The sequence below is a fragment of the Strix aluco genome, chromosome Z (genome assembly GCF_031877795.1).
Source record: "Strix aluco isolate bStrAlu1 chromosome Z, bStrAlu1.hap1, whole genome shotgun sequence".
Lineage (NCBI taxonomy): Eukaryota > Metazoa > Chordata > Aves > Strigiformes > Strigidae > Strix > Strix aluco.
This window is the reverse complement of record NC_133971.1, coordinates 44,996,259-45,140,092: the sequence shown is the minus strand read 5'-3', so window position 1 is coordinate 45,140,092 and position 143,834 is coordinate 44,996,259. Positions and strand designations below refer to the sequence as shown.

The 143,834-nt window shown below is 48.8% G+C and overlaps 1 long non-coding RNA gene across 1 annotated transcript; it reads right to left on the bottom strand.

The window, feature by feature from the left end:
• Window positions 1-26,664: 26,664 nt before the first annotated feature.
• On the bottom strand, window positions 26,665-136,401 carry LOC141917887 (uncharacterized). The gene is made up of 3 exons (XR_012621498.1): window positions 136,261-136,401; window positions 27,133-27,252; window positions 26,665-26,932 (listed from the first exon to the last, which is right to left on the bottom strand). It is a non-coding gene; the product is annotated as an uncharacterized LOC141917887 (long non-coding RNA).
• Window positions 136,402-143,834: the final 7,433 nt, after the last annotated feature.

Sequence of the window (143,834 nt, the reverse complement as noted above, 5' to 3'; positions counted from 1 at the left end):
AAAAAACTCAAGAAAATTGCTAGAAGTTCCATATTTTATTTACAAACCCCTTCATTTTCAAAACCCCCTTTCTTTTTAAGCCAGGGAAAGGAAGGGGTTTTTAAGTTGAAAAAGATTACTCTAAACTTAGAATTTCCGTTAAAAGGGAATTTAAAATTAATCATAGAGTTAAGACGTAAGTTCAACCACCTCAGGTGTACTTCAGCAAAGGAGAGAGCATTTTCTCTATGCAGTAAGCCCTTTTGATCCTGAAGCATCTGGTTCATAGCACAGTCTGAGGCAAGGAAGTTATTCTGTGAATGTCTGCACCAGACAAAGGCCACAAGAAGGTCACGGAACAAGTGACTTCATGGAGTGGTACCAAGCAGTGACTTGCTTAGGTACTACAGCACGCAGGTCTCCATTCACTGTACAAGAGGCAGTCAAGATACAGGGATTCCTGCAGCTGACAAACCCAGGCAGGAGTCACATGAGTACCTTCACTTGCCATTTTCCAGATTGTTTGTCTCATGACCACTTCAATTTTGTTTTGCAACAAAGCATTTAGTCTGCTGACATGTTTCACACAGTGAACTACCCCATACCCATCCCTCTGTAGAAAGCCAGCTGGTCAGAGCTGGGAGGAGTCAGCAAGGATCCTGCCTCTGCTACCACTCTGCACAGTCCCTGGGAGGTAAGTGCCATTCCAGCAGGCTCCCCCGCTCTAGGCACAGGGCAGAAATGAGTGTCCCTGATGTCCTCCTGCCTCTGGGGGTTTATTTTCCTATAAGCTCTGATTTTACTGCAGCGTCTTCTCCTGGGATCGGCTGTGGTCAGGCCATTTAATTACAGTTTCCTAAATACACTCTAAGGTACCAATAACCTTGTAAAACAGCATGGTCGCAGCTCCCTGGAGAAGTTCTCCTGTTCCAAAGGAAGAATAAAAGCAAAACGGTTACCTCAAAGCCATCAAACTCAAACTTGACAACTGGTACAGACACATCTTCAACTGCCTGTAAAGGAGTGGATGGCTGTGTAAGAAAATATTTTTTGCTACTTTCATGTTCTTCCTAAACTGTGATAAACTACAGAATTTACACTGCTAAACTACTTACTATAACGACCAAGTTGCTTCCAAACAAAAAAAGTTAGTAAGTTACAAGCAGTATGGCACTAATACGGTCTAATACTGGCTTTAAAAAGTTCCTTAGCCAGGAGATTCAGAGGCTGATCCTGTGTTGTAATGAACCGGCAGTGCACAACGAGCCGTCAGTGTCAGTGCTGGTAAGGCACTTACCCTGGCAGTGAGGAAGAAACGTAAGAGATTTCTGTTGCTGTCTTACTACTGGTTAACATCCAGAGAAATCTAAAAAGTTCTGTCCACATCTGACAGTGCGCACTAGCCTCCCTTATTTTGATTTTCTACCGTGCCTGAGGGGCTGTCAGATACCTTATGGGACAGTTTTCAGTGCTGCAGACCCCTTGTCAGAACTGTGCCACACCCCACTGAGAGTCTGTTCTCAGGGGACAGTCATCCCAGCAAAGGCTCATTCGCTGTGCACATGAAGTCTTTCCAAATGTCTGCACGAGGAAGACCAGGCTAAGAGGAACGCTTCTCAGGAGCTCAGTGTCACAGGCGAGGTGCACAATACATCACCTGGGGGTGATTTTACAAAGCAGTCTGCACGTTCACAGCGCAGCCCCTACTCACTTGATGTCAAGCTGACAGCGTGTGTCCCTTCTGCAACGTCTCGGGCTGAGTGGCCAGAGAGGAACAGGACCAGGGGAGAATGAACTAGAGGTTCTAAAGTGCATCCAGAGGGACACCACGGCAAAGGCGCTGACAGAAGCCTTTCCACATCACCTTCAACTGCCTTAGCTTTCAGGCTGCCCCTTCCTCTTGTGCCCCTTACTAGACCTAAGATTAAAGCAAGGCTCCTAGGGACAAACTTGCTTTCTGATACAGCTGACTCATTCTCAAACCACGGGCAGGGGAGAAGTGTACTGATACAAGGAAATGATCACCTGCTTTGCAACTTATTTACTTACAGCAACTTATAGCAACTTACAATGATTTCTGAATATTGCTCAGTAATCCTGCTTGCCCAGACTGTTCTGTGGAAACTTACCAAGAACTACAATGTTCAGCAAAAATAAGAAACATGTCCTTGGAACGCAGATGTGTTCTAGCAAGTTTAGTCTTTGTAATGGATAGATAGCCATATATGGGCGGTAGAAATTAATAGACTGGTGCTTTTAGATAAGATAGAGGTGGTAAACCAGTGGGAACCACTCTTGTTCAAGAAATTGGCTAAGAGAATCTGCACATGCTCCGAGGAAAAGTACAAGGTGAGGAGGACTGTGAGCCTTCCTCCAACAGACCCCCGGAGACGCCCACCAGGAGGCAATGAGCAGGTGCAAAGAGAACATAAACTGCTGACACCAGCCTCTAGAGCTAACGCAGCCTCACTTATGCATATGGATCTTTGTGTTATGTAATCCAATGAATATGTATATCCACACTCTAGAAGTTTGTGGTAAAATGTGCTGTTGGGGTGCAAACTTTGTGGAGAAATCCCCTTGCACCCCGGTGCCAGACTGGTGCTTTATAAATCTCTGCGAGTTGTAGAGTCTGTTTCCGTGAATCAGGTCAAACAGAAATTCTGGGGTAAAACTGGAGGATTTGGTGGTCAAACATCGATCTGGAGACCAAGGGCCATTTTGGGGTGAAAAGAGGGGGTTTGGGATCGGGGGAACTCATCCCGCAGCACCCAGGTGAGGGTGGCCCCAGAGATGGTGGAGGCGCCGTCCCCCACCCCCACAGCATCCCAGCACTGGTACTGGAGGTAGTCAGGGCTGACGCTCTCAGGGTACCCCTGGAGCAGCCGCACCTGCTGGGGTGGGACAGGTACCCCTGGGACATCCAGGAATCCCAAATCCCCCCTGCAACCCACCCAAACTGCATTTGCCACCCCCAGGTCCTTCCAAAACACCCTCAGCCCCCCCAAAATCCCCAACCTCATTAGGGCCCCGCCCCGATCCTATTGGCCCCCCAGTTCTCCCCAAGACCCCAAATATCTCACCGGGACCCTACCAGCCCACCGCCAAGACTCCCCTAAGACCCATTAGCCCCCCCATGAGACTCCCAGGACCCCAATATCCCCCACAAGATTCCCCCCAAGAATCCCAGTAACCCCTGTCCAGATCCTTCTTGCACCCCATTACTGTCCCCCAGGACCCCAATATCTCCCCCAGAAACCACCCCCAGGAGACCATTAGACACCCTCCCTCCCAGACACTAATAACCCCCTCAACTCCCCCATGACCCCAATAACACCCCCCAAGCACCAAGACCCTCCCCCAGACCCCAATACCTCCCTCAAGACACCCCCAGGACCCCAATACCTCCCCCAGAACCCCATCCAGGATGTTCCCAATCCCCCCACCTCGACACCAATATCTCCCTCAAGACCCCCCCCGAGGACCCCAATAACCCTCCCAAACCCCTCCAGGACACCCCCCACCCCCCGACTCCATTACACTCCCTCTAGGACCCAAATAACCCCCTCAGGACACCAATAACTCCCACAACTCCCACAGAACCCCAATAACACCCCCCCAAGAATCCCCCCAGCTCCCAAATCCCCCACTCACGGCACAGGCAGGGGTGTGGGCAGGTGCTGGGGGGGGACAACGTGCTGGAGCCCCCCCGGGGGTCCCCTGGCCCCCACAGGGCCTACTTCCTGCTGACAGTCTGCGAGGGCCTATGGTCTGCAGTGAGGCGGCCTAGGCAGGAGGTCCTCCAGCTCTCTGTGGTCTGCACTGAGGGATGTTCCAGGAAGAGAGTTTGGTTCACCCAGCAAGTGGGAATTCCTCCTTTTAAAACACTCGCTTTGTTCTGGACGGCTGAATGAATAGTCTTCCTGCAAAGGTGGCACCAGCACCAGCAGCACCAGCACCAGCACCAGCACCAGCACCAGCACCAGTGGTGGTGGCTCCGGCCTAGCAGTGGGTGAGTGCAGGGGCTGGGGCCGATTTCCCTGGAGGGGGTGGTGGGATCCCCGGGGAAGGGGAAGCTTTGGTCTAAAACCCAAAACTTTTTCATGGTTCTGATTTTTTTTAAAAAAAGTTTTGTTGTCACAGTTCGGGCTGTTCAGACGTTCTGATGTGTGTCTGTGCTTGTCCTTTTACCTTGAACTTGGTGGGTCTTTGCTGTCTGTAAGGGTCTGTTGTGTCTGCGGGGTTTATCTGTCAGGTTACCCCAGGGAAAGTGAATTTTAGCTCTTTATTTTTACTTCAAGTGTGAAGGAGGTGACGCATTTAATATTTTCTGCTCTCTGTGGTGATTTGGGTTGTGTGGGTTCAATCTGATGAAACACCTCAGAGTGGTGCTTCAGAGGGTGCCAGTCACCAGAGCCAAGAGGTGCTGATCAGAAACCGGCATTAAGCCTGAGGGCGAGAGCTGGCCCAGGCGGGCTCTTGCCTTCTGGCTGTGGGACAGTTTTTCCCAGCTCGGGGGTGCTGGGAGCGATGTGGGGGGGTGAGCATGGGGGTGTGCTGGAGCCCAGCCCCTTTGCAGAGCCCTGCTGCTCCTCTGGCTTTCTGGACAAAGTTCAGTTTCTGTGCTGAGCTTCTAATTTGCACCTTTCCCAAAAGACAAATCCTGTTTGTTTCAAGTTGGAACAACCCTGCTCTGCTTTCAGAAAAGAATCTCTTGACATCTGCAGGCAGAGCAGAAGTCTCACACAATGAAGGTACAAGAAGTAATTGAAAAGTAATTAAAGGACAAGTTTCTGTGTGCTGGGATCCTGGGAGTGCTTCTGCTTGTGAAATCCGGCAGCAACACTTGCTCTGAGACTGCAAACAGCCGGCAGAGCTCCTGCCGTGGGTGGCACTGCTTCAGCCTCCCCCGTCAGTCGCTCCTTCATCTCCACCTCTCTGCTTTGCACCAGCTCTGCATAAAATAGTCGCTTTTCACTGCATGTAGCTGTGGATTGCTGTAAACGTGATGTAACTGGTTGCCATCGTTCTTCTTTGCAAGCTTGTCCCGCCTGATGTGCTGTCGGTCTGCAGATCGTCACCTCGTTCCTAGGTGAGTGTTGGGGCTCCTCCTGGGGTCTCCTGTGCATCTTCTTAAATGTTGACAAAATGCCCATGTGAAAATAGAATTAATCATCAGAATAACTGATAAGGAAGAACTAATCAGGATTTAAACAAAACCAAGCTCCTGTCCAGAACACCTGTATAGTTCATCTTGCCTGTTTTTTCTTCCCGTCGCTTTCAAGCTCCTGTTCAGTTCTGCTCTGCCCTGCATCTCTGCTTGTTCTCACCCCGATTTCATGTAGCCAGGCAGACCGACTTCCTCCTCCTCCTTTTCCCTGGTTTTCTCCCTGTGAAATCTGTTTTCTGTAATTGCCTGGTCTTCGTGGAAACACATTTAAAAACTGCTCTCGCAGGTTCCCCCCTTTCAGGAGGTGCCTGTGGCTGCAGGGATGCCGTGCGAAGCAGGTGGGACAGGGCTGGTGTCTGCTCCGGGTCGGGGTTTGCACCCCTCGGGTGCTGCGGAGAGGCAGGGTGCTGTGGGCTCGCGGCGGTAGCTCGGGCTCGGAGCAGAACCTGGTCTTTGGGGAAAACGTGAGTTTTCCTGGAGTGACTCCCTGTCCCTAAGGCTGGCTGGCAGCCTGCAGCCGGCGTGTGCCCTGTGCCGGGGAGCTGGCCGGGGGGCTGTCAGGGGAGCGGAGAGGTCTGACAGCACCTTTCTGGGGCGCTGGCTGGGACAGGCTGGGGAGGTCTTGAGCTTTGTGTGTGGTGGTCAGGGGAGGCCATGCAGCAGATGGAGCCGGCTCGTCTCTGATCGACCTTTTGAGGCAATTCCTGTTGGGGATTTAGGTTTTAGGACAGTTAACTGAAATCTTGCTTTCTAAGTTCTTGCTGATCGATATGAAAAATGCAACACCTCAGAATGGCAGTAGTCAGAGGTGGGCTGCATCTGGATCCAGGTGATGCTCCTCTGTCCTTAGAACTTAAGGAAGGAAGCTTGCAGGTGTCAGTAGTGCTGCTGCTGAGGGGATTGGGTTTTCCAGAGCTGGGGAGCAGATTCTTACCCTGTCTATACTGCGTCTGCACTGTGAAAGCTTGTGCACAGTAATGCCTTGCTGTCTGACCCTTCTGTTTCAGAGCTCTGCTGTCAGTTATTTAATACCCTGCTCTGGTTACTGTTGTCATGGTCCTGTTTTCCTTCATCCTTCACTGACCATGGTGAGCAGCAGGCATCTGAAGGTGGTGATGAAAATGTGATGGAGCAGGAGAGGCAGCAGGACCACTGGCAGTGAAAGAGTTGTCAGGTGTTCAATGTCACAGGAGAAGCAGCTGAGAGGTTTCAGAATGGTGATTTGTTTGAAGATGGGTCACATGGGGTCACCAGGACATCATGAAGTTTAATTTTGTGTTATAAAGGGATTTTCCACTCTAAAGCTCAGGCAAGTAGCAGTTATTTCTTGGTATATTAAAAGCAGTTAGAATTTCCTCTACTACTTCTGTCATTACCAGGTGTTGAACTGGCAGCTGACAACCCCAGAGGTCTCGCTTCTGTCTCACCATCTTCCACATCACACCAGCTGTTCCTGTGTGGTTCAGCTGTGTGCATTGCTGAGGCGCCTGCACACATTCCTCTCTATCCCATTGTTTCCTACGGGAAAAATGGAATTGGGAACAGTCGCACTCTGGGGATTCCATCCTGGGCAGGCAATGGGATGTGCCTGAAACTGTAGTTTGACTGTGTGGGGAATTATTGCAGAACCAGAGTGTAGGGTTGGAGAGTCAAAACGTTTCAGCAGCAATGAAGAGAGAAGTATGGGAAGGTTTCAGCTGCCAGCCTGCACACACTGGGTGTGCATGTACTCGAATGCACGGCTGCATTGCCCCAGGCTGCAGAGGTTATTGTGTAGAAAAGCCCTTGGTTAGGGGAATAATTGTCTGTTGTTGAGGATTTCTGGAAAGTAAATGGCAGATGCATTATGCTTCTGACTTGTTTATTCCATCACTACAGCCAGGATCTATCTGACTGTGTTTAAGTGTGTCCCTTTCTAGCCTTGGCCTGTTGTCTGAAGTTGGTCTGCTCAATTTTTGTGATCCTTAAGGATAAAGTAGTTCATGGCGAAAACTGAGTGTTTATCTGAGTTCATGCTGATAACACAGTTCATGATTATTCTGCGTCAGGGATTGTCTCTTTTATGCTACTACGGTGCTTGTGGCTGAGTCTGATACTTGTTCAGGGCAACCACAGCTCTGGAAATTGGTGACACCCTCTGCTGCTGACCCATCCGTGAGCCCCAGTGGGACATCCCGTACCAGAAACCTGACACCAGGTGTGTGTCTCCCCCCGCCCCCCCGCCTTGTTTCTGTGTTTTTTACCAGTGTCTGTGGCAATTACTGCTCTGCCATCGCAGCGTTCGGGCTTTCGTTTGGGAAAATGTGCATTCTGTAAAAGAGTCTCTTGTACCTTCGGTTTATTTACAGAACTCGTGGGGAAATGCACAGGTTCACGCATTCCTATTGTGATGAAGAGGGATAAATTGTTGGAATGCTTCTAGGATTTGATGGCTTTGTCAGTCTCCTTTGATGGGAATGTTTAAGGCTGTCGGCTTTATGCTTTGGCTTAATTCCCGCATTGCTTTTGAGAGGTTTGAGTGCACTGACTAGAACCTTTTTGTAGGGATCAGTTGTATTATTCTGATATTTTGATTTTACAGATAAAGTTACTGTCCAGTATGAGATGAAAACAAACATTTTGCCTTTAAAACTCTGGGCCTTATTTTCCTTGAAACTGGATTTTCAGATGTGGTGTTAGAAGGCATTGCAGAATTCTAATTGTTATTTCTGCATCTTGTTGCTGTTTAATGTTTGGTGGCCTGAAGAACAGTACTGTGTAAGATCTATAAGCAAAGTGGTTTTGTATTTTAGGAATACCTGCCAGCTGAATAGTTTATACCTTGGACTTAAACTCTAGAGGGTGATCTATGCAGAACAGCCATGTCATAGAGTAGCTGGTGCATGATTTCTACTTGTAGTCAGCTTCCTAATTTGTAGGCTTAATTTTGCACGGGTTGTGTGTTGAACTTTGCAGGAGTTTGTTTCTGTTACCATTTGCTTGAGGCCTGGGCAAAGATTTAAAGAGTTTGCAGACTTAAGGATAAGTATTTATTACTTTGTCATGCTGTGTTATTATTTGAAACCTCTTTTGAGTATTGGTGGTATTCAAGAAATTGCCAAGATTTAGAGGGTGACTCTATACCTTTATGTACTGAGCAGAAAAGTACAATGGATCTTTCTAGTTGCCGGGCAGCTTTCTTTGCTTTCTTTGGTCAATCTATCAAGATTATGCTGCAGTGTGGCTAATTTAGTTGGTAGTTGCAACAACTGTTGTCTTAATGGAGAGACTTAGGTCAGTTCTGTAATCAAAACTGGGCTCACTGTCCCTGCTTCTGTGTTCGTACTCACTTTCTCTAACGCTGCCTCAGTGAGATTCCACTTGAGGGCCGAAGAATCACAAAGCTGGACCAGATTTTGCTAAATGGAAATAACGTAGCAGTGGTAAGTCATTGTTGTTAAAAGGCTGCAGGCATATATTTTCTGTACCTGTAAGCTGATCAGTAACTGAGTTCAGCTAGTTCAAGCTGCGCTTTCCAGACACTTCCATTACATGAGGTACTTTCAAGTAGCTTCCAGGGCATATGTGTGTATGAATGATACTGGAAGAGTGATGTGGCTGCCTTACTTGGTACGTGTTACAGTTTAAAGAAAAATAAAATGAGAAGTGCGTGGCCTTAATTTTATTTTGGTGAGTGTTTTTCTGGTTTTCAGGTGTGCAAGGGAATCACTGCCTTTGTTACCCACTGTGTAGGCCAGCTCATACAGTGGCTTTTAACTCGTGAGTGCTTGCGTGCATAAGTATAGAGGTGGAATGCATCTACATTTCATCCATTACTGTACATATAAATGTGTTTGCAGCAGTTTGGATGCTTAGAAGCTCGTCGAGTCATTTGGCGGTTGTGGTACCGAGCAATGCCCGGAGAGCTGTACCTTTACATGCTCAGGAGAGAAATCTGGAGGTCTGTTGGATTATACCAAATCAGAAGCACCGTGACTTTTAGTATATTGTGTGCTGATGTCTGTAGATCAGTACTGAAACAGTCATGAAACACTGTGATTAAGCATCCCTAAGCTGCCTTCTGCAACTTCCTGAATACCACAAAAGCAGACCCACGGTAGTTCTTTGCTTGTCTGCATGGATGGCTGCAAAGTCTGGCCTTCCTGCAGAAGGGTATTCCTAATTTTGTGGGAAGAGAAGAGGAGGACTGACTTGAGTCAAAGTTGGCTCTGTGTGAATGGGGAGTAATTTCCATTTTGCTGTCTTAGCTACCTTGCACCTCCTCGCTGTGTGTCTGAGCACGTGCCATCTTGACTTAACCAAAGCAGAAAAAGGGCTTAGAAATGACTGTGCTGCATCCTGAAAGGATAGTGCATGTTCTGACTTCTTGTATGGGGTGAAATTGCTACCGTCCAGTGAAGCTGATGGTGTGTTCTCTTGAAGCAGGAGCTGGTGATTCTTAGCGTGCAAATTTCCAGCAAGACGTAGAGATGTTTCTGTATTCGAACTTGTGTCTCTTTTGGGGACACATCTTCCCACATCAGGAGGACTGTGCTTTAGACTTTTCCTCACTTTGGTGCCAAAAGCAGCAAAGCTCTTTGTCTTTAGAAGTGCTCAGCTAATTATTAAGAATATATCAGTAAAAGGAATGGTTATTCTCTTTTCCCTTATTGATGTTTTTCCTTTTGCATTCCCTTTTCTGTTGTTCAGTTCTTTACTTTCTTCACAGGAAAATGCTATGCTGACTTATTCCCTGCTGCCTGTAGAAGGGCTCAGGCTCGCTCGTAGTTTTTGGGCTCTGCTTAGCAATAGAAGTTGGAAAGAGGAGACCAACTTCCCAGTGTAGCGACAGTCTGGGGAAGAATTGGCAATTGGAGAAATTCTTCATGGAAGGGAGCATGTTCTTTGTCTTTCTAAAAACGAGCTGTAGTGTTTCTAGACAGACTCATCTCCTTGAAGTGAATAACAAAGACAAAAACCAGGATGTGTGTTATCTAGGCACCCCTTCATGTTTTGTTAAACATTCTTTGCGTTTTGGAGATTTTGGCTTTGGCCTGCACTTCTCTGGCGGTAACTGACTTCCTCTGTTGGGAGAGGAAGTTACTACTGAATCTAAAAATCACTTTTGTGACCTACCACAAAGTCTCCATCTGCTAAAAACTGTTGTAAAGCAAGACCTGTCAGGTGTGGGTTTGTGAGACTCAAATCTATGGCACTAACACCAGCTGGTTCCTGGAGGAGAGGGACCTGAAGTATAAATTGATGCAGCTGTCATCTATGAAGACATGTTGTATCTATATATCTATAACCTAAAGAGAGCTCTTGGGGTGTGGGTTGTTTGTTTATTTGTTTTGTTGACACACTCTTGCAGTTGGCAGTTGAAAAAGACAAGGATTTCCTCTTCAGGAAAGGTGCATTGCTAATGATAACGCTGACTTTGTTAAGTTGAAGTCGTTGAAATCACTTTCTTGTGAAGACACACTGACCTGTTCTGAACAGAAGGCCTTCTTTTTGTTAGTTCCTGTGTTCCGTTATGTCAGTGCACAAGCTAGATTTCTAACTGGTTGATGGGAAAGTAATAGTTCTGTTTCAGTTGCTGTCAGTCTTCAGTTTTTCTCCATCTGTTGCATTTGTTTATGGCCCAAGTCTATGTAAAATACAGGTCGTGAGGCAAGAGATTGCTGTTCTTCAGAGCAGGGGCAGGTGCTAAGCTGGATCATTTGTTTAAACACTGCTTCAGGCTGTGTCACCAGAAACCAGGGGGTAGAGTGCTGGAGAATTCGTAAAGCTCTTCAAAGTGGATGCAGCTGTTGGATGCTCGGCAGCCTTTGGTTCAGCTCCCTTTTGCTTGGTAGATAGACTTTCCTAGTTCATGTTCAAGGGATAAAACCAAAGCAAAGCAAAGCAAACCCTAAAGAAAGGCTGGTGTTAAAACTTCTCATTGGTGTCCGCGGTGACTCTGCTTTCACCACCAAGTGCTGCTGTGTACACTCAATGAAACTGGGAGCTGCCCGTGCCTGCTTGCGTAGATCTGAGTCCTCGTTTTAGGGTCAATGTTCTTTTGACTGCATCTGTTCTCGCGTGATATAAAAACGTGACAGATATTGGGAGCGACTCTTTAGGAGAATTACTATAAAGGAAGGAATTGCTGGTTTTATTTTGTCATGATGGACAAAAAAATAACTGATTCTAAGTCATGTCCGCTGCAGCTTATGCTTCCACAATACACTGCTCAGCTGATTTCTGTGTGTAAATGGCTTTGGAGGGGAATCCCAAAGGAGGTGCCTGCTGTTGCTCTAGGGAGAAGCAGGCTGCAGCATGGGCTCAGAGGGCCAGGACGTGCTTTGCCTTCATGTCACCAGAAGAAGAACGAGGAGTTGAAGAAGGGGGCTCGGGAGCAAGAAACTGCAAGGAAGTTGCTGTACGAGATCCTTTTGCCTTGCTCTGTCTGACAGAAAAGCTGCCTTCTGCTCGCTGGGCCTTAGCCCGAAACACTGTGAGCACTCCTTGCTCGAGCAAGTGAGAGGGGAGAGGGTCCTTCCTCTGCCAGGGAGTGTGCTACTGTGGGCTGGCTTGTTCTGAATAGATGATCGGCAGTTGTCGTGTTGAGATTGCATGGTGACAATCTGTACTGTTGACCCCCTGAATGGTTTTTCATTTCTGTCCCCGTTTCCTTCTCCAGCTCTTTTTAATACATCGTTTAAAACAAAAAAGTTTTAAACCTACATTTGACTGGAACATCATCTGTCGGTTTTGGCTGCAAACATTTTATTTCCTAAAAATAAGTCGCCTTTTCATCAGAACACTTAAAAGATTTCTGGACAGTGTAGTACTACTGTATTGGGGTTTTTTGAATAAGTTTCTCTCCATGTTTCGGTGTGTGCACTTAATTTCTACTTCACTTAGTATTTTGAAAACAGTCTTAATCTGAACAGGGGTTTCATGCTTGGGAGAGAAGAAGAGCAGATCTTGACTCAAGAGCAGCTTTTCAAAGGGAAAGGTGAACTATTTTGTTTCATTTTGGATTTTTATTCTGATGGCACAAACATCTTGTTTTCTCAGGATTTTGTTACCTCGGGAAAAGAACTTGGTATTGCTTCGCTTCCTCCTTCTCTGGTTGGCTTGTTTGTTGTTGGTTTGTTGTTTGTGGGGTTTTTTTTCCCCATTCCCTCCAGAGGAAGTGCTCAGACTGTTACCTTTTAGGAAGACGTTTTAATTCGTGGCTCAGAGGTCTGCAGACGTCACTCTAAAAGCAGTTTCTGTGCATAATAGGAAAGGAAAGATTTTTAACCTTCAGCAGAGAATACAAAGTATTCCAGACGGGTCTGGTTTGCTTTGCCTTCGGTATTCCTGTCGCCTGTTGCTTTGGAAGTGCAGGTAATAAGCTTTTCAGTTGAGTAAACGAGTGCTGGTGTTTTTTTGTTTTTCTTCCCCTAGAAATCTAGTGCTTAATCATGCTGCGCTGTGCTGTTAGAAGTTGTGGACGCTGTGCTGTTCTCCAGAATGCCCCTTAGGCTGCCACTACAAGTAGGTCATTGAGAATAATTACCTTAGGCTTTAAAAATATGGAAAAGTTAACGCTGCATAAAGTTTAGAGCAGGGTAGCCGTCAGGTTAAAATCATGTCATGCTTATGACATGCACAGTGATGGTTCCCTTCAGGTTTTTGGGTTGGTTTGGGTTTTTTTTCCTTCTTTAAGATGGCACTGGTTGCAGAGATCTTAGTTTACTACGTGCCTAACTGTCTTAGTGTGGACGTGGATCCTTCCTGCCTGCTATTTCAGTTTACTGGCAGACATAGTTAAGAGAGCTGTTTGGCGTTGTGGAGTGTATGTATGTATGTGTATAACGATGTATGTAAATGTGTATGAAAATAAAAAGACCTACAGTGCCCTCCCCACATCCTTAGTTTTTCCTGACCTGTACTTCAGCGTTAGCAAGATTTTAAACTGACCCAAGTGTTGCTATTGCAAATGTTTCCATGTTTGTCTAACTATTTTGAAGAAATAAATTTAAAAAGTAATCAAAGCATTAAAGGTTTTGTGGCTTGCCCTAGAATTATAGAGGCTTTCCCTGTCTACTATCTATTCCTTTTTCCAGGATTCACTGTATTTTTTTACCATATGAAATAGAAAGAGATTTCTGTCTTACTGTTGGCTTTTGATAGGTATTTTTTCCTTGGGGAATTGCCCAGCAATGAAGCCCCAGGCTTTGGAATTCAGTTGATGGACAGTTTGCACGTCTGTGTCCAAATATAGATGCTAACAAGCCATCATATAGTTCATGTTCATAACTTTATGAAAAGCCTCCCTTTTTACCCGAGGAGCTGTCCTCTTCCTCCTCCTCCTCCTCAGATGATCCTATTCCAGAGGAGCTCTTATGTTTCATTTGCAAAGAAATCATGACCAGCGCAGTTGTTACTCCCTGCTGTGGAAACAGTTATTGTGACGAATGCAAGTGTTACTCCCGTGTTTGTTAATTCCAAACATCACACCTGATCTTCTGACAGCAGAAAGATCATAACATTCCTTTGTTACCAGCTCTGTTTAATACTTCAGTATACCCCGAATAGGAAAGGACTCTTCTTGTAGAAAGGAAAAAACAGAGGCAGAAGGCTTTTTTCCCTTTTTATGCATCTAGTTAAATCCTCTTTCCATGCGGAAGGATGAGTACGAGAAGAGTGCGTAATGCTGCAGCTGATTACAGTATTAGTTATCAAATGCATTGAGCTTGTGCACAGTCCTTTCTCTCATACAAAACTATAGAGCCAACACTGGTGACTTACTGTGGTCTGCAGCAAATGGCTCGTTAGGCATTTAATCCACATTCTTCTCCACGGGAGAGTTGGTTAAAACCGTCAGAACTTGAACCTGCTAATGGTTTCTGGAGATGTGTCTTATTCATGAACCTTGAGGTTGGGGACTTCTCACTGTGCTAGACAGTGGAGAACTGACTAGTCAAAACATCAGGACACGGCCTACTCTGCATCTTCAAATGTTACAATAGTGAAATAACAAAACTGGGCAGCTCTTTCCTGCATACTAGAAATTTTTTGCACTGCTGAACATTTATAGCTTCATGCTCTCAGTTCAGGACCATATTCACCCATTAACCATCTACAGGATTTTATAACTGATTAGAACCCCACCAATGTCCTTAGTTTAGCTAAAACCTGTTTCGATGATTCTGATTATACCCAGGTATTAGAACAGTATTACTGGAATGTGAGGAACATACATGCCCAGCGTGTCATCGGGCAGGTGTTTCTCCTGATACTTTAGTTGCCAACAAGTGCCTACGCCAGGTAATGCAGTGACTTTTAGATAAACTGTTTGTAAGAAAAGTCTAGTCAGTCAATTAGCTGAAAGGGAAGAAAATATTAATTTACACCTCCTTAAACGAGGCTAAATGGAATAAGGCTAAATTTACTTTGCAAATACATTCCCTGTTGTTACAGAAGCTGACAACTCTTGAGAGACAATCTGGCAAATTCAGGTCACACTTGTGTTTAACAGGATTGCCTCAGTTTCAAATTCAGTATTAACACTGGAGTGCTTTACATACAGATAGTCTGAGTTACCAGTCATTAACACCAGTGTTTAATGGGATGCGTTCATGTATCACAGAAGGGTTTGGCTTGGAAGGGAACGTAAAGCCCATCCAGTCCCACCCCCCTGCCCCAGGCAGGGACACCTTCCACTAGCCCAGGTTGCCCAAAGGCCCATCCAACCTGGCCTTGAACCCTTGCAGGGAGGGGGCAGCCACAGCTTCTCTGGGCAACCTGTGCCAGGGCCTCACCACCCTCACAGGGAAGAATTTCTTCCTTACATCTAATCTGAATATATCCGTATGTTGGTTTATTTTAGGATGGATAGTATATACGGGAATACACAAGTAATTTTAGTCTGTGGAGGCTTTTGTTCCTAGAGCTACTGAAGGTTCATGTTACCTCTTTGTAAATGTTTTTCTGCCTCTAGGCTGTGAACAACTTCAAAAATGGAACTGGTTATGCACAGAGGATCCATATGCACAGGCAGCAGCAGCAGCAGCAGCAGCCACCAGCACCTCCACCAACACTCGTGGCTCTGAACCCTCCTGCTGCGCTGGTGGCTGCCACAGGACGTCCCCAATCTTCCCCCCTGTCAATCCGCAGTTTGTGGGAAGAGAAGGTAGGTTTTCTTCCACCATATGCAGTGATTCTCATATTTTAGTAGAGCTTATTTTCCAACTGTTTGCACTGGTTCACAAGGGCTATCAGGTTCCTGCATTGAGACGGCCAGCATTGCCGAGTCTTCTGGGCTACCAAGGACGATCCATACCCACAACGGGTAAGTAACCGTAACTTACAAATTTCTCTTAAAAAATTCTCTTCAGGTAAACTGAAAGGGATTTTTTTTCTCTCCCCATGCCAAAAGGTCATCCAATGAGAGCTGGCAAAATTCGCTCGGCGAGTGGCAGACCAGACTGGGAAGTGTAAGTATGCTACAGAAATTCAATATATTGCTGCTTGTAACCTTGTTAACCATGTTAAACACATAACGGACACAACAGCTGATTTATAAGGGAATAAGTATGCACAGATCGTTGTGGAGAATACATGTGGTAATTAGTTATTAAATGGCTTAATTTGGATTGGCCTTCACAAAGGGGATCTGTGCTCTCAGGAAGATTATTTAAAATAAAACTCCAGTACATGATTGAAAAGAGGACTCTGAAGAATGAAGTCTTTGTGAGGAAATCATAATTACGTGTAAAAATGAAACATAATTAAAGGATCAGATGGAAAGGCACCCTCTTGGTTACTGGCTGAATAGGGCTGAAGAAATTGATTTCCCAATAGAAATCAGCCTCCAATATTCTTTTTTTAACAACTTAACTAATACTGATTGAGCAAACTACTGGAAAAGGCAACGCTGTTATTTTACTACTTAGTCATCTCAAATAGCCAAGCTGCTTTCTCTCGGTTGGAGAGAGAGGAGTCTCTTTTGGTTTATTGCAGCGTCAGGTTAGTCCTTCCTTCTGGTATCTGTGTGTTGTAGAGAGATTGTAAGGGTGCACTGTGTGTATAAAATCTTAAAAATAAGTCAGAACAAAAACCAGGATCCATCCCACAGATTGTCTAAAACCTCAAGTTCAGTAAGCAAAAAATAAAAATTCAGGGCCAAGAACAGGCCAAAGATGTCACCATGAGGCAACAACCTAGGAAGCGTGTGCGGAAAATGTTAAAAGAAGTTTGAGAGAAGATGAGTTAATGTCTGTGCAGTACTTTGAAGATCAGAACTGTGAAGTATTAAGGGTGTCAAGGTGTGTCAGAGGAGCGCTTGGCACGTGTCTCTTTTAGCACGGGCAGCCTCCAGCCACAGTTGCCAAACTGACTATAAGAAGGGGAGACTGAGGGATTTGCTGGGAGTGACGATGTGGAAGGCAAGTCTGAGGACCAAGAAATGAGCGTAGTCTCAAATGAACAAAAAGCGGGGAGAAAAATGCTTCAGTTGAGAACAAGAAGTGCTCGCCACCACGCTCCTCCTCCATTCACTTTCCACTTTAAAATCAGGGCAGAGTGTAACAAACAGTGACTCGTGTTTTGGGGTTTCTTTAGAAGCTCAAATCGAGGACATCCGCACAGTGAACATACCCAGAGGACTCAGGCCCCAACACTACCAGCATCAACACCGCTCTCTGTGCCTGTGCCTCCACCTCCCTTGTATCCTCCACCACCCCGCGCATGTCCTCTTCCCCCGGGGGTACCACCACAACCGTTTCCTCCTCAGTTTCCACCTGGGCAGCCTCCGTCTGCTGGGTGCACTCTCCCTTCTCCAGGATATGCCCCAGCTCCTGCAGACACGTCACCAGCTTGAGGATCAGCAGCAGTTCCAATGGCTTATTCACATGCCATCCCAATGACACAATCACCTCCCTTAGAGAGTCATAGAATCACTGAGGTTGGAAAAAACCTCTAAGATCATCGAGTCCAACCGTTAACCCAACACTGCCAAGTCCACCACTAAACCATGTCCCTAAGTGCCACATCTACCCGCGGATGGTGACTCAACCACCTCCTTGGGCAGCCTGTTTCAAAGCTGACAACCCTTTCAGTGGAGAGATGTTCCCCAATAGCTGATCTAAACCTCCCCTGGTGCAACTTGAGGCCGTTGCTTCTCCTCCTATCGCTTGTTACTTGGGAAAAGAGACCAACACCCGCCTTGCTACAACGTCCTTTCGGGTAGTTGTAGAGAGTGATGAGGTCTCCCCGCAGCCTCCTTCTCTCCAGGCTAAACACCCCCAGTTCCCTCAGCCGCTCCTCACAGGACTTGTTCTCTAGACCCTTCACCACCTTCGTTGCTTTTCTCTGGACGCGCTCCAGCCCCTCAGTGTCTGTCTTGTAGTGAGGGGCCCAAAACTGGACACGGTATTCGAGGAGCGGCCTCACCAGAGCCGAAGACAGGGGGACCGTCGCTCCCCTGGTCCTGCTGCGATTTCTGACACAAGCAGGATGCCTTTGGCGTCCCTTGTCTAGGGAGGAGTTTGACAGAGAACAACGAGACTTAAAGAAGAGTGGGGGCTTGACTCAATGAAGTTGGGCTGTTTTTCATGTTTGTGTTTCGATGGCCTGTCGGACGGCAGTTACACTCGAGTGCATCTGACATCAGCAAAAATGACAGAGTGTTTTCTCCAATAGACTTTCTGGGTGCAGATGGTAATCATGCAAAACTAAAACAAGACGAATGTCATCCTAAAACTGTCTCTAAGAAAGTTTTTGCTTAAATAGCATGTCCACCTTTGCATCTGCAAGCAGTACATTTTCTCATACTGGCCATGTTTTGTTTCTTGGTGTCTTTTTGTGATAAAGGTCAAGCTGTAATTGTAATAAAGGTCAAACTTCTTTTAACAGGGAGAAGAAGAAGTCCAGACTTGATGAGTTACAGATGGTTCAGGAACGGATGGAATCTAAAAAGACTCCAAAGGAGCGCAGGCGTTCGTTTTCCAGGTAACTGCTTTACGTGTCTGTAACGGAGAAGAAGGCTGTCTAGAGTGAAGGGAAGTTGCTACAAGTATACTTGAAATTGCTGATGTACATGGACCTGTAAAGTAGAACATTTAGCTTTAACGTTAAGCATCACTTGTGTTTTACTAGCTTTTATTTTTCCCATATTTTACTGCAATGTATATAATTTCATTTATACTGTTTTCCTAACTACCCTCGTTACCCACTTGTAAGATGTTTTGAAACCTTTAACTCCTTGCCTAGTGGAGATAAGACAGACCTTGGACAGTCTGAAAAACTCCCTGGGTACATCCCTGATAACAGGAACCTAAAAACAAGTGTCTAAGAAGACACCAGTGTTAAGTGACTGGAAGCTGATCTAAACTAACCTCCTTGGAACAAACAGGAGCCGAAGGACAGATGAGGTCACTCTGTGACGATGTATGGACACGGGAAACCTGAAGCTCAACTAGTGGACAGTGTGAGGAAGACGATGTGGACCACTAAGGGGGGGAGAAGACCCTCACTCTATTTTTACTACACACGCTCAGACTATGCAGCTCATCCTGAGTACCATCACACAACACATGCGGGACAACCAGATGATCAGGCCCAGTCAGCATGGGTTTATGAAAGGCAGGTCCTGCTTGACAAACCCGATCTCCTTCTACGACAGGGCAACCTGCTTATTGGATGAGGGAAAGGCTGTGGGTGCTGTTTACCTTGACCTCAGAAAGGCCTTTGACACCGTTTCCCACAGCATTCTCCTGGCAAAACTGGCTGCTCGCGGCTTGGATGGGCACACGCTTTGCTGGGTAAAAAACTGGCTGGATGGCCGGGCCCAAAGAGTTGTGGTGAATGGAGTTAATTGGCAGCCGATCACAAGTGGTGTCCCCCAGGGATTGGTTTTGGGGCCACTCCTGTTTAACATCTTTATTGATGATCTAGACGAGGGGATCGAGTGCACCCTCAGTAAGTTTGCAGATGACACCAAGTTGGGTGGGAGTGTTGATCTGCTCGAGGGTAGGGAGGCTCTGCAGAGAGACCTGGACAGGCTGGAGCGATGGGCTGAGGCCAACTGTAGGAGTTTCAATAAGGCCAAATGCCAGGTGCTGCACTTGGGCCACAACAACCCCCAGCAGCGCTACAGGCTTGGGGAGGAGTGGCTGGAGAGCTGCCAGTCAGAGAGGGACCTGGGGGTGTTGATTGACAGCCGGCTGAACAGGAGCCAGCAGTGTGCCCAGGTGGCCAAGAAGGCCAATGGCATCCTGGCTTGTATCAGCAATAGCATGGCCAGCAGGGACAGGGAAGTGATCTTGCCCCTGTACTTGGCACTGGTGAGGCCGCACCTCGATGTCTGTGTTCAGTTTTGGGCCCCTCACTACAAAAAGGACATTGAATGACTCGAGCGCGTCCAGAGAAGGGCAACGAAGCTGGTGAAGGGTCTGGAGCACAGGTCGTACGAGGAGCGGCTGAGGGAACTGGGGTTGTTTAGTCTGGAGAAGAGGAGGCTGAGGGGAGACCTCATCGCCCTCTACAGCTACCTGAAAGGAGGTTGCAGAGAGCTGGGGATGAGTCTCTTTAACCAAGTAACAAGCAATAGAACAAGAGGGAATGGCCTCAAGCTGCGCCAGGGAAGGTTTAGACTGGATATCAGGAAGCATTTCTTTACAGAACGGGTTGTTAGGCGTTGGAATGGGCTGCCCAGGGAGGTGGTGGCGTCCCCATCCCTGGAGGTGTTCAAGAGGCGGGTTGACATAGCGCTGAGGGATATGGTGTAGTTGGGATCTGTCAGTGCTAGGTTATCGGTTGGACTGGATGATCTTCAAGGTCCTTTCCAACCTAGATGATTCTGTGATTCTGTGATTCTATGTAAATGGATTCTGAGAACCCATTAGCATAAGACTGCCTTTTCTAAGAAATCTGATGCATATGTATGTTTTGGTGTATGTTAGTCAAGAATTTTGTTAGTAAGTGCGGCACTTGTGGTGGAGCGATCCCCAGTGCTGCCCAGCGCTGCGAATAAAGAATCCCTGCTGAACAGTTATACTGACTGTGGAGTGAAGCTCTTTGTTTCAAGAGGAATCAGGAGGATCTGCACTGCCCCTCTCCGGATGGATGGGGTGATTCTGGGGGTTAGCAGGGAGAGGAGTTCCGTATGTAGGTTACTAGCTCAGCTACGGCAGAGATTACAGTTGGCTGAGAGTTACAATTTGGCAGCAGTTGCTGAGGAGCAGGTGTCTCTTTCACTAAGGCTTCTCTGCAGTGACACCCTTCACCTCGGGATGCAGCGAGTAGATTCTCTCTCCATGTTTTAAGGTTTCTCAGTCCTTGAAATGTGACCTGAGAGGCCTCTGTGGGTTTTCTCCTCCTCCAGCTCCAAAGTGAGCTCTTTATCACTTTATCATACTGTCGCTGCCACACAGCTTTGAACAATGAAGGATTAGGGGGAAACAGTGAATGAGGGTGCTTTTTTTTTTGGGTGGGGGGGTGGGGGGTAGAGGGTTGGTGCTGAAGAGGAGAGCTTCTTTTTTCTTCTCTAGCAGTCTTGCCCCCTTGGAACCACCAACACACACCCCCCCCCGAGCCCCCCAAAATTGCTGAGGACCCCCAGAAACCCCTTGAGGCCCCCAAAATAGTGGGGATGCCCTCAAGCTCCCCCTAGGACCCCCAAAACCCCCTGAGGTGCCCCAAAATCAGGGGGTCCCCCCAACCTGGGACCCCTAAGCCCCTGTGGGACCACCAAAACCTCCCCAGGACCCCCCAAAATTGGGAGGACCCCCCTTAACTCTCCCGAGACCCTCAGTTTCCCATTTGGAACCAATCCCCCATTCCTACTGTCTCCTGCAGGGGTCTGGGGGAGGTCCCAGGGATGTCAACCCCCTTGTGCATCCCCAGTTACCCCATTGGGACCCCCAAACCCCTCCTCCACATCCCTACTGTCCCCTGCAGGAGCTCTGGGGGGTCCCAGCACTGTCACCCCCCCACACCCCCCAGTTACCCCACACACTGTGTCCTGCTGTCCCCACCACCCCCTGCAGGATTTTTGGGGGGGTCCCACCGATGCCACACCCCTATCCCTGCACCCCCAAACTCTCAAGGACACCCGGGAAGGGGGGGCTTCCCAATGCCCCCCACAACCAATTCCCTCAGATTGGGGAGCCTGTTGTCACCCGTGTGTCCCCCCCACCCCCCAGGAAGGGGACCACACCAGGTTGACGAGGAAAGTCACCAACAGCCTCCACTTGTACATCCATGGCATCGACCAGGATGGGGGACACAGGGGCACGCCGGAGGGGCCATGGGGACACCCCACACACACCACTCAGGGTCTCCTGGAGGTCCCCAAATTGTCACCCTGGGCATGGGAGGGGACATGGGGACACCAAGGGGGCTGTTGGGGACATTCCCATCCATGAGGTGTCCCCCACATTGATGCCCCATGACCTTGAGGGACCCCAAGGTGGCTCTTAGTGATGCTCCCATCCTCAGGGTGACCCATGTTGACACCCCATGACTTTGAGGGGACACAGGAGACCCCAAGCTGGCTCTTGGGGACATCCCCATCCCTGGGGTGCACCCCACTTTGATGGCCCACAACTGGGAGGGGACCAGGATGTCCCCAGGGTGTCTGTGGTGACGTCTCCATGCCTGGAGTGTCCCCAACATTGACAGCTGTCACATTAAAGGGTAATTTGGCAGAAAATAAACCCCCTTGTGTCCCAGTTCATCCTCAGGTGTCAGGGGGGCTGGGGGCAGCTACGTTTAGATTCTGAGTGATACCAACTTGTCACTGTTCTTGTCACTTGCTCCGTCCAACCTCCACCCTCCCGCGTGACTCTGGGCTTGGGTTTCCCTCCTACAGCACCTCGACTCAGCCCTGACGCCCACTGGGAAGGGTGCTGGGACAAGGGACCAGCCCAAACTCCTCCCCCAGGATCCATCACAGAACAACAGCCCCCACTCCAGAATGTCTTGTGGCAGACTCGGTCACAAGAGAGAAAACAACTTTTTATTGCAAACAGCAACGCTGGGGGCCCCAAAGTCAGCGGATCAGGCGGTGACAATGAATCGGCACCTGCAAGGAGAGAGTCAGAAAGCTCTGGTGAGTCCCTGGCGGCAGGAAGAGGCAGGGTTGTGCTGCCCTCTCTGGGGAACACCGTGTGTGAGGAATTGCTGACGGCCCAGAGCAGAGAGCTGTTGCTGGCGCTGGCTACGGGGTGGCTCTGGTGCCTCGTCCCCCGGGCAATGCCCTTCGAGCCCCGAGCGCGCGCAGAGACGCGCAGTGCCCCTGTGCCACGCCGCAGGGCTCGGCCGGGAGCCCCTGGGCCCTGCCAGGGAGTTATTTCCAGACCCCGCGCAGCACCGTCCCTCGCTGTCCCTCGCCAGCGCGTTGGGCTGACGCAGAGGAGTGTGGAGAGGTGTGAAAGTTGGGCAGAGAGCCCGGCACGCACCTGGGCTGCCCGACCTGCTGCGCCTTCCTGCGTCTTTTCGCTGGTCCGTCGCCAGAAGCACCTTCTCTCTTCCTCCTCTTCTTTTCCACGCAGCTTTCGCTCTCTTCTCCCCAGGCTTCTCTTCTCTTCCGGCTCCTCTTCTTCTCCTCGTCGTGGGCAGAGCCTGCAAATCTTTCCATCCCACAGCGGGATTAGATAGGGAAAGCCACGACCCACTGGAGTCAGTTCTGATTTTAACCAAAGCGAGCTCATTTTACCTTCTTTCCTCTGGAAACCTGGCCAGTTGTTCTGGGCGCCCCAGGGAGTCTGCCATGCTCTCGGGGGTGGCTAGAGGCAAAGCTGGCGGTGCCTAAACCAGAAATGTCACGGTTGGCATGTGGCAAGGGGTGACCTGGAGTGGTAAGCGACTCTTTGCTAAATTGGTACCTGAGATCTCCAGAGGAGATGCCTTGGGCTGGTTTGCATCAGCCACAGTTCACACAGTCCCCCTGCTGACCCCCAAATAGACCTGAGGAAGCTCTGATGAAGTAGGGCCTGAGCAAAACCCCCCTGAAGTTGACAGCTGCTCCCCTCTGCCTCTTTGTAGGCATTTTGTGGGCCTTTGGTTTGATTAAGCACCTGCCGAGTGCATTTGAGACACAACCTTGCCAATTTCCCTTGCTATGTATCATCCCAAGGGGTGGAGGAATAACCCAAACCCACACCAGCTCTACTGCCAGGCAGAGGCACAGCAGCGACTCCCCTCCTACCCCAGACACGCTGTCACCGTGTTTGGGGAGCTGACGTACCTCTCCCACTTCAGACTCCACCGCCGTATCTCCCCCATCTTCCGTGAGGACACCGAGCAGAGAGGGGGGTGCATGCGGCAAAGCTTCTGCTCGGTGCTCGGTGTCCACTTTGCCTGCAGGGACACTTTTCTCTTCCAAACTCAGGTCTAGAAAGCAAAAGCATGTGCAACATGGTGACTTCTTGGAAGCAAACAGAGCTAAAGCAACCCCCACCCGAAGCCCTACACTTCTGTGGTCAGCCCTCCGATGCCCTGTCTGCATGCTTCAGCTCATCCTGCAGAGGAAGACGTTCATGTTTGGAGAGCAGTGGCAAGAGAGGCCCCAGGACAAGCGGGGCTGAGAGGACAACACTCGATGCCCAGCCCTGTCAGAAGCAACACGGAGGTTTCTGGTGTCCCAAGGCCCAGCCGGTGCCAACCCTCAGTCCCCCCTCTCACCTCTGAAGCTCTCCAGGGGGACTGGCAGCTCCTTGTCTGCTGGGCTGGAAAGGCTGCCCGCTTCCTCCTCAAAGAGATCCCTGCAGTTCTCCACCAGAAACTCCACCAGCACGTTCACCTGCACACATCAAACCGTGGGTCTCAATCCCCCTGCCTGACAAGGGACCAAGCAGCCTTTCCCACCCCTGCCCCCTGCTCCTGCCCAGAGGCTGTGGCTGTGGGGCTGCTCCTCCAGGCAGCCACCCCGACAGCATTTGCTGGTGGGAGGAGGCCTGCAGAGCCCTCTGCGCAGCCAAGCGCTGGTGGGCCGGGAAGGCTGCCCCGGCGGGTGGGGATGTGTACCTTGTGGGTCACCTCCAGCATGGCCTCCAGTGGGAGCAGGTCTGCGTGGGCTGGGCTCAGCAGGTTTGGCCCAACGCAGACAGCCAGGTTGCTGCAGCCCATCCTGCTGGTGGCTGTGTGGTGGCCGATGTGCTGGAGGAGGGACAGCAGCCGCTTCAGGAGGAGGAGGTTGGCTGCAGGCAACTTCTCGGCCACCCTGGGGGAACAGGAACACGGCGCTAATAAAGCAGATGTTGCCCACAGCGTTCCCCAGACTCGCCCGAGGCTGGTGGGAGCCAGCGCAGCTTTCCAGGTGCTCTGGGCCAGCGGTCAGGGCTCCTGCTCAACAGGCAGGCTGCTGCCCACACTTACGCTCTCAGCTCCCTGATCTTCTCCTCCCTGCTGGCCTTCTGCATCGCCGCCATCCAGTCCTCATAGAGGTCAGTCACAAGGAGCTTGCAGGGGATGCTCCGGAGGAAGTCCTGCAAGGCCCAGGGCTCCAAGTGAGCATTTGAACGCTCAGGGCCAGCCAGGAGCTCCTCCAGCCACAGGGCAGAAGCACTCACCTTCAGGATGGCGGCCAGCAGCAGCGCGGGCTGGCTTCCCAGGTCGACGTCTGCGCCGCAGTCCAAGGCCTCCCGCAGCTCCCGAAGCTCTGTCCCACCGGCGGCTCTCCGGAATATCCCCTCCGTCGACGGTCCTTCCTGCTTCAGCACAGCCAGCAGCTCCTGCAGGAGAGGCAGGAGGACAGTTGCGTCGCTGAGGAGCCACCTTCCAGCGGCGGTGGCCAGAGCACTGCCCCAGAGCTGGCTCCGTGCTGGGGGTGAAGAGCCCAGTGCCCCATCCCCGGAGCTCCTGGGGACACCTGCTGCCCCTCCGGAGCCTGCGGAGGGAGCGCTGGGGACCCCCTGGACAGGCTGGCTGACCTGGATGGGCCGGGGCAGTGTGCCATCCTCGCAGAGGGCTGCCAGGGGCTGCCCAAAGAGCGCCCTGCTGCAGCCAGAGCCCGCCTGCCCTGGTGCCAGGACAGAGGCCGGGCTCCGCCGCAGAGCGAAGGGCCAGGGCAGACCCCTCCACCTCCTGCTGCTGCTGCTGCTGCTGCTTCTGTTGCTGATCCCTCCTGCTGCAAAGGAAAAGAGAGCAAGAGCCGATCAGTGGATGCCGCCAGGCCAGCGCTCCCGGAGCCTGCCCTGCCCTGCCTGCAGCATGGTGCTGAGCAGTGAGGCAGGACAGGCAGGGAGCCGGCAGCTGGAACCACGGCTCCAGCTCAACAGCTCCGGCTCGGGGGTTCCTGAGAGCCTGGGACAGCCTGGCCCAGTCCTGGCCCTGTCCTCCTCCAGGCTGTGGGCAGCACCAGAGGCTGCGTGTCCCTGCAGAGCCACGTCCATCGGCCGCTGCCCAGCGCTGTCCTTCCTTCTCTGGCTGACGTCCTCCCTTGGGCTGCCCAACCTGTATGGGGACACTCAAGGGACAAGTGAGCACAGCCCAGCCGCTTGCAGGAGGGGCCTTTCTTTCCCAAACTCACCTGGTGAGCGGCAAAGTCCCCCTTCACTGCTCGACGGGACCGTTGAAGGCCCTTGCTTGAGATCAGCCTGCAAGAACCCGGCACCAGCAGCCTGAGCACCGCGGAGTGGGGACCCTCTGCCCTCCTGGGCTCTCTGACCCGTGTGGCAGGTTTTCTCCCAGTGCCACCAGCAAGGATATGCCAGCATTCCTGGTGGCTCCTCAACCCTCCCCACTCCCTGAATTGCACCAGGAGACCCTCCCTCCCTCCCTCCCTCCCTCGCAAGCTCACCGCACTGCACGCCCATCCCTGCACCCCAGCACAGCCAGAGGGGGAAGGCAGCCGTTCTCACCTCTGACTGGTGCTCCACCAGCCTCTCCAGGCTCCTGGTGCTGAACGGCCTCCACTGGCAAGAGAGAAGCAGCGGCAGAAGGTGAGCAGTGATGCCTGTGCTGCTCGGCTGGAGGAGCAGTGCTGGGGACAGCGCCCAGGCCAGACAGACACTCACGGCATGGCGGCGGCTCAGCTTCTCCAGGAGCTTGAGTGACGGGACAAGGGTCACTCGGGGCTTCTTGGCTGCGTCAGGTATCCTGTGCACCGGGAAGGGACAGAGCTGGGTGAGCCCCAAGCCGCCTCTTCTCTCTCATCAGGCAGCTCTCCCCGAGAGCTGCCCACACCGCGGGGGCACCTCTCCCCAGCTGGGGAGCTGTGTTCCCCCATCTGGCTGTGGCTGCAGCACCCCCCAGCTTACCCCAGCAATGTCTGCACCCACAGCTCCTTCAGCGCCTGGGAGCTGCAGCAAGAGGAGAAACAGCGTCAGGCCCCGCTGCCCCCCAGCCCGTGGGCAGAGGCGGATGCCTGCACAGCCCTGCCCCCTGGGGAAGGACACAGGGGCAGGACGAAGCGCCATGGGGCGGGACAGAGCTGCTGCCCAAGCCCTGGCTCCCTCTGTCCTGCCACAGCACCTGCTTTGGCCCTTCCCTTCTGGGGATCAAAAGGTGACCAGGGGATGCAGGACGCAGAAATGCCCCCCATCCCTCCCTGCCGGCGTGCTGCCCGCTCCCTGCCCAGGCTCTGCACGGAGGGCAGAGGCCCTTCACAGGAACCTCTCCTGCCCGGCCGTGGGACGTGGCACCACGACTCACCCGAAAGTGGCAGTGCAGGAGCCCCTGGGCCAGAGGAAGATGAGGGAGCTCCTCTCCTCGCGGCTGCCGACACCCTCCACCTCTTCCTCCCACGCCGCCTCCTTCCCGTCACTCAGCACCCACAGCTGGTCCAGGGCCAGGCGGAGCTGTGGGCGCAGGGTGGTGCCACCTCTGCAGAGAGCAGAGGCAGGCAGTGAGCTGGAGGTGGCCTCCTTGGGGTGCCCCCCCGGGCAGAGCCCTGCTCCCCTCCTGCCCTTGGGATGGGCATTGGTGCATCCAGCACACAGGTCCTGGGGCCGGGGGCCAGGGTGTCCCAGCCCTTGAGCCGGGGCCAGGGATGGGGCAAGGGCAGCTCGGTCGGAGGGTCTTACCGCAGCTTGGTGACCACCAGTTCCTCCTGGAGGAGGAGAAGGCGCCTCTCGCTCCTCTTGCAGCCCCGGGTCAGCTGCACGTCTGCGCTCAGCACCGGCTCTGCATCGGCGAGAGCGTCCCTGTGGAGCAGAGCACGGCAGGCATCAGAAAGGCCGCTGCTGCGGGGCCTGGCCGTGCCCCCCTGTCCCCAAGCCACGGGGGGAGCCCACCTGGAGCCACAGCAGCCGTTGGCCTGGCCCATCCTGCCCGGGACAGGAGGACCCTCGCTGTGCACCAAGGATGCAGCCCAGCCGGTGACAGCGAGGATGGGAAGCGGGTTGCCGGAGCCTGGTCAGCGCTGCTCGGCCAGACCCTGCCTCCTCCCAGTGCCGCTCTGTGCCAGCACAGCTCCGTGCTGCCGGCGCTGGGGGCTGTTGGCTCCAACTGATTGACAGCCCGATCCCAACGGACAGTGGGCGGGGCCACAGGCTGGGCGTTCTCTCCAGCATGGCCCCGCCTCTCTAGCATGGCCCCGCCTCTCTTGCCCTGGGGAGCCCAGCGCAGGACGGAGCAGAGGGAAGGACCCCTCCTCCCTCCACCTGCTGGCAATGCCTCTTGCCTTGGGCTTCCCCGCTGGCTCCCGGGCTCCAGCTGCACTTGGTGCCGCTGCTCACCACCCTCTGGCCTTGGCTGGTCAGCCACTTTCTACCCACCTCCCCCTCTCCTCAGCCAGCCCACGCTGCTTCAGCGTCTCCACGGGGCTATTCTGGCAGACGCTGCGGAAAGCCTTCCTCACGTCTGGGTGGACAGTGGCCACCGCACTCCTCTCGTCTCCCCAGCCAGTCATTTCACCACAGAAGGTTATTAGGTGGGGCCAGCAGGGTTTCTCCTGCTGACTCCATGCTGACGCCTAGTTCCAATGACCTTCGTTCCTTCATGTTTCCAGGACGTGCTGCGGCATTCCCAGCACCTCCATGAACACAGAAGCCCCTTTTCTCATCCAATATAATAATACAATAATATTATAATAATTATAATAATAATATAATGGTGCCTGGGACACACACACACACACACAAACACACACAGAGTGACAGAGAGGGGTGTCTTGGGAGGAACCAGGCACCTGGGGAGTCCCCAGCCCCACTCTGAGGGAACCCAGGTGTCCGGGGGGTACCCTGGTGTGTGTGGGGGTCACTGGAGTGGAGGTTGGCCACGGGGGTGTTTGGGGAAGTTTTGGGGTGATTTGGGGTACATGGGCTGATTTGGGATGATATGGGGGGCTTGGGGGCATATGGGGAGGTTTTGGGGGTGATTTAGGGTATATGGGGGGTTTTGGGGTGGTTTGGGGGGATATGGTGTTTTGAGGGGATATGAGGGTTTGGGGAGTGATTTGGGGGGTATGGTGGTTTGAGGGGATGGGGGGGTGATTTGGGGTATATATGGGGGTTTGGGGGGATATGGGCAGGTTTTGAGGTGATTTATGGGGATATGGGGGATTTAGGAGGGATTTGGGGGGGTTGGGGGATATGGGGAGGTTTTGGGGGTGCTTTGTTGGGATATGGGGAATTTTGGGGTGATTTGTTGAGATACGGGTGGTTTTGGGGTCATATGGGGGATATGGGGGAATATGGGGGTGTTTTAGGTTTATTTGGGGAGTTATGGGGGGTTTGGGGGATGTGGGGGTGGTTTGGGGGTATATGGGGTTTTTTGGGGGTGATTTGCTGGGATATTTGGGGGTTTGGGGGGATATGGGGGATATAAGGGGGACTTTAGAAGGATATGGGGGTTTTGGGGTGTAATGGCAGGTTTTGAGATGATTTGTGGGGATATAGGGGAGATATGGGGGGTTTTGGGGGGGTTGGGTGGATGTGGGGGGTTTGGGGGCTTATGGGGAGGTTTTGGTGATTTAGGGGATGTGGGGAGGTATTGGCGTGATCTGGGGATATACAGGATGTTTGGGGGTAAAATGGGGGATATGGGGAAGTTTTGGGGGGTTTGGGGGGATATGGGGGGTTTTGGGGTGATTTGGGGGGATATGGGATGTTGGGGGGATATTGTGGTGTGATTTGGGGAGATATGGGTAGTTTTTGGGGTGATTTGGGGGATATGGGTGGGTTTGGGGTCATATGGGGAGGTTTTGGGGTTGATTTAGGGTATATAAGGGTTTTTTGGGGTGAGTTGGAGGGATATGGGTGGGTTTGGGGCCATATGGGGAGATTTTGGGGTTGATTTGGGATATATGAGGAGTTTGGGGGGATATGGGGGATATGGGAGGGGGTGGCGGGATATGGCGGGTGATTTGGGGGGATATGGGTGGTTTTGGAGGGGATTTGGTGGCATATGGGGAGGTTTGGGGGGATATTGGGTGGTGATTTGGGGGTGATATGGGGGTGTTTGGGGGTATATGGGGGATAGAAGTGGTATTTTGGAAGGATATGGGACGGTTTGGGGTGATATGGGAAGGTTTTGAGGTGATTTGGGTGTATTTGGGGAGATATGGGGCATTTAGGGGGGATTTGGTGAGATATGGGGGGGTTTGGGGGCATATGGGTAGGTTTGGGGGGTGATTTAGGGGATATGGGTGGGTTGTGGGTTGATTTGGGGATATAGAGGAGGTTTAGCGGGTATAGTAAGTTTGGGGGTGTTATGGGGGTGGTTGAGGGGATATGGGGGTGATTTGAGGTTTATGGGGGTTTGGGTGGATATGGGGGATATGGGGGTGTATGGGGAATTTTAGGGGTGATTTGGGGATATATGGAGGGGTTGTGGTGATATGGGGGTATATGGTGGGGTTGGGGGTATATGGGGGTGATTTGGGGGCATATGGGGGGTTTTGGGGGTGATTTGGTTGTATATGGGGGGTTTGGATGGGATATGTGGGGGAGACCTGGGGGATATGGGGGTGTTTGGGGGATATAAGGGTTATTTTGGAAGGATATGTGGGGTTTTGGGGTGCTATGGGAAACTTTTGAGGTGATCTGGGTGGATTTGGTGAGATATGGGGGTTTGGGGGGTTATGGGGAGGTTTTGGGGTTGATTTAGGGGATATGGGATGTTTTGGGGTGATTTGGGGAGATATGGGGGGTTTGGGGGTGATTTGGTGGGATATGGGGTGGTTTGGGGGGATATGGGGGATATAAGAGGTGTTTTGAAATGTTATGGGGGTGTTTATCCCCCACAAGATCCCTCCCAGTACCCCAGCAGCCCCCACTGGACCCTTCTTGCACCCCATTACTGTCCCCCAGGACCCCAATATCTCCCCCAGAAACCACCCCCAGGAGACGATCATTAGACACTCCCCCCCCTTCCCACCCCCAGACACTAATAAGCCCCTGAACTCCCCCATGACCCCAATAACACCCCCCAAGCACCAAGACCCTCCACCAATACCTCCCTCAAAACACCCCCAGGACCCCAGTACCTTCCCCAGAACCCCCTCCAGGATGTCCCCAATCCCCCCACCTCAGACACCAATATCTCCCTCAAGACCCCCCCCGAGGACCCCAATAACCCTCCCAAACCCTTCCAGGACACCCCCCACCCCCCGACTCCATTACACTCCCTCTAGGACCCAAATAACCCCCTCAGGACACCAATAACTCCCACAACTCCCACAGAACCCCAATAACACCCCCCCAAGAATCCCCCCAGCTCCCAAATCCCCCACTCACGGCACAGGCAGGAATGTGGGCCGGTGCTGGGGGGGGACAACGTGCTGGAGCCCCCCCAGGGGTCCCCTGGCCCCCACAGGGCCTACTTCCTGCTGACAGTCTGCGAGGGCCTATGGTCTGCAGTGAGGCGGCCTAGGCAGGAGGTCCTCCAGCTCTCTGTGGTCTGCACTGAGGGATGTTCCAGGAAGAGAGTTTGGTTCACCCAGCAAGTGGGAATTCCTCCTTTTAAAACACTCGCTTTGTTCTGGATGGCTGAATGAATTTTTCTCCTGCAAAGGTGGCACCAGCACCAGCACCAGCACCAGCAGCACCAGCACCAGCACCAGTGGTGGTGGCTCCGGCCTAGCAGTGGGTGAGTGCAGGGGCTGGGGCCGATTTCCCTGGAGGGGGTGGTGGGATCCCCGGGGAGGGTGAAGCTTTGGTCTAAAAACCCAAACTTTTTCATGGTTCTGATTTTTTTTAAATAAAGCTTTGTTGTCACAGTTTGGGCTGTTCAGACTTCTGTCAGTACCAGGTGTTGAACTGGCAGCTGACAACCCCAGAGGTCTCACTTCTGTCTCACCATCTTCCACATCACACCAGCTGTTCCTGTGTGGTTCAGCTGTGTGCATTGCTGAGGCGCCTGCACACATTCCTCTCTATCCCATTGTTTCCTACGGGAAAAATGGAATTGGGAACAGTCGCACTTTGGGGATTCCATCCTGGGCAGGCAATGGGATGTGCCTGAAACTGTAGTTTGACTGTATGGGGGATTATTGCAGAACCAGAGTGTAGGGTTGGGGAGTCAAAACGTTTCAGCAGCAATGAAGAGAGAAGTATGGGAAGGTTTCAGCTGCAAGCCTGCACACACTGGGTGTGCATGTACTCGAATGCACGGCTGCATTGCCACACGCTGCAGAGGTTATTGTGTAGAAAAGCCCTTGGTTAGTGGAATAATTCTCTGTTGGAATAAATTGCATCTGGGCAGCGGAATGTGATATTTACCTTGTGACACAGAGGTACCTCTCGGGCAAAGCAAAATACTAAGAGATTTTTTTAATGAATGTTCATTTTCTTTCTGATTTCATGCTGTCTGAACTGTTTTGTCGAATCCTGACTGTTCTCCCCAGCTGTCTATCACCCACTCTCATGATTTGATGGCTCGTGTCACAGACAGCCTGGTGAAAAGATCTTGGTTATTTTCTCTTTCCTTTTTTTCCCCTTTGAGGCCACTGTCCTGACTCTGCTCCCCTGTCCTCACTGAGCACAGTGTGGCAGTTAGAGCTGGCCACCCCTGGGAGGAGGTGTGCTCTGCTGGCTGTTAAAGAGTTGGCAGCGCTGTGCTCTGTGCTCATCTCCAAAGCTTCTCTGTTCTCCCTGGGCAATGGATTTTAGTGTTCTGCCATTCCTAGTACAGTAACATCTGTACAGATACAAAACCTCTAGTTCATGGATTGGGTTCATGAAGCCCTGATTCTTGTAATCTCCTTTAGGAGCTCTATTGCCCCACATATTTTCTCTCCTCTCTTCTCTGTCAAACTGTTTCACAGCTGGCCTTCTTCCCCAGGCTTTGCCTCGTCCCCTGGTCAGACTCGAGCTGTTCAGTTCCTGCAGGCCCAGCGGCTGTAGGGGGATCTGAGCTGCTCAGAGACAGCAGGGCCTGATCTCTAAAGGAAGCAGATTTTGTGGTCTGACTCTGATCTTGCTGAAGCTGCTTTTGCCACCCTTTCAGAAAACCAACCGAGGGCTGAATCAGAGCTGGTGGTTTGCTGAAGGTACCAAAGAATGGGGGGTTTAGAAGCCAGTGCCTAATCCCGTGGACAACCTTAATGCTGTTGCTTTGACAACCTGTAGGAGGTATTTTATTGTGGGTTTTGTGTAAGGTGCTATAAAGCAATCCCATGCAGCTGGAAGCCAGAGGCAAGACTATTTATTTCAGAGCTTTGAAGATCTGTACTCCTGTGACAGCTGTCTCGCTGCTGCAGTGGTTGGGTTTTATTTTGCTTTGGAAAAACTGAACAAAAATTTTCATTCCATTTCCTTTTCCCTGAGGTGGGAGAATTCGTGGAAGTCTCCAAATAGAGTTAAGGGGTGTCTTCATCTTTTTTCCCTGGACTGGGCTGAGTGCAGCTCCCAGAAGGGCGGGGTTTGGAAGGCTGGGAGCGCTGACCCGACCAGTCCGAGAGGACTCCTGACAGCAGGGCTGGGCTGCAGCTGTGGCTGCAGGTACTGCGGGGAGATGCTGGGTGTCTGGGTGGGCTGACCTGGCTGGTTTGGTTGTTTTGAGGGCGCTGTACTCTCTGCACCAGCTGCTAATAAGGTGTTTTCTGTCGGCAGGTCTGGTGGCCCATCAGTCTGTGTTCTCAGAGATGAGCCCACAGGAGTCCCTCGCTGGGTCTTGGCTGCAGAGAGCTTTGTGGTATCTTGACAGTGTTTGATATTTCCCAGACAATGCTTAAACCTGCCAGTTGACGCTATTTAACACTCTCCTCTGTAAGAGCCTTCCAGCGGTGATGCCTATCAACTCTGGCTTTCCCTTCAAAGAATTGTTACCAAAAGCTGCTGTATCTTTGTCGCTTGCCAGATGCCACCTTGTTGCTTTGGGCTTTTATGTGTTGCCTTTAATTAGGATGTGTGCTCTTCTGTCCAGGGGCTGGTGGGCAGCTCTCTGGTGACCAAATCCAGGAGAAAACAAGAGGGTTTACTGTATTACCTCTTGTACTTGAAGGAAGAATCCTTTAGCCCAGGTGTCTTTGGACGTGTCTTTTGGGAGGGGGCTACCAGGCCTCCAAATCCAGCAGTTTGTCAGTTTATTCTTTGTCCTGTTTGTGTTTTGCTTCTGGCCCTTAATCTGCAGCAGCAGATTGGGGCTGCGTGATGCACAGAGGTTCAGGGCAGGGTTACCTGTTCCTCCAGGACAGGATCTGCTGATTCAGCTCAGTATTTTAAGCAAGATGGAGCCGAATGAATCCTCCTTGTAGCAAGAGCTGGTAGCCAGGATGGATGAGCAGTTCATTCACAGTTACTGAAACACTGAAGGAAATTCGATTTGTGTGTTTAAAATTGCTTTCTTAACCAATGTTTAGCATCTTGGGGTCTCAAGGGTTAAAATACCTCTGGCAACTTGGATCAGTGTATGGGGATTTAAAAGTGCTCTGGATTAAGCAGGCAACTGAGTTAAACTGCATTTAGCTGATTCCCTGGCTGTGAATAATCCAGCCAACCCTGTGCTGAAGACATCTGGGGCTCGTCTGCTGTTCGCAGTGGAGGTTTCGGAGCCTTTCTCAAAGATGTCACCGCTCTGTAAGTTATGGCTGTACTGACCAGAAGTTAGGAGTCACTTTGGGAGTGGCCCCTTGTGATGGAGACTGGAGACCTCTGCTCCTCTGTCCTGGACGTCAGGCAGTGGCTTTCGCAGTGGTCCCATCTCTCAGCTCAGCTCTGCTTTCCGTCATTAGGATACAGCTTTGATTTGCCAGGGGTGAGTGAATTGGGACATCCCCTACTGCAGATCTGCACGAGACATACCCCTCTAGCAAGGTACAGGACACCCTTACAAACACAGAAAGCTGAACCTCCCACTAATTACTCAATGGGAATGCAGCAGGCAGAGCTTTTGGTCTAGATTGCATCCATGCTGCTGTTAGCTTCAGGAAGCCAGTGCTTCCAGCACTGCATCTTCCTCCGCGTTCTCCCCCATGCCCTGGGCAGATCTCTGTTTCAGGGTTGGCCCTGCTGTTCCATGAGCTGTGCCCTCTAGGTGTGGTTATCAAGTGTTAGCACAGACTTTGGATTTTGCACTGTGTTATTGCAGTGGTTGTGTCAGTCAGATGTGGACAAGTTCTGAGTGCAGGTGTGTGGTGACTAGTCCCCGTTATTTGGCCTTGACTGCAGGAAGAACTGAACCCCTTCAGCCTTCTCAGTCTGGGTGGAGATGAGTGATGGAAAACAGTTGCATACTTTCAAGGGATCAGTGAAAGGAGGATCCTTTGCTCTGCTCCCTCAACTAAAATGCTCTGCTGGCAAGCAGCAGCTCTGGGTTTGCCTTGATCATTGCAGTGACTGCTTGTTGTGTTTAGTCTGCTGCGCTGTTATAAGCAGTCTCTCTGCGAGCAAGAAACTTGTGAGTGGCTGAGCTGAGATTTCCAGGTTCCTGATGAGAGGAAAGGCTGTCCCAGCCAAACTGGAGTTGGGTTCCTGATTGCACCCAGATAGAAAAGATTATTCATACAGTGGAAAAAAAAAAAACCCAATCCAGAACTGCTGTTTTATTGAGTGTTTGGCATAGCTTAGCTGAGCAGATCTTGGCGCTCAGTACGAGTTACAGCTCTGCTTCTCTGAGCCCGTGAGCTGGGCTCACTTACAGCTGGCCTGACTCTCAGGAATGCTACCTGCTTTCTGACTTTTCCTGCCTCGTGGGCCTTGGGGGCTTGAGGAACCCTCTTCCTCCTTTCCCTTCCATCAGCCCATTTACCACATGCTCTACTATCAGGTTTTTTTGGGACTCTGGCCTCTCCTCAGTATTTTCTGGCTGAAAGAGTTTGGTTTGTACAAGCAACTGTCTGTCTGGATGTCCATCTCTGACTTGCTCTGTCTGTACTCAGCTGACAGACCAGGAAGTGGAACGGGCATTGCTGCTTCCCAGTTAACCCCCTCCTACCACTGCAGGGAGCTCCGGGTGCCTTTGGGAGAGCAGACCTTACCATTCCTATAACGTAGGTGACCCTGACTGAGACTTGCCCTTTCTGTGTTACTGCTCCAACCATCACCTTTAGTTTTTCCAGGAAAGAGAAACACAAAGAGATGTAGCCCAACATACCAAAAAGTCAAATTCTTCCTCCCGTCTTTGTGGCGAGAGCCAGTTCAGCCAGAATCACTGACATGCTGCCCTCTTCTCTTCTGGCTGGCACAAGTCTGGCAGCCTGTGTCTCCAAGGGCTTCTTACTGAAAAGGCCCCAGGGCAGACGTTAGGACTTTAAAGTACTTGGAGCAGACACAAGTCTGCACCAATTTGTTGCAATCACCCATATTTAAAGGCAAGTGGTACCTTTTATTTCCATGGGATTATTGGTCCATGGCACATCTGGCACTCCGGTGCACAAGGTCGATGACCTCCCTGCCTTTCTGCTGTACGCTGGGTTTGGCTTTTATCTTTGGTAGGAAGCATCTGGCATTTTGGTCTCAGCAGATGGCTGCTTAAAAATAAAAAAACACCCAAACTAGGAGACTTTCTCTTCTTTTCCAGGAGCCAAGGACTTTGAAGGCACGTGCTGAGGTTCACTTCCAGAACAAGGGTCACAACACACAGTATCTCTTGGAGCCTGTGCTGTAGCCGAGGACAAACGTCTGGTAACTTTAAAGGCAGGTAAATGTTTATTGTGATCCAGAGAGGTGGGGAATCTCCATCCTGGGGGACATTTAACGCTGCTGGACGCATGCTGCACAATCTGTTTTAACTTTGAAATTGTCCGTTTTGTGCAGAGGGGTTGGACCAGAGACATCCAAAGTCTCTTCCTCCTAAATTTTTCCGTGTTTCTCTACCTGATCGTGCTGATGACCCATGCAGTCTGCTTTATGAGTGAAAGGAAGAGAAAAATCATTGTTAAACATGGAGAATTGTATCAATATTGCTGTCTGCTGCAAGCTCTGCCAGGGAGCAGATGCTAGCTGCCTTTTCTCTTCTAGATGAATTTATTTGACTGGAAAGGCAGCTGCTGTTATTGTGAAGTGTCCGGATGAACCTGTACATAGACCTGGGGCAAGTGGGAATGACAAGGGGGGAATTTGGGAAGGCAGGGAGCCCATGCTGGCAGCAGCCCCTGCCCTGCTCGGGGACCAAGCAGGACTCTGGGAGCGATGTGCTGGGGAGGAGCTCCTTGTACTGCTTCTTTCCTCAAGAGCAGCTGTTTCAGGCTTACCTGGATTATGACCATAATGAGAGAGGGTTTCTTGCTGGGCGTACATCCCCAGGAGGGATTGCACTTGGTGTCTGACCTTTGTTTTCATTTCATACCAGGTGTTTCTAGGCCTTGAAATTTTTCTGTGGGCTCAAGGGGACAGTTAAGTCAAGGAGGACAAGAGTAGGGAGACAGGATGTGTGCAAGGGTTGTGCTTTTGTGTTGTAGCTTTTGTGGGAGACAGACAAGCTTTGTGGGCCAAGAACAGCAGGACTAATGATGGGCATTTCTGGAGGGTTGTGTGCCTTCAGAGCTCTCGGCAAATGTCAGCCAGTTTGTCTGCTGCCCTGCAAATGCTGCTTGCTTGGAAGGAGAAATCCGACTGTCCCAAGTGAATCCTTCTCCTCAGCTGCTTTTCAGCTCACTTTGCCAGAGAGACTGAAAAAAGGGCTTCCCTTATGTGCAGGGACTGTGGATTGCACAGAGATACAGCCCAGCAAGCTTGAAAGCATGGAGGGGCCAGTCCAACCTCCCCAGGGCCCTCTCCCAAGTTCAGGGCAGGGAGGGACCAGTGTGTCCAACGAGACAGAAAAGCTCTCTGAGCTGTGGAGAGGAAGGAAGCTAAGCCCAGGGATCGAAGCTGCCATTATAGACTCAGATGTCCTGTCTGAAGGGAGGTTGGCTACCTCATCTGCTGCCTCTGCCTGGGGAGGGAGGGCTTGCAAAGTGGTGGAGGAGGGAGCTGTGTTCTGCCAGCAGCTGGAGCCTCCCAGAGTCAGCCTGCAAAGCTGTCACTGCTCTTGCTCGTGGAGAAGAAGTGTTACTGACAAGCTGGCTTCCTGACCAGTCTCCTTGCTGGGCTGGTTACCCAGATCTGCTCCATAAGGAGGTTCATCAGTTCCCCTGCAGCCCAGCTATTCCTTGGGACGGTTTGATGTAGCTGGCTTGGTTAATACCAGATGTATTTTTAATGAGATATCATTTGTAAAAGGAGTTCCCAGTGCTGGTGAGACCAGACAGGGAAAAACAAAGTTTCCAAACAGGTTTGGAAACCTCTGTCTTCTAGTCATAGGAAAATTAAACAGAAGCCATCTTTCTGCGTTCAGCCCAGCGACGTACTGTGAACCTGTCTGGGAGAAATCAGCATCCAGTTCCTGATTAAAAAGGTGGGAGCAACAGCCAGGGAGGGTTAAAAGAAGGTATGTGCCTTGAGGCTGTGCTAAAGGGAAACCCTAGATATTTGTTTCTCAGTCAGAAGTTCAGCTGATGGATGCCTCTAGAAGGTCCTGGTGCCTGGGCATAATTTTACTTGCCCTGCTCTGTTTTTCTTTAGAGATGGAGGATGCTGAAGGCTGAAGGCATCAGCTGGGTGCTTGGTGCCCTTCCATTTCCCTCTTCAAGGGTTTTAGGTGGGTGGCCAAGGCCGGAGGCAGGCAGCTGTAACCTGGCTGCAGATGTGCCGGGCATCGAAGCCCACAGCAAATGGGGAGTGTGACACCTCGTGTCTTCTGTGGGACAGGACCCTGCTTGTAGGCAGTTACTGGAGAAAATCTGATGCATAATAGACTTACACCTTAATTCTGCTGTGCAATATCATCTGCATCACAGTTCTATCCACCAAGCTGAGATGCTTTTTTCTCTGCCTTTCAGGACTGCTGTAGGCACATACTTTAAGGAATGCTGATCTAGCCAACATGCTGTAAGGATATGGAGAAGGTAAAGTTTGTCAGTAAAACTTTTTGTTCCCATTGAGTTAGTCTGGTAAAAGATACCATTTTCTACTAAGAAAGTTTATTCTGTATGTTGTGAAAAACACTAAGCTGCTCAGAGAGGCTGATGACAGAGAGGATAGCTAAGCCTCTCTGCAGCATTCCCAGCACCGTGTTGAATGCGAGCTGTTTGCTTGTCCTTGTGACTTTGCCTTTTCCCAAATCTGTATTGCTGGACTGGCCTGGCAGGTAGGAAAGTTGAGTCCCTGTGAGATCAAACACCTTGCCTGGTCCCTGGCAGAGCTGTGATGAGATGAGTGCAAATTTGTGACCTTCAGTGTCACCCTTGGTCCATCTTAGGTGCTGCCTCTGTCGTGGGGGGGATTTTTTTTCTATCTATAGGAAAGAGGAAAAAGTTTTGGGTTGGTTCACGAAATGGGGAAGGTTTCTTCTCTGGCCTAGTTGCCCTGGAAGTTCCCGTGCGGTTTTGTAAGGGAAAGTGTCAGGGCTGTGTCTGTGGTGGAGCTCACGGGGGATGCTCTGGGCATAGCAATGAAGCAAACACCTTGGAGGGAAGGGTGGTGGATATATGTACCTTCTCTTATGCTCTTGCTTACAGGACATCACCTGGGTCTGCTGAGGCTTCCTGGAGTGCTTGAATACTTGAACTAGAGGCTGTGGGATAGGAGTGTGATTCCCGCAGGCCCTGCCGGGGATCCCAGCTCAGGTACCGGGACTTTGCTGCTGGGTTTGCTGGTGCCTGGAGGCAGAGATGTGCTGGAGAGGCTTGAGACATGGTGGCTGTTCCAGCCAGCACCCCGCTCCTCACTGTTTGCAGGGACAGGATGGTCCCGGACGTGGCACAGTCCTCACATATTGTCTTTCCTGATTGCAGATGAATTTCTTCCTGACAAAGGATCTCTTATTTACCAAGATTTCATCTGCTCCTGCTGTTTATTGCCCACCTGAAATCCTCCTTGTCTCCTGCTGGCCTTGTTGTTGTCCTTCCATGATCAGCCAGTTGTGCCTCTGCCGCAGTGGGGCGAGGGATGGAGTCGGATGGGGTCAGTGGTTGGCAGCTGACAGCTGCTTTTGGTTTCCATCTGTTCCCCTCTTCCTTTTTAATGAGATCGGGTGCCAGGGTGCACTAGGAAGACTTTTCAATGTGAGAGGAAGTCACAAGTGGGGTACTCAGATCCCTGTTTTCATCCTTGGCAGAGAGAGGCTGCTCAAACCAAACCTGCACCCTCTTGAGCTGCTCCTATAACAGACCTGGTAATGGGAAACAAAAGCTCTGCCGTGAGGCTGACAGCTCCGGGTTGGGTGGGTCTGTCCTGCAACGCTGAGCCTTGAAGCTCAGAGATGCTTATGCTAGTGGTCACTGAGATGCAAACATGGCTGATTCTGGACCCACTGGGGTGCCTATCTTTTAATTTTTTATCCTCCTTTTTTTTTTTTTTTTTTTTTTTTAATGTGGCTACTCTCTTGTCTTCTAAAATCCCAGCTGTTTTCAATGATATCAGTGGCTTGGCAGATTCATTCTTTCAGGCCTTTGGTGCTCCCTGCACAGACCGATCAGCATTTCTGATGAACCAGTCTGATTTCACGAGTGGCTCCACTCCTGCTTTGTGTTTTGAAGGGTTTTCCCCTCTGCTTTTGAGGCCGTGTGCTTATTACAGAGCTGTTTTTTCACGAGTGGGAAGGTTTCTCTCAAGGAGAATCTGCAGATGTTTGGGGCTGGTTTTGTTGCTGGCTCTTTGATTCATGGTAGTTCTTGGGATGTGTGAAGGGTGGGAAGAGGTTCAAAGGGAGAACCCGAGGAGCTCGTTTAACAGTTCAGCTTGGACGATCTCTATGTGGAAAATGAAAACTTGCCCTTCTGCTCCCACTGCCAGGATGTGATGTGCTGGGAGTCAGCATGGAGACCTCGATCACGTCAAAGCTGTGGAGTCTGACAGTACTTCCACGGCAGAGAGCAGAGGCTCTTTTGTGGGGTGCACTAAGTGCCCTGTTTAAAAATCGTAAAGCCCTGGCTCAGGTTCCAGCCCAGGACTGCCTCTGTGTGGCTGTTCTTTAACAAAACGCCCATTTTTTTTTTGGCAAAAGACTTTTGGATACAAATGCAGTCAAATATTTGACAAATCCAGCAATTGCTTTGGGATTTTGCTTGAGTTCAAACTCAGCAATTGTGGCTGTTGTGTGGTTGTATTAAGCCTATGAAGGCAACTGCCCAGAGCAGGTAAAACCACATTCCACTTTGCCTTTTTTCTTGATGCCTGCTCACATTGTAACTTCCTCGCCCAGCAGAGCTGGTGCCTTCAGGCTGCCCCAGCACCTCTTGGCACAGCCCGTGTGCTGCAGGGAGCTGCACCCGCTGGCCTGGCAGTGGCAAGGAGACCAGTTTGTCCCTTCAGTGCTTCACAAGGCATAAAGAAAGCAAGTTGCTCCTTTCCCAGCACTGCTTCTGAACACACTGTGGTGCTTTGTAGCTGCCGTGACTGTGCCTGGGGCTCCTGTGGGCTGAGGCTGAAATGCATGTCACGGGCTGGGTTTGTCCCTTCCAGTGTCCCACTTACAGCTCTTGTTTTTTCTAATCTTCCTCTCCTTTGCTTCCAATCACAGAACCAGATGTTGGTGTTTGAAAGCGCCCTGCAGGAGAGGTACTGGACCTGCTGGGGCTTTGGATGACCGATTTGCTGTGAAACCAGGAGCCGAGGAGACCCGTCCCACTGCAAATGGAGCTGCCAAGTGATGCCAGAAGCTGCAAATGCCAACCAAGCTGTGGTGGACCAGGTAAAGCACATTGGTTTTTTTTCTTGTCCTGGAGAAGTTGGAGGGAAGGACCACTTGTGGTATTTAGCGTGGTCCTTGGAGCTGACCATGGAATGATCTTGCTCGGCTGTGGGTGCTCAGGTATTGCCATGGTTTTAAATGCATGAGATGCCCAGTAGTAGAGAGCTGCCATGTACTTGGGCTCTGAAGGAGGCTCTGTGCCCTCCTTGGGTGGAGGAGAGGAGGGCCTGGTGCTCCCCAGCCTGTGGTGCCCCATGGCACAGGGTGGGATGCAGAATGCCCTGGCAGGACCCTGCCAGCTGAGGAGAAGAGCTGGGTGTGGAGGAAGAGAGACTGACCCCTGCTCTGCCTCTGTGACTGTGAAAGGCCACTAAGCCCTGCTCCTACAGTGCACTGGTACTGCAGTGTGTTTCTGCCCTCAATATGGTGGGGACTTAGGTGTCTTTTAGCTGCCAGAGGGAACACAAGGCCAGGAGAGTTGGGATTAAGGTAGAGTGAGCCCCAGAACAACTATCGAAGCATCCTGTAACTGTGTAGGTGATCAGTGCCCTTGACAACTGTCCACTTTCTTGTTTAGGCTGAGATGCCTAAGGGCAGTACCCTGCTGAGTCAGGCCTGAACCTCCATCCAGAATCGACCCATCTTCCTGTGGCGTTGTCTCCTGGCAGTCACAGCCTCACAGTTACTGCCTTGCTGACCTCCATGTCAGAGATTCCCCTTGAGCTGTGATTAACTTGTTGAGGCTTGTAAATTTTCTTCTGCATTTACACAAAGACAGCTGGGTGGATTAAACGGTTTCGTAGTATTACAGAAAAGGAAAACCTAGGAGGCATTACATTTGTTGGGGCCAAGGACTTTGATTTGTTTCAAAAAGTAGTGGGGAAAAATGAGTTTACTCTTTTTGGATTTCGTGGTTGCACCGCTAATGTCAGGGTGTGCAAAATGTAGACATTTGAGATATTGTCTTCATTTAGAAAAGGAGTAGAGAACCAGCTCAGGGTTTGGAAGTGAGATGTAAAATAAACAGAAAGTGAGGAAAAAAATTGATTCCAAACATGGGAATAGAAAGGGAGAAAGCAAACCCAGGGCTGTGTGTTGAGGTGTGTGCTACCAAAAAAATCAATGTTCTCCCCTGCAATGTGGGATTGCATTGCTCAGGGGAACGCAGGAGAAACATGTCTGAAAGGAGCCAACTTTATTTCCCTTCTTTCTCAGAAGAAAACAAGTACAAACCCTGCTTGGATTAGAGAGGATTATGGGCTGCCCATTTGGGAATTCATGTTTGGGACTTCGTGACGATGCAGCTGGGTAAGTGATCTCACTGCAGTTATTTGGTAGGAAACCTTTTGATAGCATCTAAAACGGTTTGAGTGTTGCAGTCAGTCCCTTCGTTGAGCGCTGGAGTTCTTCCTTCATGGGTTAAAACGGGGGAAGGGAATGCTCCCATGGATGGTGTAAGCTGTCTGTGCCAGCACTGCCCTCCTCTCCCTTGGTCCTCACTGCAGCCCTTGTCTTTGGCTTTGCTGCAGCTCCATGTCCTCTGCAAGACACCAGCTGTGCCCAGTTACTCTGTGGGTTCGATCTGGTGAGTGCAGCACTGATGCCAGGAAAGACGTTTCTGATGTGCCTGTGTCACCCCCCAGGGGCTCTGGTCCTGGTGTCCAGAAGCTGGGCAGTGCCTGTGCTGGGGCTTTGTCTCGGAGTCTGCAGCAGGGCTGTGGGGGGACGCAGGCTGATGGTGCCCTGTGTCCTTCTGGCACTGCAGCAAGAGAGAGGTTAGTAATGCCACACGCCTGCTGCTGGCCTTGGCTGTACGCTCATGTGTTTCTGCAGGAGGATGAGAGCTGTCAGTAGCATTTCCCAGGGGATGGGGGAAGGATTTTCAGCCCTGTAGAGTGGCTCCCTGCATGAACCAACAGTTCCCTGTGCCTCTGAAGAGAGCAGGGCCAGCAGCCTGCTTTGGTCAGACCCTGCTAGGATGGAGGAGGGTGGCTTGTCTGAAGTGCTGAGGGGGCTGGCTTGCTTCTGTGCTGGGCTGTGTGCCAGCGTGATCCCCGCTCCATGCCCTGGGTTGCTCCACATGTGTCCTCTTGGAGTCAGAAACGCAGGCAGCCAGCTGAGAGCCAAGTGTGAGCTGGGAATGATGGCTCCAAGCTGAGCTTACTGGTAACAGTTGGATATTGTGCAGGAAAGCAGAGGGGAGCTCATGGGGCAGAGGGAGTGTTGGCAAGGGAAGAGGGGCTTGTTGGTCCCTGAGGGAGCAGAGGTGGGTATGTCCAACCCCAGGAATGGAGAGGGGGCAGTGATATAAACCCCGTACCTCCTCTGACTCCATGGTCCTGAGCATCCACGGTGGTGAAATTTCAGCTTCTGGGCTCTCTTTTTGAAAGCAGGGGTCTCCCCTGGGGCGATGGCTGATGCTTCCTTTTGTGTCTGACTTGCAAGCCTTGTTGGAAGCGATAAGCCCGGGCATTCGGAAGAAGCCCGCAAGAGACTTGGTCCTCCCTCAACTTCCCTGTCTCAGCTGCACCCGTGTACCTGGGCAGGGAGCTCTGTAAGAGGGGGGCGTCGTCTGAGGAGTTTTCCATCTCCAGGCATGGTGAGGCCCAGGACTGGGTCAGAGAGCGGAGCAGGGTCAGCAAGGGACTGTCCGTAGCCACTGCCCCGTGCCGGGGTAACACACCTGGGGCTGCGGCTGTGCTGGAGCCGGGCGGGTGTGCTGGAGGCGGTTTCAGGACCTGCTTGCTGTGCTCACTGGGTGCTTTGGGCACTGAGCATCCCTGTCCCCTCTGTCCCCATGTCCCAGAGCTGCCCCCCCCCCCCCCCCCACCCCCCGCCACATCACCGCTGTTCCCATGGCAGTGTTGGGGCCAGCCAGGATGCCCAGTTGCCCTGGCAATGGGGGCAACAGCCTGTCTGGCACTGGGGATCCTCCTGTGAGTGTGTCCCCATGGCCCTCACGGAGTGAGAGAGGTGAGGGATGCTGAGGGGGTGGTGGCTGCGTCCCCTCCCCGACCGAAAGCCGAAGGGCGCCTCTGGGTGCCGGTGCTGCCGGGAGGCTCACCCACGGGCAGGGGGGTCTTGGCAGCGAGGCTGAGCAGGGACCGGGGCTGCGGGGGAGCTCGGGGGGTGGTGGTGACACCCCCTGCCCCATGCCGCAGGGCTGGGGGCATCCCTTGTGTGAGAGGGGGGTGCCTAGGGCAGGGTGGTGCCCGGGGCAGGGGGCCCTCGGTCCTGAATTTGAAATCCATAGGGATTTTCTGAGCAGCAGTTCTTGCGTACATCCAGGGAAAGGAGTGATGGGCTTGGCAGTGCTAGGTGTACAGCTGCACTCAATGATCTGAAAGGTCTTTTCCAGCCTAAACGATTCTATGAAATGTGGTCCAGATGCCAGAAAAAGACTAAATAAAAAAGGAGATGCAAAGTTGCCAAGCCAGGATAGCAGAGATCGGATGCTGGGAAGGGGAAAATGGTACTGTAAAGACTTAAGGCAGGAGCTGCCGCAGTAAATGATAGTATGTGGAGCTGGGGACTCTCCAGCAGACCCTTGGAAGGGACCCTTGGTGCATCTCACTGTTCAGCTGACAGATAAAGTTCATGAAAAGATATAATTGTGGCTCGTGGGACTGCACCCACAACAAAAGGCTTTTTTGTCTCAGGGAATATTTTTATGGAGTTTTACTTCTGTGAATCTTAACTCTGCCACTTAAATATGGTCTAATCACGAAACAGTGTGGGACGGCCTTATGTTCTCCACGTAGGAAGGATTCCACAGCCTGGAGACACAGGTGTATCCTTTGGGTCTGCTGTGAATGGGATTCTGGATTTTCAAAGTCTCATTTTTACTCCTTCCAGGTTTGCCTAGTCATGGCCACTGGCAAGATTCATCGGTCCATGGGATCCTCCAAAACGGCTGATGGACTCCAGAGTAAGGTGGCAGTACGTTGTTATCCGAAGCTGGTCAGAGAGGCAGAGCAGCGTGTGACTGTAAGTACCTGCTGGGGGCCGGGTAGGAGCTGGGTTAAGGCTGAAAGCTGCCCCTGTCCCTCCTCTGCCTTCCCCTCCGGTTGTCAGGGTGCTGTGGAGCCAGGCACCACCTCCCCACCTGTTTGCTGCCATGCTTCTGTTGGAGGGGGCTGTCATGGTGCAGTGGGGGGTGGACTGTGTTGCTTCAGGATAAAGTCCAGGGTCTTGCCTGAACATGCCGGTGAAGCCAAGATAAAGGAATGTACTGGGCATTGCACGGGAACAGCTGAAGCACAAACATCTGCTTCCTTCCGTCCTCTTTGTTGTGTGGGCAGTAACATCTTCTGTCACGTGGGCATACCTGCCAGTGCTGCCCTGGCCACACCGCTGGGCAGCTGGGCATGTGGTAGGCTGCTCAAACCGCCTGGAGTCTTGACAGGACACGGCTGGTTCCAGATAGAATAGCTTCCAAAAGAGTTGTTTCATGGTATCTCGTGTCCTGTGTGGAGCACAGATGCAGCCCTCCAAACAGCAGTGGATCCAGGGCGATTCCTTCTTCCCATCCACAACTGTCCCCTTTGCTGGCTGGAGCTCCCTTCACTGGAGGTGACCCAGTGCTGAGGCTCTGTCAAGGAGATATCTCTGTATCCTTCTGTGGAGGGGTCTGTGAGGCCAGAACAGAGAGAAAACAAGTGCTAATGAAAAAGAAATAATGAAAACTTGGACCCATTCCTCTCCACCTCAGTCTTGGCACAACGCTGCTTTTCTGCTTTCCTCTGACTCATCCAGCAGTGCCATCTCCACCTGTGTGTTGGTTGTGAGCACTGTGCAAGGGTGAAGTTAGGGGATGTCTGATAACTCCTCCCCGCTCTCTCCAGAGGTCTCTGGCTCAATCCAGCAAAACTCAAGAGAGTACAAATACCCGAAGAGCAGAAATCCCCAAACATGTCACATCATCTCATGAAGGAGAAGCTAATGGGACAGAGCCACTTGCTTAGAGCGTGTGTATTCCGCTCTATATCATTAATTTACTGATGTTAAATATTTCAGCAGGTAATTTACGGGACTTCCAGGACTATCCTAGTGGCTGTGATCACAAATTACTCATCAGTGGCACTTGAACGAGAAAAGTCTTTCTGCAGAAAGGCATTTCTGTAGCTCTTGCTGGTGTTTTGCATTTCAGCTGACTCCCTCTGCCTTCCTGAAGGAGATGTCTCTTACCACCAAGCAGAGGCTGGCCAGCACCTGGGAGATGAGGCAGCCCCGGATTGCCCAGCTTCTAGACATGGGTGAAACTTCCCATCACAAGGTAGCATTTTCCTGTCCTTTTCCTTGCTGTTTGATGTGACATTTGAAGAGGGTGTGTGTTTGTGACAGGAGTGCCTCCGGCTCATCTGAATACCTCAGTGACTAGGGCCTGTTGTCTTTTCAAACTGCTGGTGGTGGTGGAGTTCCTTCTGCTGGGGAAAGGTAGAACGTTTTTCCCTGGTGAGAGGTTGGAAGTCCTGATCTGCGCTAAGTCAATATAAATAACCTCTGCTGAAGTTGGTGGGTTTTGCTGGAGTTTAGCTGATACTGGGGAAAGGCTGGGGCAGGCCACAAGGGCCCGAGCTTGCCATTTTCCATCCTCCTGGTGAAATAGCCACCTCGTGCTTTGGTGTAGTCACTGTCAAATGCTTGGGGTCATGGGACTCCCTCAACAGTGGCAGCATTGGCCTTTGAAGGCTGAGGGCCTATAGTAATTACTTAAGATTTAACAAAACCAAGTGCATTAATGTTTTGGGTTGGAACAATGTGTGGGACCTTTACAGGGTGTTAGATTTTGCAGGCTGCCAGATATACAGGGGAATCGCCCTGGGCAGAGGGGAGTGGAAGTGCGTTCTCTGGATCACTTAGATGTATGTTTAAGCTGCTTTTCTCACAGGACTGCTCACTGTAGCACACAGTCCAAACGGGTGGATCGCTGAGGTAGGCTGTTGAGTGGAAAATTGCCAGCAAGAGACCTGTGACCAATTGGTTAAGGATTGTCCTAGGCAGCACAGGAGCTTGGGAACGCATCAGATGAGCGCACACATAACTGGCAGCGTGCTGCAGGCACGAGCTGCCGTGTGAGCGTGGCTCCTGTGGAGCAGCAGGAGGCCTGTCTGGGTCTTTTGAGTGGGAACAGTGCAGCTGGGAGAGGGGAGACAAAGCAGGGAGGAATTTTCTCAAGTATTGCCTCTGCTCTGTGAACATTTGCGGTTTGTGTATATTTTCAGACGTGCTTCTGTGGTGGTATTAAATGAAATGGCAATAATGGAATACAATAAAGCATCTATTTAAAGCCTGTGGAAAAAGGAGATACCAAGTCCAGTCTTACTCAAGTTGCCCAGTAATGCTGAGAAAAGAGCTAAACCTTACCACTATCCAGCATTCACCTCCTTTGTCTTTTTCCCAACTACTGTGTTACTTTCTTTTTAGCCTTACCTCCTCTGGTAGTGTGGTCTTCTAAGTGATTTCTAGGCTCTCTATCAAAAAGGTATTTAGGGATGTGTGGGACTCGGTCTCTCTGTCTCAGAGCAAAGATCATCCCAAAATTGTTTCCCATGGAGTCTCGTGTAAATTCTTGGGTTTCGCTTGCTCCGTGAGTGCTCGTGGCTCTTCCAGGAAGTGCTCTGGAGCTGTGTGACCACGTTAGCACAGGGCTCTGCTGGCAGTAAGCGCTGCCTTGCATTCTGGAGAAGGAAACCTGGAGGAACACCCACCAAAAGAGCTTCTTAGCTTGAGCCTGCTCAGTGTGGTCCAGAAACTTTTGATCAGCTCAGAACACAGGTGGGGGGCTGTTTCCCTAGCGTGAGCCACGTGGACGTACTCACCAAGAGACTGTACTCCACTGGAGATCGGTAGGATTCTTTCATGAATCTTTCTCCCAGCAGCTGACCCTCCTCTCACCGCTCTGTCTTGCCTCTCCAGTTCTCAGCAGTTGACCTGGAGCAGAGCTTGTTTCAGCCTTTTCCTTCAGAGGTGGTATTTCAGAACTACGTCCCCGTCGAGGTCTACGAAGTGCCACTGATTCTGAGGAACACTGACAAGGTAAGTGCTGGGATGCAGAGCTTTAACACTGTGCTGGAAGAGGAGAGCAGTGTAATTCCTGTGGTTTAGAGCATAACAAGTTACCTGCTGCAGCACAGCACATCCAGAATAAAATGTCTCACCACCTTTATTTTGCAAGACGGTGGAAATCTTCCCATGCTGGGAATCCTCCCCCTGATTTTGGCCATGCATTGGTGGTATCTAACTCAAAGGAGCTTTTCTAGTCAGCATCCTTCCCCTTGAAAGCCCTGGATTGATGGGAATGCTGAGGGTTGTACAGTTCTTTCTGCTCTCCTGCTTTACCTCGAGTGTGCACCATGTGCTGGTGGCTCCCTGGTTAATCTCCGTTTCTGGCAGGACACCTCTGCCTCTCACAGCCTGTTTAGCTGCCTCTGTGCAGCTCACTGTCAAAGCCCAGGGCTTGAGCCTTCTCCATGCTGGAGGAAGTTATGGTTAGTGGCATTAGCACTCCAGGAAGGGTGTTTTGAAGCAGCAGGGGAAACGGACTGATTTAGCAGAAGCAGTGGGAGGCCTTTAGGTGCCACTTTAGGCTCCTGCTAAGCTTAATGCAGTTCTGCTCAGGTTTTTCTAAGCAACGTGGCTCTCTGCTTTCCCTTTGGAGAACCACAGCACATCCAGAGTAATGTTCTCTTGAAGGTCTCCACCTCTACTTGAAAAAATTGTGATCGTTTTGAGATTTCCCAGGAAAGTTGAGAAGGGAGAAGTTGAAAAATGCCAGCAATGTTGTTGCACTGTAAGGAGAAAAATTGAGACCTTTTGAATTTCGGCAGGGGAAACGTTTGCTTGAATGAGGCATGTGCCAAGAGCAGCTGGTGGGAAAAGACAGGAGGGAGGAAAGGAGCTGAGTGGGAAGGTGCTCTGGGAGAGAACATTGTACATGCAAGGGTTTCTCTTGACACGTAAGAGTAAGTGTGCTGGAAGCAGAGAATGTTCAGAAAAAGAAAGGTGTAATTAAAGATACTGTTCTGTAATAAAGAGTAAGATGTGTACGTGAGAGGAGGGCAGGATGGGCAGATGGAAGTGTACGTGAGAGCACGTGAATTAACCCCCCCTCCAAATCTACCAGTCTTGTTGGAAAACAAACAAGTGGACAAAAAAAGCTGTCAGGGCATGTGGCAGGTGGGGGAACAGCAAGAGAAGTCAAAATGTATTCTGAGATAACAGGTTTTGACAGGGACATGGTTGGAAATGGAAGACCCTTTGGCAAAGACAGTTGCAGGGTGGTCCCTCAGTTGTTCCTGGAGAGTCCTGCGCCATTCCTGGCCTGGCGTTTAGCTTGGGAATACTGGAAAGAGCAGCGTGGGTGCCCCTGTCCAAGGGATACCATTCATGGGGTCCACGCTGATTCTGGGCACTCTTTGCTGTGGTATCCTCTGTCCTGATTAAAATGTGCCTCAGCTTCTCTTTTTTCCTATAGCTCTGCTTTGTTCCCATTAAGGCTTTTGGCTTCAGCTGCTCTGTTATCCAGACAGCACTTCAAAGTATTTGACGTTGCCAAGTACCAGCCAACAGGCAAACAGTCAATTTGCTCTATTCATGCTTCCTCCAGTGGAAAAGAACATCTGCATCAACATGTCTGCTATTCCCAGTAAAAAATAATAAACTTGTACAGCTGCACCTTGTGATTTTTATGCCCTGTAAAGGGGAGGCAATGTGTGAGCTGTTGATTTTTTCCAAAAGGAGTTAGTTTTGAAGCTAGTAAGACCTCAGCCATTGGACAGCTCTGGTGTAAAAGTAAGATCAGCTTTAAGGAAAATCCTTGGCATATTTAAGTATACAAACATAGAGATGATAATCCCAAGAGAGGTGGTTATATTCTAAATTTGTTGGCTTTTGGTGATGTCCAGCAACATTGTACTCTGTCTCAAAGTTTTCTCACCAGTTTCACAGATTCCTCCAAATCACACTGACCTATACTGCATGGTAGCCTGAGGTTGTCTGATCCATAAAAATCCAGCTGACAGCAAAGTATATATTCCAGATAGAGGCTCTGTAATCATTCAAATACAGAAGTGCTTTGCTGTATAGTTACTGCTCTTCCCTGTGTGTTGTAAAATTGCTTTTCTGCCTTCAGGCTGCTCCTCACCACCCTCAGCGATGTTCTGGGTGGCTTTTGCTGAAGGTCTTAGCTCATCTCCCAAGGGACTTGGTGACCAAAATGTTTGTCTGCAGTGTGAAATTGGCTCCTGGAACTCGCTGTCCCAGGGCACTGCTGGGAGCAAAGGGCGTTTGGAGACTTCAGGACTGCCTTGGCCATGGGTTATCAGGCTCGAGCGGGTGGTGAAGAATGAACCTCCATTTTTCCCAAGCCTCACGTGCGTTTGTTGTTTGTCAGCGAAGCTGCCTGTCAGTCAAAATTGCCTGTTTTAGACTTTCTGAGATGAGATTTGATGCTCAGGGGTTGATATCAGTGTGCTAGAAAACACCTATTTTCTGTGTCTGTGCTTGTGGTATCCCAGAGGGCAGAAACTTGCAGCAAGGTGCCTGCCTGGACTCCTGGGTGTGGGGAGGAATGCCCAGAAATCTGCCTTGCCTGCACTGGCAGCTGCCTGGCTACAGGCACCAGGCAGCAAGAGCCTCCAGAGAGCCGAGAGTGGCTTTTAATAATGAAACCACACTGTGAGTCAGTGCTGGTCATGTATCTCAAGGCAGAAAATGCCTCTGAAGCCCATAATTGATAGGCCCAGCCTGGGGGGTTGTCTGGCTTTCCATCATTTTGGCAAGTTGACCGCTCTCATCTTCTGCATCAGCCTTTCCTTGTAGTGTATTGATCTTCTCCCTTGCTTCTTTACAGCCCCCTTTAAATTCCCTTAGCCATCTCCTTGTTTCTTGTCTCCTTGTCTTTCTATGTTCCTCCTTTTGCTCTTCAGGTTTCCTTTTATTCCCAGTAAGGCCACAGTGTCTGTGGTCTCCTCCTCTTGCTGGTCTGCCTGTATGACTGTAGCACTGCAGCTTGACTGCCCCACTCAAACCCAGTATGTCAGTAGTGAATTTCTTCCTCCCCCCAGCATAACAGCTACTGTTTTGCCTTCAGGTCTTTCATCCCCCTCCAGAGGCATGACTGCTTGGGTGTGTGCAGGCAGAAGCCCACAGGTTCTTTGGGCTGGTTGATATGTGGACTTGATTCAGGTATTATCGCTCGGTGCTGCTGGTGTCTCACCCGCTCGGTGATTCCTTCACAGCAGGGCATTGCCCTACTGCCTCTGGCCTAGAGCTGTTTTGCCCTGGCAGGATGGATTCCATCCTGGTGTATTAGGTGCATGTACCTCTGTAAGGAACTGAAGGAATTGATGCCTCAAACATTCATCGACACAGAAAACCTCCAGGACAAGCTGTGGCCTTTGTGATTAGTCTAAGGAATGTCACCCGAGGGAGCGGGAGTGTATGGAAGGCCACACCCCCCACTCCCTCGCAGTTGTATTGACAAACTACTTATGTGGGCCTCAGAGTGGGGAAACTGAGTGAAACCAAAAGTTTCCCCTCAAGCACAAAGACCGCTAATCACTGTCTGCACTGTGTAAGCCCAGTACTGTGTGGCTCTATTGTGTAAGCCAGACACCATGCTTGCCTTGCTAACGACTTCGTGCCTTCACCATTGAAGAAGCGACAAGGCCTGACGAAAGGTCAGCATTTCTGCCCCAGAAGCAGAAGTATGTTAATCAGCTGATAAGATGAAACTGAAACTTTGCTGTGTGTGCACCCACCACCCAAGATGGTCGGACCTGAGACAACTCTGGATCCAGGGGTGCTGATCCAGATTTCTTTGACTCTCTTTCTCACCTTTCTATTTCTTTCCTTTCTTTTATTTCTTATAGATTTATAAGAGATCATATTGCGTATTATCCTTTTCCAAATTTAAATTGATTTCTACTGCAAGTAAAACATTTTATCTCTGGCTAGCAGGACAGCAAGGTGGGCTCTTTATCCCTGGCTACCATCCCAGCAAGTTGGGCTACTTTGCTAACAGACTAGCAAGGTGAGCTCTTTATCCCTTGCTGCCAGCGCAGGAAGATGGACTCTTTATCCTTGGCTAACAGCGCAGGAAGATGGGCTCCTTATCGTTGGCTACCAGCGCAGGAAGGTGGGCTCTTTATCCCTTGCTACCAGCGCAGGAAGGTGGGCTTTTTATCCCTGGAAAGCAGCGTAGCAAGATGCACTCATATCCCTGGCGAATAGTGCGGGAAGGTGGGCTATTTATCCATTGCTAACAGTGCAGAAACATGGGCTCTTTATCCCTGGCTACCAGCTGAGCAAGTTCGGCTCTTAATCCCTGGCTACCAGCCCAGCAAGTTGGGCTACTTTGCTAACAGCGTAGCAAGGTGAGCTCTTTATCCCTTGCTGCCAACACAGGAAGGTGGGCTCTGTATCCCTGTCTACCAGCGCAGGAATGTGGGCAATTTATCCGTGGCTAACAGCGCAGGAATGTGGGCACTTCATCCCTGGCTACCAGCGCACGAATGTGGGCACCATATCCCTGGTTACCAGCGCAGGAAGGTGGGCAGTTTATCCCTGGCTACCAGCGCAGGAACGTGGGCTCTTTATCCCTGGCTAACAGCGCAGGAAGGTGGGCACTTTATCGTTGGCTACCAGCGCAGGAAGTTGGGCTCTTAATCTCTTGCTACCAGCACAGGAATGTGGGCACTTTATTCCTGGCTACCAGTGCAGGAAGGTGGGCTCTTTATCCCTTGCTACCAGTGCAGGAAGGTGGGCTCTTTATACTTGGCACCAGTGCAGGAAGCTGGGCTATTTATCCCTGGCTACCAGCGCAGGAAGGTGGGCTCTTTATCCCTGGCTAACAGCACGGGATGGTGGGCTCCTTATGCCTGACTAACATCGCAGGAAGGTGGGCTCTTAATCTCTTGCTACCAGCGCAGGAATGTGGGCTCTTTATCCCTGCCTACCAGCTGAGCAAGTTCGGCTCTTAATCCCTGGCTACCATCCCAGCAAGTTGGGCTACTTTGCTAACAGCGTAGCAGGGTGAGCTGTTTATCCCTTGCTGCCAGCGCAGGAAGGTGGGCTCTTTATCCCTGGCTAACAGCGCAGGAATGTGGGCTCTCTATCGTTGGCTACCAGCGCAGGAAGGTGGGCTCTTTATCCCTGGCTAAGAGTGTAGCAAGGTGGACTCATATCCCTGGCGAATAGTGCGGATAGGTGGGCTCTTTATCCGTTGCTAACAGCGCAGAAACGTGGGCTCTTTATCCCTTGCTACCAACTCAGGAATCTGGGCTCTTTATCGCTGACTACCAGTATGGGAAGGTGGGCTCTTTATCCCTGGCTACCAGCGCAGGAAGGTGGGCTCTTTATCCCAGTTTACCAGCGCAGGAAGGTGGGCTCTTAATCTCTTGCTGCCAGTGCAGGAAGTTGGGCTCTTTATCCCTACCTACCAGCTGAGCAAGTTCGGCTCTTTATCCCTGGCTACCAGCGCAGGAAGGTGGGCTCTTCATCCCTGGCTGACAGTGCAGGAAGGTGGGCTGTTTATCCCAGCTTACCAGAGCAGGAAGGTGGGCTCTTTATCCCTAGCTAACAGCACAGGATGGTGGGCTCCTTTTCCCTGGCTAACATCACAGGAATGTGGGCTCTTTATCCCCGGGTACCAGTGCAGGAGAGTGGGCTCTTAATCCCTGGCTACCAGAGCAGGAAAATGGGCTCTTAATCCCTGGCTAAGAGTGCAGGAAGGTGGACTCTGTATTCCTGGCCACCAGCACAGGTAGGTGGGCTCTTTATCCCTGGCTAACAATGCAGGAAGTTGGGCTCTTTATCTCTGGCTACCAGTGCAGGAAGGTGGGCTCTTTATCCCTGGCTAAGAGCGTAGGAAGATGGACTCTTTGTCCCTGGCAAACAGCGCAGGAAATTGGGCTCTTTATCCCTGGCTAACAGCACTGGATGGTGGGCACTTTATCCCTGGCTACCACCACAGGATGGTGGGCTCCTTATCCCTTGCTAACATCGTAGGAAGATGGGCTCTTTATCCCTGGCTACCAGCGCAGGAAGTTGGGCTTGTTATCCCTGGCTAACAGCACAGGATGGTGGGCTTTTTATCCCTTGCTGCCAGCGCAGGAATGTGGGCTCTTTATCCCTGGCTACCAGTGCAGGAAGGTGGGCTCTTTATCCTTGTCTACCAGCGCAGGAAGGTGGGCACTTTCTCCCTGACTACCAGCGCAGGAATATGGGCTCTATATCCCCACCTACCAGCTGAGCAAATTCGGCTCTTAATCCCTGGATACCCTCCCAGCAAGTTGGGCTACTTTGGTAAGAGCGTAGCAAGGTGAGCACTTTATCGCTTGCTGCCAGCGCAGGAAGGTGGGCTCTTTATCCCTGGCTAACAGCACGGGATAGTGGGCTCCTTATGCCTGACTAACATCGCAGGAAGGTGGGCTCTGTATCCCTGGCTACCATCCCAGCAAGTTGGGCTACTTTGCTAACAGACTAGCAAGGTGAGCTCTTTATCCCTTGCTGACAGCGCAGGAAGACGGACTCTTTGTCCTTGGCTACCAGCGCAGGAAGGTGGGCTCTTTATCCCTGGCTAGCAGCGTAGCAAGGTGGACTCATATCCCTGGCGAATAGTGCGGGAAGGTGGGCTATTTATCCATTGCTAACAGTGCAGAAACGTGGGCTCTTTATCCCTGGCTAACAACTCAGGAATCTGGGCTCTGTATCCATGGCTACCAGCGCAGGAAGGTGGGCTCTTAATCTCTTGCTACCAGCGCAGGAAGGTGGGCTCTTTATCCTTGGCTAACAGCGCAGGAATGTGGGCTCTCTATCATTGGCTGCCAGCGCAGGAAGGTGGGCTCTTTATCCCTGGCTAAGAGCGTAGCAAGGTGGACTCATATCCCTGGCGAATAGTGCGGATAGGTGGGCTCTTTATCCGTTGCTAACAGCGCAGAAACGTGGGCTCTTTATCCCTTGTACCAGCTCAGGAATCTGGGCTCTTTATCGCTGACTACCAGTGCGGGAAGGTGGGCTCTTTGTCCCTGGCTACCAGCGCAGGAAGGTGGGCTCTTTATCGTTGGCTACCAGCTCAGTAAGTTCGGCTCTTTATCCCTGGTTACCATCCCAGCAATTTGGTCTACTTTTCTAACAGCGTAGCAAGCTGAACTGTTTATCCCTTGCTGTCAGCGCACGAAGGTGAGCACTTTATCCCTGGCTACCAGTGCAGGCAGGTGGGCTCTTTATCCCTGGCTACCAACGCAGGAAGTTGGGCTCTTTATCCCTGGCTACCAGCTGAGCAAGTACGGCTCTTAATCCCTGGCTACCATCCCAGCAATTTGGGCTACATTGCTAACAGCGTAGCAACGTGAGCTGTTTATCCCTTGCTGCCAGCGCAGGAATGTGCGCTCTTTATCCCTGGCTACCAGCGCAGCAAGGTGGGCTCTTTGTCGCCTGCTACCAGTGCAGGAAGGTGGGCTCCTTATCGTTGGCTACCAGCGCAGGAATGTGGGCTCTTTATCCTTGGCTACCAGCGCAGGAAGGTGGGCTCCTTATCCCTGGCTACCAGTGCAGGAATGTGAGCTCTTTATCCCTGGCTACCAGCGCAGGAAGGTGGATTCTTTCTCCCTGGCTACCAGCGCAGGAACGTGGGCTCTTTATCTCTGGCTACCAGCGCAGGAATGTGGGCACTTTATCTCTGGCTACCAGCGCAGGAATGTGGGCTCTTTGTCGCTGGCTAACAGTGCAGGAATGTGGACTCTTTATCGTTGGCTACCAGCGCAGGAAGGTGGGCTCTTTATCCCTGGCTACCAGCGCAGGAAGGTGGGCTCTTTATCCCTGGCTACCATCCCAGCAATTTGGGCTACTTTGCTAACAACGTAGCAAGGTGGACTCTTTACCCCTTGCTGCCAGCGCAGGAATGTGGGCTCTTTATCGTTGGCTACCAGCGCAGGTATGTGGGCTCTTTATCCTTGGCTAACAGCGCAGGAAGGTGGACTCTTTATCCCTGGCTACCAGCGCAGGAAGGTGGGCTCTTTATCCCTGGCTACCAGTGCAGGAAGGTGGGCTGTTTATCCCAGCTTACCAGCGCAGGAAGGTGGGCTCTTTATCCCTAGCTAACAGCACAGGATGGTGGGCTCCTTTTTCCCTGGCTAACATCACAGGAATGTGGGCTCTTTATCCCTGGCTACCAGCTGAGCAAGTTCGGCTCTTAATCCCTGGCTACCAGCCCAGCAAGTTGGGCTACTTTGCTAACAGCGTAGCAAGGTGAGCTTTTTATCCCTTGCTGCCAGAGCAGGAATGTGGGCTCTTTATCCCTGGCTACCAGCGCAGGAAGGTGGGCTCTTTCTCCCTGGCTACCAGTGCAGGAAGGTGGGCTCTTTATCCCTGCCTACCAGCTGACCAAGTTCGGCTCTTCATCCCTGGCTACCATCCCAGCAAGTTTGGCTACTTTGCTAACAGCGTAGCAAGGTGAGCTCTTTATCCCTTGCTGCCAGCACAGGAAGGTGGGCTCTGTATCCCTGTCTACCAGCGCAGGAATGTGGGCAATTTATCCGTGGCTAACAGCGCAGGAATGTGGGCACTTCATCCCTGGCTACCAGCGCACGAATGTGGGCACCATATCCCTGGTTACCAGCGCAGGAAGGTGGGCAGTTTATCCCTGGCTACCAGCGCAGGAACGTGGGCTCTTTATCCCTGGCTAACAGCGCAGGAAGGTGGGCACTTTATCGTTGGCTACCAGCGCAGGAAGTTGGGCTCTTAATCTCTTGCTACCAGCACAGGAATGTGGGCACTTTATTCCTGGCTACCAGTGCAGGAAGGTGGGCTCTTTATCCCTTGCTACCAGTGCAGGAAGGTGGGCTCTTTATACTTGGCACCAGTGCAGGAAGCTGGGCTATTTATCCCTGGCTACCAGCGCAGGAAGGTGGGCTCTTTATCCCTGGCTAACAGCACGGGATGGTGGGCTCCTTATGCCTGACTAACATCGCAGGAAGGTGGGCTCTTAATCTCTTGCTACCAGCGCAGGAATGTGGGCTCTTTATCCCTGCCTACCAGCTGAGCAAGTTCGGCTCTTAATCCCTGGCTACCATCCCAGCAAGTTGGGCTACTTTGCTAACAGCGTAGCAGGGTGAGCTGTTTATCCCTTGCTGCCAGCGCAGGAAGGTGGGCTCTTTATCCCTGGCTAACAGCGCAGGAATGTGGGCTCTCTATCGTTGGCTACCAGCGCAGGAAGGTGGGCTCTTTATCCCTGGCTAAGAGCGTAGCAAGGTGGACTCATATCCCTGGCGAATAGTGCGGACAGGTGGGCTCTTTATCCGTTGCTAACAGCGCAGAAACGTGGGCTCTTTATCCCTTGCTACCAACTCAGGAATCTGGGCTCTTTATCGCTGACTACCAGTATGGGAAGGTGGGCTCTTTATCCCTGGCTACCAGCGCAGGAAGGTGGGCTCTTTATCCCAGTTTACCAGCGCAGGAAGGTGGGCTCTTAATCTCTTGCTGCCAGTGCAGGAAGTTGGGCTCTTTATCCCTACCTACCAGCTGAGCAAGTTCGGCTCTTTATCCCTGGCTACCAGCGCAGGAAGGTGGGCTCTTCATCCCTGGCTGACAGTGCAGGAAGGTGGGCTGTTTATCCCAGCTTACCAGAGCAGGAAGGTGGGCTCTTTATCCCTAGCTAACAGCACAGGATGGTGGGCTCCTTTTCCCTGGCTAACATCACAGGAATGTGGGCTCTTTATCCCTGGCTACCAGTGCAGGAGAGTGGGCTCTTAATCCCTGGCTACCAGAGCAGGAAAATGGGCTCTTAATCCCTGGCTAAGAGCGCAGGAAGGTGGGCTCTGTATCCCTGGCTACCAGCACAGGTAGGTGGGCTCTTTATCCCTGGCTAAGAGCGTAGGAAGATGGACTCTTTGTCCCTGGCAAACAGCGCAGGAAATCGGGCTTGTTATCCCTGGCTAACAGCACAGGATGGTGGGCTTTTTATCCCTTGCTGCCAGCGCAGGAATGTGGGCTCTTTATCCCTGGCTACCAGTGCAGGAAGGTGGGCTCTTTATCCTTGTCTACCAGCGCAAGAATGTGGGCTCTTTATCCCTGGCTAGCAGCGCAGGAACGTGGGCACTTTATCCCTGGCTACCAGCGCAGGAAGGTGGGCTCTTTATCCCTGTCTCCAGCTCAGCAAGTTCGGCTCTTTATCCCTGGCTACCATCCCAGCAATTTGGGCTACCTTTCTAACAGCGTAGCAAGCTGAGCTGTTTATCCCTTGCTGCCAGCGCAGGTATGTGGGCACTTTATCCCTGGCTACCAGCGCAGGAAGTTGGGCTCTTTATCCCTGGCTAACAGCACAGGAAGGTGGGCTCTTTATCCCTGGCTACCAGCGCAGGAAGGTGGGTTCTTTCTCTCTGGATACCAGCGCAGGAAGGTGGGCTCTTAATCTCTTACTACCAGCACAGGAAGATGGGCTCTTAATCCCTGCCTACCAGCTGAGCAAGTTGGGCTCTTTATCCCTGGCTACCATCCCAGCAAGTTGGGCTACTTTACTAACAGCGTAGCAAGGTGAGCTCTTTATCCCTTGCTACCAGCGCAGGAAGGTGGGCTCTTTATCTCTGGGTACCAGCGCAGGAAGGTGGACTCTCTATCCTTAGCTAACAGCGCAGGAAGGTGGGCTCTGTATCCCTTGCTGCCAGAGCAGGAAAGTGGGCTCTTTATCCCTGGCTACCAGTGCAGGAAGGTGGGCTACTTTGCTAACAGCGTAGCAAGGTGAGCTGTTTATCCCTTGCTGCCAGTGCAGGAATGTGGGCTCTTTATCCCTGCCTACCAGCTGAGCAAGTTCGGCTCTTAATCCCTGGCTACTATCCCAGCAAGTTGGGCTACTTTGCTAACAGCTTAGCAAGGTGAGCTCTTTTTGCCTTGCTGCCAGCGCAGGAAGGTGGGCTCTTTATCCCTGGCTAACAGCGCAGGAAGGTGGGCTCTTTATCCTTGGCTAACAGCGCAGGAAGGTGGGTTCTTTCTCCCTCGCTACCAGCGCAGGAATGTGGGCTCTTTATTCCTGTCTACCAGCGCAGGAATGTGGACTCTTTATCCCTGGCTACCAGCTCAGGAAGGTGGGCTCTTTATCCCTGGCTACCAGTGCAGGAAGGTGGGCTCTTAATAGTAATAGTAATAGTAATAGTTCTGTTTCAGTTGCTGTCAGTCTTCAGTTTTTCTCCATCTGTTGCATTTGTTTATGGCCCAAGTCTATGTAAAATACAGGTCGTGAGGCAAGAGATTGCTGTTCTTCAGAACAGGGGCAGGTGCTAAGCTGGATCATTTTTTTAAACACTGCTTCAGGCTGTGTCACCAGAAACCAGGGGTAGAGTGCTGGAGAATTCTGAAAGCTTCTGTTTGGTACTCAGCAGCCTTTGGTTCTGCTGGCCTCGAGGTTCAGCTCCCTTGGACTTCTTTTGCCTGGTCGATACAGTTTCTCACAGTAAAGGCACCATAATGGTATTTGGCAAACGAGGACAGGCAGACCAGACCTCATGTCCAGGGGGTAAAATGCCAAAAACCCAAACTAAAGAAAAGGCTGGTGTTAAACAACTTCTTGGTGTCAGCAGTGACTCCGCTCGCTTTCACCACCAAGTGGTGCTGCGGGCACTGACATCATGCACTGCCCGTGCCTGCCTGCGGAGTGCAGCATTGTCCTTTTAGAGTCGACGCTCTTTTGGCTGCATCAGTTCTCTGTGATATAAAAACTTGAGAGATATTGGGAGAGACTGTTTGGGACAACTTCTGTAAAGGAAGGAATTGCTGGTTTTATTTTGTCATGATGGACAAAAAAATAACTGATTCTAAGTCACGTCCGCTGCAGCTTATGCTTCACAATACACCGCTCAGCTGATTTCTGTGTGTAAATGGCTTTGAAGAGGAATCCCAGGTGCCTGCTGTTCCCACAGGGACAGGCAGGGGACAGCACAGCTTCACAGGGACAGGACACACTTTGCCTTCCCGTCACCAGAAGAAGAAAGAAGAGTTGAAGAAGGGGGGTCAGGATTCACAAGGAGGTTGCTGTACTAGATGCTTTTTTTGCCTTGCTTTGTCTGACAGAAAAGCTGCCTTCTGCTAGCTGGGTCTTAGCTCAATACACTGTGAGGGCTTCTTGCTGTGACAGGGGAGAGGGACGCCCTCCCCTCTGTCAGGGAGTGTGTGACTTTTGACTCGCTTGTTCTGAATATATGATCTGCAGTTGTCATGTTTAGATTGTGTGGTGACAGTCTATCCATTGACTCCCGGAATGGGTTTCCATTTCTGTCCCTGTTTCCTTCTCCAGCTTTTTTTAATACATCAATTTAAAAAAAAAAAAAATTTTTTTAAACTTACATTTGATTAGAACATCATTTATTGGTTTTGGCCACAAACACTTAATTGCTAGAAATAAGTCCCCTTTTCATCAGAACACTTAAAGGATTTCTAGCCAGTGTGGTATGATTGTGTTGGGGTTTTTTTTGAATAAGATTCTGTACATGTTCCAGTGCGTGCACTTAATTTCTACTTCACTCAGTATTTTGAAAACAGTCTTAAATGGAAGAGACGTTTCACGCTTGGGAGAGAAAATGAGCAGATCTTGACTCCAAAGCAACTTCTCAAAGGGAAAGGTAAACTATTTTGTTTCCTTTTGGATTTTTATTCTGATAGCACAAACATCTTGTTCTCTCAGGATTGTGTTCTCTCCGGGAAAAAACCCTTGGTATTGTCTGACTTCCTCCTTCTCTGGTTGGCTTGTTTGTTGGTTTTGATTTTTTTTTTTTTTTTTTTCCCCACTCCCTCCGGAGGAAGAGCTAAGACTTATCTTTTAGGAATCTAATTTTTATCTTTTAATTCATGACTCGGAGCTCTGCAGTCATCACTCTAAAAACAGTTTCTCTGCATCCAAACACTGCTAATCCTTTATAATATGAAAGGAAAAATTTTTAACTTTCAGCTGTGGGCCAGGGCAGGCATCAATCCCCAAGGGTTTGGCAGAGCAGCAAACCCTCCTTCAAACCAGGTTTTGACAGGCACAGCCTCTCCTTCTTCATACTGAGTCTAAAATAATGAAGTACACTATGACTGGTTCAGTATGTCACGAGAGAATTATACTTACTGAATCATTTTACTGAAAAATGAAATGCATTTTTAAAGTATCTAGTAGTGCTTTGCATCTTCTCTGCTTTTCTGGACTTCTGAAGAAAAGAAGAAGCATTTTCAATAAAGTGTTGTTTCTTTGCACTGAGGCCAGTGTGTTTGGCTTGCACTCAATGTAGATTGCAGCTAAGTTTCAATTACTGGCGTTATAAATAAGAGAAAGCATCACACATAAAGGCTTATAGAAACATCACTCTTAATAAAAGCACCTAAAGTGATATAGCTGCTTAAATAAATGTTATAATGTGTGTGTAACATCATATGTAACAAATAAGTGTGCCTGGGTAGGCACAGGGGCTACCAGAGGTGTTGCAGGAGCTGAGCTGTTGCTCCTGGGAGCAGGGCAGAGCAAAGCCCCACGACAGCGGGACGGGGAAAGGTGCAGGGTTGATCTACTCCTTGCTGTGCTGTGCTGAGCATGTGATGGCTCGGGATAATCTACGTAAAGTTGTAGGGAAAAGACACATTTCTCTGAACGTTCTCAAATATGTATGGTGCACTTGAGCTCGTAAATTCATTTCAGCAAGGCCCTTGTTCTTGCCAGTGACATGGAAAATGAAGCCTTGAGTCCTAGAGCCTCAGCATGTGTGCTGCCTCCTCATGCAAAATTTAGCACAGGCTTTGTTTGAAAGTAATCCTCTGAACATAACTTGAACATGCTTATTTTTTTGGTTGGGATCCTAACCATCTGCAACCATCTGCTAGCAGGTGTTTCATTTTGTAATGGATTTTGTTTTATTACCTTTATCATCTTATCTTTGCTCTCTTTCTGTGCAATGTTGTACGGATCCTCACATCCCATCTGGTTTATGCAGTGGATGGAAAAATCTGCTGATCAGGACTGTTTCACATGGTCTAGTATTTTTATTTTTAATTACTTCGCCCTGACATCGTATCTGCCATTACACAGATAGGGCAGTCGTCATTTTCCGACCATGCCCACTTGCTGAGCCTTTTTCTTCCTAGAGAAGATTAAAAAGAGTGTGTGATCAGTTGCTTTCACTATAATCCAAATTCTTTTATTAGAGGTTGATTTTTAGTGCTCTTTATGTTGAAAAATGAAATTTCTGAACCAGAAATTCTGGTCTTACAGCACAAAATCGGTTATTGTTGCAAGAGTATTTTTCAGAGAATAGAATGTGCGTGTCTGATGTAAAATTAGGTAGTAGTAAAATGTGACATCATAGCCTCTGGCAAACTGTCTTTGAAAAATGTGAACTGCTATCCCGTTGTGATACACCAGGATGGGGCAATCTGAAGGTCTGCTAAACTGTAAAATGAAATTAAACAGTGACTTACTGTGGTGACACAATCTCTGTTCCAGTGGTGACCTGCAGTTAAAAGATACAGGTTTGAGTTAGCAACAAGCAACTCTTCAAAAGTGTAAGCAGCGGATTGTCAGTCTTCAGCTAAATGAATGGTAGGCATGGGGTGGTGATTTTTTAACGGGGTAATGTGATCTCTACTCAGGGGCTATTTTCTCTGAATGGGTCAGAAACACACAAACCAGAGGGGTCTGGCTTTGTCCTGCCCTTCCCTGCAAGAGTGGGAAAGCAGCTACTGGAAAACAAGTAGCTGTTACACTTGTGTGTTGGATCACTTGAGGGAGTTTAATGATATATGAGCTCACCAAAAGACAAATTGTGCCATCCTGGTTTATTATTAGAGTACCTCAGCAGAGTACAGATGTACAGCTGTAATCAAAATACAAGAGATGCTGAAGAAGGCAGAAGAGTACAGGAAAAAGTGATCAATATAAGCCCAACAGAGGCAGTGCCGGTGGTGGTAGTAATACCAACCCTTTGTGTGGATTTGTTACAAATCTTGCAAGCGCTTCTGTCCGTGGTGTGGCCATGGTCTAGTTGTGGCTTACTGGCAGCTGGGTAGGCGGTGAGGGAGTGGAGGTAAGGCACTAGTAAGGACAACAGATCAGCACTGGGCCAGGGAGGCTTTTAAGGCCGTGCTGCTACCTGTGGAAATGCTCATACAACTTAAGTCTCGTAGGCACAGTGTTGAGGACAGCCCAGTGCGGTGGAAGTTGGTATGTTGATGTGTTAGAAGAAAAAATAATACTGGAGTTGAACTATGTGTTGCAATCCCAGCACCTGACAGTGGAAATAACCAGTGCTGGGCCAGGATGCTCCATCAGTCAAAAAAATGTTCTGATATGCAGTTACGTCAGTCATGGCTTGTACTGGCAAAGAGAAGAACTGTTACAATTTTTCCTTATTTTCAGAGCCATGCACGTCGGCTCCCTCTTTTTGGAGGCACAGGATTGCTCTCCCTTCACACGTGCTTGTTTCCCCTGTGTAGTCTGTGGGTTACTTGTTCAAAAAAACAAAGAATCCTCAAAGTTTTATGATTCAGAAGCATTCAAAGTTAAACATGTACTGGAGTGATACAAGTAGAAGCTTGTCTGCAAATCAAAGTGTTTGAAGTGCTTCTTTCTGATGGATTTGCGTTTCTGTTAGACTAGCCCAGGCAAAATAAACATTGTGGTTGTCAAGTGAATTCAATTTAGTTCATCAAACTGCCACTTGAACATTAATTTTTAAGATAACAAAAATAGAACAAAAGCTTTGCATTTAAAATTCAGTCATAATTATAATGAAATTAATGAAAAAAGTTTCCAGGGCATGAGCTCTGTGTATGTGTGAATAATGGGCAGAATTAAATTTTATTTGTAATAAAAAACTGAATTGAAGGCAATAGAAATCACATGCAAAGTTGCAAGTGATTGCTATTGCCCAGGTTTTCACAACCCTAAATAATTTATTATAATTCTATGTACTGGGGTGTTACATTAAACAACCACCCTTCTTTCCAGCTCCTTCTTTCCTTCTGAAAACTAGAGGGGAGCTTGTTCCAGTGGATTGTTTGCTTCTGTAAAATTCAGCAACTGGTTGCAAAATGGAGCCTCATTTGAAAGGAGAATTTGTGTTACTGTGAGGATGCTGTTACCTTATTTTCAAGAAATCTGAATTTATAAAGCAGATGCACATTTTGTGTCCGAAAGTCAAATCTAATATCATACTTTCAATTGTATCCAAATGTCTAGTATTTCTTTAGTGTCTTGATATGAGTTGGTTGATATAATCAGACACTCAGAAATCTAATTTTTTTAAAATTAATTACATATACATACTGTTAATGACACTGCAGCCCAGGCTGCATTGCCCAGAAGTTTGGACATACAGCTTTCCATGGGTGTAACTCTGGTACATCCATACTTGTTACTTTTTGCTAGAATGATGTAGGCTTATTTTCTTCAGCAATGAGATATACCATTAATTACCCTCTAACTTTACAGACACGATATTCTGACAATATTACAGGGTGTTAAGGTAAATGGAATAGCTTCATGCAGAGATTATCAGGTGTGTTTGTATTTGGACTCCTGTGCATATGGAAGTTAGATGACACAAGCTTGCTCACATCGTTGTGTGCATAACTTCCGAAATCAGATCTAGTTTGCCAGAGTAATACACACTCCAGGATTTTTTTTTTTTTGTTTTGTTTCATAGAAATGTTTGCCATAAAATCTGCTCTGAATGTTTTGCATGCTTGAACAGCCAGAAAAGTGTAACTGCAGTTCTGTATGAAGTCATATGTCTCAGAAGAGCAAAGTCAACATAGTCTGTGAGTCTTAAGCAAAACACCCATGTATTTGCTTAGTGCTCATGTACTTGACTAAACTGAAGCATTAGCAGTTACCAATTACTTATGTACTGAGTGACTTAGGGTATGTGGCAGGATGGTCCCCTACAAAGACAAGTACAGCTAAAAACAAGGTGCAAATTTATTCAAATCTCAATGAAAGATTTGGGTGTGATACCACTGGGATCAGAGACTTTGCTAACAGAAGCTGTAGGGTTTGTATTTTAGGTTACCAGAAAGTGTTTTAACTCATTACTTCTGCAAGTTCATTTTGGACACCTCTACAAGGCATTTCTGTTAAAAATTTGCAGGCATTAGAGTATGTCATTGAAGGATAAAGATAACAAAATCCTTTTTTTCCTAGTAAACTGACTGGCTTTTAAAGGCTTCAGATCAAAAGCACTGAAATACAGGAGGGAATTTTATGTGAAATACACATCTTGGTGATTAGCAACAGCATATACATCTATTTGCTGAACTCTGCTTTCTCCCAATGCATTGGGTGTTGATTATTTTTAAAACTGACTTTTTAATTGTAAGCCTCAAGGGCCACTTCATCAGCTCCCTGAGATGACCCTCTACTGAACAGTGAACTCAGTGATCTCATTTTGATTAATTAACCTGTTATTACATCCATGCACACAGCCACTGGGCCACCTTGGTTCATTCATTTAACACGCACAGGCTGTAGTTTTTTGGAGGTTACAGACAGTGCTTCAGGGAGCTGATAATTTATGCCAGCTGAGTCATGTGTGTTCACAATCCAGTGTCTGTTCAGTATATCAACTTCTCGAAAGTACGTTAAAAAAAAAATCTTTGACGTGTTTGGGGTTATTTAACTGCAATGCCAGAATTGTACAGAATTACAGTGATTTTAGTCTAATAAATTATGTTATTTATCAGTGGAGTTTCTTCTTATTCATCAGTACTGAAGCTGTGAGCATTGTTTAATTCATTAGCGTGTAAATTTTTGTTTTGCTGCTGAAGACAGCACAATCTCTTTGGTCAGTTACATCCTTGGTAAAGAGCCTTTTTTCCCTACTTCAATCTGACCGGATACTCAGGTGATCCATGAATGATCTTGTTCCCTGGCTGATGAGCTCCACTTGCTCATCAACCTTCTGAACTAACCTGAATTTGTCTGGCTGATGAAACGAGGTTGCAATAAAGAGGCTGCATCAACAAAAATAACTAAGTGGATTGTGTTTCTGTTAGTGCTGTAATTCAGCAGAAACACTTCTGAGTTGTTTGAAACAATGTGTCAGATTTGATTGGTGTGGAAAAAATGAGTATTTCAAAACACTTCTAACCCTCTCCCAACTGCTGCTCAGATGCAAAATATAGTTGTCCCTCTCTGTCTCTGTACTCCCCTTACAGGAGCTGCATCCAGTAACTTCTGACTTGATGTTGCACCACACACATCTTCAGTGGGTCCTGGAAGTTACACACTGGGTATATGGAAGTTAGCATATTATCCTCAAGTTTTCATAATCCAATACATCTCTGAGATCAAAGACACGAGCTACTTTCAAATGGAAAGTTAGAAGAAGGTGATAATGGAAGCACCATTTAGAAACTGTTCCATTCTCTGCAAACAGACCCTGCCACTCATTTGTGAAAGCTGACCTATGACTAGCTAAAGGTTTAACAGGATGAGGTACTGGAAGCAAAATGAACTACTTTTTTTTTTTTTTTTTTTTTTCCCCTCTTCATTTTGTTTTCTCCTTTCAGTGGGCGAGTTTGTGAGTGATGCCCTTCTGGTACCAGACAAGTGCAAGTTCCTTCACCAGGAAAGGATGGATGTGTGTGAAACTCACCTGCACTGGCATACTGTTGCTAAAGAGGTATATTCATCTGTCTTAAAATTTCCTGCCTCCCTTCTGTAGAGCTGTATCACTCTTCTGAGGATGAGTTTAAATATAACAGTGACATGGAAAACAAAAAGCAGTAGTTATGAATATTTGAGTGAATGGCTTTTTGTTCTGTTTTGTAAGGTAGGAAATAGGAGTCACTCTGTTGAGCACAATCAGAGTCCACCTTAGAACATTGACCCTGTTTCATAGCACTTTGGTTTTTTTCTTCGCATTCACTTACACACCCACCATGTTTTCTGCCTCTTCCAGCTTCCTGTGTTAGTGCTGCTCCGGAACTAAAGACTGATCACTAATGCCTAGGCTTTTCTTTTATCATCATCCTCAATATGGATATTGGTATGCCAGGTGCTTCGCAACAATCAAACAGACCTCAAAGAATGCAGTATATGAAGTTTGGCATAAAAGGGTAGGAGAGCTGATAGGACACAGGACTAGCCAAAGACATTTTGCAGTCAAGCACAGAGTTTTAATAATTTACCAGTGCTTTACTGAAAACAGAAATAAACCTAATATTATAATTGCTAATGCGTTTTGGACATTTTTGTCCTTATGTAGAGAGGTTCTAGGAATAAAAACCGAGATGAGCTTCAAGAAGCTTTCTGGCTGCTATTTGTTTTGGAAGCTCTTAGCTTGTATGTTATCCCACCTTCTGGAGATCAAAATTGAAATGTGCTCAGCAGCTTTTCAAATTTTCAGTTCTTGCTTGAATCATACTGTTGCCCCTCAAATGAAGGCAGCAACCTTCATGCAGGCAAATTTTAGTCTATTTTAGTACTTGCAAGCTTGGAACGGCATAACCGAGAACAACATCGTCGCTGTGCACCAATGAACTATTTTCCTTTTTTCATCTGCCTACATCACTATATTTTTCTGTCCTACATCACTATATCTTCAAGGTATAATTATGCACAACTGACTGTTTTCTCAACAAGGCTAGAAGGTGCTGTACTGGCAGAGGTGTCAGACCAGATATAGTGTGTTTCCAGTATAACAGGTATTTTAAATGTTAATCTATCTTGCAATGAACTTTTCAATAGCATTAGTACATCAGGATCAGGATTAATGCATCACATTACTGTTCTGTCTTAAGGTTTTCTGCTTATGAGGCAGAGCCTGTGAGGATCTTAGACAAGAGGATATGGAGTTGTCACATATATGGGAGAGAGAAGTGTTTGTATGCTGGGAGAGATCAAGGGCAGGGGAAGGGAGAGCTTGCCACTTACAATGGTCATGCAGACACAGATAGGGAGCTGCCTACAATGCAAATACTGAATGCACACTTGACCACTCTAAATCATGTTTCAAAATTCAGAGATCATGCAGTTCACCAGCTTCAACCTCCTAAGGCAGTATGCAGCCCATTATGTTTTTTCAAGGTCTGTGATTTTTTTTTGTTTGTTTGTTTCCTCCATGGCAATATTGTTACTGCTTTCTTTCTATTTTCTGTAGTCCTGTAGTGAGAAGAGTATGAATTTGCATGACTACGGCATGCTGCTGCCCTGTGGAATCGACGAATTTCGTGGTGTGGAGTTTGTTTGCTGCCCGTTAGTGGAGGAAAATGACAATCTCGACTCAGCTGATGCCGAAGATGATGATTCAGATGTCTGGTGGGGAGTTGCAGATGCAGACTATGCAGATGGAAGTTAAGAGTGACTTTTTACCCTTCAACTTGTTATTATCATTTTAAAGATGCCAGAAATCTATCTAAAAGACGTCAGTGTGGAAGTCACTGCTCCTTATAAGTGAACTTGCACATACAGTGGTTGAAAACATGTTCTACTCATTTATTTTTAACTTTCAATAGAAAAGCTTATTGTTAGGACAGTTATTTTGCTTTTGATGCCTTCATCTTTTCTTCAATGAGGAGTATTGCCATATTTATTACAAAAATGCTTAAATACATACTTTTTGACAACTAAATTATAAATACTGTACTCTAAGATGCTTAATGTTCAGTTTGGGGTACTGCAGCAGATACTCAGCCGACATAACCATTGGAGGTTTTGAAATGTCTTCATTCATAATAGGCATTAGCTGTATGCCATTATTACTGGAAGAATATTTTTCTGCTGACAATTACTTTCTAAATGTGATCTAAAAGAAAATCTGTTTTAATATCTAGCCTTTGACAGATTTGTTAATATGCTGCTGCTAAGATGGAGTACTGAGGTTTCATCTGCAAGACAGCAGTGGATGGGAAAATACCATGCTTGTCTTTACCCTTTAACATCCCCTGTGCATGTAGGCTAATTCTGAGCCAAATATGGGTTATGACTGTTGCAACTGAGAGGTCTGATGCAGTCAAAGCCCTTTCATATCTCTCTCTTGAGCCTGCTAGCAGCCCTGAGAAGAGAGTACAATGTTGCATCCTTGCAACTGCATTGAAACAACCCCCTAAGATGGCTTTCTGCATAAAACACTAAGATCTGTGTTCGAATTCTGTTTGTGCTCCCTAGACTTCCATCACTTCATACTGTGCTAATGCAGTCTTTCTACTTCTTAGGTGATGATACGGCACTTTTTACAAATACTATACAAAATCCAATTGGGGCAGATTACAAGTGGTTTCAAGGAGAACCCTGAAAATAAATGGGGACCGAACAAAGTGAATAATGCTGGAAGTTAATAGTTCTGAATTGCGTTATGTCTGGGCTTTTTAATAATCCAAATGGAAACAAGTTCAGGAACAGTTCCGAGATGAAGGACAGAGATTGAATTGCTGTAATGTGGTGCAAAGAGATGCATTAAGACAATGGAAAATTAGAAATCATGGTGGGCATCTAAATCTTTCCCAATAAAGCATCAGTAAGTGTTGAAGGGAGGAGTTATTTTGTGAATAATGGAATAAACTTAATTAAAATAAACACTTTCCCATTGTGGTTTCCAGTTTTCTCTCATAAATGGGAATGAATGGTCACGACTGTTTGATGCAGGAAACCTGCATCAAGCAACATTGCATCTTCCACCTTGATACCTTCAGGCTTTTATCTGACTTGTACTCCCAACAGCTGTCGAAGTGTCACAACTTATAACCCTTTCAGTGGGATTTGTAAACCAGTCTTTGGACTGTTGCTGTGTTCACTTCTGTATATTTCTTTTAGGTTTGATTGGAATATGTTCTCTTAGAATAAGAAATTAGTGTACACCTTGTTCCAATTGAGACAAATTTGCTTTTTTTCATCATATATATACATACACTCACAAGATATACATAGATCTATCTTTCATACCTATTACCTGTCTTATCTATATATCTTACATTTATTATATATATGAAATACATAGATATAAAACTTCTCTTTCATATATCTGATCAGAGATTCCTAAAATATTTTAAATAAAAGAGTTCACAGGGGTGTACACAGTTCTGTTTGTAAATCAGATATCCCATTTATTTCTGTCTTTTTCATGTTTGTCACTGAACATTTAATTTTCTAGTCTGTTTTGTTCCTCATAAAGCAGTTTACTATCTGAAGAGATGAGTTCAAGAATAACTTCATAAATTTTGTATCCTCTAGGAATAGGAGCTGTAACTGCATTTGGATCCATTTCTGAAGTTCCAAGCAAGTACTGATAGGTTTTTTCCTCCCCTCGCATAGAAGTGCATAGAAAAGGACAATGAAAGGATCCTTTTATGGGGCACTTGCACTTCAGCTGCAGATGAAGAGACAAGCAATTTGTTGTTCTTTTACACTGACTCACTCATTTCTTGCTGCTTCTTCATCTTCCCGAGTGCGTTTAAACCATGTGTACTGGAGCCAGAAATACTCTTGAAATTTAGTCATATTAAAAAAAAAAAAAACCATTACTTGGTTCATATACAGCAGTAGGTGGTAGTTCAAATTTTGTGTGTGTGTATTCATACATAAATCAACATATGTTTGTATGTATATAAATATATATATCTTAGTCCTAAGCTGATTGTGAGGGAGGAAGGAGGAGAAGGGAAGTGAAATATAGGGGGACACTTTTCTAATGCTAAATTCCCAATATTCTCTGCTGTTAAAGCATCTCTGAAGTGCTTACTAAAGTCTATGTTTTTCACCTTACATGAGTGATCTCACACTGGCAATGTTTGCTTAATCTTGAAGCCTTCCAAAGAGTTTAACATCCCCCTGTGTGTAAGTCCATCTTCGGTGTGACACTGTGTGAAAGGAACAGAAGGTGCTGGTAGCTTGTGCGACAGCTACCACCAACCCTACTGCTCAGCAGCGCTGAAGCAAAGCCCTGTGTCAGAGGAGTTTTAGGTTCATGGAGCCCCTCTCTGGGCAGGGAGGGAGTATGGTGTTGGGAAAAGTGTCCATCAAAGTATTTTGATCTGGAATCATGATAGCTTTTACTTGGGTCAGGTCAACTGAGTGCAAGTTGTTGGTGTCTTCCAGTTGATGGCTTTTAATGCACACAGGGTGCACTCCAGATCATGAGACACATGCTGTTCTTTTCAAGGGGGGGCACTTGCTCGTTCTGGAGAATTCCTGTGTTTGGTTTGCCAGTTGTTTTTGAGCCCACTGCAGCTTGGGCTGCGGTGCTGTCACAGATGGACGTTCTTCCTACCCAGCATCTGACCACCACCTGGGTCTGGGCATAAAAGGATGTGGCTTGCCTCGTGCTGTGGCTTGTTGGCTGTACTTGGGAAAAGGAGGAAGGCTGTATTTTGGTGACGGGTGTGATATACCCTCTTTTGTTCATGAGGTCAAGAGGCAGGATCCGCCTATGCTTTTGAAAGTGCGTCATGTCATGCTCGTCTTGAAATAGCATATAACTCTTATTAAGAGTTCACAAGCATTTTTTCAGCAGTGGCGCTCCTTGCTGTTATCCACATCTTTAATTAAAGTTTACCTTGAAGACTGCCTGAGGGACAGCCAGATGCAGGTGCTGGCTTTCAGTATAGCTGCAGAGCTCTCCCTGCATAGCTAGAACTCAGCCAAGTGACCTGCAGGCTCTGGCTGCCCTTGAGACTTGGCACAGCCTTGTGGCCTTCCTGCCTGTACCTGGGCTTTTGCTCGAAGCTTTGCTGTCCTTGATGTCCAACGTTAAACATCTTTAGGAGTGATGGCCCAGATGGAAACTTCCAGGTTTTCTCTGTCTACATCTATCTCAAATGTGCCTCTCCTCATCTTCCTGTCACTGTGTGTGAGACTTCCCAGGCTCTACTTCCCACCAGGGAAACTGGCTCCTGTCATTTTCCTTCTTTTGCAGTAGGGAAACTGAGGCACAATAAGTCTCACTGTTGAGGGTTATACAGAAAGCTTTTGTTTAAGTCATCCTGTGGCTCAGGAGCTGAAGACGGTGCCTTAACTTTAGCCAGGTCTCATTTTTCTAGACAATCTGAATATAATTTCAAGGTGCAAAATAGGAGACTTAATTTCTCACTGTTTTTCCCTCAGCAGGTTAGGGCAAATTAATTTTGTTCATTGGGTTTATAAAACATATGTTCAGGCTGATGTAATGATTAGGCAGTGTTGTAAATGTCACATTGGAGGGAGTAGTGTATTTTATAAGGATTTGGTTTACAGTTTCTCATAAAATTCTGCCAAGCGAAGTTTTATGGTTTGTTTTTACTTGCCATTAGGATAGTTAATACGGTAGGGTTTTTTACTACAATAAATAATCCAAAAGGGTGCAGTCCACTTTGTGCTGATAATTAGGCATCTGTGAAACTAAAATAAATGTGCTATATAGCATGGTAATCAAGTTGTTCTCTGGTTTTGCAACCCTGTACCAGACTGAGCTTAGGGATGAGGGCTCATCTCCCAGATGCTGAAAAAAAAAAAAAAAAAAAGTGCTGTATCCTTTTGGACTCCAGAAAGAGCTTTTTTCGTCAATGGTATTTGGAAAACTGACTTTTTTCTTAATTGCCTCCTCCAAGTCTAATCCAAGAAATCCTGAAAGGCTTTTAAAACTTGTCAATTTTTTCTAATGGTGAAAGCGGCATTGTATATGTGCCTGTTATGCTGAATTGTTGCTGGGTGAGACCTTATGCTTTTAATTATCAGTCTTGGTCAAGCATTTGGGGAAGAGGAGTCACAGGGGCCTGACAGAATTGTTCTGAGTAATTTGTTAGAGATCCTCACTTGACATGGAGGAAGCATACATTTAATTTCTTTAGCTTCCTACCTCTTCTTATGTCTTTATGACTTAAGTGGTACAAAGATGTCGACACACAATTTACTTAGTGTCTTCCCTTCAGAAATGTCTGCGAGTTAACCTCAACATCAAATTAGTTACAATCAAAATTCCCCAGAGTGCTGTCATTAAATCAGGCTGTCACAAGGTGTGTTTAAATTGGCCGCGGTCATATAATGCCCTGACCCGATGTAACAACTCACTGAGTTCTTGTGGTATGTTGCACTGCTGCCTTGGCACAAAGTAGGCAGACAGGCAATTGAGATGTCTGCCTGTGGCACATGTTTATGAAGAATGCCTAAGTAAGTCAAATTTAATGGGGTTTAGTAATTTCTGTACTTAGGAAATTCTCTTTCCTTTTGCAAGTGTAGCTTTGATTAGCTACTGTATAATTCCCTTTGTCTGGGTCTCTGCCAGAGCAGTGGGAGAGTTAATGCAGGCAAGAGTTGGGAAGCTGTTGATGTTTAATTGTGAATGCAGGTGAAAGCAGGGAAATGCTACAAACAGTGTGACAGTTTTTTAGTGTTCTCTATGCTCACAGTGTCTTGTCCACAAGGACATTCCAAAACATGAAATCCTCTTGCCCCATTTCTCCCCATTACATCTCCCTGTGTTCCTCTCACCCTTGTTTTTCTCCTGCTCATCTCTTCAGAGGTATTTGGAAAGATAGCATTGAAAGAAGAGCCTTTAGGGGACTGTTTGACCCGGGCATATATCTGGCCATTGCATATTAATTGACCAGGGAGATTAAGAAAAAGTAACCAAAATGCTCTAATCTTCCTTATCTGTTACTCTGATGGGTACTTTAGGCTCTTTGGCATTCGAATTACATTCAACATGGAGGAAAAAATTGGCAAAACTAGGAGGATTAAGGTGGTGATGTTGAATGCATTGCCTTCTCCCATTTCAAAGAGAGGTTTCTGTGTTGCATCCCCAGAGAGCCTTAATGGGACAGGCTTTCAACCCTATGTCGTCAGCAGCTGGCTGTCCTTGTTTTAAGTACACTGCAGGGAGGGTGGCTTCTGACACCTGGAGTAAACCCCTGTTGCAGCCACATGGGCCCTGGGGTGTCAGGCCCCATGCAGTGGGGAAGTGCTGCATGTCTGAGGAAGAGTCAGGGCCTGAGCAGTGTCTGGATATAGAGCATTCTTGATGCAGAAATCGGGGGGAGGGGTGCAGATCTTTCCGAGATTCTTGCTGCTACTTAAATCCTTCAATTTCTTCATACTTGTGTCTAGTATGTAGAGACATTTTGTTTCTTGACCATTCTTCCCTCCTCCTTCTCTCCCATTGTTCTTGCTGTTAATGTCTTCTTGCAGCATTGAGGCAAAAATCTGAGGTTTAATTGGAAGTCCAGCTCTGACCCCAAAAGATTTGTCTGAAGGATGTAGAAATGGGATATCTAGAGTCCTTTTGAAGTTTTCGCTATTCTAAAGCTAAAAAAGTGTTATTGCTCAAGAAAAGGGAGAGTGCTCGGGCTAAATTCTTCATTGGAAACATGCTCACTGGAGGAAAAAAAAATTAATTTTGTCTCATGAGTATTCAACTGTTTTCAAGCCATCTTGTCATTCATGTTAAAAGAAACAACAAGTTCTCATTGATGTAAGCTTTTTTTCATTAAAGCGGAAAGTCAGTTTCTAAAATTTCAGTGAGGAATGCTCCAGTGGAAATCTCCTAAATGATTCTTTAAAAAAGCAAAACATTAAAAACAAAAATCCACCCCCTACTCCCCAAGCACTTGAGCCAGTACAGCTGAACCAGGCATGAAGCTGGACCAAGGGTCTGCACTGCAGGCTCTGACGTAGAAACAAGAAGTGACTTGCATTTGGATGGATAACAAGATTTCCCTTTTTCTGTACTGTGCAGACTGAGCTGTAGGCTGTTCATACCCCTGAAAATTTAAGGAAATTTAAGGAAAACTGAACTTTGTGCCAGCAATGGTATGCCTACTGCTGTGGTTCAGGGTCTGCTTGGTGGGGAGCTCAGTCATCTGTGACACAGGAGCAGGGAGGGGTGTGGCGAGAGGTGGTGTTCTTATCAGCTGTCCTAATACAAATTGTTCCTAACTGGGAGTCAGTGCCCTGAAATAAACAACAGGAATTACAAACTTGCTTAGCTTTTCTTGCTTTTTTTTCTCCCTCTTCTGAAGTTTGTCATCAGTGTAGGTTAACACCAATTATTGAAATAGGTAAAGTTTGCACTATGTGAATTGTCCAACTCTAAATTCATATTTTAGAGAAACTGAATTCATTTGGGGAGACAGTGTGGAAGGTGTTCTGATTTTCACAATATAATATTTCAGCTAATTGGTCAGAAGCTCCTATCTTGTTGATTTTTGTAGTAGAACTGTTAGAAACTGAAAAAGTGCTTCATACCTGTTCTAAAACATTATTAATAGTACAGTTTCTCCTAAGAACTTCTGTGTTTTTGTAAGTATTTTAATGATAAAACCTAATTGCTTTTCTTTATAAATTTAGCTAAGGCATCACGAAATTGTAGGCATAATGTTACTGCTTATGTTGGATAATTCCTGAAGTGTTTTGTCCTATTCACATATTTTATATGCTATTAGCATATTGTGTCTCACATTGTTACATTAATTGGGATTGTTTCTCATGTTGGCTGTTAGTCAATATTTGGGTAGTTCATGATATATTTTTAATAACTTTTTTCCTTTTTAACATGGAGGTTGTTAAAATTCAGAAAGCGTAGAAACACCAGAGCATTCATGACTAGAAAGACTGGTAAGTGTTGGATTTCTTCTTAGGACAAGTAAAGTTAGCATGGAACTGATGAAACAGCGCATTGCTTTGAGAGGTAATTACAGTGATGCTGAGCTGGCAAATCCAATCACCATTTAAGTATAAAGCATTAACTGAAGTGATGGATGAGGCTATGGGTGGAGAGAATTAATCTAATTGAGGAAGTGATAAGTAGAAGATAGCCAGGTTTTCATTTGGTAGAAGGTTGACTTGCAGAGAAGGGTTACATTTCTTTGACCTCACGAAACAGAGCCATTGGCTGCCCTGTTTACCTTAATAGGCAAAAATTATATGAGCAAAAATTTTAAGTTGTCACTTGTAATGACTTGTAATGACTGAAATGTGGGGGAGGGAGAAAGCTTCCCTATGTGTGTTCATGTAGTAATCAACTCAAGAAACCCTTCTGATATGTCTGCAACATGTTCTGAGAAGTTCTTGTGACATCGGGATATATACCACCCCATTTCAAGTGCTGTACTATTTATAATGCATGTAAAAATGGAAAGTGAGAAATTTACCGCTGGGTTTTTCAACATGTTGCACCAGCACGACTGCGTGCCGGTGGATGTGTAGCTGGATATCCCTCTATAAGTTACCCAGCAGTTCCTGCTCTATTTTACCTTTCAGTGAACCTGTAACAGTTTTTGTGGTCTGTACTAGAAATAAGACCTCAGCATTGGGGTGGCTTGTAGAAATTTAAGAATTCCACCTCTTGTGAGGCCATGCTATTAACAGCACAGTATAGTAAAGCATTTTCTGTATTTTTTTTTCTTTTGCCTTCTAACAAAGGCTACACACTTCGAATGCATGGATGAAAGAGCAAAAAAATCTAGGGTTTTTTTTTTTTTTTTTTCCTGACAGAAAAGTTTTCTAGTCTTGAACACAAGTGTTTTGACTTTGGTTACATGATGACAAGCAGTTTCTTCACATAGGATCTGTATTTTGATCAGTGCTGAGGAAAAAATAACACTCAAATTGTGACTTGAGTGAAGAAGAAAAGGTTAAAACAGTAAAATGTTGACCTGGAGAACTAGATCTATGCTTGCTTCTGCCATGAAGGTGGTCTGCTAGGCCGCCATAAAAAGCTTGATACAAAAGGTGCTCCTTTTTCCTCTGGCTGCATGAATGGAGGTAATTTGCTCTGCAGAAGTCCTGGCCTCTTGCGGCTGCTGCTGGTGGCAGGTGTATTTAAACAGTTTAAGATGTCACATTCTCTGAAAAATCTTATTCAGTATCTTAAATTGAACACGCAGAGTTATTGCATGCTTCTGGTATTTTTTGTTTTGCTTTCCCAATTGTAAAACAGTTGTTGTTTGTGAACAGAGAAGGACTGGTGGATGATGTGGCGGTTGGAGGCTGACTAGGGCACAGCGATCATGAATAGAGTTCTCTATTCTTAGGGAGGCCAGGAGAGGGGGAAGCAGAACTGACATCCTGGACTTCCAAAGGGCTGACTTTGTCTTGTTTAGGCACCTGCTTGACAGCATCCCTTGGGAGATGGTCCTGAAGGGTATAGGGATCTAGGAAGGCTGGACACTCTTTAAGAAGAAAGTCTTAATGGCACAGGAGCAGGCAGTCCCCAGGTGCTGTAAGAGAAGCCAGTGACAGAGAAGACCACCCTGGCTGAACAGGGAGCTTTGGCTGCAACTCAGGGAGAAAAGGAGAGTTTACAGCCTTTGGAAGAAGGGGCTAGCCACTCACAGTGATTACAAAGATGCTGTGAGGCTGTGCAGGGCAGAAATCAGGAGGTCTAAAGCCCAGCTAGAAATTAATCTGGCTTCAGCAATCATGGACAACAAGAAATGTTTCTATAAGTATGTGAGCAGCAAAAGAAAGACCAGGGAGAGCCTCCATCCCCTACTAGACACAGGAGGAAACATGGTAACAAGTGATGAGGAGAAGGCTGAGGTGCTTAATGCCTTCTTTGCCTTGATCTTTAATAGCAAGACTAGTTGTACTGAGGGAATCCAGCCTCCTCAGCCAGAAGACAGAGACTGGGAGAACAACCCCCCACATTCCAGGAGGAGACAGTCAGTGACCTACTGCATCGCATAGACACACACAAGTCTATGGGACCGGATGGGATACACCCGAGGGTGCTGAAGGAGCTGGCTGGGGTGCTCACCAAGCCGCTTTCCATCATTTACCAGCAGTCCTGGCTGACCGGGGAGGTCCCCACAGATTGGAAACTAGCCAATGTGATGCCCACCTATAAGAAGGGTCGGGAGGATGATCCAGGAAATTACAGGCCTGTCAGCTTGATGTCGGTGCCCGGGAAGCTGATGGAGCAGCTCATCCAGAGTACCATCATACAACACATGCAGGACAACCAGATGATCAGGCCCAGTCAGCATGGGTTTATGAAAGGCAGGTCCTGCTTGACAAACCTGATCTCCTTCTACGACAGGGCGACCTGCTTATTGGATGAGGGAAAGGCTGTGGATGTAGTTTACCTTGACCTCAGTAAGGCCTTTGACACCGTTTCCCACAGCATTCTCCTGGCAAAACTGGCTGCTTGCGGCTTGGATGGGCACACGCTTTGCTGGGTAAAAAACTGGCTGGATGGCCGGGCCCAAAGAGTTGTGGTGAACGGAGTTAAATCCAGTTGGCGGCCGGTCACAAGTGGTGTCCCCCAGGGCTCAGTTTTGGGGCCACTCCTGTTTAACATCTTCATTGATGATCTAGACGAGGGGATCGAGTGCACCCTCAGTAAGTTTGCAGATGACACCAAGTTGGGTGGGAGTGTTGATCTGCTCGAGGGTAGGGAGGTTCTGCAGAGAGACCTGGACAGGCTGGAGCGATGGGCTAAGGCCAACTGTAGGAGTTTCAATAAGGCCAAATGCCGGGTGCTGCACTTGGGCCACAACAACCCCCAGCAGCGCTACAGGCTTGGGGAGCAGTGGCTGGAGAGCTGCCAGTCAGAGAGGGACCTGGGGGTGTTGATTGACAGCCGGCTGAACATGAGCCAGCAGTGTGCCCAGGTGGCCAAGAAGGCCAATGCCATCCTGGCTTGTATCAGCAATAGCGTGGCCAGCAGGGACAGGGAAGTGATCTTACCCCTGTACTCAGCACTGGTGAGGCCGCACCTCGATGACTGTGTTCAGTTTTGGGCCCCTCACTACAAAAAGGACATTGAATGACTCGAGCGTGTCCAGAGAAGGGCAACGAAGCTGGTGAAGGGTCTGGAGCACAGGTCGTACGAGGAGCGGCTGAGCAAACTGGGGTTGTTTAGTGTGGAGAAGAGGAGGCTGAGGGGAGACCTCATCGCCCTCTACAGCTACCTGAAAGGAGGTTGCAGAGAGCTGGGGATGAGTCTCTTTAACCAAGTAACAATCAATACGACAAGAGGTAATGGCCTCAAGTTGCACCAGGGAAGGTTTAGACTGGATATCAGGAAGCATTTCTTTACAGAACGGGTTGTTAGGCGTTGGAATGGGCTGCCCAGGGAGGTGGTGGCGTCCCCATCCCTGGAGGTGTTCAAGAGGCGGGTTGACATAGCGCTGAGGGATATGGTGTAGTTGGGATCTGTCAGTGCTAGGTTATCGGTTGGACTAGATGATCTTCAAGGTCCTTTCCAACCTAGATGATTCTGTGATTCTGTGATTCTGTAATTGAATTCATTTTGGTGATTAAATTTTATTAGAGGTGAAGTCAAACAATGTAGACTAAAAAGTTAACTTTTTGTTTTAAACAGGAAAGGACTAAAGCTGGAGCATTATTCCTGAAGTCCCTGGAAATTTCTGTTTGCTCGCTTTGAATTTAACAGCTGCCAGCTTAGTCTAACAGCTCTCAGACTAAACTGGCATCTCCCAGCAGGAGCCTGTTCCCCTCAAGCTGCAACATTCCCTAGCAGAGACTTGGCAGCTACCAGGAGCTGTGAAGCAGTGTCACTCTGCCTCGCCACGACTCCACATCTGCAGATTGAGCAGCGACATCACGCTCAACAGGGCTACTTTTCACAGTTGTCCAAGCAGAGCTCCAACAGAAATGTTCAACAAAGCTGGAGCTAACAACATTGTTGATTCCTATTCCCTTATAGCACAAAACTTGTTTTGCTGCCAATGATGGCCAGTAAGTGGCTACTGGGCTTTTGCCAATCTGACCTGTGATTCAAAATAAGGATTCGATTAACTCAGAAAGCGTGCAAAAGCAAAGGAAGATTTAGATGTTTATTAAAGTCAAGAACAGAAGAAAGAAAACAGTCTAAAACTTGATATCTATTCTACAAGAAACAGTATGCTTGAAAGAGTCAAGGGAAAGAAGTATTTCAAGGAATGAGTGGAGGCAGATGAGTTAAACAATGGCTGCTTTGACTGCTGCCTCATACCGACTTAGAAATCTTAAATCAACAGTGCATTAGTGTCCACAACCTTCTTTCTGTGAAAAAGTACAAACAGCTCAGGTTATGCTCTGAAGTTTATACCGCTTCCCATTTAATGAACACTTTAACAACCCCATTTTTAAGTTCATCTATAATTCTGAAAATCTGCTAGTTTTAATAATTCGTGTCATATGTATGTTATAAACCAGTTATGGAGAAAAGTTCCTACTTTATTTTATGGTCTGCTTTAATCCAGTATTTTGAGTCTGACAACATGGCAGAAGCATCTCTCTGAGCACCACCTAGAGAGGTATTTTCACCCAGATAAAGTACAGAAGCTCATCAGAGCAGAAGTCATCAGAAAACAAGCCTGTATGTGAAACAACAATGAAAAGCATTTATTAGGCTTAGGTGCCTTGCTAACCAGCTGTTACGCTGCTGGGGGAAGGATTTGCAGAGTAAGAGATGAAAATGACTATTAACATGCCAGACTGCCTCTACCAGAAAACAGGGGAACTCCCAAGAACACATTTTTCCCTTGCACTTAAAAATGTGCTTTCTCATTAGGTGATTTTTTATCTCTGTTCTAATTAACACCACTTGGTGACAAACAAATCATCTGTGCAGCTGTCACTGAAAGCTCTGCCTCAAAACATCCTGACTGAGCTACTATTTCCAGATTTTCAGCTCCCACCAGAATAGGTTCCAATGATCTCATCTCCAGCTGCTGCATCATCATTCCCTGAATTAGCAAGTTCAGTAGGCTAAACAGTTCATGTGCGTTATTATCATACAGTGCTGTGCTCCAAAAGAGCACCTATATTGCTTTGAAAGGATGAGTCGATAAAATCTAACATACTTTCAATCATTAATCTGATTATACAGACCGCCCGATGCCTGAATGTCTTATTGGCCCTGCTTGCCACTTCAGCGTGTGACTGGGAAAGCAAAAGCAATGCTGGAGACAAGGTGGTAATGAACCAAACTGAGCCTGGGGACACGACCCAAGCTGACAGCACATCCCAGAGAGGTCCCAACCTGCTGGTGACACAGTCAAAGCAGCCGACTCCCAGACAGGCAGTGCATGAGCTCCACCGTAACATCACGTTTTGTGAACTCACCAGGGAAACAGGGAACTCCATCCCCTTTCTGAAAGCTCCACATAACAACGCTGCACGGCAGCCCAAGAATTCATTGCACTCCGAGGTGTAACCAAAGTAACTCCCCCACACTAGCACTGCAACACAAAACGGCACAGGGAAGGGCAAGGTTTAAAAGTTGTTTAAATGTTTTCTCTAAAAGCCTAAGTTTGCAGAGTGCTGAAGACATTCCAGTAGACAGACAGACATCAGCTGTGAGGCCAAATGATGTCACTCAGAGTTAGCATGAGTCTGTTTTGAAGACATCACACCGTGGCATTACTAAAACTGTCAAGTGCATGCTGCAACACTGAAGTCAGGAAAGTTCTGAGTTCAAGAGACAGTCTTAAAGAGCACTACTCTTCCTTAAAACTATTCATCTAAGACCAGTTCAGAGTCCCATTTTTGGTTTTCTATTTTTTTTGTATTTTGCCTGATAAGCAGAATAGCACATTCTCCAAGTGTTTTGAGTCAGAACGTTACAGGGCAGGAAAGAGTACTCCAGAAACCGGAGCTCTGGAGTTTGCAGTTCTTCCACAATATTGTGAGAACATCTATTATAAGAGACAGGTCAAGAAATTGAGATCAAATTAAAAGGAGGCAAGTTTAAATGCATCATTCCTGGGTGTTGGCTTTTTGAAGGGAATTCTGCCTTTAGAGAACATGCCTCTGTAATAAGCGTGGAAGATGACACACACACTTTCCCTCCCCCTTTTAAAGTAGGTCCCAAACAGCCATTTTGCCTTCGCAGCATTTGGAAGAGTCCATCCTATAATTTTTCTCCACTGATATGTAAATTCCTGTTTACTTTTAGCTTATATTAGCATTGCTTCTATTGCTAGATTTCCATTAAGAAAAGTAACAGCCACTGAGCTGTAAAAAGAGTACTCAGAAAAATCTGAACAAGTAGGCCACCCTCACTCAAGGTTCACTTTGCTCTTTCCAAGATCATTGCAACATGTAGTCAGGACTCCTGCACTGACAAAGGTATAAAACCCCAATACTTTATGTTCACATTTAAGAATTCCAAACATCCCATTTAGGTGGGATATCCTGGTTTAGTTTTCTCCTTTGCTTTCTGAAGGTGAGTTTAAGCATTTACATCTGATTAATAGAAACTGAAATTCACTGTTATGCCTATAAAACAAAAATTTGGCATACACATATATTACACCAAAATGTATTCCCTAGCTTTGCTCTGAAAACCACAGCGGGATTTTTGCATTTTCACATGGAAAACACCCTTACAAGAGCTTCAAAAAGCATCAGTGACACTAATATACAAAGTTCAAAATTTTATACTCATTTTACAAAGGCCAAAGTGCAACACAACCTACCTAGAGGAGGATCTTGTCACCATTAAACAAGAGTGATGCTCTTTAAAGTATGAAAGATATTCCTTCTGTAAGTTCACCTTTGGGCAACACCACATTTAACAGAACCTAGTGAAGCAGATGCTTTTTCTTCACTGGATTCTGATTACGTATGAAATCAAAGCAACACACTTTGTGAAACTGGTGCTATGTCTATTAGAGTAACACTTTATGGGGTAACAAGTTTATGAGCATAAAGTCTTCTTCTAAAACTTTGCTTTCTGTTCCTCAGGTACTATAACAGAATCCATGTGCTTGGCCTATTTCAAAACATTTTTTCTTCTGGTGATACTAATCAGGCTCCATTACAGTTTATTACTATCCAGTGTTCTGTTTTTAAGGCTCTGTTTTACACAGAACCAACTATAACAGGAGTGACGTCAGCCAGTTGGCCACTCAGCCTGCTAGCATTTGTGAAGCTGAAAGTACATTAGCAACTGAAAACAAAATGTAGAGAGAGCCTTCTGCAGCAAAGCCCTTAAAGCTAATTAAACAATTTTTCAAAAGCTCTTGGCAAATTTATTCAATACTACTAGAAAAATTCAAGACTTCTGAAATGCATCTCTACCTACACACGTCACAGAATCCAATGGCATCCCTAAGACACCTAACGTTGTGCTGTTAAGTGTCTTCACAGACATTCTCCTGGAAATAATTTAAATATCTGTAGATAAACAGTGAGCTTTAGGTCCAACCCCTTTAAAGGCTAGGGCTGAAGTTACAGTTACTGCAGCGAACATATTATTCTGTTTAAGTGTGACAGGATGGACTCCACGGGCCCAGGAGGTGGCAGGAGAGTGGGCAGTGACAGGCCTGGGGGGTGACAGGAGGGACACCACAGAGCTGGGGGTGTGACGGGACACTGGGCAGGGACAGGCCCAGGCAGTGACAGGGCCTTTTGTCAAAATGTGCTGGGGCACGTGAGGCACAGGGGGTGGGTGCAGTGGACGGGAGAGTCTCCAGAAGCCCTTACATAAAACCCATTCTAACAGGCCACCACGCTGTAGATTTGTTCCTGAATGGAGTTTATCAGGCCCTGAAGACTCCAACATTATGTGGATATTTGCAGACAGATTAACTGGGTATTCTGCAGGAAGCCATAATCAAACTAAAGGTAATGATACAATTTTCATTCCCACTACAGGCCTCGAGGATCCTGATTGTTCTGCGTCATCTACCCTGGGTCTGAACCTTACTGGTTTACCTGAACAAGCAAACCCCGCACACGGTAACCCTTTTACAGGAAATAATTGACATGATTCAGATTTCTATGAAGGTTATAGTACTCATTGACACAACCAGGGCAATATTGGATGGGTGGAGAAATGGCATTCAAGGATTTACCCTCAACCTGAGCTGAAAAGTGCATTCTAAGTGCATTAATACCATCCACACAGGTTAGAACCAGGATCTCTTCTGCCTCTGTGGCTCCTAACTACTGATATCTGGGGAAAAGTGTTACAGCCCTCTGAACGTGGCACTAAGCTCCACCTGTCTGTAACAGCTTTTATCCCACAGTTAGGGGTTGCAAAACTAGAAAGAGCTATTGCAAATATGCCAAGAGAATTAGAAAAAGCCATTCATGAAAGCACAGATAGTATTACAGCCCTACAGGAAGAAATCAAATTATTATCACAAATGGTGATACAGAATCGATCAGCTCTAGACCACCTTTCAGAAGTACAGGACAGAGTATGTGCAGTACTGAATAACAGCTGGTGGGTTTTTATGTAAATCAAGACCAGAAAAATGAAACTGGTTGATAGAAACAAAGACTCATTTACAAATATTACATGAAGTAAGGCAGGGATGTCCCCTAAATCTATTTGGGTGGTTAGCCTCTTGGCTCCCGGACTTAGGTGAACTAAAAGGATTTGGGTTGTTGTATTCATGCTCTTGTTTTGCTTTGCAATTGTATATGTGTGTTTACAGAGTTGTATTACCTTACGTGCTCGACTTACAACTAAAATAATGGATAGTGTAGTGTGACCCTGACAGTGAAAAGAAAAGGAGGGACTGTTAGGAAAATCTTATTTCTTAACTAACGTACCAATTAGTCTTCAGAGTATGAAACTGTATGAACTTTCTGAAGATATATATAGTTTACACTGTATACTGCATAGCCATGGTTCAGTCAGCATGACTAAAGGACCCTGGCTCATTGCAAGGAGAAGGACAGCCCCCACCCTGAAGAAGAAAGGATACCCCTGGGTACCCAGTTCATGGCAGCATCCCAGCCCCTCTGACACCTTGGTGAAACCCTCCCCTCATCTGGCATCAGAGATAAGGAACTGCAGCAAGACCAACTCCAGGGACCTCTACATCAGGAAAGAAGCAGATGGATGATGATGCCATAGAATTAGAGTTGCTTTGTAAAACAGCAGTATATGTGTGTGTGTCCTGCTTTTGGCTGGGATAGAGTTAATTTTCTTCCTAGTAGCTGCTACAGTGCTGTGCTTTGGATTTAGTGTGAGAATAATGTTAATAACATGGTGATGTTTTAGTTGTTGCTAAGTAGTGCTTATCCTAAATTAAGGATTTTTCTGTTTCCCTTGTTCTGTCAGCAAGCAGATGCACAAGAAGGTGGGAGGGAGCTGTGACAGATGACTTGTAAAAAACAGGTCCTGAAAGAAACAGGCCTGTGAGAAACAAGGACTGAGAAAAACAGCCTGGGAAAGAGATAAAAGTTAGCAAGGGGAGCGGAGGCCCTCCGAGCTAAGGAATGTCTCAAACACTTGCAAGTAACGAAACTACAGTCCCGGGGTGGATGGTGTGGAGGTCAAAGCTGATAAGGCTGCCCCAGTAACACAGGATGCAGCTGAGGGGGGAGCCCTGTGGAGACAGGACGGCTCTGCTCTGGGGCACCTGGTCAAGTTTCAAGGGCCATCTGTCCAGTGAATGACCTTTGCTTCATTATCCACAAAATGCATATTAAAGTTAACACCCCTCAATATGCTAACGAAGGCTAACATGATCATGATAATTACATCATCCCATGAAACACCTTACCCCTCCCCATCCATGGGATACGTAGGTATGTGGGTCGACCTAGGGGACGGACCCAAGGAAAGTGGGTATAAATCGAGGGGGAGGAAGGGGCGGGGGGGGGGGGGGGGGAGGGGTGCAGGCACGGACAGTGCAGTGAAGCGAAGAAGACGGCTGCCTCCTGGAACCCTCGCTGGTGGGATCGACGCAGGAACCCAGACCGGTGATCTCTGTTCCTCCATTCCCTCCATCTCCCTCCTTTCCTTTTTCCCCTTTTCCTTCACTACCATTAAGCAATGCAAGGCATACTTATTGCTTGCCACAACTCGTTACATACTTAGCCAATTAGCACATTGTGGGAAGTTAATAAATGTTTGGACTTTGAGACTTGTCTCACCCTTGTCCACTCTGCTGGGGATTTACAAATCTGAGTCACTTGTCTCCCTCATCTGAGCAGGATGTGACAGGAGCGTGGCCAGGAGAGCTCACTTGAACTACCCCAAGGGCTATTCCATACCATAGGAGGATGTCATGCTCAGTATATAAACAAGGAGGGGGGGGGGGGTGGCAGTCAGGAGGAGTGGATCATTCCTCAGGCATCGGTCAGCAGGTGGTGAGCAACTGCATTGTGCATCACTTGTCTTTTCTTGGGTTTTATTTCTCTGTTATATTCCTTTTCATGTTTTAAAAAATTATTATTATATTTTATTTTAGTTATTAAACTCTTCTTCTCTCTACCCACGAGTTTTACTTTTTTTTTTGATTCTCCTCCCCATCCCAGTGGCAGGGGAGAGGAGTGAGCGAGTGGCTGCATGGTGCTTAGTTGCTGGCTGGGGTTAAACCATGACAGCGTGTTAAGTAATGATTGGACAAATCATGTTGTACCTGAATGCCTGAAAGGTGTAAGAACTGTGTGTAAAACTGCATTTGGGGTGCCCCAATTTCTCTGGGACACCTCATGCACATGAATAGAGAACTACTCTTGTAATTCTATACTCTGTGTCCTAGCCTCTCTTCCCGGACGGCATGGGCCAGTTGCAAAATTTTCGTGACAATACCTCTCTTCCCATTCTGAAAGCCATTCTCAAAGGCTGAGAATCACCCCTAGAGGTGGCCCAGAAGCCTACCATTCAGCACGGGACACTTCACCTCCATCATCGTGCTGTCCTCTCAGGAAACGATAGTTCCGGAAGGACTCCCACTGAAACTGTAACTCAAATCGGACTGCCTCAAGAATGTGAGAGCAATGTGCCATCATCCCCTGTGCAAGATGCTCCCCCTTTTGACCCCAGTAATACTTGAGGAGTATGGTTTACAGACAGAAATGAAAAATGGTGTTTGGTTTGGTAAATCCACAGCCATTTCTGCAGATGGAAAAGCAGAGTTAACTGAGGAAATACAAGGTTCTGCCCAATGAGCTGAGTCCCTGACTCTCACCCAAGCCTTTGAAGCTGCAGCCAGCACAGTTTATACTGACTCTGATGCTGTAATGGGCTGGAGCCACCCAGTGCCTTGGGAACGGGCAAGAGCTACTGCACTCCCTTCAGATAAGCTGCAGGATGGAGACGTCTCCGCTTGTGTTTTGCCTGGGAGAAAGACGACAACAGCAGCGGCCTCGAGCCTATCCTGGTATTTGGGCCCCGCACTGCTGCCATCCCAGTACTTACGAAAGGCAATTAACAATTGCACTTGTGATGGATACCCCGTGCTCCTGATCCCTGACAATATGGTCAGCACAACCAATGCCATTTTCTGAGGCAAATGGCCATGCTCTGTGATGAAGCTGGTCATGTGTCAGTCCCCTTCGCCCTCCTCATCAGGTCCTGTGCACCAGGCAGATTTCTTCTCACCTTCCTTATCAGCCTCAAGGCTCCTGGGCACCAGGATGACATCTTCCCTCTTTACGGGCCAGGCTGTGATGACCCTGCCACAGAACAGGGAAACGCAGCAGCACACACAGCACCATCTATATAATCAAACAGCACGTTTTCCCTCTCCTCTTCCAAGGGCTAATTTGTGGAGAAAATGACAAATGGCACCTTTCCCTTCTGTGGGGCAGAGTTCTTCTGCCTTGATACAACACAAAATTGTACAGGAATGGTGTGAACCTCACAGAGTTGCTTGGGTCTTCCACCTGCCCTACAGACCCAAAGCTAACAGCACTTAAATAATGATGCTTTAACAGTGGGCAGGTACCCACTGGATGCCCAGTGAAATGAGCTCATTCTCCTGCTCTCTCCAACCCACAGACCCTTTAAAAGCCCCACTGTCAGCCTGTCATTTTTCTCACATTGACATGAGAAAAGGGCATATGGAAACCCACTTCTAAATGGGGAATCCCTTCATCTATCACTGAGTCCCAGACCCCAACCAACCAGGTTGTGATGACCCTGTCACAGAGAATTAACAAGACAAACGGGAGGGGGGTAAAAAGAAGGAAGACAAACAGGATGAACTGGTGGATGGCAGGAGGAGGAGGAGAGGGATGAAGAGGATGAGCAACACAGAAACAGAATGAGGACGGGGAAGAAGAGAAAGACAAGAAGAAAGAGGAGGAGCAAGAGGAGGAGAAAGAAGCAGTGGAGGACGAACACAAGGAACAGTCAGAAGAGGAAAAGCTGGCCCAAGATGAGAAGCAGGAGGAAGAATAGGAAGAGAAGAAGGGTGAGCAGGAGGAGGAACAGAAGATAGAAGAACAAGATACAGAACAGGAGGAAGAGGACAAACATGAAAAAGAAGAGGAAGAAAGAGGAGGAAGAGGAGTAGGATGAGAAGGAGGAGGAGGTAGAAAGAGGAGGAGGAAGGAAAAGGAGACTGAAGAGGAGTGGGAATATGAGTAGGAAGAAGACAAGAAAGAGGAGGGTGGCATACAGGGTGAAGAGGAACAGAACAAAGAGGAGGCAGTGGAGGTGGCAGGGGAGAAAGAGGAGAAGAAGGAGAAAAAGCAAGAAGAGGATGAGCAAGAGGATGAACAGGAGAATAAGGATGACTAATGGGAGAAAGGGGATTAGGATGAAGTTGTGGAGGACGAGTGGAAAGGGAGTGGAAGAGGAGGAGGATGAGGACCACTACAGCAACAACAAGCATAACGACAGAAGGAGGAGGAGAAGGGTAAAAGAATGAAAATGAAGAGGAGTAGGAACAGCAGGTAGAGGAAGATGATCAAGAGGAGAAGGAGGGGGAGTAGAGAAGGAAGTATTGCGAGCTAAATTTTTCAAGGCACACCTACAGCAATGTACAATGAGAAATTTCAAATAAACACACTTGATAACAAGTCCCCGTGGTCACCTTTTTATATTTTTCTCTTCCAGGTGACACTGGTCAAGCCCCAGGCATGTGCAGCCATTCCCTGTACACAACTCCCCTGATGCTGGGTACCTGATACACCTTTAATAAAACAACACATCCCCAGAGATTTTGTCTGTTCACCTTGAGCTGGGGAGAAGGTGTGTATGTGGGTGAGAGAGATTTGCTTTATCCCTTTAATTTTTACACCTCAGCAAAAAACCTGAAAGATTTGAACTAGAGGAGAGCACTGAAATCAAAGTGTAAGCGACCACGAAGGCTCCAACCGCACATTTCCACCTGATTGCCTTAAAAAAAAAAAAAAAAAAAAGAATATGGATCCTGATTGCTCACTTAAGCCTGGAATAGTCCCATTCCTTGTCCAAAAGCTACTGTGTGCATGGCTGAGGACAGACACAATCCACACAGAGAGCAATCCAAGCTCAATCCTGCACTTCCCTTGAGCACATTTCCTTACAATACTTCTTTGCTGGCTTGTTTGAAAACCTGCAACTGCAACAGCCAGGAAGGATGGAACTTCCCAGCTGTGGTAAAACCATCTGCCCTCAGTACCCCCATTTCCCAAAAGCTGGCAGCACAGCCTGGGTGGGGGAAGGCACAAATCAGGGACCAAAAGAGGGGAACAAGCATCTGCCAAGGGAGCTGCATCCAACCAGGATCACTCCCCACTTGCTTCTCTGACAGCAAAGCCCTGGTGCGTGCACCCACCAGGCAGGAGAAACAACTTTCACTTCTCCAAATCCCTGTTTAGGAAAGGCTGTCAACAGAGATGAGGCTGTCCATGAGCACCAGACCCACATGAGGGCCTGGGGACAGCAAAGGCACCTGGTCTGTGCCCACCAGAGCACGCCTGCTCCAACGCTTGCAGCCTCCTGTGGGAGAGGAGGCAACTCCACCTTCCCCTGCCCTGCTGGCATCCAACACCGGTCTGTGGATGTCAGGGCTCGGGCTGGTGACACTTGGGGCAGCAGCAGGAACGCTTTGGCGTACGGGCAAAGTCTTCCCAGAGCTTTCTGCTGGCATTTGCACAGCTCACAGTCCAGGACAGAAGTGTCTGTGACCATCACGTGCTTTTCAGTTTGCCTTCCCAGACCAAGCCAGGCTGGGATACAAGAGCTTTGGTCCTCCCCGTCTCCCACAGAAAGCTATAAATGGCGTTATCACCATCGAGCTCCTGGGGGATATAAAGAAAACTTGCCAGGCAGCAGTTGTGTCCTGTTGTGTAGGCTTTGAAATAGTCCTGGCGAAAAAGCTGACCAGCAGAGTGTGGCACATAAGAAACAGCTCCTATATAAAGACGGCTTCGAAGACATGTGTAAGACAACTTGGCCGACTGTGACATCGCCTGTACAAGTGGGTCTATTGTTAGAAGAAACCAGACAGAAACCGCTGAAAGTGGCAAAGATGCAACAAAACAGTGCAAACTGAGCTAACGTGCATTAAGCGTGCTTGCACGGGGGTTGTGTGGACAAATACTCAAAAGTGAATGGTAACAAGCAGTCTCATGGCTGAGGCCAATAGTTTTTTTAGACTCTAAAAATGAGTACGTGAGTAGCCTTAAGACTGCATATAAGGAATCAAGAATTGTAACACAGGGTCCTTCTTGGGCTCCCGGACGAGAGGCACCTTTATTGCTGGCAACACAAAGGGGTTTTAGGTTGTGTGTATATCTGCTGCCTTCTTCTCTGTGCCTACAGACAAACTAGAAGAGAAGTGCAAGCAAATCCATTTTGGTGAAAGCTCAGGTCAACATTTAAACAGCCAAAACTCTGAATAGTTACGCTGGACCTTACTTAGATATTTATTTTATCTTCCTTTGATATGTAACTAGGCACATTCCCTCCTACCCATAGTCTTTCCTCCCAGCCTCACAACTCTCCTACATAAGAAACATAAGCTACGTAAGCTACAAAAGAAAAAAAGCCTCCTTTAGTGAACACCAAAACACCCATGACTTTCTCAGACTCTCAATCCAAGAGTCAAGGGACGGGATCTCATAAAGGCTCTTTCACAGGCACTGCCCTGAAACCCCCGCACCTCTTCTCTACTTAGTGCGCAAAGAGATTAGGAAGCTTTGTTTTTATGTAGATGGTTTCTGAAATTTGATAAGTAATTTCTAATGAGGAGAAGCCCTTTGCCTTACATCTGGCAACCAACAGGGATGTGGACCCAGCAGCACAGACCAGTACCACACACAAACCACCACCCTACGTGCAGGGAAAGCACGACACGTCAGACACGGTACCCAGTAACGACAGAAAACGTCTCTGCACATCAGTTCTCTGTATGAGCAGGTGAGTTCTTTTAGTCTGACACAGAAATCAGAAGTGATTTCTTCTTCTTTCACTGAAGTAGACTTTTAAATAAATCCCGCCAAAGAATGCAAAAACAACCAAAAAAGCACATTTAAGCACATACTTCCATCCTCACTAGATGCACATCATTGAAGTGTTTCTCACATTCTCTCCTCTACTCTAAAGGGTCCCCACTTAAGATGCATTTGAGTTACACTGACCATTAAACAGACACCACTACGAGATACTTCTCTAGACTGAAGGCTGACAGCAGTGCACAAGGACAGTCTTTTCTGGACGTCTCACTCCTGGGTAGAAATCCTAGAGACTTCCTGGAATGAGAGGAGTCCAAAGAGTTACAATAAGCTTTTTAAATCAAGCACTGCAAATAAAAAGTGAACGGGCAAACAAACAAAAAGTGACAGGTAAACCTCTGGGGCACTAATGAGGAACAAAAGGTCTCCTGTGAAGTCCCTCACAAAAGAGACAAGTGGCTTAAAGAGACGCCTGCAAAGAAACTGCGGAAGGAAGTTAACCCTGATAACTCCAGCACCAATGTGGAAATGGCAGCACTGACCCTTCTCCTGCTCCTCCTAAAAGCTCTTTGCCAGCTACTTGAAGAGGCAAAACCAAGGATGATCAAAACAGATCTGACAGGAAATTGTGCCATCCAAATCAAAATGATGAGGAAATCTATTTGAGATACAGATTCACATCCACTGTCATGGATGGTGAGCTCACCCTAAGCACATGTTGTGCCTTGAGACAGGAGCTAAGGGCTGCATGATCTCACCGCCACGAGCAGATGCTCAAACCTGAAGCATCCAGAAGACGCAGACAAACCTCCACCATTTTTTCAGCAATGTTTCAAGCCACGCAGTACTCAGTCCAGGACATTACGAAATGTCACTAACCTTAACGATAGCAGCCTCTTTGCAGGTTTCTTACTGTTTTGCTGATTAAGGATACCAATTAAACTCGGACACCAGAGTGAAAAGAGTAGGCGTACTTTACTAGTGATAACCAAGTAATGTAACAGTGTAATACAGAGAACATGCAGTAAGAAGAAGCAGAATACTGCACTTAAAGCAACAAACAGAGTAATGCATCAAATCGTTACTACACGAGAGAGAGAGAGAATAGTAATTAAGAGAAATACATCACCACTTGCATATATAATCATCATCATCCAGATCCGCAGTTGCTGGGCAGCCCCGGTTACAGCGAGGATTTGGAGAGCCTGTCCCGGCAAGTGGGAAATCCTACGCGGTGCGTCCACCCACAGGTGAGGCTTCCAAAGTCGCTGTGAACGGGCCCAGCCTTATATACCAGAGATCGACAAGCCAGAATAGCTGGCATCTTTGTTTTGAGTGGAAAGTTTCTGGTTTCATTCTCCTGTTGGATTCCACCCAAAGCTTGGCCAGGGCTCGGGGGGGAGACCAAGGGAGTTTCTAACAAGGCCAAATACTTAGGTTCTCAGCCTTGAAGAAGGCTGCGAAAGGAAAGTCGGATACATTCTCTCCTCTCTACTGATTATATTTTGTCTTTCACTAGTGAGTTTACATATTTTACTAATGACTACATGCTAAGTTAGCAGCTTCAGCTTGGAGCCTGTTGTTCAGGCTGCAGTATTTCAATACTTTAGCACTTTTTACACCAGCATAAGTGGGTTGTTATAACTTAGTACAATACCTACTAGCACAATGGTTATCAGTTATAAAATATACAGGATTCATCTATAGGTCAACTCAGGCTTGGGCCTATTGTCCAAACCTTAGCACTTCACTTACTCAAAAGCAAAAATGAAAAAGCCATGTACCCTTGGGGAAACCCTCGCCCTTCCGTGTGGCTGGTGTCTTCCCATGGCTCTTCCTCAAGGCAGGAGAAATGACCGTGAATCTGGAAGTTCACATAAACTGAGAAGTACACGTAGTCCTCTGGCAGTTGTTACCCAGGGGCCACAAGTCCTCTCAGCCCTTCCCAGAATTGCCCATTAGTCATCCGGCAGTCACTCTCCATGAACCGCAAGTTCTCCACACCCACCCACCTACCAACTCACCAGAAATGAGTGGGACTGCACCAGAAGGGACACTGACTGACCTGCTGTAGACTTACTAGGCCAGAGATGATGGTTTCAAGACAGAAAGCAATACAATCCACCAAAACAGTAAAAAATCAACCAGAAGAAACATCATACACAAATCAAAGGTCCCTATCCAATCCCTAAAAAGGCAAGCTCAAAAAGGACTCTCCACAAAAAAAGACCACACAGAACACAAGATAAGGTAAAAATAACCTGTTGGGGTTACCATTAGCTGGGGTCCTTATTTCTCCGTGCGGGAACAGGAACGACACAACACCAATGTGATGATCAGATCGTCCATCTTTATTTTTCCAGTCCTAGTTACATTTATATCCTACTAAGTTCCATACATGCACTCATCTATCTTCTAATAGGCTACAGGTCATCTGCACGCGCTGTTCATGCTCCTCTACAAGCATTCGCATTGGTTAATTGCAATTAGCACATAAAGCCCAAAACTTGCCAAAAACTCCCCTGTCTCATACCCTGTTTTGCTCAGACTTGTGTGCTTTTGCTGACCACAGACGTTTCTCACTTATCTATCTCGTGTGTTTTTGCCAGCCTTATTTTGCTGGCCTTGTCTTCATCCTTGCATTCTTCTGCCTGCACTAACTTTCCCTCAGCGCGGCCCAGACTCCTACAATAACCTAAGCCCAGGAACCCAGGGCCAACAAACCCAGATCTGGTCATAACGATAACACGCTTTAATCCTAACTCGCTTAACCTCTGGCATACCATAACCCTGCCACCCCATAACCTATGCAAACTCTAACCCTAGCATCCCATAACCCTAGCACACTGTAGCCCCAAGATATCATAAAACTGAACTCAAACACCCTGGAAATCCCTGCCAGAGCCTCAGGTGGCCCAGGATTTCAGGCATCACAACTCTGAAGTGGGAGTGGGACAGAGCCACCAGGATGTCACCAACATCCATCATCCGTCACACCCTAAAAAAGGCCACATGTTAAACACTCCCAGGGGGAAAGGCTGAGGCACTCAGAGACTCTGAACTGGCCAGCCATGGCCACGGGGCTTCAGCTCATCATTTCTGTGCCAGAGTCACCAGGCAGATGACCCCATCCTCCTGAGACACCCCTCTGGGCAGCTGAACTCAGCTCTGAGGGGCTGGATACGGCCTTTGCTCTACGGGGATGTGCTGCTCAGCAGCAGCATCTCTTACAGGGGCACTGGGAAGCCTCCTCAGGCCTGGATGCCTGAGAAACACCTCGGCGCTGCTCCATATCTCACCAAAACCAGGGGCGGCGGAAGGCAATTTTGCTGGCCTCCAAGAGAACCAGCTCGCCTGGGCTGCTCTGTGGCCAGCGGTCACCTTTGCTGTCAGGCGGGTCTCAGCGTTGCTCTGCACTTGGCTGTCACCTCCCTGCAGGATGCTTTCCAGCGCACGGGACGGCTCTGCTTGGTCGCCCTGTGGACAGAGATGGAAAGGAGGGATGGGTTGCTTTGTCCCCATTCCCAGGGTGCCACAAGAGAGACCTGCCACCCCAAATGAGCTGTGTGACATGGACACCACATACCATCTGCAGACGTGGGCCAGGATGGCTCTGCGGTGTGGACAAGCCATTCTGCGGTGCCCCCGGCACTGGAGACAATGGGGGGAGACCCGGGGCAGCTGGCAGTTGGTGGTGGGGCCCGGTAGGGTGCAGGGCCCGCAGAAATGCCTGGGTCTGTCAGCCTCGGCGCCGGGACTGCAGCACGGGGCTGGCACCAGTTGGGGTTTTGCTGCAAAAAAACAGGCAGGGGTGACCCTGGAATCCCACACACGTACCCGGTCCTGGGACATGGCAACCTGCCCCTCTGCCCATCACCATCACGGGATCCAGAAAGCAGCACCGCCAGCCCTGGCGTGGACCTGAGCCGTCTCTTGACAGCTGAGTCTCTAACCAGCAGGCCTAGAAAGTGGACAAATTTCCCAGAATTAAGCTGTGCTCAAGTTTTTGCAGGCAGTACGTTTTTTTGAGCTGCCTGGTGGTGCTGTTCCCAGGGAACACTCAAGACACAGGGAGACTGCCTGCACCTGCAGGCAGGGGGTGGAATGTGCACAGCGAGAGCAAGCATGGTTTGTGCAGCTGCTGGATGTGTTCAGCTTTTAAATGTGTCCAGCCTGGTACGCCTGGTTCCTTTTTCCTTTGCAGGTTGTATTTAGAGCTTAAATAGTACTTTTTTACAAGCAAAACCAACAAGCAAACAAACAAAAAAAAAGCTGGGCAATTTTTCTTCCCCCCAGCTGGGCTTTTTTTCCCAAGTCCTGGCCACTTTGCAGCGTGATGATCTGCACCAATATTAGTGTGCAGGACTGGGCCCAGGGCAGGGCTTTTGCAGGCTGCACATTTCTTGAGGCTCCCAGTAATGCAGTTCCTGGAGAGCGCTCAAGAAATGGGGCCTTGCCCATAATTGCTCTTTTTGGTCTCTCCCCATTGCTCTCTGTCCAGATCCCTGCCCCCATTTTTTAGTTCCTCCCTCTCTGTCTTTAGCCCATTGCTATTTTGTCTTTTTCTTTCTCTGACTCCCTGTCTGTAGTTTCTCATTCCTCTCTGTCTGTCCTATAGCCTGTTGCTATTTTTTTCTTTCTCCACATCTCTCTCTCCCTCTCCCTGTCCTTCTCTTCTTTCTGTTGCCATGTCCTGCTTCCTGGCCTTATTTTTCCTCTCTCTCCTGCAGCCTGTCCCCTCTCTCCCACCTGTCTCCCCTGCTCAGCTGGCTGGGCCTTCTCTCTGGGCCTCTGTCCTGCTCCCTATCCGCTTTTGCTCTTCCTCCGTCTCCATCCTGGAGCCCATCGCTGTTCTGACCTTCTCCGCCTCCTTGTCCTGATCCACACCCTCTGTTTCTCAGTCTTTAGGGACTGTTTCCGGTCCTTCTCTTGCTCTGTGTCCTGCTCTCTGTCCTTGCCTCTCCCTTTCTCTTTCCCTTCCCTCTTCCCTCTCACCCTTTCCCCTCCGTCCCTCTCTCCTGCTCCCTGTCCCATGTCTCTGTCACTCCTCTCCTGGTGCCTTTGCTGTCTCTCACCCCCAGTCCCGTTCACTCGCCCTGCCTGTGTCTGTCCGTCCCTCTGTCCTCCTTCCTGCCCTTCTCCTCTCTCTGTCCCTCTGTCCTGATGCTCACCACTCTCTTTCTTCCTGCACCCACTGTCCCCTTCCCCTCCACCCTCTTCTTGCTCTGCCCCTCTGCCCCTCTGCCCGGCTCCTCACCAGTATTTTTCCTTCCCCCACTCCCTGCCCAGCTCCCCCCATTCTCCTCGTCCCACTGCCGGTTTCCCATCCCTCTGTCCACCTCCCGTCCCTCTCCAGCCAGTCCAACGCCCTGTCCCACCTCTCTCTGCTGCTCGCTCGCTCTGTCTGTCTGTCCATGTCTGTCCATCAGTCCCTCCACCAGCCACTGGCCCAGAGCAGCGGCCATGGGGCTGCGGGGGCGGGGCCGGGCCAGGGGACGGTGTCCCCACAGGGTCAGACCGCAGGAACTGGTGCCCCAGGGCATGCTGGGAGCTGTAGTCCTGGGGCCAGGGGCTGTGGGTGGCCATGTTGGTTCCCAGGGCATGCTGGGAGCTGCAGTCCTGGGGCAGGGGGCTGCTGGCAGACATGTTGGTTCCCAGGGCATGCTGGGAGCTGTAGTCCTAGGGCAGGGCACTGACAGGTGGCCATGTTGATCTCAGGAGGTGCAGCCTCTGCTCCAGCTGCGGCCCGGCTGAGGTGAGTACTGGGGTCACCCGTGAGGAGTGAGGCCCTTGGGCAGGTGTTGGGGTTTCTCCTGCCCGCTGGATGCCTGGCGGTGGCGGGGGGGCGGCTCCTGGTCAGCTGGAGCCGGGCCCGGCCAGGGCAGGCCCGGGAGTGAGAGCTGGGGAGGGAAGGGGGAAGGAGACAGACGCCCCTGGGCACAGGCCCCCCTGGGCACAGGCACCGGGCACCCCTACTCCCAGAGCCCCCGTGAGCCACCCCAGCATAACATAGCATTACTGCAGTAACAGGAGTTGTGTTTTTCTCTTAACTCTTACAGGGCTTTTGTTCTCCTTCAAACAGGGTTCATTACCCTGTGTGCAAAAAAGCCACTCTTACACACAGAGCTGAGAGAGCAGTTTAATCTGCATTTGCGCAAAGATTGGGTTTAGGTGGTAATTCCACAAAGCTAGCATGCTACACAAAGGAACTACAGCCTATTTATCTTGTTACATGATTAGTAAAAACCTATCTAAGATTACACTCATGGGTCCGTAATTACCATTCCATCTGCTATTGGTTAGTTATATTTAAATTACCCTCGCTTGCTGTGTAAATTAGCACGCATGCTCCTTACAGGTGTGGGGGGCCAAGTGTTTTTGGTCTTGAATTGAGTCAGTGGCCATGGTCTCCACGTGTGCCCCCCCCCCCCTCCCCCATGCCTTTACCTTTCCCCCCAGTTATTGCTGATTCTCCCTGAATTCATGCTTCTCAGACAATCATCCAAGCATCTGGCACCTTCTGGGACAGGATGTTCTGCTCTTATCACTCTTTCAGCTGCTCTTCAAAGGTATAGTTGTTAGTGAAGGCACACATTGTTTGTGCAAAGTTGGAGTAACTCACTCCCTTATCTCCTGGTTCCTTCTTTTCACTGCAAGAGCCTTAAATCAGAAACTGCCCCTGTTATTCTTCTATTTACAAGTTCAGAATGAGCAGAGAACAAAATTTCCTAGAGACATCAGGGAGGCATGGCTGTGAGCTCTGCTGCTCCCCGGCTGCACCCTGGCTTTCAGCCTCAGGCTCCGGACCAACCAGCTCACAGCCTGTCGGGCAGCTCCTCGCCCAGGGGGTGGCAGATGGGGGTGTCTAAAACCAGCCCAGACAAACACCGCCGTGGCTGCAGAGCTGGGCTGTGCCCCAGTTTATGACCGCGAGACTTACTGTGCTCCTGGGGCAGGGCTGAAGCAGAAATGGGGCTGTGAGAAGGGCCCAGGACCAGGGCTCTGGCCATCTAACCCCCAGAAAGGGATGGCACCCCCAAGCCCAGGACATAATCTGCCAGCCTGGTGCCACAAGAGGATCCCGTGGGAAGGAACAGAGGTTCTCCCAAAAGGGTACTGGTTCAAGGCTGATTTACAGCAGGGGCATTTCCAGCCAGCCCATGAGAGAGATCCCTGTGGGAGCTGGAGCTGGAGATGTAGGTGCCCAGCTCCCAGGACACAGGACCCCTTTTCATCCCAGACCCAGAACCCCAAGGGATACCAGCTCCCAGGGGAAGCTGGCTCTGGATGGCCCCCTCACGAGGGGAACAGGCTATGCCCACAGGAGCCTCAGGGCTCAGGGCAGCCCCAGCACCACAACCCGGGGGTCCTGGTTGCCACATTGTCCCCTGAGCCCGGTGGGACTCTCAGGCAGGGCTCTCGCAGCAGCCCCCAGCCCTGTTCAGCCACCCCCACAGCCCAGCAGCTGCAGCTTTTGACAGTGGACGGCCCCACTGTGTCACCAAAATCAGGAATAAACCTCTCAACACCAATGTAGCACTAAGAAGCAGGCATTTCTTTATTCAGTGCTGGGTGCATGGGGGATCATGCACACACTAAAACAAAAGTTCAGTTTTTATATACCTTAAAGACATGAATATTCATACATTTCTCAAGAAGTTTCCGCCTTTCCACCTGTCTGTTGCATTTACATAATGCTGGTGTTGCAAAACTACACTACACATGCACAGGGGTCTTGGGTGGTCGTTTGGGTAGTTAGCCCCGTACTCCTTTTTCCCTTTTATGGTCATGAGTCTTTTGAGGACAATTTCTTCTCCTTGGATGTTTCCCAGCTCTGTTGTCCAGCCAAGCTGTTCTTTCTTATCCACCTTGTTTGAGCAATTCTGCCAGGATGTGTCTATTCTCAAGGTTAGGAGATCTTCTCTATACACTTTAATCACTCAGGCCTTGCTCCATGCAATGTTAAACATTGTTTGGTAAAACAGTTTCTCAACAACTGCAACCCTTCGGGAAAGAGCTCCTGAAAACCCTACCCATGCTGGAGAGCTGCAGGAGCATGGGGAACAAACTGCACAACTCAAAGCTGACAGCGGCGGTGCAGCATCCCTCCATCATGCTTGCCGCCTCTTGCCCTCAGCTCAGAAAAAAAGATGCTCTTCACCAAGTGTCTCCTCTCCAACATGCCCCTGCCCCAGGGCTGTGGCTGTGGGGAAGAGGCTGCACTGTGAGTTCACAGAGCCCTGCGGTGCCACACCGGGGTGTGCAGTGCTGTGCCCAGGCACCACATCAGATGTGCTGGCAGCAGTGGCGGCGGCGGCAGCAGCAGCAGCAGCAGCAGCAGCAGCGGCGTTGTGCAGGTGCAGGTGCAGGTGACCATGGCCCCCACCCTCGTCCTCATCCTGCTTCTGGTGGCCCTGCAAGCCCAGGGTGCTGGGGCTGCTCTGTGGCAAGCATGGGGATTAGGTAGGTGGGCAGGTGAGGGCCAGCGCCCAGCCCTGGCAGCATGGGGCAGCACCCACTGCACCTCGGGCTGACAGCGGGGCTGGGGTCGTGGTGAGGCAGGGCCAGGAGAGCAGCGGGGCTGGGCTGGGATGGGTGAGCTGTGTCCACTCTGTGGGCAGCGGGAGGCACATGCCCTGAATGGAGGCGCAGGGGGCTGCGTCTGCTGCGGGGGCATTTTCCAGGTGGACAGGGGGACTGGGAGCAGCAGTGAGAAACTGTCCCTGGAGCCGGCCCTGTGCTTCCTGCCCTGGGGCAGCCTTGCCCCGGTCTGTATGTCAGGGCCCGGCAGCATGGCAGGAGCCGGGCAATAGCCCACGGGAGCACTTCTTCCCCGGGCCAGGCACAGCCACGTCCGGGTTTGTGGCTCTGCCGCTCCCTGGCTGGACCCCAGCTTTCAGCCTCGGGGATGTCCATCCTTGGGAGATGTCCACTCGGGAAAACAGGAGCATTCCTGCTCCAGCCCTGCAACGCTCTCCCCGGGTGAACCCAGGTCATCATGGGACACACAGCCCCAGCCCACAGCCCGGGGTACAGACGGGGCAGCGCTGGGGCAGCCTCTCCCTGGCCAGTGGGCTCTTCTCCAACAGATACGTGAACAATAATGTTTTCACGTGGGCTCCTTTTCTGCCCAGAAAATGTGTCCCAGGAAGAAATCCCCAGGGGCCATACGTTTGTCCATCCGGTCCTTGAGGGCTGTTGCACAGGGCCTGGAAACAGTATTTTGAAAGCCTCCAGGTGCAGCTAACAGGTCACCCCGGCCCCTCTGCACCTTTGGAAATCTCCACCCATGTCTGGGTCCCATGGCATTACCTGACCCCCTCCAGTCACTGCAGGTCACTGGAAAAGGAGGTCACAACCTCTAATGGGAACGTGCTTGATTACAGCTGTGCCCGAAGCCAACGGCCACCTGACTGCTCAGCCGGATCTTCTCTGGGAGGATCAGGGCGATCCCACAGGTATGTCCGTTGAATGAGTGAGCACTTAGGTTTTAATATTCCATTCATGTGAAATTTCACTTAACGGTCTCTTGGCCCATGCTCAGCCATGCAGAAGAGGAGCAGAGAGGGAATGGGTGCTGTGAGCACTCTGCCTTGCGATGGTGTCCGTGCCAGCCTCTCCAGCCCTGCTCTGCTTCTAGTACCTGCTGCAAGGCCAGCGGTGGGCTTGTTGGGGTTGAGTTTAGAGCTGGTGCGAGCGCCAGGGAGTCCTTTCTCCCAACACTTCTGTGCATGTCTTGTTTTAGATCCGCCTGGTCCAGGCACCCAGTACCTGTCTGCACAACGCTCCTGATGGAGCGGGGAGACGAGTGTCATGGAGAACTCACATGTTGGAACTGTCTTCATGGCCATTCAGACCTGCAGAGGTGTATTGAAATAGTTCATGGGAGCTTCTCTTTTCTGTCTGTTCACAGATGTGGCTGGAGGCGATGGCTATGCAGCTTCCCAGCTCGGTTCCAGGGCGGATGCTCAGGGAGATCGCATGAGTACGTCACGGCTTTTGACTTCCTTTGAGAATCGCTGGCTCAAAGCCCAGATGTGAGCGAGGTGTCTCTCGCAGCTGTGAGAACATCGACCTGCACTGTGTGTGCAGTGTCATTGCGTGATCCGCTTGTATGTTCTGCTGCTCAGTCATGGTGGTGTGTATCACAGTGCGTGATGGAAATTCTCGTGGGTGTTTGGTTGCAGATGTGGGTACAGGGAGGACTTTTCCAGATTCTCGGCTGGATCCTGCACTGGAGCTTCCCTGGCATCGCAGGGGTGAGTAGTCAGTCTTGACTGATTTCACAGACGAAGCACTCGTTTTCAGTATTCTATTTGTGAGAAATTTAACTTTGGATGTTCCGTTCAGGTCCTCAAAGAGCAAAATATAGCACCGATCAGGAAAACCCTCCCAGCAGTCCTCAGAAGTCCTCCAGGGAATCCTGAAGGAACTGGACCAGACCATGTCAGCCCACAGTGGGTGTCTGTCCCCGTTAAGCACAAGCCTTGGGAAGCTGAGGTTTTAGATGCATGGATGGACAAGCCGTAGCCTGCACAGTAGGAAGGGGCGGCTCAGAGCCTCACTGCGGCGACGCTCAGTTTCACGCCTTGTGGGTGCTGGCGAGCTGCAGAGATGGTCGAGTCTCTGCTGGCAGTTAGGGTTCCAGCTGAGCCCCAGGAACAGCTGCTGCCCCAGTTACAGCCTTACTGGGGCCAGAGCTGTTCTGGGCAGACGGTGGTGTCCAGCTGGCAGGAGCTGGTGGGACTCACGCCTTGAGTGCGTGATGGACTTGCAAAGGAGCTGATTGCTGCTCAGTGCTGAGAGGGCAGCACCCTGCCAGTTGCTGGAGGGGAGAGCGCAGAGGTTGCGCAGGCAGCTGCAGGGCGCTGAGACCAGCAGACACTGCCGGAGCTGCGCCCTGGCCAGGATCAGAGCAGCCCCAGCTTCACAACCTGGTCCATCCCCCTTGTGTTCCTTGATGTCTGAGACCTCTTGGTGACACCTTGGTGTCAGGGACAGGTGAAAGCTGGACACCTAGCGTGAGGCCGGACACCTGACTTGAAGGCAGCGAAAAGGAAGGGCTGTGAATTCAGTCTCGGGTGGTTTAGCTCTCTGTTTCTAGTTGTGCTTTAGAAAACTGGCTGGTGGTTTTCCTCTTGTTTTGGGGGACTGTGGGAAGTGCTACTCAGAAAAGCTCTTTCCCCAGCTCAACTGGCTACCTCTTCCTGTCCTCTCTGAAGGACGTAATCTGGCATCACCTTGCAGTTTGCCAAAAATGCACTAAGTGGAATGTGAACAAGACCACGTGTGGTCTCCTAGTCTCTGGGCAGGCATTTTGCTGATTAGGGATATCAGTTAAACTCAGACACCAGAGTGAAAAGAGCAGGCATATTTTACTAGAAATAACAATATAACAGAATAATACAGAAAACATACAGTAAGAAAAGACAGAACAGTGCACTTAAATAAATAGGAAAATACAGGGTAATGCATCAAATCATTACTACCTGAGAGAGAGAATAGTGATTAAGAGAGATCCATCACCACTTGCATACGTTACCATCATCCAGATCCGCAGTCGCTGGGCAGCCCCGGTTACAGCGAGAATTTGGAGAACCTGTCCCTGCAAGTGGGAAATCCTACGCGGTGCGTCCACCCGTAGGTGAGGCTTCCAAAGTCGCTGTGAGCGGGTCCAGCCTTATATGCTAAAAATCAGCAAGCCAGAATAGCTGGCACCTTTGTTTTAAGCGGAAATATCTGGTTTAAATTTCACATTAGGTTCCCCCCAGAGCCTGGCCAGGGCTCAAGGAAGAAACTAAGGGAATTTCTCTGCTTATCTGATCAGATTATGCACAAGGTCTCATATCAGGCCTCGAGGACAGGCACCTGTCTCCATGACTCTGTTACTCTATTCATATACAAAGGAAGGGAAAGACACATTCATCACATCAGGTCTCGGAGACAGACACCTGCCTCCATGACTCTGTTACTCTATTCATATACAAAGGAAGGGAAAGATACATTCAAGATAGCTACATCCTCCATGCATTTTTCATTAGGGATTACATACTGAGTTAACAGTTTCGGTTCAGGGCCTGTTGCTCAGGCTTCAACACCTCCACCTTTTACATCAGACTAGGTAGTTTGTTATAACAGTATAATACCCATTAGCACAACGGTTATCAGTTATAAAATATACAGGATTCATCTATAGGTCAACTCTGGCTTGGGCCTGTTGTCCAAGCCTTCGCACTTCAGCAGGTCAGGATTTGCTGTCTACTGGTAAACTGGAGAGTGTCTAGTGCTGAAAGTTTTCTCGATGAATGACACCTTCTTTGGACTAGTGACTAGGTGCACCCCCAAATGTCCAGGCCTTGTTTCTTAGCATTGTGAATGTATTTTGAGAAGTACTGCCCTCTGAAGGCATCATTATCCTGATAAGGAACAGTTATTTCGACTTAATCTGACCTTCTTTCTTTCTAAAGGGATTGACCGTGAGTCTGTGGAGAAGGAGGCTTTTTGGGAAGGAGGCAGTCAGGTGGTGCCAACCTCTTATGAAAGAACAGGGGCAATTCAATCAATGGGCGTGCCAGGTAATTGCTGTCCTTCGGTCAGCCGGTGTCATACATCAAAACCTCTCCCTGTCTGCAGGCTCTTCCCCCAGTGCCCACTACTGCACACCCTGTCAGCAGCACAACCCAGAACTGTTAGCACAGAGCAAGTGTTTTAAAAGAAGCCAGGAACGGCTCTCTGAGGAGGACTGTCACCTCTGGGGTGTGGAGCTTTTTTGTTTCAGAAAGACGCTCACCTCCCAGCACACCCCATCACAGGAATTTCAGAACTTTGCCAGCTGGGGAACAAGACCATCTCAGCCACGCTCAGCAGACAGTGGGAAATGTGACTCTTAGTCGAATGGGCCTCCCAGAACACCTGCATCCCAGAGCTTGCTGTGGGTGCCTGGAGGCCCCAGGACGATCGGGCACAGGCTTAGAGGGAATCTGCACCATCCTTCCGCACCCTCTGTGCCTGAGCCATGACCTTTCTCTGAGGCATTACCTTTCTCTGACTCTTGGCAGTGCTGAAAACTGGAGGCACGCGAGCAGTGCCCACGCTGGGGGAAAGGTGAAGAGGGAGAGCAAGGTTCAGGCATCTCCTGAGAGGGCCCGAGTCTGTCCCCTCGGGGTGTGGGTGCTGGGCTGGGGAGGGAGAGCTGGGGGGGGCACTCCCTGATGCAGGGATGTTTTCTGTCCCTCTCGCTCAAAGGGGCAATTGCTCTGCTCCCCCATGTGCTCTCCATCTGGCCTGATGACTTCGGTAAGAGGGACAACTTGTCCCAAAGGGTCAGAGGGAGCCTCCATGCAGCAGTGCTAGCAAGCCTCGGAGACTGACCGTGGGCAAGCGCCAAAGGAATTGTGCGCAGATGGGAAGGGTGACCAAGAAAGGGGAGCAAACCCGTGGCACTGGGAAAACTCAGTTATGGCCACCCCAGAGAGTAAGCAAAGCTGAGAGGAGAAAGGGACGCTCCTGAGTGCATTGATGTGCAATGGCTTTGGGAGTTGCCTTTCTTCTGCTGAAACCAAGGAAACATTGCAGCCCCAGGACAGTCACTGGCTCAGAGTTGCTGACAAAGTGAGAAGGAACTGGCCCTGGCCATGTCAGACCTCCTGTGAGATTACCAGTAGTGTGCAGGACACACTAACGTACAGAATTGTTCCTCCAGGAATGGATGGCAAGAGAAGAGCAAATGCTGCGGATCCTACAGATTTCCGGAAGTACTGCATGGAAGGGGCCGCAGCAATTCTGGGCTCCATGCTGCTTGGGATGGTCTTCTTCTGTGTGATCCATGTGTGGAGGAAGATAAAATGGTGAGTGTTGCCAAACTTCTGTATCAGATGGTGTTCTATTAGCCGTGAAACATTTAGAGGTAGGGTATTCTGGAGTGCCGAGTTAGTTGCTGGCCAAACTCTACTGAGATTTCTGCTGCAAGAACTGCCCTCTCAATTCATGGGCACTCTTTTCTGAAACCCCTTCTTTCTGTTGCAAGTGTTACTTAAAAGCGACCCTGCCCCACCAAGAGCAGACCCAGTGACAGAGGTAGGCAGGGCAAGGTCAGGAAGAAGAACAGAGAGGAAGGGCACTGCCATGGAAAGGGAGCAGCGCAATAGTGACATCTCCCTCCCAGTGAACCTCCCGGCAGAAATCACCCTGTTAGGCGAAGCTGTAAACCCCACGTGTTCCCCTCGGCCAAGGTGTCCTGGCAACCCAAACTGTGATGATGAACCTTCCCAGCTCTCAGCCTGGCTTTGGAGCAGGAGAGTCAGTCTGTCCCATCTGCACCCAAATGCTGCTAGCATGTGTGTTCTCAGCACAGGCGGGGGTTTTGTCTGTGCAGAGGTCTGCATCTCTTTGGATAAGTGTTCTGAAGAGAGGATGGGGGGCCCCTCCCCTCCCCAAGAGCCGAGGCTGTCCCCTTGTCTGGGCAGGGATGGGCAGGGGAGCCGAGTGCTGGTCTCTGGCAGCACCAGGAGCCAGGAGAACAGGAGGCTCTCCTGACCCCGCAGGGCTGTGCCCAGCTCTGGTCCCTTTGGTCTGCTGGGGTCAGGTCTCTTTCCCAGCACGTGAAGAGCAGGCAGGTTGGGATGGTGATGAGGGCTGAGAGGAGACGAGCCCCAGCTGAGGGGTGAGGGGCACCCCATTTTCTGCGCAGAGCTCTCTGTGCCCACGGCTCCCACATGCAGCCGGGCACCCACACTCCATGGGGTGCCCAGCGCTGCCCCACACCCTCGCACCCACCCTCAGGGGGGCCTCAGCAGTGTCCTCTCTCTGCAGGTGCCTCGCCGAAGCTTTGAGATCCTAGCCTGATACCAGCAGCTGTCCCTCGCACCTGGACAGCCGGACCGTCCACCCCGGCACCCCTGAGAGCTGGGCCCAACACCAGCAGCCACCGTCACCTGTGCTGGAAACCTGTCCCCCTGCCACAGAGCCCCAGGGGTCTGGCCCTTGCCAGCCCGGACAAACGCCCGGCCTGCCCGCCTCCAGCCCGGCCTCCACGTCCGGCCAGCACAGCCAGCCAGCTGCTGTGGGACCAGCCCAGCACCCTCCAGCCCCTGGAATAACGGAATCCACAGCCCCGTCCCTGAGCCCATTGCCCCGGCCCTCCTGCAAGGGCTGGAGGCAGCCCCCCAGGGCACGGGTTTGGAGAGACGACAGACTCCTGACTGACAGCTCCAGGGGCCGACTGTTTCTTTAAAATAACCTCATAACAATAAATACAGACCAGGAGCACAGTTGTCCACGTCTTAACAGCAGCAAACCCAGAAATTCACCAATTCTGGGCCAAACTTCACCACGGGGCACAAGGGTCAGCGAGGGTCCCCCCAGTGCAGCCCCACAGCCCCCCGACTCCGCTCCTGGCCGTGGAGCAGCTCCGAAGGGCAGCACTGGGGAGCCCCTGAGCAGCGCCCAGCAGTGCTCAGGCCTTGCTGGGAAGTGCTGGCACCGCCGTGGCCTGGGAAACAGTAACCCCCTTCCCCTCTGCTGCGGTACCAGCATCTAGTGCAGGGAGGAAGAAAGAGAAGCGTGGGATCTTATGGACAGAGAGGAGGCAGAGAAGTCCTGCAGGCTTAGCTCCAGCCACCTGGGATGGGATCTGCTGGTGATGAAGGTGTCAAGACACCTCAAGGTGTCTGTGAGCCAGGAGAGACCCCTTGTGCCCAAGCCCTGAGCAGGTCCCAGGGGTGGCTGCTCAGCTTGGATCTGTATCAAGTGCAGCCAAGACCTTGGGTGTCCCGTGCAGGTGTCCTGCCTCAGGGCAAGGTGCCTTGGGGCAGGACTGTGCCAGGGAAGGACACACTCACAGGTTTGGAAAGGGGAGAGCCAGCCATCAGAGGGATCCCTCTGTCTGCAGCCAGGACTTTTACATCCCACATGGAAAGCCTGTTCTGGGTGCCCAGGCAGTCCCCCTTGGGTGTCAGGTTGTCCAGCCCAAAGCCAGCCTCCAGACCCTGCTTCTGTCTCATGAGGGGTGTCAGAGAAATCCCCTCTTTCCCCCAGGGCTGCCCTCAGTGGAGGGATGGGCCTTGTAGCCAGGGGAAGTGCAGCCCTTTTTAGAGACTGTTACCAGGGAAGCTGCCACTGCTGCTCTTGATGCCACCTGTTGTTCTCAGAGATGTGGTTGAATATATTCCTCCATGTGTGATACGGCTCCAGCCTTCTGAGGACCTGGACCGCTTGTGGGGACAGGTGGCTGCAACAACAGGGAACAACACCCCTCAGCCTCTGCCGGAGACCCCCCCTGCCTCTCCCCTCGTCCAGCCCCTGCACCCCCCAGTCCCGCATGTACCCACCCTTTCACCCTGTGGTGAGTTTCGGGTCTTGGCTGGGGGTGTAACCCAGGTCACGGCCATGTTAGGAGACATCAGAGGGTCTCCTATGGAACCCCAGGACGCAGGGACAGGGGACCTGGCTGTCTCTGTGGGGTCACGGCTGCTCGACTGCCCCAGGCTGTGTCCAGAGCTGGTGCACTCTTACTCAGGCTGGAGTCTTCCCAGCTGGGCTGCTGCTGCCATCTGCTCTGCTGAGAGAGGGTTTTCAGTCTTTCTCCATCTCTTGTTCACCTCCTTTCTCCTGGGCTGGGCTGGAGGGTGAGGAGTCCAAGTGCCTCCAGTGCCGAGTGCCTGCCAAGGAGGAGACAGTCTCAGCAAACCAGATGGGAAACAGACGAGCTGCTTCCCAGGGGACCTCCTGAAAGGAGCCTGCAGCAGGACCTGGAGCCAGGAGACTCAGCATCCTGTGACTGCCATCATGGCTGACAGTTGCTTCTGCCTCTTGGATCCTGCCGCCAATCTCTCCCCCACGGGGGTGAGCAGGCAAAGCCCTGTCCTGCAGCTGTGTGTTAGTCCTGCTCCTGTCCCCTGGAGACCTGCTGCCCTGGGTGCCCCGACAAGAGAGAGTCGCTGCTGCTCTCAGCAGTGCCCATCACTGCCCGTACCCGGGGTGGCTGTTGGTCCTCCCCTGCAGAACAGGCTTCCCACGCCTCCCGTTCTGCCTGTGCTTGCTCTCGCTGCTCTTGCCACTGGATCTGCACTTGCTCCCACTCTGCAGGCAGCTGCCAGACCTCCTGGACGGGACAGAAATGCAGCAGCAGGCAGGATTAGTCTCAGCTCCTGGAGGGGCTTCCCTCGGGTCTGACTGGCGTTACTGCCCCTTGCCTCAGCCAGCTTTGCCCTTAACAGATCAGGGGCCCTGGAGCCATGCCAGGCTCCTCAGCTCATGGCAAACACAGCTGAGTGGCCAAAGACATCCGCTGGCATCACCCCAGACAGGACTTGCACATTTTCCATAGCCCCTGGCCTGAAGAAAGTGTTTCATGACAACCTAGGAGGCAATAACAGGCAGGGAGGGTGTGCAGCATTCCTTTTTGTGAAGAAGATCTGAAGGAGGTGACAGACAGGTTACAGTGCATGCAAGGGATCCTTTCAGGAGGGCTCTCTGCACAAAGAGGCTTTTGCCGAGTCTCAAACAGCACGGTAGTAATGGCAAGGCACGTACCTGCAGCGCTCTCTTGCAGCCTTCAGATGACGGGAGCACAGCAGTGGGCCTGGCTGGAGAAGCTGTCCCCTGCCTGCCTGTCTCCTTTGTCCTGGGGGAGCTGCCTGGGCATGGGGGGAGCACACTGCAAAGAGACACTGGGAGGAGTCGGCACAAGCATGGGGCAGGTTGGTCTCCCATTTTCACTGGGCATCAAAGCTCCCCAGGCTGGCAGAAGCAGCGGCGGAGGTGTGGCCATTTCCCACGGCAAGGGAGAGCCTTTTCTGAGCCCCACTGGGCTCGGGATGGGAGAGAGGTGACCCTCAGCTCTGTTGTAAGGACGAGGGAGGTAGGGTGCACAAACATCCTCTGCTTTCCCCACTAAGGGGCCTGTGATGGGGCAAACAAGCTCTGAATAAACGTGGGGCACGTGCCAGGGACCTTCCGGAGTCCCTACAGCCAGAGCGTCCCAAGGGGATGTCTCTCCTATGTGAGTGCAGGGATCCCTTTCATCCCTAACCCAAGTGTCTCAGCTGGCAGAAGGCTTCTTCCCTGTGGCTTGCTGCCTGGTGCCTGGCCCCTGCATTGGCAGCACAGGCAGGGAAAGCTTCACTCATCTCTGCAGCAGCTTGCCAGGACACCCGTCTGCACCTGGGAGGAAGCTCTCTGGAGCAGCCCCATGGGGAGGGCATTTTAACCGGGCTGTGGTCACCCCTGGACAGCACGGACCCGTTCCTGTACTTCTTCTGGGCCTGGGCTTTTCTGCAGCCTTCTTGTGCCAGGTGGAGAAATCCTTGGCCACTGCTCCGCTGATAACAATGAACTGAAACCTGGAAAGCAAATGATGACACAGGCCTGAAGAAGGGTGACCCCCACCCTCTGCAGCTCCCCAGCACTAATCCTCCTGACTGTCGTGCCAGGCATGGCATCCCTTTCCCTTTGTGGGCACGCACAAGTTCTGTTGGCAACCTCCCCCCAGCACCAGAAAGTGTAGCTTTAACCCTGTGCAGTTGGTTCTGTCTGATGTGAACGATGTCAGACTGGGCATGACAAACACTCGCCGTGCCCGATCACTCCAGGAGAACACAGGCCTCGCCCCAGCTCAACGTTAGCTAACCAGAAACAGTCACTGCAGGGCTGATCCCTGACTTGGTGCTGCGTGCCAAGCCCTGACAACTCCGGAGCGGGAGCTGGGAAGCTGCCGGCTCAGTCTGCCAAGGGCTGCAGAGGAAACGCACTCACCTCGGGAGCGCGTGGGCAGGAGCAGCCTGCATCCCCCGAGCAGCGGTTGCTCCCCTGGAGAGAGCTGCGCCCGGCACCCACAGCCTCTGCAAAGCGGCACGGAGCTGTTAGAAGGTTTCCGAGGCAGTTTTCTCTTGGCTCCCAGAGAAAGCAGAGCTGTCTCCCACTCCAGAAGAGAGCCACTTCTCCAAACCTTTCTCCCAGATCCTCCCCCATGAACTTTAGCCCTTGCTCTGCTCTGGAGGAGCTGCACAGCAAACACTGAGACTGTGTTGTATATAATAACACTGCAGGGCTTTTTGTCGGGCAAGGACACAGAAACTCAGGGGAGACTTTCTTTGCTCGTGGAGAGGACAGTGGGGCTGAGCACAGGGAAAGGCATTTGACTGGCCTGCCACATCCAGGCTGGCGAATGGTAACTGGGTGTCTCACCCTTCACCAGACTTCCCAGAGATGCTGAAGCAGCCCTCAAAACCTAAGCAACTTACAGTGTGAAGCAGTGCGATCAGGCTGACCTTGCTCTCCAGTCCCGTGACGCAGTCGTAATAAAACCGCACACACAGGATGTCATCTGCAGGACAGAACGCCGATGTCCTTGATGAAGGCGAGGCGCTGCCTGTTCGTCTGTTGGAAAGAGTAGAAGGATATGGTCTCTTGCACACAATCTTCCACATTGGAGGAGGAGGATGAGGGCAACTATAGCAATGACAAACAGGAGGACAGACAGAATGAGGAGAAGAAAGGTAAAGGAAAATGACAGGGAGTAGCAACAGGAGGTGGTAGAAGATGATCAGGAAGAGAAAGAGCGGAAGGAGGAAGTATTGTGAGCTAAATGTTCCAAGGCACACCTACAGCACTATCCAATGAGAAACTTAAAAAAAACCACACGTGGGAACCAGTCCCCATGGTCACCTTTTTTCCTTCTCCCCTTCCAGGTGACACTGGTCAAGCACATGGCACCTGCACACAATCCCTGTACACAACTCCCCTGATGCTGGGTACCTCACACACCCTTAATAAACAACACACCCCCAGAGATTTTGTCTGTTCACCTTGAGCTGGGGAGAAGGTGTGTATATGGGTGAGAAAAATCTGCTTTATCCCTTCAGTTTTTACACCTCAGCAAAACCAGTGCAAGATTCGGACTAAGGGACAGCGAGAAAAGGACAGCTGAGAAAAGACTCAAAATGTTTTATTTAACATATAATTAATCTATGTCTAGCTTCTCCATTACCTAGCCTTTCTAAGTTACTTAAACACTCAGCCACACGCTCCGGCCGGCCCAGCTCCGGGGACTGTCCCCAGCTCCTCCCAGGGCACGAAGGAAGCCCTCCCCGACACCTTGGCTGGGCACAAAGGCCTCGCACACCTCCGCCCACCCCACCCCAAGGAGCTGCAAGATGCATCTCCCACTCTGCCGGCCAGCACCAGAGGCGCTGACGCTGCAGACCGCCACGCCGGCGGGACAAAAAGGAGCTGCCCCGTGGCCCTGCACCCATGGCCACCGTGCGGCCAATGGCCACCATGCGGCCAACGGCCACCTGGGGCGCCACGAGCCTCTCGAAGGAGGACCATGACCAAATCCAGGGCAAGCCAGGAAGGGGGAAAAAGCCCAGAGCGGAAAGAAAGGGGCGCAGGCCAAAAAGGGTGTCCCCGGGCGCTCTCTCATCCCGGTGGTAACCGGGGGCGCCCCTGCGGTCTCCCATCCAGCTAGTGACCGGGGCCGCTCCTGCTTAGCTTCCCTGACACGCCCCTGCAGGGGAGGGTGGCTACACCCTGGCCCCCGCCAGCACCAGCCCCGGCGCGGCACTTAACTCCAGCGGCCCTTCCGCTCCAGCACCTCCACAGCTGCTTTCTACAACCTGCCACGCCTGACACTCTGCCCCCACAAACCCAGCCTAAACAAAAGCCTCTCACGCTGCCGCCACCCTCCTGGCACCCCAGGACACCACCTTCGCAGCCTCCTGCCTCCACACACACCACTGACGCCCACGGCGCACTTCACCTGACACCTTGCCGGCCACACGCACCCCAGCCTCGCTCCTCACGTTCCCTCGGCAGACTGAGCGGCAACAGACGGCCAAGGGCCTTCTTCTGCTGCAGGCCCTTACTGCTGCGTGCCTTGATCAGCGTCGATCCTACCAGGGGCTGTGCGTGGGGCGATCGCCGTCAATCGTGGGGGCATCCTCTCCCTCCCAAACACTGACAGTTCATTACACCCACACGCCTCCCGTCAAACGCCTTAAGCCCCTGCTGCCAATCACGGCTCACCTCTCACGATGGCCAGAAGAAACCTTTCCCACCAGCAAAGCTGCTACTGCGCACGGGCTCAGGACGCTCTTGCCAGAAATCAGGCCCACGTACACAACGCCCGAAACCAGAGGAGCCGGCAAGGACTCTCCTTCTGCAGCACCAATACTAAGCAACATTTATCCAAGTGGAAGAACACAGCCACAGCTACAGCCTCCACGCCATCCGCCGTCCGCAGGACAGACGGAAAGAAGGAATAAAGAAAAGGTGATAAAAACACTCCAATGAAATGGCCAAAAACACGCAGTCTGGGCAGTTTGAAGTGGCCTGAAATTTTAGGGAGAGCGCTTTGGGGTATTCCAAGGAACCCTCGCCAACCTCTAGGCTTCTCACCAGCACAAATAGCGTTTGGCAGGCGCTTAGCTCTACCTGGGACCTTCGTCCCCGCTGGCGCCAGCCTCCTCAACGGAGATGAACGGTTCACCCCATACGTCCTGTATCTACAGGGGAAGCTTCAGCAGAACGGGAAATACGCTCCAGGCTATCAGCCCGCACCCCCTGAAATACAGCTCCGTGACACACAGCCGGCACAAGACCTTCCCGTTCAAGTCTCTTCAGGGAAATCACAAGGAGAACCCAAACGGGAAGGGCCACATACGGTGCTAAAGGCTTTCACCACACTGTGGGTACCTCTAGGCTGCCTTTATTAACAACTCAGAGTTGGGCCATCACCTCGGTGAGTGGCAACAGCCAACAAAAAGCGCCCTCTCTACACATGAACTAACATACAATACAAACAGTCTTTGGGGATTTTCCAGGAACTTTCAGCTCTCAATGCATCATCAGTTTCAAAAAGTCCATTGTATTCCACAGTTTCAGCTAGTTCTTCTCGTTCTCTTCTAACTCCCCTTCGGACACCGCTGTTCACTGATGCAGCCTTCGGTCATCGTGGTTACTTCTCTCCTGAACAATCTTCATCATAATTCACTTTTAGACTTCTGAGAAAAGACTCAAAATGTTTTACGTAACATATACTTAATCTATGTCTAGCTTCTCCATTACCTAGCCTTTCTAAGTTACTTAAACTCTCAGCGTTGTTCCTAGAGCATCGGTGCATACTGCATTGAACTGTCAGTGTTGTTCCTAGAGCACCTGTGCTCTATTAAACCTGCAAAACAGTATCTATTTATCGATTATTCCTCCTATGAGTAATATCCTAAGAGAAAAGAGTTCTCTAAAGCTTGTGCCTTTTACATACGGTTTCACTACGTTCTTACTTGTACTGTTAAAGATTCAGGAAGAGAAAACTGGATGCCCCATTCTCCTCCCCACCGGCACCCGCAGTGCTGGGGCTCTGCCATCAGTGCCCTGCCTGCCTGCCTGCCTGCCCGCTGCCTCCTCCTGCCTGCGCCTCCCACCGCCTCCCGCGACGCCACACGCTCCGGCCGGCCCAGCTCCGGGGACTGTCCCCAGCTCCTCCCAGGGCACGAAGGAAGCCCTCCCCGACACCTTGGCTGGGCACAAAGGCCTCGCACACCTCCGCCCACCCCACCCCAAGGAGCTGCAAGATGCATCTCCCACTCTGCCGGCCAGCACCAGAGGCGCTGACGCTGCAGACCGCCACGCCGGCGGGACAAAAAGGAGCTGCCCCGTGGCCCTGCACCCATGGCCACCGTGCGGCCAATGGCCACCATGCGGCCAACGGCCACCTGGGGCGCCACGAGCCTCTCGAAGGAGGACCATGACCAAATCCAGGGCAAGCCAGGAAGGGGGAAAAAGCCCAGAGCGGAAAGAAAGGGGCGCAGGCCAAAAAGGGTGTCCCCGGGCGCTCTCTCATCCCGGTGGTAACCGGGGGCGCCCCTGCGGTCTCCCATCCAGCTAGTGACCGGGGCCGCTCCTGCTTAGCTTCCCTGACACGCCCCTGCAGGGGAGGGTGGCTACACCCTGGCCCCCGCCAGCACCAGCCCCGGCGCGGCACTTAACTCCAGCGGCCCTTCCGCTCCAGCACCTCCACAGCTGCTTTCTACAACCTGCCACGCCTGACACTCTGCCCCCACAAACCCAGCCTAAACAAAAGCCTCTCACGCTGCCGCCACCCTCCTGGCACCCCAGGAAAAAGCCCAGAGCGGAAAGGGCTGAGACAAACCCAGCTCTTGCAGCCTCTTCCCATGCCTCTTCCTCTCCTGTCCCTACTATTCCAGTGCTTGTAGTCACTCCCATCTTTCAATAGCTTTCTGGTACTGAAATGCCTGAACGTAGAAGTGTTGATACAAATACGGCCTCACAAGTGCTGGAGAGGTGTGTAAAGACTTCATTCTATCCTGCCAGCTACGCACTTCATAGCATCGCCCGGGATGTTGTTAGTGTTGCCTCGTGAAGAGCAACATAGGAAAACATCTGAGAGGTTCTCAGTCCAGGCTTGAGAAAATACTGTGATCGAACTTATTGGATAATTTCAGTCACTTTTCCACTTGAGACATGTCATAGTGCTTTCACCCAACATGGCTTTACAAAACTGACAGCATCTTCCATTCTGAAAACACAGTTTCTCGACTGCTCCAAAAAGCACAGCTGTAGCTGTCTTGTCATGGCCAAGTGACTCACTATCAGACAGTGTGAAAAGATAGTAGTGAGGAGGAGCAACTGTTTATATTTTTCAGAATAGGTAATGCACATGGGAAAGAAAACCTCATTCCATCTGTGCCCCATCTGTCTCACTCTATGGACCATCTTGAGTCTTTGGCCATCTCTGGCTCTGCCTGCCTGCAGGCTGTGGGCACGCGAGGTGTTGAAAGCCCAGGGGGTGCCTGTCATCTCACAGCTCTACTCTTGTTACTAGAAAAGTTCCAAAGTCCAGTTCTACTGAGATTTTTCCTGTGCTCCTCTGGAATACTTAGTCATGGGTTATTCTTTTACACAGCAGTGGAAGAAAGCCCTTACTCATTGTACCTTTTCTCTTGAGAAATCTTTATATCTGTAATACTACTGGAGGATGTTTAAAAATAAAGGAAGTTTCTAAAGAGTTTTTGATGCAAAGCAACTTTTTTAACCTGTAAGTAAATTCGCTCATTGTACACTCATCTTCTCTCCTGTTTTCCCTTTCACACTGCCTTTTTTCTGCCTCTAGAATAAAGAACTATAGCATGGCAAAAGTCAGCCAAAAAACCTTGGCTACTGTAGCCAAGAGTGATCAGTACTGTAATAGTATTGCATTTTTTGTGCTGCATTACCATTTATCATGTATTTATAGAAACTATTAAAAACACTGTGTCTTATGATTAAAACAAATTAGGAGATGTGGACTCCCTTTTGAAATTCAGAAGCGTAAATTTCACACAGAAGTTTGCTTAGCTTCTTCCTGCATCTTGCAATGCAAGTGAGAAAACATAAAGTATTAAGAACAGAAGTGTAAGTTTTACAAGAGCACTTCATTTTATGTGGGAACAAGAGACACCATCTTAAAGTAACAAAGTTCATGGACATGGCATTTCATCAGTGACAAAGATATGCTCACAATACACAAACTACACTATACACACACACCCCCCCCTCTGTGTGTGTGTTCCTAATCACTTCTGTATCCAGAGGCTTTTGAGCAGTGTCATCATGCTTCCTGTGTTAAAGAGCACAGTTTAAGGCAATGAGAACCACCTCCCGGTAATTCTGGCACACGTCGCCTACCAAAGATTGACAGAAATCTGTACAACACAGAACAATTCTGTCACTCCAACCAAAGTCAAATCAGGTGCGAGAAGCAACCACCAGTGCTCTCAAACATAAAGCCCAGATTTTTCTAGCATTACTGCCCCACGGAATGCACTGAAACAACCCCTGAGAACAGGTTACCTCAGGGCAGGCTTTCTCTCCTCCACTGATGCTTCTACTCCCTGTCCCTGTAAGTGGCAGCCTGCGAGTCTACAGAGCAGGGAGGAGGAAGGCAGCCTGCTGCAGCAGACACGATGTCGTTGCATTCCTGGACCAAGACACAGAAGACAGAGCCAGCAGTGCCTTTCAGTGTGTGCAGTGCACACGAGGTGCCACCAGGAAGGACCTGCAATTTCACACCTGAAGCATAACAGTGATTTCTGGTGAGTCACGTGAACTTCTTTCACTGGAACCATGACTGCCTGTCCACTCTAAAATTATTAGCTCATACTTATTACTTAATAGTTCCTCAAAGTCTAATAACAATCTCCTGTTTTAAGCAGTTATGGATGTATCAAAGGAAGGTTATCAAGCAAACCAACCAAAAAATAATACCAAAGCAAAACGGCCAAGCCTATGGAAGATTTCTTCCTAGGTTCTTCCATTCTGGTGCTTCTGATGGTCTCAGTCAATGGCACAAACATCTGAACAAGTTACTGAAGGCTACTGAGAGATCACATTTCAGGTAGTACTTGATAACCATGTATGTTCTGCACACTTTACTTATGGAACTATCTTGCATTTCTCACAGCTGAGGAGTTTACAAGCACCCATATTAACAGCGGACCAGATGACTTTTGTCCCTGATAACTAGACTGCCCCATCCACACCTTGGTATCCCACAGAATTTTGGTTTCTTTGTCGAGGCCCTGGGGTTATGTTCACCATGGATATTTATTTACTTTTGTAACTACATGTAAGGGAAAGAATGTTGTTTTCGCATAATAAGCCAGATGGGAAGGGCAGGAGCAATTCACCAAAGCAATCAACGAGAGCAATTCACAACCATTGAAATCCCTGGCCTAGGGCTAGAAGACAAGTGGTCTTTTTGTCAACTGTGACAACCCAGTACTTGGAACTGGCTTTAGATGGATGCAGATACCGAAAGACTTGGGGAACCTGAACTTCAAACTTTTCCGTCTTAGTACGCTTGCGTGATGAGCTCATGCATATTAACTTCTCTGCCCTGGAGAAAGCCAAGGTTCATTTCCATGAACATGCGATGTATGAACACATACATGAAGGGGCGTATCGGTAGGCGGTTCGAGAAGTCTGTACACCCTGTAGTACTCAGCCAATGAGGAATCAGGGGAGGGAACTCGCGGTTGGAAGAAAGGGATATAAACCATTGCACGATGGCTGTTAGGCGCGTCCACCTGATGGGGTGCCCGGTCTTGCAAGAACGTAATAAAGAGTGCTTCACACCGCATCCTGTCTGAGCCGTTGATAATTGGCAGCTGAGCGTTTCTCACACTACAGAACATCTCATCATCCGTACACATAGATGACCATTGTGGTGTACTGTAGCAATGAGTTCCATACCATAGCCATACTATACCATAGAGATTTGGTCTCTAAAGCCCATGGCAGAAGTCTATTTCTTCCAACACACCAAGCTCCATAGCACTGTAAAGTGTAAAGCGACAACTGGGAATCTAAAACTCCTGCACATTCACACAAGCACACTGCTCTGGTAGGTACCTTAACCTCTGAATATGCTTGCAGCTGCCTCATGAGACATGACCAGGACATTCATTATTGATTTGCTTTTAATTAATTTCAAACACTGTCCCAGGAAGAGTATACTCCACCTGTTTCCTGCTTCCCCCAACAGCTTCTTCCAAGGGGAATAAGGATGCTCCTTTCTCATTCCATGCCACTCCCCCCAATACATATTTTTAATCCAAGGAGGTCACAACAATGTCCCATTTAAGTATTAGATCTGCTGTCAACCAAGCATGGCCCCAGCCACTGTAATTTAAAGTCAATTACACTTTTCCTAATTTGACTGCTCAAGATGACTTTCACATTTCCACAAATACAGTTCTTGAACACACCCAGCACTTTCTGCTATGTAACTGCTTGCACCAATTCTGTAAACAATTCCTTTTTGCAGCAAGGAGATTTCAAACAAAATTGCTACCTAGTACAATTTTCAAAAGATTGCTCAAAGAATAGACAACTATTCATCTATGCAGGTTTTTGATGAAGACTTGAAGATCATCCTCTTCTGCAGGAGACAAACACTGAGCTTTTTGCTGTTAGGAAGATAAGTGTAAGCCACTGGATGTTTGCCAGGCAGTAAAATTTTTTATTTCCAAAAAAATCATGGCCCCAGATGACAGGCTTTTCTCCAGATATGCACCCATTTCCCTGTATGCATATGGAACCAAGACCACACGTAAGAAAACAAGCAAATGAGAAACCATGCTGGCTCCTGTGATGCTCTGCAGGAACTCAGCCTACTGAGCCATGAGGGAAGAATCCAAAAAAAATCCCACTACCTGTACTGGTTTGGGGAACCACAGAGGCAGAGGTTTCAGTAAATGAAGAGCAATCTAAAGTTACTGGGATGATGGTGCCAAGAAAATGCCATTTTACAGGTTATGTACACATCAGCAGTTTCTTTAATCTGAAGGCAGGTATGTATGCATTTTCTGAGCAAGGAAGTTTGCTTGAAAAATGCCTAAATGTCAAAATACTCAGGGGTATAGAAGTAGTTACTGCAATGAAGGATAAAGCTACAAGATACATGAAGCCAAGAAAAAGACACTCTGTGATCACTTTAACTTGACAGAAGTAAGACTGACAGTGCAAATGTGGTGACATTTAGCAAGGAGCCTAGAGAGCTGCTCCACGGACACCAACGGGTGTCCGGACTTGCCTTCCCATGTGATGGACCCACGGCCACCACTGACAACAGCATGAAAACACCCTGTAGCCGAGAGAGAGACTCTCTTAGAAGGCCAGGTCCTTGGAGCTGTGAGCGTCAGTGCCGAGGACTGTGGGGACCTGCGGGTCCCCTCTGCAGCTGCGCTCAGATGTCCGGATTCTCAATGGTTTTGAGGTCTGAGAACAGGCTGAGACCAAAACTCGCTGCAGTGCGAGCGGTTGTGTCCGGAGCCCCTGAGCACACCACAGCGGGGTCACCACTGCTGGGCCTGTCCGAGCTGCGGAGGGGACAGGCGGCCGTTTCCAAAGGGACAGGTTGCTCCGTTTGACATTCCTGATGTGCTCAGCGAGGTGAGCAGAGACTTACGTCACGTCTCACACAAAACATTCTGTTCATGTCAAAGAATGAGCCCAATAACTCAGTTCACCACAAGATGCTCATGGTTGAAAATTAATCCTTCACTCTAAGAAGGGTCATCTCCCGGAATAACAGATAATAATATCAATTACATTCAAAATGCAAGAGTGTCCAGCTGGTAGCTCTGGATAGGTGATCTTTGTAGGATGAGCTGTTGCCTTGGAAGTAAAACAGCAGCAGACAATCTTTTAATAGAGAGTATTTGTTCTGCTACACCCAGAGTTATTGGACTGATAAGTAACACACCAACAATATCAAAATTTTGAAGCGTTGCATACAGTAAGCTGAGTGTATATATAAAGCTGCATATTTACAGAGCTGCATGTGGTTTTCTTTTAGTATTCAATTAAATATATTAAATACTTGTGCGTAGACTTTTCTGAAGTAGGAAGAATAGACAATGAAATCATTCCAGAGTGATGCCACAGAAATATTTAAGCTACTGAGATGTGCTGCAGGATCTAACAGAGAGGAAAAAAATCACCATAAAAATCAAACGTCACAAAATTTCATTACAATGCAAAACAATGCACATTTTCAGTCTAAATTTCTATAATATTTATTTGCTATGAACTCTTTGTACACAACAATCCTGAAACAGGCTGCCATTCTCTGGTCTACCCGCAATTACGCCAGTTGTTTCTATACAGCGTGACCCTCTTAGAAATTAAAACTTTCCAGAAAAGCAGAGGGTCTAACAAGCAACTAGTGTCACCAAAACAGGATAGTAGAACTTATCGACACCAATGTGATGTAGATAAGCAGATACTCCTTTACTAACGGACGGTTGCGCAGGGGAGTCGTCTCGCCAACAACGCACACCTAACTGGTGTAGCATGCTGATTATATTGGATTCAGTCATACATATTAATCAAGCTCTCATGCATAAACATGCTAATTCCCGTAACTCATTTTCAGATTCCCACCTCTTCCCGGTCATGTGCACCTGAGTCCTGAAACGAGTTGGGGGGCTGCTTTCGCAACCACCACGGACTCGAAAGACCCCCCAATGTCCTTGACTCAAGGGCTTTGGCTCACATTGCAATTTTAACATGCTTTGAGTCCCTTTCACAATACAACTCTCAAAACACCTGGTCTACAGGGCAATAAATCATCCCCACCAGACAGTCTAACAATGGTACCTCGTCTAGCAGCGTAACTGGTTGTATGGTTACTTTAAACTAAATATGACATCTCTATGACTACTTAAAACATTACACCACTATCTTTTATAAAAATCAATATTTCTGTGAGACTCCATTTAATTGATTAGTCCTAATCATCACCAAAAATCATCAACTCAAATTAATAACAAATCAATAACAATCAGTAACACTAGTTGCTTTAATGAACACTGAATCTCAGCATTACCTCCTTTAACAACAGAGCAAAGGAATACCCCCGCTATTATTCATTACGAGATGGTAGTGATATAAATGTTAACTTTCCCTTTTGGATTGTTTTTTTAAATCATACCAAGAACTTGTTTACTCCAGGAAATAAGAGATATCATTATACTCCTGTAATTACGTAAAACAACTCTCAGTAATGTGTAAGCTTACTCCATACCAGAAGGGTGGTGGTGGCTTCTTCCATTTTAATTTATTTTGCTTCGAAGACAATTCACTGCAGAAAAATCAGCCACTGCTTTAGAATTATTAATCCCTCCAAAGGTAAAGTCCCTTCCATTTGTTTCTGTAACTCAGGATTATTTTTACAAACTAACCTATTATCTAACAACAGATTACAGGCAGATATACCTGCTCAGATTCATGTGCAACTGCTGGTCCAGTTAAATGCTGAACTCAAAAATCAAGCCAAATCAAATGGTTTGACCCTAGTTATCACTTTGCCAAATCCAGTTTCCTACCAACAGGCATTTCATCTGCACGCAGCCAAAAAACCCAAAAAAAACCCCCAAAAAAACAAAAACCAAACCAAAAACAACCCCAGAAAAATCTAGTACCTTTGCACCAGCCGGCGCTGGGGAGAGGCCGCAGAGCAGCGTGGGCCATCTCCTGCCTGACCCTGTGGCTCCCGCATCCCCGAAATGCCGTGAGGGGGGCATGGCTACCCTGGTGGGTGGGGGCATGGACCTGGCACAGGGCCACTGCAGGAGACAAGACACGAGCGACCTGGGCTCTGCTCCAGCGTCACCTCTGCGTGTTTCCCCCGCAGGCAGGAGGCACAGACCCCTTCTGAGCAGGGGACGGGATGTCTGCGCCCGGTCGTTTCATTTGGGGGGGGGGGGAGGTTGGCTCATATGCACCTGCAGAACTAGTTCTGTCAGTGCTAATGGAAAAATACGTTAGGAATATTTTGTTAATCAAACCTTTTTGATCTTTAGAAGTATGTCATGGGAAAAGCACTACCGTGGAAGAGCCAAGGATCTACATCAGCTATAGAAGGCCCCCAGAAAACCCATATATGCTGCTGGTAGATTCGCTTTCAGTCTTTTGCATTTTCTTTTACCTTTCCCCCTGTCCCTCACTTTTGAAGGAGCATAGGCACTTTGGAGTTGCTGCTTTATTCCCTTCACCACCACCACCACAGTCCAGTTGCAATACTTTCTTCCAGTTCAAGCAGAGATCACACCTGCACTGGGCAGCACAGACTGGCCAAGGGCACAGACACATCAAACCAGTGATACCAACCTGCCTTTGCAGCATCCTCCACCAGAAGCCACAAACAGGAACAGGAGCAACAGCTGTAGTGTCACTGCAGTCAGACACGAGATCTGTATCAATTTGTCTGTGTTTATAACATAGCAAACTGAACTACATCAGTAGAGAGAGCAATCTCACGTTTATAAAGATTAGAGGTCTTTTCCAAACAAGAAAAGGCATGTTTGGAATATCTTCTTCCTGAGAGTCTTCAGTAGAAAAATTAACATTCACCAGTTTAATTATTTCTACACATAACAGAGCATGGTAGAAATACAAATTCTAATGCAATTATTGTTGGAAAGAGAAGAAATATCCCTAGACACTTGCCAAACATCTTTAATAGAAGAGATAGAAAGTACATGCTGCAAAGCATAGGGCCAACGCTAAGTGGTCTAGTCAAGAAAAAAGCTTCACATCTGCACAACTGCTTGGTAACTGTCCTCAGAGGGGTTTTGTCCCCTTCTCAGAAATGCAAACTTCTAGTCACTCTCAAATACAAAGTACTGACCTGAGCGAACCACAGTAATTCCCAAATTATTTCTCCAGGGCAAATTATATCTAGTAAGGAAGCTGCAGGTAATTTCCACAAATTACCAAGAAAGTGCCACCCTCCCTTTTGCTCATCACACCCAGCCACCTTGCAAGGGAGGAGCGGCTTCTCCGGGGCAGAGGAGCAAGACTGTGCTTTTCTTTATTTTCTAACATGAAAAAAACCTGCTTAAGATGTAGAGCTCCAAAGCTTGTTGCAGAGACAAATCCCTGCTGATGAGTAAAGCCTCAGCTTCTCACGGAGGCAGATCACTTGTAGCAGTCTTGCCATACAGACCACTGTCAGCACAGGCCTCTGAACAGCTCTTCAAACACCCCAGCAGAATTCCTACTTCTCATTTCCGACACACCCATCCACAAATCCCCACCTCTGACTCCACTCATCCATACACCATAAATTCTCCCATACAGTTTGGGTCCAAAGAAGGGACTGCAGAAGCCTGGACCTTAAGCACTGTGAGAAGAGTCTGAGTAGGGCATAAATACACATCACCTTTTCCACCTTCTGCTTCAAGTTTATAAGTCCACAGGAGTCTTTCCTTCCCCCTCCATCCAAGTTACAACAGTCATCTCCTCCACTGCTCAGACGGTGCAAGTCTCCACTCCTGCGTCCCTAGAGTAAAGGTCCAACTCAGCTTAGGTAAACCAATGCTTTGCTTAAAATAAATGCAACAGTAAAGACTCATATTGGCTTAGAATCTCCCTGAGTCAAATGCACTCTTGTGAGAGAAGATGGGAACATACATAAAAGAGCGGTTTTAAAGAAATTTCTAGGTAATTATTTGATAGAGAATGAAAGAAGTTTGTTTCCAAGATTACAATATGGCTATATAAGGAGTCTAACAGCATTGGATACTGCCAATTACATGTTTCACACACCACCTTTACAGAAGTTAAATGAAGTCAGCAGAGAGAGTGCCAGCTTTCCCATCAGCAGAAATATGCGGTATGAGCCTTGCAGTGGACGTAGTCATGTCAGTGAAAGAGTTCTGTACACTTTAGAGCTTGTGCTCACTTCTTCCTGGCTTAAGGCAGCTTTATATCAATATGACTACTAGAGAATGAGAGCATGACTTGAGAAAAAAAAGGCCAATTAATTAAAATGGCACAATATTTGTATCACCTAGGAGCACTGCAGCTGCGATGCTTCCTCCATGCTAACTCCAGAGCAGGGGTAACAGGCTCCAGCGGAGTCTTCCAGCCCCAAACTAGAACAGAGAGACTCACCAGATGCAGCTGCAGGGAAAAACAGACATTCATGCCACGAGGCAGTTCTCTGTCAAGTCAGCAGCTGCCTGACCAAAGCCATGCTGACCTAGGAACCTGCATGCAAAAACACATTTCAGTTGGGTTTCTTGGCTGCCCTTGTGTGGTCTGTAACTGGCTGCTGTGTCCTGACCAGCCTCTGTCCCAGACGACACTCTTGCTGGGAGCAGGACATTTCATAGGTCAGACGAAGCTTGTCGTGAGGTCAGTGACAGGCGCAGTTTATCCAGGTATGAGGAAAACCCCACAGCCAGGCAACAGAGCCCTGAAGGGGAACTATTTAACACAGAGGCAGCAGCAGCAGAGAATCAGCCTCTTTTGCAAATACACCAGCCAGAATCCACAGAGATATCTGAGCTGTGGTTACGAGCATCAATACAATCCTCAGAAATATCCTGGTTTGTCTGGTTTTGTATCTGCATGACTGTAAAGTATACTGAAGTCAAATATTTTGAGCCATGATCAATCAGTACTTCAGAAACAGACACAAACGACTTTCAAAAGTATTAATTTTCCCCCCGTATCCTCCTAAGAGTATCAGAGCAGTATCAACAAACAGCAAGACAGCAATTCTGAAGTAAATAACCAATCTCATGGTGTCCTGGTTTAGCTAGGATAGGGTTAAGTTTCCCCAGCAGCGGGGGGAAGCTCTAGCCGGGTTATTCAATACCATGTTGATGTCACCTCCTGGCGCCCAAGCGCAGGAGTGCGGGAGAACTGGTGAACGCGTGTGTTGTGTGATCTCTCTCTCTCACTGTTGTATTGGCACATATCTTGCTCTGTTCGTTGTTACTACTGTTACTGTTATTGTTATTGTTGTTGTTTGTTGTGTTGCTGTCGCACTGTTGTATTAAACCTCTCCTTATCTCAGCCCAGGGGATTTGTATTTCACTCCCTTTGTGGGGGAGGGGCAGCGGCCGCGTGGTCTCGGACCCCGGCAGGACCTAAACCACCACACATGGGTATTTCTCTTCAGTCGTATCTGCGTTGTTGTGTACTCAGATGTTATCTCCAAGATGTAGCTTTTCACATTCAAGTGTAATGCTCTCAGTTTCTCCTAATGTATCTGTGAGCACAGTTTCCTTTTTATATGTTTCCGTAACTACAGAACCAACACATCTGTGAACTGTTCAGAAAAACTCATGTTATTAACAAGGGAGTAGCAGATAGGCCACAGGCAAATTCATTAAATAATGTAAAAGCAAATTCTATTTCTCCTTCGAAGTATTACATCCTTACGTGCAGTCACTATCCAGAAGTGTATTCAGCTTAGTACCTCCTGAGAAGGAGATTATTTTCTAAAGTGCCCAATAGAAGTAACAACACGCACACATGCAATTTGAGGAGGTAACTCAGCCGGTCAGTTTAACCACTCCTCTGTTTCATCCTCTTAAATGCTTTACAAAACATCCCCGTAAGACTGAGATCTCTTCTGACTTTAGACATGTAAAGGTTGACATGTCTTTTTAACTTCTGTAGGAAGCAACAGGCACTCCTCAGAAGCAATTTATCCCACTTGCTCTCATACTCATCTCCGGACATCCTGTGGCTGGGCAAAAATTCACTTTTCTAAACCTGTTTATGCACAGAGCAAATGGGAAATTTAACTGGACACATTTACCTGCCTCATTTCAGAGAGACCAAAAGTAATTTAACAACCCTTCAAAGAAGGATCAATTACATATGTTATTCATATAAGGTACAGCTGTTCTCCACTGCATCCAGCACACCACTTCTGCTGCTGTTTTCAGTCTTTCCTACAAGGTGTTGGGGACAAGAGCTGGACATGTTAACTTCCTCCACAATCACTACTGCTTTTACACTCACCCGAGACCTCTTGCACCAGCACACCTCCCTCTGATTCCAGGGTACGTTAGTGTTACACTCACATCTGTGCCAGCACCATAACTAGTCTCCAAAAGCACCACATGCCACTCCCGTGCTGTTTAGCTCCTATGCCAGAGTTTGGAATGCACACCAGCAGCAAAGAAATACAACTAATAGAAACCTATTCAACTTTAAAAGGCTTTTGGGTTAAGAAAACCTTCACCCCACAACAGCGAGTACCCTACTACCAAAGCTCCAATACACCCCGTCCCCTTCAGTCACTTTCCCAGCCTTCTGCTGGTATAGATTGAATTTCTTTCCACCTGAGGATCCCTGTATGGCCCCTCCAACTAATCTGGGCAGACAACTTCATTAGCCTTTACACAGCAGCCTGCTCAGTAACTGTCAGGTTGGGACACTGTTGGACTTTGGAAAAGTCAGCATCTGCTCCAAGGTCCCGAACAACCTGGATCATCTCTCTGAAAGGGAGGAGGAAATTTTCCGCACCATCCTGATGTATCGCCGTTGAATGTTAATTTACTTTGTGACCTGTAAGGCATCTGGAAGCAGAATATGATTACTGAGATGGAAGATCCTAATGCAATATACCCATCACTATTTGCTGCTGTGGTTACAATTATCAAAGGCCATACGACACATTCTACCAGATCAGGGGGAAACAAGAAACTAGTGACTGCCATACCAATGTCCTGTCTTCTTCCACTGGTTTGAAACTGGTGTTATTAGACCTCACTTGGAAGTCAAGAGGCATTTTATCACTCAGCATTGTTACCAGTGATAGAGCAGAGAGAGAGTACAGCAAAGCTCAATGGAGAGGAGAAAAAAAAAAATCTTAAGAAAAAGAGCAGAGGCACTTTCATTCAATTTAAAACTATGCATAGCCTAGCACACACTCACTGGCCATAATTGACCTCGCATATTTTAATGCATAAAACAGCACTGAAGGCTGCCCCGCAATCAGACAACTACAGCTGGTGACTTGAACCATGACGTTAAACACCAGCGAGCCAGGCTGGGTAGATGGTCTCAGAGCTCTCTTCTCCCACCTCTGCCAAACTAGTGCCACAGCAGGCAGACCCCCTTGGCCGGCTGAGGGCCCTGCTGAGTGCCTGCACCCACCACCTCTCTCCAGGGGCCAGAAAGAGTCTAGAGATTCAACAGATGCCCCCAACCTCAGGGCAGCACAAGGGAGAAGTCAAATGTGCAAAGTCCTGCTCAATGTGCAGCCCTGACCAGGTCTGCAAGGGCTAGGAAAGAATTTACCAAGGAACTCTGGAATCATCTCATATTTGATAGGGAAGCAACATCAGTGACTCAGAAGTCCTGTTGTCAAGCAACAAGCGGAAGAATGTGGTTGACTGAAGAAAAACCTCCAGTGTTTTGTGTTCCCTAAACCAATTTTTTTTCCCCAGGTCACATTCAATCCTTCTAAAAAAAAAAAAATAGTATGTTGGTCTCATACAGCAAGGGTCTTCTACAATTTATGTTTATTTCCATGTGCCAAGATAAGACAGAATGAATGACAGGCTCATTCACTGTCAGCTTTTCATGTGTTATTTCACAGTTAACATATACATCAAGCTTCTGTACACCTAGCTGCTTGACATAAATGCCCCAGAGGTTTATTTTTCAGCCTGCCTAATACTCTTTCTGATCTTTTGGATTAGTGATATAGAGCACAGAATTCAGTATTTAAGGTTTTAAGTCCTCATGAAACTGTGTTACTAAGTTGACATCTGCCAAGAAAGGCAGCTCAGGTAACATTTTGAACAATTAATCTTAGAATCATGTATATAATATAATAGCAACAGCAGCAACAACAGGAAAGCATGCAAGATTGGAGGGAAAAAGTGAGCCTTGAATAAAGGATACTGCCAAGATTTAGCAATGACCTTGAAGATTCAATGCAGTAGGAGAAAATAACCAGAGCATGTAATGCCCTGCCACACCCTCTCCTTCTGCCAGACACTAAAGGAAGGAAAAGGAATCTCAGCAGACCCTGCTAATGGCTCTCCAGCCTTTTACACAGTCAATGCAATACAAAAATCTAGAAAATAGGGGGTACCCTGCATAATTATTTACTCATAGGCATTCTGGTTTTTCTGCTCTGCTGCTAACCTTGGTGTCAATCTCAAAATGCTTTCTGGAGTATATATCTATAAGGATGAATACCTGTTTGCAATATCCCCAGTATAAACAACTGAGCTATTCATGACTCAGCTCAAGTCAAAGCTTGACCCAGCTGATCAGGAGCCTTCCGTGCTCACCATGTCTGCAGATCATCCTCTGATGTGGCTGTAACAGAAGACTGCTTCTCCTCCCAGATGGAGCAAGAAATCACCAGGAAAAGAAAAGCCACAGGAGGTGGCAGGAGGAGGAGTGCTCAAACACTTACACAGCAGCCAGAGCGCATCTGCTTGGGCAAGTGCCCTACCTCAGGGCAGGTACAGGCACATCCATGTGCAGAACCCCCTGCTGAGGCAAGCTCTCTCTTGCAAGCCGCTCCTGGCATCAGGATGCTGTGGAGGAATTTGAGTCATTCACACCTCCCAGAGCCTCTGCTTTAAGCAGCTGCCCCAAACTGAAGCAGACCCACACTACGGGGTGTCACCCATACTCTGTTTTCTGGACTTATTTATAACTGTGCAGTCTACAGCTTTCAGTTTCCGTTAAAAAAGGAAAAGGAGACTCTGATTCTCAAGTCTCTTGATAGGAAACGGTTTCCAGGTTTAAAAAGGGCTCGAGTGTTTATAGTAGGATTTGCCGTCAAAAATCTTAACTCTGCATTGCTGACACACTCTGGTGAGCTGCCACAGTGAGAAATGGGGCGCCTTGTAACACAGCTGGCTAACGCCCTGCTGCTCTCCATCTGTGAAGCCCATTGTCACAGTGCAGAATAACCACAGGCTCACCTGGCTCTTTCTGAAAGGACTTCCAAAGCCACCTTGGTCCAGAAACCAGGAACTTTTCTCCGTCACATCCCCCTCCCTGTGACCTGAGAGCTATTTGTGGGCACGCTCACTGGTGTGGGCACCACATACATGGAGACCAAGTTTGACTCTGGTCCTGAGCTGAGCAAAGGGACCACTACATGGAGATAAAGGAAAGAAAAGGCCACAGCTTGGGTGCAAGGTCAAGGAAAGAGGGGAGAGGTGCTCCTTCAGGAACCCCAAAGGATAAGGGAAGTCTTGTTTTGTTGAAATTATGTTTTGTTTCTACTGGCAGAAGCTGTTATTTATCTACAAGGTTCTAGGGAAGTGATATTAAGAAATCCCCATCAAGAGGTTTCCACCATGCAAAGAAAACGAGGGATTTTATAACAAAAATAAAAATCATACACTTTGTTTCTTTCTTCTAGGACACCTCTATAACAGAGGCTGGCAGCACCCTGTGTGCTGTGCTCACCCAGCAGTGCTAACCTGTCCTTTCCTGGCAAACTCTGTTCATATCCTGGCTGCGAACAGTCCTGGGGGCAACAAGAGCAATGCAATTCAGCATCATTTGCTGCTCAGTGAAACAAAAGAAGCTGCTGAAGTAAAAAAAACACAATTACATGCATGTTTCTTCCACAATGCTACTGATTGTTTCCGCATGTCAAGTCTAAGCAGCTCTGATTTTGTTGTTAGGAGATGTATTTGGACAGCTGAAAAAGTTACTCCAACCTTTTAGATACTGCCCCCACAGATAGAGTGCAAGAACATTTTATCCATGTAAATATTATTTGCATACGCAAAGGATGTTCATGTTGCTTCAGACAATATTTGTCCTTCTCCAGATCATCCCATGATGGGGGTTTCTGTTGGTTTGCAATACAGCACTTACACTTGGAGAGCAGATGTGTCAGGCTAAACACTTTAGACCCTTGCCCAAACCAGAACCTAGCAAGGTGGGGAGGCTGGTGGACATTGCAGGAGTACAACATAATCCTACTGGTAGTCCTGCCAGAATGATTGATTACTAATACTTTCAAGAAAACCACAAACAACTGTGTATTTCAAGCCCTTAGAGATGGTAACTCACTGCTTCTGTTATTTCTGTGGTAACAAGATTTGTGGTAACCATTTTTCATGAACAACTTTTCAGTCAGCAATAAGCTGCAGGCAAAAAAGCATATGTGAGCATTTAGAGGAATCACTTGGGTTTTTTTTGTTTTAAAGTGCCAAGCTTAACATCCAGCAGGACGTTTCCTGCTCCGCTCTAACAAGAAATGGGGAAGCTGAGTCCAGACTGCTGTATCACAACAGCTGACTCAGCTCTACTGCACACACAGCCTGACTCTGTCACTTACATTGATCAGAGTTGCAAAAGTGCAGGAGCCAGAAACTCAAGTAAATAAAATCACCATTCCACCCCAGGACCCACATTTAAATATACAGATGCCCAGAAAGCTCCTACACTAGATACAGTGAAGACTGTGGTCCACATACTGAAACGGTTTAGATGGAGTGCTGATGGCACCCTTCTATTGTAACATCTTTCCAAATTGATGTCATAATACAGCTGCGGAGATACAGTTATAATCTACACCAAGATATAAGCTATTGCTTCTCCTTCCCTCTTTATTTTTGTTTGAAACAAAAGGAAACTGGTTTTAACGTGGACTTAGCCTTTCAGAACACAAACACTTGCCAACTCCTGTGGATGGTGTTTTCCACTTCCTTTGGACCTCAGCTGTCTAGAATTGGAAGTTACGCTTTCCTTGTTAAAAGAACACTTTGTAAATAATTGATAAAATTGCTAATGTCTAAATTGTTTTCCCTTGGCTCCTTACAGCCAAGACAATCATACACAATTAATACATCTGTAGGCTTAATGACAAGTCTTCAGTCAGAACACAGCAAATTCCCTCCCCTCCCCAAATCCATATGTGTGCTGACAAACATGAAAGAAAACATTTTTAGAAAACCCTACACAGCCCAAGCGATGTGCACTAGGTTAGTATGCCACTAAATTCACTTGTTTGGTACACAAACGCTACCGAGCTTGCTGGGGAGACTCAGTGTTCTCAGAGCAGACTATCTTGCTTTACCTTCACTGGAAGCTTAATAAGTGCCTATTTTTTAGGGTCTGAAGTGAAAGTTGGCCCTCAGTCTGTGACCTTGGCAATAGATGCTCATCTAACACTCTGGAGACATCAGGCTCAAAACACTGGCCCCACTGAACTGACGAGGGAAACTCCTGCCGGTTTCAGCGCAGCCTGAACCTCGCCCCAAGACAAGTCCTGCAGCTCAGGGCTGGCACATGGGCTCTGCCAGAGGAGCAGCACTGAGCCTCCAGCTCTTCCCTTTTGCTGGAGATCAACACCAGGACCAAAGGGGCAACAAGAGCAACTGTGCAGCGTTTCTTCAGCTCCCCCCAGTTCACAGCGCTGACATGCTGGAGTGTACCAGCCAGCTTCACGCTGCGGGAGCTGAGGAGCCAGCAGCTGCTGGCTGCTGTTGCTGTGATGACAACCTCCAGAGATGGGAGATGAGCTACAGGCAGTAACCTTCCACCACGGCTGCTGAATCCAACAGACTCCTCAGAGCAACAGAGCAGGTCCCCGCCAGGTGGAAGAGAAGGCGGCAGCCACTGAGACACGAAAACACAAAGACAAATGCTCGAAGGCTGTATATGCTTGGAACTGCCAAAACCAAAAGGGCCAGGACCAGAGAGAAGAAAGAAGCTGTAAGATCAATTTATTTTTCTTCAGGAACCTCCAGTCTGCACAAAACACCACCTTCCTGGTTGTGCTCAGCCCTACCAAAATAAAAGCAAGCTTACACACTTCAGTGAAGCTCCAGTGCCCTTCTGTGCCTTCTGGAAAAAAAAAAAAAATTGCTAAATCATGGTTGACACACTTTACTTTTGTTTGAAAGTCTACAAACAACTGGACACAGACATCATAAAACTACCACAGAATCTGACACAACTGGCAGATGTCACACAAAGCAGTCTCAGAAGACGAAGGGGCAGGGATCATCAGGGAAATTGGTTTTGCATGGAAATGAGTTACCTTCTGATACACACAAACTTTTTCTAGAGAGACTGGAGCTAAGACCATGGGTGCTAGTTGATCTCTAACTCTATTTCTTCTGGGAATACTGAGAAGGTGGAAAAATTGTTTTCTTCTTGGAAAGCCAGTTATAACCATCAAAAATTTTCCATGCAACTATAACTTTTTTTCCCAGTTCCTTCAAGGCATTTTGTTCTGAAGTTTTTGACAACAACTTTAAAACCATACTTCAAATAGAGTCAATAAAACGAGATTAAATCAGAAGATTTTAGTCTGTTGTGGTGACAGACTCCATACCTGTACATCAGGATCGAAGAACTCCCACTAGCACTAATATAGAAAACCAAAGCAGTGCCACACATCCGATTTACCTCTCATCTTGCACTAGCATTGCTTACGTTTTCAGAAGTCTGTCTTCAACTCCATTTCCCTACACCAAAGCAGGACGCTAACTTATAGACAGTTTTACTCTGAACACAAATAAGGAAGCAGTTAAGAAGGGTGAGTGCAGAAGCCCACAGTACATGTATGAGAAACAAGAGACTGCTGGGCTCTGCAGATGATAGTTTTGTACCATCCAGAATTTGCACATGAAAGAAAACCTGTCAGTCCGAGAAAAAACTGTCTTCAGCTGGGGACACAGAATCAAAGGAGTTTTAAGGCTCCAAGCAAGTAAATTTCCCCCCTGCTCACAGAGGCAACGGGAGGCACATTCTCATCCACGTTCTGGGATAATCGTACAAAATTCTGCTATTACAAGGAACTCCTCTGTCACAGAGCCACAGCGGGTCAAACAGCACAACAGCGGTCAGCCTTCAAGGCTACATCTACAGGGCTCAACAGAACAGGGCCACAGATGGGTTTGTGGCCCTGAGGCTGCCCTGCCTGAACTCCCATGGGGCCCAGTAGCCCCCAGGCACACCCACGAAGGGATCCAACCCTGGGCCAGTGCATGACCACCGGTGAGAACAGCCCCTTGAGCGCCACCACCCAGCCCCATCCAGACACTCGCGCAGGCCAGCAGCACACCAGGGACGAGCTCAGAAGAACGGCTGAGCAGCGTCCAAGCTCATTCCTTTAGCAGCACAGGTACAGTCTGAGGGGACCTGGGGACTCTGCATGAGAAAGTGCAAAACCCTGAATGACGAATTAGATACCACACACTGATGCTACTCTGGCTGTAGAGGTCACATGGCAAAAAAACCACCCTTCAGATGGGACAAATCCCTCGGCCCATGCAAAACGTGCATCTGTGAGAGCTTTGCTTCTCCTCAATGTATTTTCAACAGCCCAAAAGGGATATCAGAAACCAAAATCTGGAGGATTATATGCAGGGCACAGGAGAACAACATATGCTGAAGCATGCAGTTGTATGTAGGAATCGGGAAAAGCCTAGGAGGGAAGAACTGAAGGAGGATTCAGCTTTATGTTGCATTAGCAACAATATAAGTTGTCTGTTGCAGCTCTATGCATTCATGCTTATGGTTAATAATAACTAGCAAGTTCCCTTCAAGACCCACTGCAATAAGATGAGCGCTTAATAATAGCCCAGAACAATAATCCTAGTGTCAGACTTTCATATAATTACACCCTTGATACGCAAATGTGAGTCACAAGTGCTAACAGCAACTACACAAAAGCAGGTTCCTCTCTGGGGTAGCAAGGGTGAGCAGAGCAGAAAGACCTCAGTAATTTAGAGGCAGAAACACAAATCATGAGAAGATGCAGACAGGGAAGTATGCCTGTAACCTTCCTTGTACAGTTCTACAAATTCCACCTGAACACTTTAAGGAAACCTGTGAATCCAATGCAGAAAGAAAACCTTCACCCCCGACCTGTCACCCCCTAACACTCACTCCCAACAGGCAAGTCTCATGCAGGTACAGGCGACGGCGCTGGTGCACAGTCTGAGGGCAGCCAGTCTCGTCGCCTTCCCCCTCCCCAGCAGCCAAAAGAGAGATTCCCCTGAGCCCCTGACAAGGGGCACAACACAAGAACCACTGCAGTAAGTCAGCCCCAAGGTCCCTTCAGCTCAGCACACCGCCTGCAGCAGTGGCAAAGCCTCCCAAAACGGGTAACACCAGCAGAGGGGCACAGCTGCCATTTTCTCAGAAGAGCTTCCCAACATCCAACGTGATCTTCTTGCCTGCCGGAAACTAACCTGAAAACAGACCCCAGAAGTGAAAAAAATGGGATGGGCCTTATTTACTCAGGAAGGAGACTTTTGCTTACAAAAGTGCAGAGACGCAAACATTGCTTTTATATTTCCACTAAACACACACAGGCTATGGACCTGCCGGCCCTCCAAAACCTCAGACAGAATAAAACTAAAACTTCCTGTCACAGGAACTCAGCGTACATTAGTTTGGAGCTGCTGGAACCTGGATAGCTTTACACCATGCATCCAACCAGCCAGGTCTTTTTGTGATCCTCAGGCCTTGAGAAGAAGCATTTTGAATATCAACAACCTGTGAATGGAACTGCTGCACAGATAAGGAGGGAAGTACTATTTGCACATTTACTAGAGTGAAATACTCTTGTGTTTGTTGTTTTGGATTGCCAACTGGAAAAAAATATATACAACTGTCACAGTTACATTGGCAGGGAATTTGTTATTCCTTTCCTCTTGGTTTTTAAATTCCAGAAATAAATTCAAACATTTAATTAGACTTTGAAGCCTCCAATCTTTGCCGATGGAGAGCTGGGTGAGCCTTGTGGTGTTTGTGGCTTTTTAGAATGCACCAAGCAGTTAAATAGAGATCCCAGGAAAAAGGTAAATAAATCACAAAATACATAATTAAAGCACCTGCCACCTTCACAGCTCGATCTTAATTCCACACCATCATACACGGACAATAGTCACGGGGAGTGTTCTGGGTGCCTTCTGCAAGCTTGAACTCGCCACCAAGAAAAAACGTTGTCTTTTATTTTACAAATAAGGCATTGGAATTACTGCTCACGAGCAATCCACAGACATCCCCCACTGTCTACTTCTGCTATTCCTTCTATTAGCAAGAACCTCAAGAGCATTTCCAGTGTAGGCCAGGGGCACCGAGTCATCCATATCCAGATCTGCCGTAATCTCCCAGATCCCATAAAGGGCCACATCCCCTGGTAGATGGAGCACCTGAATACAACAAGGGAGAACTGATTTATGTGCCCCTCTGCCACAAACCTTGGCCAAGCTGCTTCAGGCCTGAGCCCAGCACACACGTATCTGCTGCTGCCCAGCTGCAGATGGCAGCTCCTTCAGGCCCCGCATCTCACGCCCTTTCAGCTGGGTGCTCTGCTTTGATCTCCTCCTCCATCAAACAGGCATCATGACTCTTGCTTTTCTTGGAAAGTCTTCCAAGAGCTAGTTAGTGTTAAAATTAGGATCTGTGCTTTTATATGGACTACAGAAAAAGGCATTTCCTTCCTTAAAACGCTACTCTGGGACCAAAGCGAGGCCCAGCTGCAGCACAGGACTGCCTGACAGGCTGCTCAGCCTGCTGGGCCAGGTCGCACAGCGTGGCCTACGGCAACGCCAGCGCTCCTTGCCCCCACCCCAGCCTGCCCTCTCGGCAAGCAGTTTCCAAAAACTGTATCCCGAGAAATGGAGACAAGGAGAAAGGTGCCCTGAAACACGGAAGGAGCATCCTGAACTGCTGCTGGGCCTTGGGAACACTCTCCTCTGGACTATCTGGCCATCCCCAGGGAGGACACGTCTATGCCGTGTGGCCCGAGCCAGGCAGCCCCTGTGGTGTGAGACCGCGCACTGTGCTGGCTCTGCCAGCCTGCACCCCAACGGGTGCACCTCTATTTGGGCAACACACCTCCCAGGGTAATCAGTCCAGCCTAAGATAATTAGCCAGGCACACTTGGTCCTGGAGTTCCTACTGCACACAGAGCCAGCTTAAGCCTCTCAAGGCTCGGACGGCAGACTTCCCTTCAGCAGTATTCATCCCCAGGCTCCAACCTATCCGAGGAAGGTGATGACATCTAGAGTCACAGGATTTCTATTGGAAAGTGGCACTATTGTCTCCAGACAAAAAATCTGGAATGAATCACATCAGGAGGAGGATGGACAAGATGACCTTCTGGGGTCCTCTTCACGCATATTTTTGTAAGTCTACATTCCGTGACAGAAAACGCACCTGGATCAGAGCTGCCTGGGCTTACACATTCACGTGAGGAGATTTTGGCATAAGCCTCTGGCAGGAGAAGCAGCCCAGGCAGTTTTTCTATTGGGCTCTGTCTGCCATTAGTGATGGGATTCAATCACAAAATGGCTTCTTCCCCACACACAAATATCTAACCTCATGCGGGAGCAGGCATGGGAAGCTGCTCTCAGTATCCCGGCCAAGTCCATCTGACAGCAGAGCAGTTTACCTTCCCAGCCATCCAAGTCTAACTGCGGAATCCATTTAAAGCAGTTTGTAGTTAAATGTACTTGCTGAAAATACCTCACAGGCTCAGTAATTTAAAATGAGAGAGTCAAAATGTAATTAAAATGGCCAAATAAGGCTGGGTCACTCCTCCACCAGAAGAGTGCTGAGGAATGTTGCCTTTCCAGCCCCAAATCGCTGCTTCTCCTCCCGCCCCCCCCCCCCCCCCCCCCCCTTTCTGCTTTTCCCGGGAATCCAGCACCAAGATACACCAGCTGGTGTCCGAGGGGCTGGGGGGGGAGAGCACTTTTCTTTTTTTTTTTCTCCTTTCAATTACAGAAATCCTGCCGTTTCGGGGTCCCGCTGTACTCACCCAGAGCGGCTGCTCCCTCGCAGGGGCCGGGCGAGGCTCCCTCCTCCCGGGGGTCCCCACGGGGGGGGCCGGAGGCGGCGGGGGCTGGGGGGGGGGGGGGGGGGCAGGACGGAGCGGCGCTTCTCTCCCTCGGAGGGCGCCGGGCGCGGGGGGGGGCGTTTTCCTGCTCCCCCCTCCCGGGGCCGGGGCTGTGGGGCCCGCAGGGGGGGGTGTGTCTCGGCCCGGGGCCGGGACGCAGCTTCTGCCCGGCAAAAGCGGCCGGTTTGCCGCCGCCGGCACCGAGAGCCGCTCCGCTCCGCTCCGCCCCGCCCCGTCGGGGCCGGGGGCTCAGCGTCCCGTCCCCCCCGCGCCCGCCCCGGGGCACCCCCCGCCCATCCCGCCGCCCTCCCGGCCCCGCCGCTCCCCCTGCCCCGCCGCCGCTGCCTGCCGAGCCCCCCCCCCCGCCCCCGCCAGCGCCGGCCCCGGCGGGCACCGCCGCGGCTGCTGCCGCTGCCTCCGCCGCTTCGGATCGGCAGCCGGACGGGGCCGCCCGGGCGCGCACACACACACACACACACACACACACACACACACACACACACACCCCGCGGGCTCTCCGGGCCGTACCTGGGAGGCGGCAGCGCCGGCCGCAGCGCGCACCTGCCCGTCCCGCCCGTCCGCGGCCGCGGAGCGCAGCATCCGCCGCGGGGAGCCCCGCGCTGAGGGACCGCCGGCGCCCAGCGGCAGCGCGCGCAGCCCCGCCCAGGAACACGCCTGCGAGCCGCGGGCAGGGCTCGGCTGGGCTGGGCTGGGCTCGGCTCGGCTCAACGGGGCTCGGCTCGGCACGCGTGTCCCGCCGGGTGGCAGCCAGGGCGGGGGCTGCTGGCGGGGACCCCAGGCGGGGTCTCTCCCTGCCCCGCTCCCGGGGCACCCAAACATTTGCAAAGGCAGAGAAAGGCGGGTTCATGCTCACGCTCCTGGGGTTTCAGGTCGTTTTCACTGCAAAAGGGGGTTCGTGGGGGCAGCTTTTGGGGAGCAGCTTTTTAAGCTGCCCAACTCTTCCCCACGTGGGCACAACGTGAGGTGGGAGAGACGGTTTGTCAGGGTTGGGGCTGGTGCCCAAAAAGCGGGTTCATCACGCGCTGTGCAACAGGTCAGTAAACCCACACTCAGGAAAGACAGTTGTTTTAGGGTTGCTCAAGCCCTGGGGCTCAGTGGTTTCCCACAAATCAAGCACACCAATGGGACATTTCCCGATATATTTATACACAGAACTGGCAGAGTTAGTAATTTTCCAAGTCCATCCTCTCTAGGAGGATTGGTTAGTAATTTACATACAATTATAACAGTGCTGACACAAGACTTCTACTACTATACATGCTCAGGGAAAGGGTCTTCACCTGGCCAAGGGTCTTCTTGACCTCTAGACATGATTTTTAGTATTATTATGAGGGTAGTTCACTGAAGGATACACGGACCTTGAGTTTGCTTGGCCAGTTGACAATGTACCCTCTTCGAGATCTAATAGCTCCGGGATGTCCTGGATCAAAGACAGCTGTCGACTTGTTCTGCTGATGAGGGAGGCCTTTGGCTTGAACAGAAAGAACGCTTTCTTGACCTAAGCTACATTCTAAACGTTTAACCTTCAACATCACTGCTTTAAAAACAGGAAAAATAGATCACATCTCAATTATAAAATAGTTTACTGAGAATAGGACAGAATCTAGGCAGAGACACTGTGCTGTTGATGCTCAAGTATCTGCCGTACATCTCTGCGTGCACAGGGGACTGTCGCCAGGTTCTGTAAGACTTCTTCATACAAAAAGTTGGTTCAATGATTAAAAGGGAAATTCCCATAGTACATTTCTTTTGTCATTCTAAGACATTTGAACATTTCAAAGAGGAGATGGCTCCTTCCTCTAAAAGGGAAAAGATGCACAATGCTACTCTTTGACTCCAATGGATAAAATAACTTGCTAGCCTACAGTTTCAATTCATTGCAACTCCGTCACTTTCTCCATCTTCAGAGGCAAAGCCTCTAACAGGAAAGGACTGGGATTGCCATCTCAATCCCCAGGGGAAGGACACTGGCAATTTACACTTTAGTATTAACTCAGAACAGATAAGGAAGGCTTAATGCCTGAGGCCACTGACCCTCCTGCCATTTTCTGGGAAACCAAAAGGTAAAGGGGAGAGTTGCAAGAAAGCCCAGAACAGACAGACAGACAGGCAAAGACCAAGGCTCTGAACAGCTCCTGACAGAGCCTCTTGGAACTTTCTCATCTATAAGTTGAGACTCACAGGCAGGATAAACAGACTGTTGAAAATTTGAAAATTTGCTGGACCACCAGGCTCAAAAACCAACCGACAGCAGGACACCCGGCTAGCAGCTGTAACATGCGGAGCACCCCGAGGACAGGTACTGGGGCCCACACGGCTCAGTATTTTCACTAGTTGCTGGCGTGTTGACACACAGCACACCCGGAGCAAACTGACAGGTGACATTCCACTACTTAAACTGGCTCATACAAGAAACTGAAGGACCTTAACACAGACCTCTGTGACCTGGAGGGTGAGGCAGAATCCAGTTCATGAAGCTCAACAAGGAGATGTGCCACATTCTGCAGCAAGGATAAAACAAACCCATGCACTGGTACTGGGAATAACAGCTGTACGGGGATGCATCTAATAGTTATAGGGGACAGCACACTGAGTAAGAGACAGTGCAAGCTGTAAGCAGTTTAGGGTAGAGCCAATACTGCTAAAAAGTGAGTATCAGTTGTCCATAGTTTTTAAAATGTATTTTTCCAAGTATTTCTACAGTTGTTAGAAGATTAAGTCTCTTATGCAGTGGTCATTAATATGCGAGCCAGTGCAGTAACACTCTCAGAACTTGCAAATAAGGAGGAAATAAGTAATTAGCAAGCTGAAAAAAGAAGTGTTGGGGGGTGGGGGTGATGCTATGTCTTTTAAAAACTGAAAACGCAAGTTACGACTTAATCACCATGACAGAATATCTTAAGTGAGAAGTGTGGGGACTTGAACTGAACTCGAGCTCTACAAAGGAAACTGAAATTGCATTTTCTTACAGCAGGCTGAGTTATCTTAATGCTAGCTAACTGTCACGTCCCGCTCAGACAAGGGAGACGAGTGACTCAGATTTGTAAATCCGCAACGGACTGGACAACAGTGAGACAAGTCTCAAAGTCCAGACATTTATTAACTTCCCACGATGTACTACTAATTGGATACACAATAATTGGCTAAGTATATAACGAGTTGTGGCAAGCAGTACAGTATGCCTTGCATTGCTTAATGGTAGTGAAGGAAAAGGGGAAAAAGGAAAGGAGGGACATAGAATCAGCAAGAGTTCAAGGAAGCATCTGTCTTCTTTGCTTCACTTTACCCTCTGGAACTGAAGATCTGTAAAAAGATGAATGGCATAGAAAATAGTAATTGCTTTTTATATGCCTTTAAGACCACACAGGCATTAGCAGACAATTAAATTATCCAGCAGATGTTTTAAAGCAAACAAAAGAAACTACTGTGGAACTCAATGCCAAGGACATCAAATGTTCAAAAAGGAACTACAAAATAATAGCTAAATGTACACCAAGGTCTAATAAAAATGTACAAGTGCAATCAGTCTCAGGAAATCTTTACAATGCTGCCTGCTGGAGTGGGACAGCAACTGAAGTGAACACTTGTCCTTTACTTACAATGTTTGTCTTAAGACGAATTACCAGTCACACTCAGAAACAGAGTCTTAGGCTACATGAAGTTTTTGGTGTCATCCTATACGTGTTTTTCCATACATTATACTATCAGTTTCTGTGAACTAACTGTGCAGAAGACTTGAAGAATTTTGCATTATTGTTGTTTTGTCAGAATAATTCCTTTTTAGTCATTAACCAGAGGTGGTATATATCTGATGGTGACTTCAGACAGTACATAAGAATCATGTCTCACACTAACCTAACAGAGAAGGTATTTTTGATAGGAGTACAGACACTTTAAATGACTTAGGAAGCAGAAGAACAGTTGCGTTGCTCTCTTCCCACACCATCACAATCTGATCCATCAATAAAGCAGTCAGGTCACAACAAAGCAAACTTCAGTTCCTTTCACTTTGGTTCTTATGCCACTTCCACCACTGAGAAGAGGCTGTGTGAGGCAATCAAGGAATTCAAAGATACTATCCTGATTTCAGATAAGAGGTTTAAAGAAAAAAAAAAAAAAAAAGAAAAATCTTTGAAGAACAACTCTGAACCTGGAAAATTCATGTCCTGTAGAGTCCTATAATTTTCAAACTGTATTTCCAACTCTAGTCAAAGCAGTCTTCTTATTGCTTGGCATTTGAGCAAAAACATGAAAGCCAAGAAGCGAGAAGGACTTCTGACAACTAAACCAGTGCATCTTAAGAGGGAAAAAAAAAAAAAAAAAAAAAGAAAAATAGTTATTCTGAAGCCTATTTTAAACCTGTAGAAGCTATCTGTTGTGAAATCAGCTAAGACTTCAGTTCTGCAAATTCTGTTACACGTTGTCCAAAACTAACACAAGGTACAACTGAACTAAACCAACAGGAAGCAATAAAGAGGAGGAAAAGTGTTATTGCACGTGAGAGAGATGGGATATATCAGTGGTTTCTGGACAACCGTCCAGCATGAAGAAAGGAGAAGGGGTTAACCAAGGCACAATTATTGCTACATACGTTATGGACAACAGCACACTCAGCTCCTCTAGCCAAATCAGCTGGAGAGTAGGAAGTTCAAGATGTGAAAGACCCTTGCCAAATGAACTCTCACTTAACTCCTGGTTCATGGTATTTGACAGTGCTTCATTTTTAAAAAGAGTATTTGTGCTCTGAAGGATTCAATTTGCATCACCTACTACTGGCAGAACATCAGAGAATTGGATCAACTCAAGGCTTCCACTGGGCATCTTAAGTCTTGGTTAAAAAGACGCTAATACAATGACAAATAGGAACCACAGAAAGGGAAATGGGAAAGAAAATTGCAAAAGTTTTAATGCATTTGCGCACTGTAGTGTCTACATAAGCCATACAATGCAAAAGGCAGGTCAGAAAGTTTTCACATTTCCAGTATCTTTATTTGAGGGAAGGCATCATACAGATTTGAGGACACTTTCATAGTACTCGGGTTGCTGAGGACACACAAGTTTAAATTAGGAAAGGAAAAGGATGGAAACAGTACTTGCCAAAGTTCGCAAAAGCCCTTTAAAACATTTCATAGAAAAAACAGAGATCACCAAAACAAAAATAGTTTACTGTTGCCAGTTCTCATATTACAGGAAATCATTACCTAGGCTAACTAGGGCTGGGATAATCCAATTTTAACAAAAATTACCACATGTATATTTTTTATAGGGGATGTGGAAGGATATTAACTGTATAAAGGAATTCCCAAATAATATAGGAATAAAAAAAAAAAAAAAAACCAAAACCAAACAACACACCAACAATATCTACCAAGATTTTACAGCTTCAGCGATCAAACCAACAATTTAATTCTAGCCCGGTAACCTGTAAGCTAATACAACAGTTTAGTGACCTTCTCTACCTTTCAAAAGGACCTCCTCTCATATTTCAAATCTCGGAGTACTGAGAAAGCCTTGCCAAGTTCTCAACAGTGTAGATACCCACATTGTCCTGCTTTTGTTAATCTGAGAAAAACAGTTTATCAGCAGTAGAGAGCAGCATTTCTCCGTTTCCATTCCAAAGCGTTTCTCTGCTTGCTCACAGCAACATTTAAAGATAAGGATGTGAAACACAAGAATCTATAGTGAATTATATTCCTTTTTTATACTCATTTTTCCAAAGTCTTTATTTTATAGAAATACACTTCACGGCCTACAAAGACAAACCAAAAAATCCACTATGATATCCAAGTATCACAACTGAAGCAAAGACAAAACCAGAGAAAATACAAGGTGATTCTGATAAAGTTTTTTCCTTTCCTTCATTATAGTAACAAACTGCTACCAAAGTTGTTCCAGCATGTTGGTTATAAATTGCAGTGCACTGAACTGATGCACAAAAGCTCTTTTTGATTTTATTCTCTGAATGACTACATGAAGAAACAATTAATGGGAGCAAAAGTAAAGGTTTTTAGATTGACAGTGAGTACTTAGGAAGTTGAAACAATCCTATTTGGAAATTAACTTACCCGTTTAACATTATCAGACACATACTTTTACAATCCTTTTGACAGGAGAGTTACATTAGAATAAGCTACAAACAGTGCTTACATGATTTTAGATGGCTAACAATCCTCATTTTTGGATCCAACCCAGTCTGATGCTTTTCCTTCGAAATCATGCAATATGAGAGAGATTCTTCTGCTAGGTCTCTCAAACAACCTAAACCCTTAATAAAAAACTTACTATCATCTTGAAAATCATCCAGCTACATCACAATGAACTTGTGTTATCTACATCATTGTTATAAAAGGCTTTTATTGAACCAACTACTTTAGCAGCAAGGAAGCTTTTGATTTCCAGCTTTAATTTATTTTGGCTTAACTTTTATTGTTCCCATCTTCTTGTTTGAAAAGTCATTGCCATCTTTCCATTTTGGAAGCATATTCCCCACCCTGTCAAGACAAGCTCTTCCAGCTTTTTTTTCCCCTCTCCTCACCAGACAGGTCTTCCCTCACTGCTCTAATAGTACTTCCAGCTGTGCATGTGCAATTTGGAGTGGCATTTATATAACACCATATAAAACAGTGTTAACGTTGTGTGGTGGTTTGACCTTGGCTAAATGCCAGGTTCCCACCAAGTCGCCCTATCACTTCCCCCCCCTTCCCCTTTTTTTTCTCAACAGGGCAAAGAGGGGAAAGAAAATAAGATAGGGGGAAAAAAAACCCAACCCTTGTGGGTAAAACAAAAGCAGTTTTAATATAAGCAAAGCGAAGCAAAGGTCCGCACATGGAAGCAAAAAAAGAAAACAGATTTATTCTCTACTTCCCATGAACAGGCGATGTCGGGCCTTCTCAGGAAGCAGGGCTCCAATACACATAGTGGTTGCCTTGGAGGACCAAGGGTGACGCCACCCCCTTCCTCCTTTTTCCCAGCTTTATACTGAGCAGACGTCATATGGTCTGGAATATCCCTTTGGTCAGTTCGGGTCAGCTGTCCTGGTTGTGTCCCCTCCCAAGATCTTGCCCACCCCGTCCCACTGGGGAGGGGGCGGGGGGGGGAAATGTTGGAAGGAGCCTTGGTGCTGTGTAAGCACTACTCAGCAGTAGCCACAACACCAGTGTGCTATCAACACCCTGCCAGCTCCCAACATCAAACACAGCACCATGAGGGCTGCTACAGGGGAAAACCAATTCCAGCTCAGCCAGACCCAGTACACGTTGTCACAATCAATCAAAGTAAGATCAGGAATGGGGTTATAAAGACCATGCTGCTTCTAGCCTGACCCCAGACTTCTCTCCAGTCACCGGAATTCTGGTTACTTGTATAAAACCAGCTGTGGACATCTGATCCTGTAAACAACCTATTAGGAAGCGAAGAAATAGAAAAATTGATGCATTTCTCACCATACAAGAGGTGACGCTTATTTCCAGGAAATT